The 121896-nt window shown below is 42.4% G+C and overlaps 3 protein-coding genes across 3 annotated transcripts; 2 read left to right on the top strand and 1 right to left on the bottom strand.

The window, feature by feature from the left end:
• Positions 1–20223: 20223 nt before the first annotated feature.
• On the top strand, positions 20224–41097 carry WFDC1 (WAP four-disulfide core domain 1). The gene is made up of 7 exons (XM_075039927.1): positions 20224–20669; positions 27675–27870; positions 28461–28544; positions 31193–31333; positions 32549–32590; positions 34908–34982; positions 35887–41097. The coding sequence occupies exons 1-6, from the start codon at positions 20523–20525 to the stop codon at positions 34964–34966; spliced, it is 669 nt and encodes a 222-aa protein (XP_074896028.1). The 5' UTR covers positions 20224–20522; the 3' UTR covers positions 34967–34982; positions 35887–41097.
• A 2592-nt stretch (positions 41098–43689) lies between these two features.
• On the top strand, positions 43690–72212 carry ATP2C2 (ATPase secretory pathway Ca2+ transporting 2). Its single transcript, XM_075039925.1, has 27 exons — positions 43690–43921; positions 50549–50659; positions 51456–51572; positions 53361–53450; positions 53533–53568; positions 53661–53722; positions 54849–54957; positions 55038–55187; positions 55283–55351; positions 56404–56479; positions 56727–56793; positions 58072–58196; positions 59883–59980; positions 60714–60815; positions 61642–61731; positions 63144–63245; positions 63839–63995; positions 65388–65558; positions 65971–66068; positions 66150–66200; positions 66685–66851; positions 67509–67577; positions 67660–67776; positions 68499–68646; positions 69241–69336; positions 69647–69788; positions 70484–72212. Exons 1-27 carry the CDS (start codon positions 43823–43825, stop codon positions 70594–70596), a joined length of 2832 nt encoding a protein of 943 aa, XP_074896026.1. The 5' UTR covers positions 43690–43822; the 3' UTR covers positions 70597–72212.
• A 514-nt stretch (positions 72213–72726) lies between these two features.
• Positions 72727–84786, bottom strand: MEAK7 (MTOR associated protein, eak-7 homolog). The gene is made up of 9 exons (XM_075039926.1): positions 84663–84786; positions 84163–84286; positions 82833–83009; positions 79916–80146; positions 79014–79158; positions 77949–78389; positions 76547–76665; positions 75183–75362; positions 72727–74142 (listed from the first exon to the last, which is right to left on the bottom strand). The coding sequence occupies exons 3-9, from the start codon at positions 82998–83000 to the stop codon at positions 74014–74016; spliced, it is 1413 nt and encodes a 470-aa protein (XP_074896027.1). The 5' UTR covers positions 83001–83009; positions 84163–84286; positions 84663–84786; the 3' UTR covers positions 72727–74013.
• Positions 84787–121896: the final 37110 nt, after the last annotated feature.

Here is a 121896-nt window from a genome sequence, read left to right as displayed (position 1 = left end):
ATCCAGTGGTCAACATCATAAGAATGTGTTTGTCAGCTAATTTGTCCAGACTTTTTCTTGATTGCAAAACAAAGCTGAAAGGCTGTCATGCCTGGTGAAATTGATGTCTTGGTACATTTTCATAAAAATACCTTTTTTTCTTTGGGTTGCTATATTTAGCCAAGCATATCCTGCAAGCTATATCCGAGTCTCATTCACAGTGGAAAATAGTCTTCTGAGGTCAGTAGCCAAACACAGAAAGGAACCACCCTCAAAGGTATTTTTCTGGACTGTGCACATCCTCTCTCATCAATGGGAATATTCCAATTTTGGTGCAAATCATTTATCTGGTAAATGATAAATGTCAAGGTAAAATATTATGAAAGGAGTGGGAACAAGAGGAAACTGTGCCTAGTTTTCCTCTCCTTTTGCATTGTTTTGTAGCCTTTTTGAAAGCTGAAAGTTTTTCCAAAATGTGTTTCCTCTGAATAAACTGCATGTGTATTTATGGTTTCTGATGAGAATCTAAGCCACTGATAGGTTTGATTTGCATATTTATTTGGTTTTTTGCAAGAAAAATAGAGAACGGTTGTTTTTGTGAATGTGAAATCTATTACAAGCCCCCCAATTCTTGACTAGGGGTTGTTCAGTGAAATACTTTATCTGAAAAATGAATTGCTCCGTTTAATCTTTTCAACCTGCCAGGAAAAAAAAAAAACAAGACGAAGAAAAAAAAGCAAAATTAAATGAAAAGCAACAAACCCCTTTTTGATTCAAATGGGACTGAGGGAAATCTAAACTGATGGGGGAAAAATCCTGGCTGGTGTTATTTGTGGGATCTGCAACCTGGGAAAGCTGAGGGAGATAATCTTAAGGGGATGTCTTTGATTTAGGTCCTAGGGCTGAGGGGATAAAGGGATCTCTCTGCTAACATAAAGTTAGGAGTGAGCAGGGATTTTATATCATTTTGATCATACTGATAAAGCCATTTTGACTTCTTGTGCCAGTGACTTTAATTGCTGGAGCGAGACAGCCCAAAGGGCTATGCTAACTCAGTGCCTTCAACTTCGATCCAACCCTGATGCTTCAAAACCCAGGTCTAAACTCATCATCTCCTCTGTCTGCGCTGCCATATTAATTCACTGCACAGAAGTAAATGACACTGTAGCTCTGAGGAATCAGGAGATTTGTGCTTGCTGCCATCAAGACTATATTTGGTATTTAATCTTCAGCCCATAAAAGTTGCAACCCATACTTCTAAAATACACTCACAGAAGCTGAACTGATTGAGCCATTGCTGCTGCACACAGCTAGAAAGGAAGAGAGGCAAGTTGCCATGATTCTTCAATCCTTCCTCATAAATAGCCTTTGCTTTGATGTTTCAGATGGTCTTAACATCGATCAACAGTTACAGCCCTCAATAGCTTATTCAGTAAGCTGATGTTTGTAAATAAAGCAGAGATTTTAATCCACCGTAGCAAAAGGTCAGTTTGAAAGGAGGAATGATTTACACATGGATCCCATCTCTGCTTTCACAGAAGAACTGGGCAGCCCCTCAGGCTCTAAAAGTCACAAACATTTTTCTTTTTGCACAAAATCAGAAAAAATTGAATTTAATTAAATTGTGACATATTGCTATGATATCAAGGAAGCAATGGTGGGGAGGAATTTCTGGAAATTTGAGTTCTCTTTTTAGTCAAGCATCTTTTGTAAACCACTCCCACAGTCTTTATTCACAAACCCTTAAAATTCTGGGAGCCCTCCTCATCCCTAAACATCTCTGCCGTTGCTCTCAATGACCTCCACGTGGGAGCTAGCTCGTGCACTGAAATACCATTCTTCCTCAATGATTCCCTGCCAGAGGTGGAGGTCATGGCAGGGGCCCCGCAGGGAGAGGTGCTCCCAGCAGCTGCCTTTTCTTTCCCTGAGCCACAAGCTCTTTGCTGACAGTTTTCTAGCTTTTGTGATCTCTGGAATTCATCACTTTCAGCAAAAAAACCCAGCATCTGTGCAGGAAACACGTCCTTGGTAGCTCAGCATCGAAGGGCTGCGTACACATAAACCACGGATAACTGCAGTAAGCAACCCAGAGCTTTCCTCCTCATCTAGCACTGATGACGGGAAAGGGAAATCTCTCATAAATTACAGTTGTGCTTTTAAAAGTTTGTAAGCAAACAGCCATGAAGCTCCTTTGTTCTTCACAAGGGTCTGCTTGTGCAGTGTGCCGGATAGCTGCTGTGTGGGGAGAGCAGCCCTTGAGCAAGGGAGGATGCCCCCATTCAAGGTCTTCCATGGGTGTCACAGCTATGGGTCAAACAGGCGTCTCCTCAAAAATAAATATTGTGAGGAAAAGGGAAACGGCAAACTTGCATAAACCAGATCGTTTAAGAAAGAAGCCTGGAGTTTGCAAGAAGCTGTTTTGCGAGGATGAGCGGTGAGGCTGGGGTTTTGCTGGCAAATGCAGAAAGATTTGCATTGGTTTGTAAAGCAGCATGGGCCAGCTGAAGGAGCACCAGGCTCCCTGCGTGCCAGTGGCATCTGCCGGTACGTCTGGCCTCACTACCAAATGTTTTATCCTGGTTATGTGTCCTCCAACGCTGAACGGCCATAAAGTCTTCAAAGCCCATGCAACTGCTGATGCAATGGGTACCCAGCACAGCCCTGTTGTTTCTTTCTTCTTGTACGTATGTCATCAACCGTTTCACTGCTAGTTGTGAACAGCGCGGAGCTGTCTTACCCCTACAGACTCCTGCAAACATGATTTAGCCACCTCTGAAACATAGGAACTGAAGGGACAGATCCATACCACACTGCCCGCATGGATGTTACAACACATGCCAGTAGCTCTCTTCACGGTCAAAGAGGAAAATGCTCTAGTGTTGGCTGCTAAGCCCATTTAAAAAAAAAAAAAATCATTATTTTAAGCAGTGGTTATTTCATTACTGTGGTAAAAGAGATTGTGGCCATTTAAAGGACCATGATGGAGTCTGTAATATAATTAGATGATCCTGAAAAAGCAATACTGGAATTCAATCACTCTGAGCAATCCACATGCGCTTCCTGAAGGTAATCAATCCCTGTGTCAAAGGAAGCCTATTGTTCTCTGTCCCCCAGGGTCTCCTTCTCCTACAACGTACAAAGGGCTTTTCTGTCAAGACTAACAAATCTACTTCCCCAGCTTAGCTAAAGATAAGAAAACAATGTCTGGACTATCCAAACAATTTGTCTTTCTTTAGGCACTTTGCTTTTCTCTTTCTAGGTTTCACTGTTTCCCTGTTTTGGAGATTGCTGATGAACAAGTGATAATATTTTCCCTGGGGTAAGGCTCTGCTGATCTTTACACCAGCGTAAGACTGAAAGTCAGTGAAAATCATTCTGCGTTCGGAACAGGGTACTGAAGGACAATATTCACATCCCTAACTCCATGGCTTATATAGAATTGGTAAAAAGTTATTAAAAATATAAGCCAGCTTCCAAGCTCCTTCTTTGGTGGTCCTAATTTGCAATTAGGCTTTTTATTGTCCTTTCCCACCTGTGTACTGTGAGATTTGATTTGTAAACACTGGCCCAGGACTCGGCATTCATTCATTAATTCTACCAAGAATGTTCTGGTTTGTAACCAGAAAATTGAATTACTCTTCTACTTAATTGTAGTACTTTCCACCTTTTGGCTAGGAAATGGAATTATCCTGGTTGGTTTTCTTTTTCCATTGTGTAATAATACACAACTCTTCTGTGTTAAAATATATACAATGTCCTTCCAACAGGTAAAATTCCATCTAATTCTTACCTGTCTGAGCTTGTTGAGGCTAATAGGAGTTACGCTAGTGAAACTGAAGCCAGAATTGAGTCAGTATCTACCTTCTGTGGAAGGCCTCCAGGGCTCAGACAACCTGGGAGAAGTAAAATGAAGTGTCTGACTCAATGAAGCTACCATTAGCTAATAGTTCTCGATTGCAATTGATGCAATTTTTCTAAAGGGAAAACTTTCCTTAAGAATCACATCTCCCCGGCAGCAGTGAGAACCCCAGTAGGCACCCTCCATAAACATGCACTGCCCCAGCAGTCAGAAGAGATTAACGGCATTTCCCCAAGGCTTCCCAGTGGAATCAATGCTTGCTAATCTTTAGAAAATTACACTAACAAGCTCCAGGCATGAACTGCAGGAGTTCGGCGCACCAGTCTCTGAAATCACGCACAGGCCATTAATGTATCAAAGCTTTAATGAACCAGAAAATCTCTACTAAGCAGAGGCCAGAAGGATGCTTTAAGGTTCCCACCTCTCCTAAGCTGGTCTTATGACAGACAGTCAACTCTGAAAGCAAAAATGCTACTTTTGGGACTCATCCAGTCTGGGGAGCAGCCCAGCTCCTTAGGGTACTCCTTAGGGTACAGCTACTTAGGGTTTGAAGTCCATGCAAGTGATGATCAGCAGCTCTTGAAAAATCCTGAAGTCCAAAATCCTTGAATGGAAAGTTCAGGAAAGACTGCTGGTTGTTGTGCTATAGATGTTGCGTGTGGTTTCAGGAAAAAACCTTTTTTATTCTCTTTCAAACCACCAGGCAGAAACAGAAGGTGTAGCTGGCCAAAATACAATTGCTAAAGAGGCTGGCAACTTGAAAATGAATGAAATATATAGCCTGCTATAGCCTGCATTAAAAAAATAAAGCTTTTTTTTCTATCAGTCATAAAATCTACTTATTTCCTGAGCAATGTTCTAATTTGCTTGATGCTTGTGAGATATATTGCCTGTTTTCTACTGTTTCCTATTGGGCAGCCTGCAAGGTTGCCTAATCTCTAAAAGAAATAAGCATCTGTTTCCTTCATGGTCTATGTCTGATTTAAGGTAATTATATTCTTATTATACTCCTACGCAACATATCCTAGAGAAAATAAGAACAACCTATGTTTTTTTTTTCTCAAAAGATATTTTAACTTGCAATCCAAGAGGAATACACATTGGATCATTTTTTACAAGAAACAGCCTGCAAACTTTTGTCCCCTATCTGGGTAAGAGTTTGGTGCACCAGCTCCATATCACTGCCATGAAAGAGATGCTGATGTCTTTGCAGAATCAGCAGCCAAGAGGCTCCTGCCTTTAAAGTTCTCACGACTGGCACATCCTCGTCCGTCCTGATGCACCAGCAATTCGAGCAGCCCAGGGCTGTGAAGGTAGAAATAAGAAAACTGGTTTTTCAAGGGAAGGGAAGAAAGAGTAACAAAAAAGCAGAAGGAAAAAGCAAAATGCTGGGAAGAGGACAGAGTGCAGGAGGCAAAGTCTTGGAGCTAATCCCATCACTCTCTGGAGGCACACAAGGTATTTTCTCTCAGTCCTCCGTATTGTGAAACACTTTGACTACAGTTCCCTGCATGTGTTGGCACTGACAATGAATGGCCCATCAGAGGTTTTTGCAGAGCATCAGTAGGCAGACGACCATGTCTCCTCATCAAGAAAGCCACGTGAATCTGCATCTTTATGAGTGGTCCTTATATTTGAAGTAATTAAAAAAAAAACAACATAGCATCTTTATGTTTGTTCTTTGGGGTCAAGTATTTGACTTTCGAATCCCTAGGGGTCGGTTCCTCCAAAACAAAAGGCAGTCGATATCTCTGCTGCCCTGAGGTGGAGTCTCAGTTCTATTTTTGTTCTCAGATGTGGGGCTTTTCTTCATCTCTATCAGCAGCCATTGTTTCCATTATGCAAACCCTGTCAGTTAAAAGGCTCAAACAAAGCAACTTTCCCATTCAGACAAAAACAATCAGACATGCATCTTAAGGATTTCTGATTTCCAGAGCTCCTTAACCCTGTGACCTCACTTCTCAGATTTTAATAAGAAATCTTTTGTCATTTTTTTTCCATATAGCTGATTCTGACATGGGGAAAGGCTAAGTATTAACTTAAATTTGGCTCCAAATTAAAAATGTTGCAGAACCAGCATTTTTTTTAATGCAGCCTTTGAACAATTGGAATGTTTTCTTGCATAAAATCCTCAATGAAAACTGCATCTGAAGCCAATATTTGCCCCCCTGCAGAGTGTGAAACCCACAGATTTCAGCACAGATGCTGCAATCCCTGTGCTATGAGAATCAATACCAATTTCACTTGCAATGGGAACAGGATTTTGTCCTAAAATACAATGGTCCCAGAGCAGTTTACCCCAGCTGAGTATCTGCTACTAAGTGGGAAATTTAAAGCAGGAGGGACATAACTTGAAACCTCGCCACTTGAAAAAATGAATTAGAAATAGTTTCAGGTTCTCTCCCTGTTGTTGGTTTTCTGACTTTACACTCCCCGCATTCCTACTTTATAGGGTCGGGGTTTTTTCTTTTCTCTATTGTTTTCTGCAACATACACCCAAACAGCAGGGGCAGTCATTCATAAGTGAGAATCAACCCCAAAATATTCCCCTTGTATGAAGAGGGAGGCCGAGCATAGACGGATGAATGTAGAGCCCTCTGATGAAGTTTGGTTTCTATAAACTAGAATTTCACTCATACTCCGCTGTAAACCCTTACCCCCATTCTGGATGGGATGGGGTGGGATTGTATTACATTTCAGAGTGCCCTGACCCAGAGAAGCCCTCAGAGCCTGTAAACACAACCGCTGCTCATCCCTGCCTCTTGGAAACACTCATCTGCTGTCAACACTGGTCTGCTGTCAACCATCACTGCTCTTCTAGCCTTTCACTGTTCCCTTTCTACTGGTCCATGACCCCAGCAAGAGTCAAAACTTGCAGACTGGGGAATGCAGGATAATTGTAATTCCAAGTGTTAATTGTGCTTTGGGGTGGGGACCATCACTGTGTTCATTTTGGACAGTAGCTGGAACAACAAACCCTTGCTCTGCAACGAGACCTCCCCAGTATTACACTCATACTTGCAAGGTCAGCAGATAAAACATTTTCACAGGAACATATTTTGGGGTGTACCTTGGCACTGCCATGCATTAATTTTCAAAGTCCAGGCTGACTGAAACATGAAGACCATCTGCTTTGATTTGAACTGTTCACATCAGTGTTTTTCCTTGCCTCATTCCAGACCTAGTCGTAAAACCCTCTCTCAGTTTTTCTCCTTTCCTTAAATAGGATTTTCGTCCCCTCTGAGGAATAGCTGCAGATTCCAGGATTTGCCCTTGCCTCCCGATCTTTGCCTCCCACTGCCTCCCAGTGCGGTGGGAAGGAGGCGGCGTGCACTGTACAAGGACAAACAGCGGCAGCAATGGGGCTGATCCACCCCCACTTTGTGTGATGGAAAGGCTCCAGCTGGCTCCAGTGGGAGCTGGATCAGTCCCATACCAGGAACGGTAACGATCTAGCCATCTAGCCTGGCATTTGTTAGAGCAGAGCAGCAGCAGAAGTGCAGACATTACTCATGTACCAAGATATGCAAGGCTAAGGCCAAGATTTCTTGTGGATCTGCAGGCTCAGTGGGGCTCCTTGGGGCCCTTTCCATGTCTCACTGGTTTTGCCAGTAACCCCTCGCCTTCTGGGCAGCGCATCAGGGCACTCGCTAATCTCTGATCAGCAAGCCCCTCTTTTCGTGATGGCCCCAAACCTCCGATTTGGGAGGAGCAAGTTTACAAAGCCCTCAACCAAAAATATGCTGCTCGTGTTTCAGGGAAACCAGAAATTATTCTCTACATCTGTTCTCCACTGAGAATGGAAATCTAAACCACTTTGAGCTAGTATATAATAAGGAGAAGGTGAAACAGGCTGAAATGTCTCTTGATGAAACTGGTCGTTACACACTCAGCCTTTCTGTTTGAAATTCCCATTCCAGGCAAACAGATTTGAAGTCCATACAATTTTTTTTCTGAAAATTTGGGGCCTGGTGAAATTTGGGGTTGTGGTATACCTGGCAAAAAGATTTTTATTGAGAGTGACTATTACTATCTAAAGTACACATTTAGGTGGTCACTTTATAAGTAGTGACAACTTACAATAATTACTCCCCTTTTGAGGGGAAAAGCCATTAGTTTTTCCTGTGTTGAACATGTTTTTTCCATGTTTCCAGAAGCTTTTTTGTTTAATGAATCACTGCTCCAGTGGATGTATTGTGTCTAATGCATTTGCTTATGCATTCCTGAGACTTTGCATTTGTCCCAGCAGCCGCTTGGGAATTGCTGATTGCGACTCTTACTAACGGGATGATCTTGCAAATATCCACTCGAAGGAAGTTGCTTATATTCTCAGTTATTATCTGTTCTAATCTCTTAGCAAACTATTACTTGCAAAGCAGTCAGGATGGTACTGTGTTACATGTAATTATAAATATAAATTGGTGTAGAGGAGGGAGACCAGCATGTTTTCTTCCTAAGAGAGAGAGGAAGACTGTAGGAGCTTGGCTGCTGTGCCAGGTCATGTGTGACCTCTGAGTAAGTTATGGAATTTCTGACCCTAATTCCAATGTTTTCTCATGGATATAATGGTGCCTTTCAATAGCACAGACTGCAGGAGTGGTTTATTAGTCTTCATTCTCCCTTAATTTGAGTAACTGCCTTCTATTGATTCAAACACTGTTTAAATCTGCTTTCCTTGATGGTTCTTTGAGGATGAGGAATTGCTTTGTAATAATTGACATTTATTGTATATAAGGTGATTAATGAGATGTTTAAATATGCCAGTTTAGGTTAATAACAGCAGTGTGAAAAACTGCCTGTATGGGAATTCAAGACCACAGCTCCAAACAAGACCTTTCCTTGAGGTGGCTCAGCAATGAATCCTAAGCTATTAGTTGGGAAGAACCTACTTCAGCCAAGTTTTGCAGCTTGCTTTGTCAACACTGACACAGTTTACTATGGAGAACTAATAGTCCTCTGCTCAAGCAATTGTTGGGAAGATGTTTGAAGGAGGTAGGGAGCTGCCTTGAAGTTTCTAGAAGCAGGACTATCCAGCTACCCAGCTGATAATCATCCAAAAAAATAGCTACGCAGAGGGTGCTAATTGTTACTCACCCTTTAGAGGCTTATGTTCAAATTAAATGATACCTTCATTTGCAAAGGCTGCCTCGGACTTAGTGCTGGCAACAAGCTCCCAAAAGAAGGAGCTAGAGGAATGGGAACCCAGATGGAGCTAGATAGGTTTTCTACAAAGCTAATGTGGGAGAAGTGTTATTTCACCCCTTGAGACAAAGACGGGGGGCCTCACATCTGAGGGACATGCATCCAGAGATGAAGAGACACAGCTAACACTTCCGCTATTACATTTCAGTTAAGAGTCTGGAAAAACTCAACTGTAAATGCCATAACTTTTCAGTCACAGTCTGAAACAGCTGTTTAAATCTGCACAGAAAAGTAAATCTGCCCTGCTGCAAACAGCATGTCCTGGGTTTCTTTGGCAGAAGTGTTGAGTTAATTGAGACAGAAAATTTGTAATAGCTGCAGGTTCTGCTGAAATGAAGCCCCAGATGAAAGGAGTTTTACAGCATTTGTCTTCATTACCTTGTCATGAGAAGGGTTTTCCCTCTATATATGCATACATGCTCAGCAAAATATGAATTTGCGGCTTGCAAACCTCAGTGCCCCCAAAACCTCAAGCAGATGCATTGCTCCAACACTGACTTTTGACATTGCAATGCATCCTTCTTACAAGGACCCTGCCCGTGCCTACAGCTGCTCCAAGGAGTCGTGGGAGGTGTCCTTGAGCCGTCAGCTGAATTAGCCTTGCTGGTTTGTGTCTGAAGGACTTGATGGAATAAAAAATGCTTTGAATCTTCTGCTCCAGCTACTGAGTCTCCACTTACTCCCAACTCATGGACTTTAGTCTGCATCACTCCTTTGACATAAAGTCTGAAGGGAAAAAATGTATAGTGGAAGAAGCTTTCATTCTGGGTCGAAGAGATGAAGTTCAGAGCACCCAAATGCATGTGGACAATAAAAGAGTTGGTATTTAACCACACAAGAAGCTATGATTAAATTAATCCACCATTCTCCTTTTTGCAGCTCTTTGGGGGAATTAGATCAAGAAAGTAACAAAGGAATGCCACAGTCTGCCAATAACGTAATTAAGGAGTCAAGCCTCATCTGAGCTTTCTCTTGCCAAAGAGCATGCTGGATTTAAGTTGGAAAAAAAATCAAATTCAAGACTTTAAAGAGAAGATGGAGAGATATTGTGAAAAAGTATTTGAATATTCAGCTATTCACTTCCTCCAGATCCCTTAACACTCTCAGAATGCAGAAAACATGAATGATGAAATAATGCAGCTACTTTGGGAAGACTAGGCAGAAAAAAGAGATTTGTTAGAGCTGGTTACACTCAAGAATACGTTAATGGCTTTGAAAAACAGGTAGACTTGGAAAGGGATCTGGAACTCATGCCAAATCAACTGCAAACTTTTATCCCATACTATGAAAACGTGCTAAAAGAATAGTCCAAACAAACCAGATGTTCTAGTTTGGCCTGGACACTTCTGGAGCATCCTAATAATAATTTGGAGGGTCTTGGGTTTTCCCTCTGTTTTGCCTAGGATACAGCATTTTCCCTTGCTCCCCATTTTGAGGCACAACAGTGGGAACTTCAGCAAACGAGGAGGAAGGAGAGACTTAGGCCTGTTTGATGCCTGAATGAACCGTGGGGTTTGAGTGTTACTCATCATAGGACTTCTGTGTAGACATGTCTCATAGCCTGATGCAGGGGGCCTGCCCCTCACCTTGATGCTTGTGTCAGACCTTTCCTTGTATACCTGAAAAACATTTATGATTCCACTGAAAAAAACCAGCACAATGTCCACCAAACCCTAATTGGCCCATGGGACTAGTGTGTTCAGTGGTCTCTACGATACTTTGAGAATGTTCTCTTGCTCCTACTAATTAGATATCTATTCACAGAGGACTTAGGTTGCCATGTTTCAGGCTGGACAAAATATATAACTGTTTGCTCTGTAGAAAAAATTTGCATTGGAACATGTCCAGAATTGCTGGGCACTGGAAATCTCAGATAAATGAACCCTGAAGTAGCAAAAAAGTTGTCAAGTGGGGCAAAACTTAAGTGTAAATCTGAACTCAAACTGGCAAGCCCCGTACCCACTCTGCAGGTATTAAGCAGCCTGTATTAGGAAGAGCTATAAAGTACCAAGCAGAGAGGTTTGATGATTTTGCTCCATTACTTTTGGGGGGGCATCAACAAACAAGAAACATGCTGGAGATTGAAGCTTAAGTATATGTAAACTTATATAATTATATAGAAATATATATGGAATTTATCTTTATATAATATATATAGTTATATAATATATAATATTTAACTAGAACATTGAATCAAAACTGAAATAAACATTTTCCAGCATATAAAATTCACATGGTGAATGGCAAAAGCAGCTGTGTCATGCAGAGCTGGGAGTGTACTCTCATAAGAATTAGAGATGTGACCATCTTCCATAGCCACATTCAGCACTAAGTAATGACAGAAGCCAGGTCTGTAATACAGTCTGGTTTTTAGCACTGCTTTTAATCTCTGCCTGGTGCTAATAGGGTGTTTAGAGAGTTTTTGCTTTGTGCTTAGCTAACAATGTCCAGATTGTTTTGCTGCAGAAGTAGGGACGCCCGTTGCTGAAGTCTCTGTGCAATATTCAAAACATTGACATTGTAATAGAGATGTCACCGTTTCTCATGCTGTTGTTCTCCCATAACTTAAACATCCTTCTCTGTTCTCCTTTCTCTGCCTTGCCCAAATGGTTTAGTGCAGCTGCACGAGAGCGGAGCGTGGAAGCAAACTGAACGTGGCAGTGAATGCAAAGCATCGATTGACTGCGGCTGAGGGACCGTGCGTCCAAAGTACCTTCATGTTTCCCCTTTATGTCAGGAATGGGAAACGTTGTAATAGGCAACATCTGTGGCAAAATGCAAGTTACTGTCATCCTAAAAATGAGTGGCTCACTGGAGGACAATAACTTTCCCATTAAAGAGATTCTATTCAGATGGAAAGTTTTGTGCTGAGATAAAAGGTAGAAACTCTCTGTGTGTCTCTCCCAGCCTGCTGAACGATTCAGAAGGAATTCAGCTGGAATACTAAACCTTGCTGTTCAGGACCTCACACGGAGACACAAGGGGAGGAAACCCTTTTTATTATACTTCTTTCAGCACCTTCAAAAAATTAAGCTATGTCTGGCTGCTAAAAGAAGTCCCTTGCTGAGCTGAGGAATGAAATTGGCCAAGCTATAAGCTATGAGATGCATCCTCTTAATTAGGAGTACATACATCAGAAAAGGATGCTACCTGAAGTCTCTTGTGTTTTCCTGCCACAGCGAAGCTTGTGAAAGCTGTCTGTCTGCCCAGAGGCCTTTTGGAGAGGGCTTATCCTCGGGTGTTCAGGGGCACGTGTGGATGTCAGCAAGCAGTTTTCGGAACTTCCTTGCAGGAATTTTTTGCTTTGCAATGCCGGTTTTGCATCGCATGATTTCTGATTTTGAAAGGACATCTAATTATATTTAATGACCAAGCCAAGAGAGTATTCGAAACAATGCCTAGGGAGAGTGCAAGGATAGAAACCAGAGTCTGAGCTCCATCTGGGCACCAGGAGTCAGTGGTGAATGAGATCCAGCCCACTTAGTAGAGCTTTTGCATAGGAGAGAGCCTGCATGTCCCTTTCAGACCAGGTAGATGATGGAAACATATGTACTGACTTCCAGACACTCTGCTGAAGGACATAAAAGGGAACACTCCTAGATAATCTCAGTCTGCAACAGCTCAAAATACTGCTGTCTATCTTCAACCAGCTTTAGATAAGACTTTTATCAAGAGGTCAAAGGCAAGTGGAATTTTCTATAGCTTGTTTAACCATGCTCCTCAGATAAGAGAAGACAAGAAAAACTATCATCTGCCTTCTCGTAGCAAACTCCTTAAGAGCAATGGGATGATACAGCAAATGTGGCTCTCAGGCTCCAAAATCCTTGGATCTCTTCTAAGGAATTCTGAAGCAATGTTACCAACTGCAAGTCTTAATATCCTTGCCTTGTGGTTGGACCTGGGAAATCACTTAGTGTCCTTGCCAGAGTATTCATTGCCTCAGAGGAGCCGCAGCTAAGAGTGAAGGAGTTCTCTTGTAATAGTATGTGGGACGCGGAGGTTAAAGGTTTCATAAAGGAAATCATATGCAAGCACAATGCTGATATATATCTGGCCTTTCATCTGCTTCTTGTTCAGTGTTTGCAGGTGCCACTGACAGGCACTTTATTAAATTGCTATTTCTGGATGTAGGCAAGACACTTTTGTTATGGGAAACCATCTGTCTCTGGGGCTACAGGCAGGCAGATTTCAAACTCAGAGAGATGCAGCACCAAAACCAAACTGCTTGGCCCTCGTCCAGTCTTTGTGGGTCAGTGCAGGGAATCAGCCCCCAGATAATCCGTTTCAATGTCATGTGTAAAATTGTGAATTTGCTAATGACACGTGCCTTTTAAATGGTTTTATTAGTGTCCATGCTGACATGACTGCCTGGTCCCTGACTCTGACCTGTGCCTTACTATGGTCCAAGCAAGTTATCACGTGCCCCATGCTTCTTCAGAGCCCCCAGAGCACAGCTCTGCTTTTTTAGGGCCAGCGGTCCCTGAGTGCAGTCTTGCTACCCCCAGGGAATTCAAACCGGTTGCTGTGCAGCGCATGGTAAAGGGCTGCAGATTTGCTGTAAAATCTATGCGAATGCACACAGACTAACTCCCCATGTCTTTCATTTTAGGGTGAAATCTGTCCTCCAGGAAGATTCCTCTGAGGTTTCCAGTCCATGACTCGGCTTCTCTCGGCAGTCGCAGTGTGAGAGCTTCACGGTATGTCCCCCCCAATCCAAAACATGCAGCAATCCCAAAACATGCAGCAATCCCACTGCCCTGAGAGGGAAAGGGTCCCCGCTCCCCTCCAGCCCCTCCAACCTCCTCTCCTGCCTCCCTGCAGGGACATTAACTGCTCACAGAGGCCTCTTTGGAGACAAAAGACTTTGGGACAACAATGCCCCAGAGAGAGCTGGTCCAAGGGAGCGTGTGGGCAAAAACCGCAGCTCTGGCGGTCCCACCCAGAGAAATTGTTCGGGATTCACCGTGGTCTCCCCAGGGCACACAGCATTGCAGCGGAGGCACAGCCCGCATGCTGCGCCATAAAGGCAAGCCTCTTCCTTGGACTAAGTACCTTTCTGCTTCATAATTAATATGATGTTTTGATCATATATTTGAAGACTTCCTGCTAATTTTGTTAGTGGGATGCAGCACTCATGAGAGTGCTTCTCTAATAACATTCATCTGCTTAATTTATATCTCATATGCAATAAAGCTAGTTAAACGTAGAGACACTTTATATTCTTCTTTATAGGCCTTTCCAAATGGTCAGGGGCCACTTAACATTGACCTCTGCCAGGCTTTGCGAGGGCTTGAGGCCAGATGCTTAAAGAGAATCACCTGTCTGTGTTTTGAATTGCTTTTGATCTTTTATTTCATCCTATAAATTCCCAGTGGATTTCGCTGGTAGCAAACATCTGGCACAGACACAATAGCCAGCTTTTCCTGCTCAGAGAAGGAATGAGTCCATACTGAAAACCCAGATTTGGTGTCTTCCAGTAGAGCTGGCTGTAAAATAAGCCCCTGGGTGATGGGGTGTATTATCTGCATTCGGTGTCACCCCTCAAGAGATGCTACAGTTTCTTTTATTTGTTGATTATCATGTAAGGGACTCCTTTTCCTGCTAGTCCATGCAGTAGGCAATCCCAGTCACTGTCTGGGTTCTTAGGTGAGATAAAAAAGTGACAATTATAATATTGCTGCTTTAGGGTATCTTACACAAAGCATAGGTTGGAGGGCTGACCATAGAGATAAAAGTGCTGCCATCTCTCATTGTTGGGGAGCCCAGCGCTTCCTATAGGTTTCCCTGAATTTCACACAGCAGGTTTAGCTGAGGCAAGCTGAATCAGGGCTATGTTTTTTCTGTGCTCATATTCAAAACAAAACCACTGTGGATTTACTTGGTTTTGCTGATTTCCTAAAACTGAGTGGAAGTCTGAGTGGTAAGCCCCCAGGGCTGAGCCTTCACAAGGCAGCTGGGAGTAGCAGGGGGGAGCGTTAGCTTGTTTTTTTGTCAGTGTGATCAGTGGAGTTGTTCTCCTGATGTACCTGACCCATAAGAAGCCCTGGGAAGTGCTCTATCACCCTTTGCTGATCCCAGCACGCACCTGCAGGTCTCCCTCAGGCCACATAAACCCTGTTCCCGAGTGGTACAGCAGGCAGGATGCCCCAGGGCTGGCCACCAGCAGCTGGGTGTGCAGGAGATGGGGGAGACAGAGCAGCTGTAACCTTGCTTTCCCACCAGATCAGGTAATATCAACAATCTCTAACCTGCTTAACCCCCAGAAAACCACTGCCCTTTGCTGTTGGCAACAGAACCTACGCAGAGCTGGTGAGGAAACAGCAGGCCTGGAAGCACCACAGATAAAGAATTGCAGCAACCCCTGGCATGAAGGTACTGTGATTATATCATGCTAAAATGAGTCACCTCATGCTGCTGGAGTTGTGTTCTCTGAGGAAACTCTCTCTTTGACATAATCTTTCCTTAAAAGTCAAATCTTTCCTCTGGGAAAGGGGAAGTCTTGGCTTAGGCTAACCTACCTCACTTGTTTTTGGCTGGAGAAAGAAATTTTTCCTTGGCTGCACAAACACCCTGTGACTTTCACTCAGAACCTCCCTGAGAACATTTTTAAAAACCATTATTTAATTCATTTTAATCAGGCAGCACGAATCCTGGTTCCAAAAGCGATTTTATTCTCCTAGCCTGATAAAATGCCCTCCTTTTATTCAGATACATCTTCCTCGCTGTTACAAATGATGCTGAAGGTTTCACGGGTCCTGGGGAGATGCTCAAGTCTCAGCCACGTTCTCCCACTATCATCTGATGGCAATTTATGTTACTGCAGAATTTGCCTTATTGAAACCATTTGTGGAATGGAAATTCGCACAGATTCATGCACAGAAGATGACTCTTTGCTTAGTGATGATGTATGAAGCGATCTCATTTAACATCCTTAAAGGCAGCAGGAATTTTGTGTGAGGAACTGCACCACAAATCTTGATGCAAAGAAACCTTGACTTAATGATGTACTACCTATTCCCTGGACAAGCCTATAGAAAAAAATCATTTTATTATGAATGACGCAACTGAGCGCACTGTAAACTTTCACTAGTAGAAAATCCGCTTGCTGGTTCATTCACACACATCTTGTGCATGGCCAGACGTACTGGTTAGGCATGTGGCTTTTCACTTTTAATGCGTTCCCTGGGCTAATTGCACAGCGTTGATACAGTTATATACATTACTATACTTGTTGCTTTTCTCCAGCTGTCAGTCTAACTGCCTGCCTGCTGAATGCTCAAGATTTCAGACAAGCAGGAGCCAAATCTAGCCAAGACATTATAATAACTCAAGGATGTCTTATACCAGCATCACTTATTCCACTTCGTATAGAATAGCCATACAGCAACTTTATATGGATGTAACCATCACCAGAGGGAGTTAATCCACTTAGAGTAAATGACTGTGGCCCAACTGTTGTGTGTAGATAAGATGTAGTTTAAGAGAAAATGGCAATTAATTTTCTCTCTTTCTTGAAATAATAGTTTTAAAAACATAATACGTCATCAAATACCTAGCATTTAAAGTAACACAACTCAGAAATATGCTTAGCAGTAAATTTTAAATTTCTAATTATTACCAGTGGCTGTGTTTGCTAAGGATTTGTGCCTGATTCCTATAATTACTTCACAAGCTGTTAAGAATGCTTTATACTAATAATTGGAGCCATAAACCTGCCGAGAACTGCTTTGTTAAACAAGAAATTCTTCAGAAAGTCAAAGCTGCTTCTCTTTTTTTTTTTTTTTTTTCCTTTTTTTTTCTGAATGGGCCATTCAAAAGTGAACTTGATAAGACATGAACTGCTCTGTAGCAGGAGCAAGGAGCCTCCGTAACTGAGTGGGCTAAAGTCTCTGTTGGTTTAGGTTTGCACTGGGCTCCAAATGGGAGGGCAGGGTGAATATGAAGTGGGCTAAAGCTGTCCTGTGGTTGTCCTGTGATGAGACAGCCCTGCCAGGGACTACCAAGGAGAAGAAGAATATCCAGAAAAGGTGAGAAATATATTCTTTCCAATGTTGCCAGCTAAAGAAGTTTTTCTTAATCCTATAAAAAATGTAAAATCCCTTGGCTAGTTTCCAAGACAGACTGGAGGTAGAAGCATGTGAGGAATGGAAATGGGTGTCATGAAGAATTCCCTATTGAATGTGAGGACAGAGCCTTGAAGCAACAGAGCCCTGGCCTAGGCTGAGCTGTTATAACTCTAGCAGTTTGGTCATGCAGATGGAAGAAGGTCTCATTTCAGCAAATCACTTACTCTGTGCCTCAGTTTCCCCAGCTGATTGATAGTAGGGATAATCTAGTCCAGGCATTGCATGTAGTACTTTGGGATGTTAAGGTGAAATGGTTGGGTGCAGGAGGCCTAAGTGTTATAACATCAACGTTCATTTTTATGTGAAGACCATGACCAGCTGTTGAAGTTTGGTCCTGCAGGAGAATTCTCACTTCTCTGGTCTACAATCCATGAACTGTAATGCACAGACCCTATTTTCTCCTTGGTAAATGTCAAAGCTGTATATCTGCCAAAAGAAAGGCCAGTAAATGGTGTCTGAAGTAGCTATTAATCTTTAGAATTAGTTGCTCTGAGTCCAGATTGCAAGTATATGAAACAAACAACAAAAATGAAATTAAATTAGGGAGATTTATCAGGAACAGTTGTTGTTTCATGCTGGTTTGGGTTTCAGCAAGAGCAGAGACACGTGAAATATCAGCACAAAGGCATAAATTAAGTAGGAATACTCTAAGAAAAAATCTTGTTTATTCTGTGCAACCAGCCATGTCATTTGACACCTTACAACACAGGAGTCAGGACACTGGTGGGAGCTCCTCGTTGTGCCTGAAAGGTGCTTTATCAAGGTGCAGATATTAATATTGCAACAAACAGGGGAGATTTGTTTTTGAAAGGAATTGGAGGCATCCTGTTGTGTCGGACAAAGTTCTCTGAGCAATAAAAATTAAAGCCACAAGTTGAAGTCTTGTGGTAGTGATGTATTCCTCTCTGGATGTGCTGACGATGTCTGAGTGTGCCTTTCACTAACTCCAGCACAACTGCTGATTTCAGATGACATTTGGATGAGATTTTGGTGGAGATGACAGTGACCTGTAGGTGCTGAGCTCTGCCTTCAACTGAAGTTAACACTTTAGTCATTACAGAGTCACTTTGTGTAGCTGTCAACTGACCCATGGACATGAGTTTTCCACAGTTGTCCTAATTAAATGCAGAAGAGAAGACAGCCTGAGGGAAATGACCTGTTTAAAGGAAAACAGCGAGAAATACTGTTTTAAATGGGTGACTACATTTAAAGAGAGAGGAGAACCAGCAGGATGGTGCAAAGCAGGTGTCAGGGACCTGGAGCCATGCTTTCTGCTGAGACAGTCTTCTCAGCAGCCTGCTGGAGAGTGATGAAGCCTCTGTGCCATGAAAAGCTCTCCAAGCCAAATGCACACTCCCTGAAACAACTGTGCCATGGGGTCCCCCCAAATCTTGTCAGCCCCACAAAACCCTGCTCATGCCTTAGGGAGCGACATGTCATGTTATTGCAGGAGCAACCTATGGATCAACCAGCGATGAAGATTATACAAACACAGAGCGATATACAGGCATTGCATCCCCAGAGAGATCCCTTCCAAAACACTTGCCACCGGAGCTCCTTTGGGAGTCCATAGACTCCACGCAGAGGCAAGGCAGCTTTCTCTGCCAGTCCCAGGAGGACTCCTTGTATTGCTGCATCTGTGAGGGAGGTGACCCTTCCCGGTTTAACTCTTCATTCTTTTTCCCCACCCTTCTTTCTCTACTTTCCTCCCATAACAATAGTCCCTGCTTGGCTTTTCTTACCAACTCAATTCCCTGGCATGAACTGAACAGGTTTTGGTGCTAAGAAGTTTTCTACAGTGGTAGAGATATGGACAAGCCTGCCCCAAAGCACAGTTACTGCTAGAAACCCTGTAAACCCTTTATCTCTAAATAAATCAAATATATTCAGTTAAATACAGAGCTTTTAAAACCCATATCTCACTCATTCTTCAGATTTCCATCATCATATTCTGGCAGACTTGGAGATTAAATCCTTTGGCTGCCACCTACATGCAGCTATTGACCCTTAGGCATGGATCAAAGTGACTTGCCACAGCTTTCTGATATAAGAAAGAATCGGAAGATTGTTTTTGTATTTGTCCACAAGGTCTAACACTCCTGCGCAGACCCATCTTACAGCAGATACACAATAAATCCAATGCATCCAGCAAGCCTCCGCTCTGTTCTGCCTTGGCTATAGAGCAGGGCTGCAGTGAGGGTAAATTGAAGGCAAGAGGGGCTTGGTGCTTGTATCTCAACTATGTGGTTCCGTTTCTTCCTTCATTCCAGGTGGAGGATGGACAAGCTGCTGGAGGAGAAATTCATGGAGGATTATAAAAGAAACAGCCCCCACATTTGGCTCAGGAAGCCCCGAACAACGTTACTGAAGGCTGTGAAAGTATATATATGGATACATATGCATCAGTTGCCCTGTTCTCATGCTTTTTCTTTGGCACCTGCCTCTGTCCCCATCCAGGCAGGATGCTGGGATGCTTTCAGCCTGACTTCATAAGTCCATTCTTGTCCTTCAGGCACTTGGGTGCCTGAATGTCCATGTAGGTGTCTAATACCCCAGATGCAGTCTCTCCCTCTCTCCCATTGTCAGGCACAGGCTGACTCACGTCCCCTTCCTCACTTTCCATTTGGTCATGTCATTTCTAAGCTGCCTGCCTTTCCTATTCCCCACCCATGCACATGGATTTATTTTTCCCCAATGGCCATGTCTTCCCCTTCTTTGAAATCATTCGCAGAAAGCTAACGTCAACTTGGTTTAATTAAAGCCCCTGCATGTTTATCACGTCTTTAAATCATTTTCTTCAAGCAAACTTCATATGAAGTTATCGCTTTGTCAAAACATGATCCAAAACCACAGCTCAGGGCACAGTGGGAAGCACACAAAGGGAGAGCTGAGTAGCTTGGGAAGTTTGGGTGAGCTGTTTGCTAGAAGCTGCCGAGCCCACCCCTCCAAGACCTTTATTTCCCCCTGCGGCAGCTGTCATCTGATCCCACGCTTTGGCTTTGAATAGGGCTGTCTGAGGATGCCAGATGTTGGGAACAAAGGTCTAAAAATAATCTTTCCAAATAATCGTCCCATCTATCATTCAAGGAGAGCGTGTGCTTTGTGTGAACATGTGAGCCGAGAACCTGATCTAACTTGGAGTAAAGAAGTTCAACAGCAGCTCCTGGCTTCTGCTTGTGGGATCCTTTTTTTTTTTTTCCCCCTTTCCCTTCCCAGAAGCTGCGCAGCGAAAAGCGGCTCTCACCAGCGATCAGCCCTCGCTCTCCTTCCCTCCCTGTCTCCCTCCCTCCTTGCCAAGACTCTGAATCGTCTCGATCCTGAAAGCCGGGCTCCTTATTTGATCTCTCCTGGGGAAAATGGATTCCAGGGTACTATCAGAGATGCATTTCTGTAAAAAGATCTTCACTGCAGCCTTGTGTGTCTTAGTTTTGCTGCCAGATTCGGGCTGTGCAAGGAATCTCTGGAAGCGTGCTCTACATCTGAAAATGACGGAGAAATACGATGTGAGTAAACTGTGGTGGGGTGATTTGGGGGGAGCTGGGTATGCTCACCGTGAAAGGGGAGTTTTCTTTACGTGAGTGTATCATTTTAGAATAAGAAGTATTTGAATCTGCAGGCTGTCTCTTTATAAAAGGGTTGCGTTAAGTTTCCCAGGCTGTACTAAACTTTTGCCACCTAGCTGCTGCAATGGGAAACTTGTAAAGCACACTTGGAAGAGTGAGAAGACATTGGTAAGGCAGCCGTCACTGCTTTTCCTAGAAACTTCATAGGGCAGCAAGGGAAGCATGAATGAGGAGAAGGGGAATGCAAAACCTACATATCTGGGGATAGATTTAGTGAAAAGAAGATAAATTGATTTGTTGCTTAGAGAAGGGAGGAGGGTTCCCTGCCCTGTTCCTCCACTGCCTTTTGGGGTAACTATGGGTAAATGTCTCCAGCTCCTAGTGATAATGTGCACTAGAGGGATGGTGGCATTGCCTAGCGTTTTGTAAATCACTGCAGCACAGAGACCTCCAGATCCACAGTGTCAGAGTAACGTGCCGATCACCTTAATGGGTGTAAAAAGCCAGTCAGAAAAATCCGTTCTCATGGCTGTACCATGCCTGGCATGTTCACTGGGAGCAGAGCTTCCCTCTGCTGCCCACACACTGGCAGTTTCTCAGTGGCACTGTCCATCCCTGCCCGCTTTTGGCAGACTTTCATGGGGTACTGAGTGCAACCACCATTTCCAGATCTGCAGTGGTACTTACAGCAGTAGTGCTGGAATTGAAACTGAAGCAGCAACAAATTACTGTGAGTGAAGAAAATGATGGTGCTGAGTCTTGTTCTGGTATGTCTGGGCCAAAAGACTGTTACAAATGGCCATGGAGGAAATGGGAGGGAAAAAAAGGAAAATAATTTGATAGTTTGACTTTCAGGACCTGCTGCTTAGAAAGGAAAAAAATTTGAAATTTTTACTTACTCCATTAAAGTACCCTTAGAAGCCAGCACTGACCCAGGGCTTCTGCCCCTTGAATCACTTAGATGGAAGCCCCAGCCAGTCTTTTTTCTCATGCTTGGGTTTGATTGCATCTTCCAGCCATTGCATGTACATAAACAGGTCCTTGGTGTCACATGGGCATTCCTCCACCTGTTTTCTGCAGCCACATATAAAAGCCTTTAATTTTAAAAGGATGCTTTTTTGCCCATGACATCTAGAGTGATGTTTGGAGACAGCTACATTTGGTTTGTGCAATTGCTGACTCAGAAGTGTGACACAGATCTTTTGCCTGTGCTCAATGAACTGAAATACGGTGCCCTTGTCTCCTTGAAATTTTGCAGAAAATGTTGTGCTGATATTTGAAAGGCACCCCAGTATTCTACAACATGAAATTTTCTTCATTGCAGCTTCCCTTAAGACAGGGTATCATCTGGGTTGCACTTTAACTGGAAAATGGTGACATGAAGAGCTGTGTTTCCTGCAAAATCACTCACTGGAAAGTGTATTTATTAGTATTTTCTTGTGTCATATTTCAATGCAAAGCTCAAATTCAATAGGAGCTATGAAGTAAATGACCCAGAGAGATAGGATAGGAGTAGAACAGGAATTTACATGTTGATCTTCAGATAATGCGCTCTGTAGAGGCACAGAGCCTGCTCCCCTGGGGATATATCCTCTTCTTTCAATCTGCAGTTCTTCAAAGGACTGTTTTTTCTGGCAGCCATGAATCCAGGTGCTACTGATCTGGCAAGCTCAGCTAGAAATGCTCATATTGACAGAAACATCTTATCTAGGGAAAACAGAAAATGCTTTTCTTTCTCCTTCTTCTCAAAGCCTTGTAAGGAGGAAGGCATCCACTCTCCATCCCCTTATCCATCAAGAGTCTGTTTTGGCAGGCCCTCCTGTTCCTCAGGGAGAGGCTTTCTTTTCTACCAAATGCTGTATGTTCCCTACAGTTTGAAAATCAGAGGCTGTGAATGGAACAGCTTATTTGTGAGTCACTTGGATAGAGGGATAAGAGATGGAGGCGCTTACGACAACACGCAGCCATACAGGAGATGGGCCATAGACATCCCTGTGGGACCTCCAGAAGGACACGGGCAAGGTCTGCAGAGGGAGGAGGCAGTGAGGGGTAGGGAGTTGACTGAGAGTTATGTCGTCTGAGTCCATAAAATCTGAGTCTATGGCAGGAAGAATGCATCCACCAAACTGCTGGCCGCAGAATGACGAGCAGGTGTTACAATGAGGAGCTGGCTTGAGGTGTAGCCAGGAGTTTTTTATTAAGGTGCCTGAGGAAGGGTGTTGGTTGGCAAGGAGGGGTCAAGTGGGAATTGAGAAGGGAGAAAGAGGAGAGGGAATACAGTGAGAAGAAAAAAATGGCAGTCACAGTGCAATGGAGGAGCTGGGCTTCCAGCTTTTAGAAAATCCAAGTATTTTACAGCCAGAGGGACACTTGTCAAGTTTAGTAATTTGCAGCTGGTATTCTGCAGCCCCCGCACAGTCTGTGGACTGTTCCCAAAGAGCAGAGGGAGGGAGCTACCTGGGAGTGGGCTTTAATTCATTATCAAGACACCCATATGTCTATTGGGAAAACCTGGGGCAGTCTTGATTTTATTCCAGTTTCAACTGCATCAAGCATTTTAGAAAAAAATCCAGCCGCCTTTTATAGATCTCCAGAAATGAAGAATCCCTTGCAGCTGCTGTAATGTTCTTCCAACAATGTATTTACTCTCCAGCTAGCTGTCATAAATCAACGCTGAGATACCCTCTTGTCGTGGTTTAACCCCAGCCAGCAACTAAGCACCACGCAGCTGCTCACTCCTTGCCCCCACCCCAGTGGGATGAGGAGGACAATTGAAAACAAGTAAAACTGGTGGGTTGAGATAAGAACAGTTTAATAATTGAAATTAAAAGAAATTATTATAATAATAGTAATAATTGTAGTGAAAAGGAAGATAACAAAAAGAGAGTGAAATATAACCCAAGTGATACACAATGCCATTGCTCACCAACCACTGACTGATGCTCAGTCAGTCCCCGAGCAGTGATCCGCCAACTCCCCCCAGTTCATATATTGGCCATGGTCTGGAATACCCCTTTGGCCAGTTTGGGTCAGCTGCCCTGGCTGTGTCTGCTCCCAACACCTTGTGCCCCTCCAGCCTTCTTGCTGGCTGGGCATGAGAAGCTGAAAAATCCTTGACTTGGTATAAACACTACTTAGCAACAGCTGAAAACATCAGTCTGTTGTCAACATTCTTCTCATGCTAAATCCAAGACACAACATTATACCAGCTACTAGGTAGAAAATTAACTTTATCCCAGCTGAAACCAGGACACCTCTTCATCTACCAGATTAGCACACATCCCATGAGATTTCTGTCCCACATATGCCTCAGAGTAACATATGAGCAGAACAGCCCTCAGCCTCTCCTTTGAAACCTGCCCACACACATACAAGCCTTGCACTGTATTCCCTGCTTTCCAGTCCTCTAATTGCTATTGTGCATCTTCTTTGAGCCCACCCTAATTTTGCAACAATCTTCCAGTACTGCAGACACCTGAACCAAAACTACTAATCCAGAGTCAATAGCAGGAGAATATTATTCCTATTGCTTTGGTCTTGTCCTTCAGTCTGATATTTGCAACTTTGATCACTGTGTTCTTCCAGGTCTTTGATAGAAATATTGGAGGGCTCTAAATTCCTCCTGACTGTGTATTGTTTCAGAGAAAAGGTGTTTTATGGGCAGTGTTTGGAAATACCTGCCAGGAGCAGAACTCGCTGACCAGAGGCTGGGAATAAACCTCATGTGTGATCTCAGGGGTGGCCATGCAGAATATAAATTAGCAGAGAATTGTGCTTTGACACAAGCCCAGGGTCCAGTTTCAGGCACAAATGATAGACCAGATCTGGGATTTTTTGGAAGCAGACTACATCACACAGTTAGTATTGAAAATATGGCTTGAGACTGAGTGATTACATTCAGGTTTGGTTTTTCCAAGTCATCTTTACTGACCTCCAGGATTCCTCAGCTGAACTCTGAACTTCCCCCTTATTTTGTTTCTGGATATCTCTAAGGCAGATATTGTTATTAAAATGACTTAATAAGTCTCCATGGGAAACAGCAATTTGCCTCCTGCATTGAAATATATTCTTAAAGGAAGAAATTTTGACTGTTGTCAAAATCTATATAAATAATAAATCTGAGCTATGCTCAGAGCTGAACTGTGAATCCTGGGAGAGCTTTTAAAAAGACCTTGTAGTCCATACCTGAAGACATCCTTAACCAGGCTATTTTGGGAATGAGGGAATCCCACATTCCCACTGGGATGGTTTATGTATACATAAACCAGTGGCAATGGTTTTGTTAGATCAAAGGCGCAAAAAATATTTTTTTTTCTACTATGAGGTTTTGAAAGAAAAGGGTTCAGAACAATAGGTGAAGAGAGAAAATGGGCAGGGAAATCATGAGGTACAAAGTTACTTGGCTAAAAATGTTGTATTGTTCCCAAACGGAAATCTCATTCATTGAGCCAACTGTTCATTGCAATTTTGGCTTCTTGGTTTCTGAATCATCTGTGAAGCAACTGCAGTAATTGTTTGGGGTTGGGTATTTTTTTTTTTTCATGTATCCATTATTTGCCAGTATTATTTTGGTCACATTTCAGTCTGCAGCTGACATTTCAAATAACAGAATAGTAAACTGTGACCTTCCAGGATGAATGCTCCCTCCAACAAGGAGACCTGTTAAATGTTTGGAACTGCACAAACTTACTGTTAAATGCTGTCTTATATCCCAAAATTATACTTGGTCCAAGCATTTTCTCTATTTAAAATCCAACAACAGCAAAATAAGTTGAACTTGCAATATCTTCAATTCAAAAGCATGTTATTTCAAAGCTGGAATGTTTTCAGATTTTGAGGAATGGGATGATGTGATAGCTTACACCTTGGTTTACACTTTAACATTGAAAACATCAAACCTACTTTGTGGCTCAAACAGCCTATCAGTTCATGGGAAAACAGCCTCATGGAAGGGGTTTTGAGCAGTTTCTTGTTCACTGAATGAAAACAACTAAGGAAAAAGCAGAAGAAAATTGTTTATTGATATTGGGAACAGGGCAGGCTGGTATGGGGAATGGGGCAGGAGGCTGTCATTTGTGGAAATATTAGGAACTCTCTGTCTCTCACACACTCACACACACACACACACACATTATTTAACCAGTTACAGATATAACCAGGATATGGATTTTCTTTAACGTAAACCTTGTAACAGAAATTGAAACTTTTAATCATCCTGACTTTTCTATATACTTCTACATTGGCTGACACTCAATCCCTGTGCAACCAGGCAGCGGAGAAACTTCGCTGCTCTCCGTTTCCCCCTAGCTATGGCTCAAAGAACAGAGGTCAGCTTTGGTGTAAAAAACACCACCTTATCGATACGATTCTACACTGTGTACAATGTGGAAGTAAAATTTCTCACATCAGTACCACAATGTACATCATTATTTCTTTTGGTGTCCCTTGGGATTGCCTTCGTTCTCTACATCAGGAATTATGCCTAGGGAGTGTAGATGATATAAAAGAATACACCGTTAGGGATAATTGATTGCAGCTTGGTCACATGTAGTGTGAGCCAGCGGTCAGTCCCCAGGGCAATGGACCTCCTGGAGCCTCTCCTAGGACATTTTTTTGGACAGGAACATCTGTGGACACGCTGTTTCGCAAAGGCACACATGCTCCACAGAAGACGTTGGGAATTTTCAACAATGAGGATGTAGCAGCATGTAGATAAAGAGGGATATTAGTCTCACCTCAAATTTCTCCATAGCTTGATGGTGAAATTTCCTAGAGACCCCCTCAGGGACAGTTGCACCATGTTGTTTCTTGGAATAACAACCCCAGTTGTTCGTCACTGATTTCGTAACACAACAGTGATCAGGCCAACTGTATATAGCTCTTAAACTCAACAGCCTGCTAGCAAGTGCACGGCAGCACTCAATTCATACGTCTGGCTAGATGCTGATCTCTTTTAAAAGTGCAAATCCAGAATACATCTTTTGATTTGATTAGAGCTTATTAATGTTTGTTAATAAATCTGAGAACTGATTGCCCTGCGTACTTTATGCTGCTCTGGGGAGCTGAGCTCAAGCCCGGAGATGAGTAGTTTAGCCATAGGTGAGAAAGGAGTGGGCTTGGGTGATTCACCTCTCCATCAGAGGGAGTTGGCTTCTTGCTAATATGCCACCAGCGTGAATAATATCTCAATGCTGCCTCTTATAAATGTTTCTGGTAAAATCCTGTGCCTGTTAGTCCACTTTAAATCTCCCTTGTCCTTTCGGTGTGCAGTGAGCAGCCGGGCTCCTTTCTGCTCTAGTCAAACACAGCCTCATTTTCTTTGGGATTAATCTGACATCACCCGGACAGATCTCACCCAGATCAACTCATGCTTTAGAAATGGTCTCTAATTTAACAACCCAGGACCCCACAGTGGATAAGCTTGAAAGACTCCCTTATAAGTTCTGGTCCAGAAGAAGGTGATGAAGGTAGAAGGAGCCTATTGAGGAGACAGGTGGTACCTGGGGCATTAGTTCCAGGTCCCGTTTGGGGATGTAACCTCAAAACAATACAGCATCATCATTTCCACTGCTTTACTATCAAAGTGTTTTGGTGTGCTCATCATGAGGATGCCTGGAGCCTTTCTCTCTGTTTCTTAGACAAGTATAAAAGACTTTAAAGGATTTTTTTTTTTTTACCTCTTCATTGTCATTAGAATAACCTTAATTACAAAATGAGTTCCACACAATAATTTGGTGGTTTGGTGTTTCCAAAGCAGTGTGCTCAGGTGATCATATAGCTCTCTCTTCAGTGTGCCGAAGACAGGGCTGGAGGAGCTGACCGGTTAATTCTCCTCTCTAATGAACACTTGAAAACCACTTTGAAAATCCCTCTTCTGTTTCAACTGATGAGATGTTTGGTATTCACCTTATGCCAAACCTTTGTTTCCTTTCTTTTCTTTGCAAGGATTATGAGTACCCTCTTCATTCTCACAGTTCCCACTACCAGAAGAACGACCGCTGCCCCCCACCACCCCAGACTTTGCCTGACCGAGCCTGCGAGGTGCCCAGCTGCCGCTCGGATTCAGAGTGTGAAAGGCACAAACGCTGCTGCTACAATGGGTGCATCTACGCCTGCCTGGAATCTGTACAGCCACCGCCAGGTAGAGTGGACCCAGCGATCAAACTGGTAGAGGAGCATGCAGAAACGATGGTAGTCATCCCCACGTGCGTTGGGTCGTGGGTAGGAGGCATGGTTTGAGTTCTGAGTTGAGGATAAAGCTTCAGTTTCACACTTCTGATTTCTGGGATGATTGCTGAATCGAAAAATTATCTAAGGCCAGCTGGTGTTGCAAAATTTCCACCAGCACAAATGGTAGAAGTCACTTGAGGCCAGTTCTTGTCCTGGGATTATATATTCAGGAAAAGAAAGAATCCCAATCTGAATTAGTGCACACAGAAGCGAGGCAGCCATCTCATCTGATCCGTGCCATGGGAATGGAAGATGGGAAACAACAGCCGCTTTGGCCTTTATGACACCAGGTTCCTGTGGCCCTGGATAACATGCATGGCTCTCTTGCCACTGGAACAACAAAAGCATAAATATAAGTATCTTGCTGAAAACTCAACTCTGTCCTTCAGGAGCCTGGCAGCCTCATCACTGGCTGTTAGAGGAAATCTATTACTTTTCCATAATTGTGTGCCCTATGGCTACTCCACCTTGACTCTGGTTTCTTGTTTCTGTCTTTTACAGTTTTAGACTGGTTGGTTCAGCCCAAACCCCGCTGGCTGGGAGGAAATGGGTGGCTTTTGGATGGCCCAGAGGAAGTCTTACAAGGTACAGTACGTTTCATTGTCTTCTCTGCGGTATTGGTAGTTATACAAAGGCACTAAATAATATATACAACATACACAGGGCCTGCCAGGGATATTGGGATGCTGGGGCTGCTGGTGTTTGTCTGGAGTTTCCATAGGAATAACACTGTGTCATGCTGGGGGCTAGTTTCTGGTGCACTAAATCAGTTGCTTTTTATGGATATGGCTTATCCAGCAGAGCACTAGGAATGCTCCAGGGAACCGGATTTGTATCCATTCTTGAAATAAGTAGAAATATATCTTTTTTTTAGAAAAAGGCTTTGTCAGCATACACGTATTTTCTGCCAGCTTCCTGATAGACTGTGGGAGGACTTGGATTAGGACATCTTTTAATCCAGAGTGGCCTCATCGCACAGATGCCTTGGGCTGGGGCTGAGGCTTTTGGATCTGAAGGCTGCTTTGAACAAGAGCCCTGGCAAACTGCTGCAGAGTTGTGTCAAGCTGACATGGAGCTGAGAGCATCTAAGCTTGAGGACTGCTAATGAGATTGGGCTTCTCAGGTTAATTCCATAGGGAAAGGTCTTTTAATTAATTTTTTCCAATACCTCAAAGTGAAACAAGGAGGGAGTAGGGAGGTGGGAAGAGAAGTTTTCTTCTACGAGACATTCCCAGATGTATGTATGCCTGAGGTTCTTAATTTCTTTGTGGAAAGGCTACTCCAGCTTTTGATCAGCTTTAGTCAGACACAGGTAATGCCAATAAATTACCCCCTCTGGTCTTACACAGATGGTGTGAGACCTGCCAAACCTTGACTCTAATCTATTATGGAAACTCCTAGTTCTTCAAGAGAAAATTCTGCCTCCAGCTCATTGGAGTTGCACTGCTAGAAATAAGATAAAATAGGTTCCTCCTCATCCATCCTTGTCATGCTTATATTATTTGTCCTTATCTTAACACCTTCATCTCAGCTTGGCGGAGTAATTAGTGAAATAAAAACCATCAGTCACGGCATGAGAATTACAGCAGAGGTCCTTGAAATTAAAATCCTGGCAAATGAAAGGGTGGAGTGTCCCTGCATAGTCTGTACCTTTAATGGACACAAACACTGCCTGTAAATCCTGCTTTACTTTCTTATTCTGCTCTGCACTTGCTGGATATCCAGGATCAAGGCGGCTAAAGCCTCCGTTTGTAACAGAGGATGGTACTGCCTTACTCCATAGTGAGTCACATCTGAGGTTTAAATACATCAGTAAGTTAATGGGTGTGGAGCAAAGAACAAAGCAGCAAACTGCCAACTTCCTGGTCACGTTTCCCTGATTCCTCACCCAGCCGAAAACACTGGCTAGAACAGACTTATGGCTGCTTGGAGGGAATAGCCGTGAGGAGGCACCAACCACCAGTGCGAGCATGGTAGGCAGCGGTGGTCTGTCTTCATCACACTCCAGCCCTTTCGCAGATCCAGCACAACAGGCTGTGGGAAGGGCGTCATTACAGGTAATCGGGATGACCTGCACTCCCCATATCGGGCTAGATACATCAGTTTTTGTTTAAGGTGTGAACTGGATCACCTGCTCTGCCAGGCTTCTTTGGAGATGTTAACTCCTTGGTGGCCTTGCATGGGAAGTAGTCTGAGATCCTGTCTGGAAGGAGATGCAGAAGAAGGTAGCTGTGTTGTCATATTTTAGTTACCTGTGGGCGTTAATCATAGAATCATACAATGGTTTTGGTTGGAAGGTACCTTAAAGATGACCTAGTTCCAACCCCCCCTGCCATGGGCGGGGACACCTTCTGCTAGACCAGGTTGCTCAAAGCCCCATCCAACCTGGCCTTGAACACCTCCAGAGATGGGGCATCCACAACCTCTCTGGGCAACCTGTGCCAGTGCCTCACCACCCTCACAGTGAAAAACTTCTTCCTTATATCTAATCTAAATCTACCCTCTTTCAGTTTAAAGCCATTACCCCATGTCCTATCACTACATGCCCTTGTAAAAAGTCCCTCTCCAGCTTTCTTGTAGGCCCCCTCTAGGTACTGAAAGGCTGCAATGAGGTGTCCCCGGAGCCTTCTCTGCTCCAGGCTGAACAACCGCAACTCTCTCTCAGCCTGTCTTCGTAGGACGGGTGCTCCAGCCCTCTGATCATCTTCATGGCCCTCCTCTGGATTCGCTCCAACAGGTCCATGTCCTTCTTATGTTGAGGGCCCCAGAGCTGGATGCAGTCCTGCAGGTGGGGTCTCACCAGTGCGGAGTAGAGGGGGAGAATCCCCTTCCTTGACCTTCTTTTGATGCAGCCCAGGATACGGTTGGCTTTCTGGGCTGCGAGCGCACATTGCCAGCTCACATCCAGCTTTTCATCCACCAGTACCCCCAAGTCCTTCTTCTCAGGGCTACTCTCAATCCACTCATCGCCCAGCCTGTATTTGTGCTTGGGATTACCCTGACCCATGCTCAGGACCTTGCACATGGCCTTGTTGAACTTCATGAGGTTTGCATGCGTCCACTCCTCAAGCCTGTCAAGGTCCCTCTGGATGGCATCCCTTCCCTCCAGCGTGTTGACCGCACCACACAGCTTGGTATCATCAGCAAACTTGCTGAGGGTGCACTCTATCCCACTGTCCATGTCGCTGTGGACATTAAAACCATGATATATGACCTGCAGGCTTCTTTTGCAGCTGAGGCCTGCAGTACCACTGAGGATGGAGATGAGCCTCTGCATTGCCCCACAGGCTATGAATGCCATATCATCAATCCAGGTAACACGGCGGAAGGAATCCCTAACAGGGGCCAGTGCATCAAGCTCCGTGGAAATCCAGGTCAGTTGATGGGAAATCTCTCTTCCTTTCTTGTTCTGTCATGCAAACATCAGTAAGGGACGGTGCCCTCTCATGGCTTTAAAGGAGATCTGGTGGTACATCTGCTCTCATGGGTTTTCTGGGCAGCCCAAGGCCCCAAGGCAGCATGTGACAGCTGGGCTGGGAGACAGTCCCCGCTCTGCAGCAATCTCAAGTCTCTAATGCCCTTGATGTTGGCTGAGCTACGTGAAATAATACCCAAAGCAGGGGACACGCTTATTGTTTGCTCTGTATGTCAGTGTCCTCTGGGATTCTGTAAGCAGAGCAGGTAGTAACCTGCATGTGCCATTATTACGCAGCACAAAAAATAGAAATATTTATATATTACTACACACTTAACTAAGCAATGTGAGTTTCAAATTCCAGTTTTGACTTCTGACTTTGCTTTCTGCATCCAAAACATTGTTCTCTTTATTCTGCTGACACAGTGTCCAATAAAGGAACTTATATAAGCCAAGCTATTTTCCAGGAAAACTCATAATATGTCTAGGTATGTGTAACTTAATTGAATAGTAGGATATATATGTCTGCACTGGGCCACAAATCATGTCAGCATAGGGACATGAGACATCAGTTTTGCCATTTGGTCACTGTAAAAGCCAGGGAAAGCATCAAACCAGATCTCTGAACAGCTTCCATAAAAGACTAAGATTTTTTCCAGGGCTTTTTGATCATCTCTTTTATTCTTTTATAACTTTTTCTTTAATAACATCCATAGTAAGTAATGTAATGTATAGCTGTATGGCTCTTAGACACGAGGTATTTCTAAGAGCTTAAATAATTGTGTAAATGGTAAACAGAAAAACCTAGCTGGAACTTGAATTATGTAAAACACTAATAGATGGTCTGAAATTTTACCCAAATTTTCTTTCATTTGAGAAAGTTGGTGATTCCTTGACTCGTAGCTACTGAAAAGAACATAACATGCTAGTGGCCAGCAGTTAACCACTCTCAGGGAAAGTGAGTTGTGTCCACATAGTTCAATAATATTAGCAGTTTTATGAGAGGTTTATAGCAGCCTACACTACTTCAGCTGCAGAGATCTTTTATTTTCCTGCTTGTGAGGTTATTATTTCCATATCTATAATTTCTCTGTGCTGTACACAGAAGGCCGGAGCTTAATACAAAGAATGAAGGCTGACTGGACATGTTCTCATTCCATACCTTCTTTTTCAGATGGACGCAATCTGAGGCATAAGTATTACAAGGAATATTTTGGTAAGCCGCTGGCATGAAGTGTTTGCTATTATTAAGCTTTATAGTTATTGCATTGCTTACAAGGAATTTGCTGCTTATGAAATGAAGGTTTGTACATAGCAAAAAGAGATTCTTTAGCCTCAGCTCTCTATGCCTTGGTCAAAAGATCTTATTTTAAGATCTGCAGTGCCCTGACTGTGGACTCTTGAGAATCACTATCTCCAGCTGTGACACAATGTGTTAAATGGCTCAGCCTTCTGCCAGGGGTTCCCACCCAAGGAGTAAGAAACACCCAATCCAATAACCTTTTGTTGTTTTTATTTTTGGAGCTTTGCTCATGGCCCAGGACTACTTGCAGATGAACACAGAACTCTGTCAAAATCAGGGTCTTTTGCGAAGAGCTTGTATTGTATGTGATAAGAGATGATTGGAGCCCTCTGAATCAGTCCCTTATTGTTATCTGCAACCACAAGAGGTGTCAGGTCCCTTGCACAAATTGACAGATACGTGTCTTAAAGAAGGCAGAAGGATCTTCCAGCAGATCTCTTTTCTCATGGCTTCAAAGCTCCTGGTTTCTGCTACCTCTTGGATCTAAAGAGGGACAGCCAGATCAGATTGCAATTGATATTCAGATATAATTAGACAACATCTTTGATATGATAAGATTTATGAACAGCCAAGTTTGGCCAGTTCAACTGGTAAAACTGTGAAAGGATTTCCTTTCCTCTTTCCAGCGGGCTATCACAGCTTTCCCAGAGAACTGCTAAATAATGAGACCAGTAACTCTGTAGTGCTTAGAGAATCTTGAGAAAACATTTCATAGAATCATAGAATAATAGAATGGTTTGGGTTGGAAGGGACCTTAAAGATGACCTAGTTCCAACCCCCCTGCCATGGGCAGGGACACCTTCTGCTAGACCAGGTTGCTCAAAGGCCCATCCAACCTGGCCTTGAACACCTCCAGGGATGGGGCATCCACAACCTCTCTGGGCAACCTGTGCCAGTGCCTCACCACCCTCACAGTGAAAAACTTCTTCCTTATATCTAATCTAAATCTACCCGCTTTCAGTTTAAAACCGTTACCCATCATCCTATCACTACACTCCCTGTGAAAGAGTCCTTCCCCAGCTTTCCTGTAGGCCCCCTTTAGGTACTGGAAGGTTGCTCTAAGATATCCCCAGAACCTTCTCTTCTCCAGGCTGAACAACCGCAACTCTCTTTCAGCCTGTTGCCATAGGAGAGGTGCTCCAGCCCTCTGATCATCTTCATGGCCCTCCTCTGGACTTGCTCCAACAGGTCCATGTCCTTCTTATGTTGAAGGCCCCAGAGCTGGATGCAGTCCTGCAGGTGGGGTCTCACCAGTGCAGAGTAGAGGGGAAGAATCACCTCCCTCGACCTGCTGGTCACAATTCTTTTAATGCAGCCCAGGATACGGTTGGCTTTCTGGGCTGCAAACACACATGGCCTTGTTGAACTTCATGAGGTTCGCATGGGCCCACCTCTCAAGCCTGTCAAGGTCCCTCTGGATGGCATCCCTTCCCTCCAGCGTGTGACCGCACCACACAGCTTGGTATCATCAGCAAACTTGCTGAGGGTGCACTCAATCCCACTGTCCATGTTGCTGACAAAGATTTTAAATGGTGCCAATCCCAATACCAACCCCTGAGGAATGCCACTTGTCACTGCTGTCCACTTGGACATTGAGCCGTTGACCGCAACTCTTTGAGTGCGACCATCCAGCCAATTCCTTATCCACCAAGTGGTCCATCTGTCAAATCCATGTCTCTCCAATTTAGAGATGAAGATGTCATGCAGGACAGCATCAAATGCTTTGCACAAGTCCAGGTGATGTCGTCAGTTGCTCTTCTATCCGCCAATGCTGTAACCCCATTGCAGAAGGCTGCCAAATTTGTCAGGCATGATTTTCCCTTAGTGGAGCCATGTTGGGTGTCACCAATCACCTTGTTATTTTCCATGTGCCTTAGCATAGTTTCCAGGAGGATCCGCTCCATGATCTTGCCAGGCACAGAGGTGAGGCTGACTGGCCCGTAGTTCCCTGGGTCTTCTCTTTTTTCCTTTTCAAAAGTGGGGGTTATGTTTCCCCTTTTCCAGTCAGTGGGAATTTCTCCAGACTGCCACAACTTCTTAAATATGCTGGGTAGTGGCTTAGCCACTTCATCTGCCAGTTCCCTCAGGACCCACAGATGCATCTCATCAGGTTTCACAGACTTGTACACCTTCAGGTTCCTTAGATAGTTGGTCTCGAACTGATCTTCTCCTACACTAAGTTAGCCACAGACTAACTTAAAATCTAACTTTGCTGATATTTGTTTTACAGGGAGCAATTCCAACAATGTGGTCGGCTATGTGAAAAACCAGCAGAAGCATTTAGGCTAATCAAAGGTGTGCCTGGGTAAGTGTCCTGTGAATAAAGGGAAAGCTGGGTGACAATAGTTGGTGCTTAGTATGCAATTATTTAAAGAAAGGGTCATTTGAGGGTGAAATTACCTCTCATCAAAAAGCCAGTGTAAGGACAGCACCTTAAAACTATGCGCAGGCTCCATGAAACACCTATGTGGACAAACAGATGGTGCTGTAAAAGTGTCTCAAGAACCTGTGGCGTTGGAGATTGAGCTCTGCAAACTGTCCATGGAGAAGTTAATGTCTTTCCCACTTTTTATTCTAATTTCACAAGATGCACCTGATTCCTTTGAAGAACCTTTGCCTTGTGGGTGTTTAGAGGATGGAGTGACCTTCAGGATGAACAATAAATGCTGCAAAACTTTGTGTGCCTTAAGACTTTAAACTTTCAGTTTAGGGACTTCTTCTAATGCAGGTATAACTGCTCCTCCAAGACAAATTAAAAAGTTCTTTATTCTGGACTGACTGCAATAAGAGTCAGCCTTGCAAATACTTAGGCACATGAGTGATTTTTGTGGGATAACTTTATGTGTGTGGACAATTGCATTGAATAATGTGACCCAGTCATGTGAGCAAATGTACATATATCTGGCCAGAGCAAAGCCAACTGAAAAAGCTCCAATCATTTAATCAGGCTTTGGATTAGGCAAGAATGAAAATATTTATTATACCAAAGGTTCTGTGCCAAGATGGTTTTGTCAACACTTTCAGCTTCACTTTAAAACTAACTTGAGCTTAACTGGCAGTTATGAAAACAAAGCAGTTCAGTATGTCTTTTATGTACCTACGTCAGGCTGACTGTTAAGATTACACAGCTACATAAGGACAAGATCTGTGCAAACATCCCAGGAAGGATAAATATTTTAATTCCTCTTTCTTGTTTGATTTTCACCCAGCTGGACCACTCTGTTAAGCAGCTGTCAAGGAACACTTTACCCAACAGTTTTCTGTTTTGGAAGAACTCTGGTCCCAAATCTCCATGAGCACGTCTCCAGCATTACCCTGATCCCTGCCCATCAGTGATAAAAAGACATTGCTATTCAAGGAACAGGATGAGTCTAGATTTTAAGTCTATCGGAAAGGTGAGAAATGCGATCCCCTGAAAGAAACCACACCATTTATGAGCCGCCCTTTTACCATGAAATGCAAATACCTCCAAGCGGATCCCTATAAGCCACAGCACCATTATCAGGCTGCTGGAACAGAGCCTGCCCTTTATGTGTGTGTTATGTGACTGATTCAGATTTCATGACCACAAAAATAACTCAGTATTCTAAAAATGAAGTGACGTCAGAATTGTACCTAAATATCATATCTAAGTTGCATTAAGATAGGCAAGGCTGTAAGACTAAAGGGGCTCTCTGGATCAAATCCAATGCCCGCCTGTCTTGAACAGCTACTTTAAATAAGCCTTTTCATAAGCTTAAAGTTCAAAGAAACCTGCAGGTTTCTTCTTTTCCTATTTATACCTAGGGTTCACCAGGTTTGACACCCAATCTACAAGCCTAAACCTGAAGTCTTAAGAATTTGAGGAACTCTGACCTAGGAGCAGAACAGGTTTTATAAATTTTATTTTTTTTTTTAAGTTACTTTCCTTTAGCTTCTCAGTCTGGTGAGCTGCAGATTGAAAGCTAATGATAGAACAGATTTCTTTCTACAGTATCTAAGCAGACACACGTGTGCCCATTTTTTTAAGTTGTTGTTTTTAGCAGCACAGTTAACACTCACGAAATGTACATCTGCATTTTTGTACCTGCAAAACCTCAGCAAGAGGGCTGAAGTCTGGATTATTTGTTGCACATATTAGAAAAGCAAAAGCAGGATAAATTTGTGTGATTAAAAGGATTGTCTGGCAGATGGGCAACTGCTCTTTAGAAGTCCTGTACCTTTATGTTGACTTCCATAAATCCTTAAGGTCAAGTTATTTGTATTTGGGTCTTACAGCTTCTTTTAGCTGTTTAGCATTATAAAATGGAAAACACATTTTCTGTAAATGTTTTCCTTTTCTGTGGCAGTCTTAAAGGGACAGTTGCTTTTCATTTTGACAAATCTGCCAGAATTGCTAGGCAAAAGAAGCCACGTTTGCTGCCTTGTTTAGTACATGTCCCCGTCTGCATGCATAAAATTAGCATTTTAATATGCAGAGTAGTAGCAATGTATATAAATACCCAATTCACAAATACAAGTGCCTGCTTCCACCCACAAACTATGGGATATTTTTTTTCCACTCACCAAATGGTTTAAGCCAAAGCTAAGACACCTATAAAAGACTTGATACTTTGCATATGACATTTGCAGCTGGAGAGATGAAAGATGACAAACTGTTCTTCTGTTTCCTATCATAAACAGGCACACACTTCGATGCTTTACGGGGCAAAGGAACAGATGAAGGGCTCCACATTTTCCTAAATATCTTCATTTGTTGAGCTCCATTCACTTCTTTGTGCCTTTGTGCCAAGTTGTAGGTATTAAATGCAACACGATATTCCGACAGATCTATTTCTAGAATTTTATGATATACAACTTCATAAAATGATACCTTAACTCCTCCTGAGAGACAGGAGTCCATCCATATTTTATAGTTCCAATCTCAGTTTAGGCTGGCAACTTACCGCTTTGCCACTGACATTACATGACAACTTAAAGCAGTGCAGCTCGTAATGGAAGTCTTAATGCAGCCTTGCTCCTAGGTGCTCCTTAGTGAAGTGAGTTGGCTTTTTTCAGCATTACTTTTTGCAGAAAAATCAAATTCTGGTTAAATGAGCAAAGCCCTTCAGTGGTTACTGCTAAGTCCCAAAGAGTAAATGCCAAATCGTTCTATTTTAAAATAAAAAATTCAGCACCTAAAAACCTGTGAGGATCTAGTTGAAAAATTTGTGTTGAACATTAACAAATTTGCAAGATTAAAACTTCAGATCTCAACCTAATCTTGCAAAGCATCCAAAAATATGCTTGATTTGAGTGGACACATTCACTTCAGTGGCTGCTTTTTGGTAGCTACAAAAGCACATAACTGACCACCTTGCTGGATGGGATGGTAAAGATATTTTCTACTTGCAAAAGGAATTTTTAAAAAAGAGAATTGACAAATTAATGATTTGTTGATGAATTTCTGTTTACTGGATGTTATCAAAGACATCACCCTTCCTCATGGTGCTATAATGCTTGGAGTTTTTTTCAAGTTAATTCTTTTCAAGTTATTAAATGTCAAACTCAGAAACAAAAGCCCAGGAAGAGACTTGTCCAAATGCTGTTTTCAACACTGACATCCGTCACGTTGAAACAAAAGCACAGACCGAATGAGTTGTCCTCAGCTTGTCTTCTCTCCAAAGACAAATGGCTTAACAACAGTCTTGTGAAGCACAGTAGGAAATCACTAATGTAGGTTGGTTTTAATGTTTCTATGTACACTTTAAAGCATGTTTGGTGCTATAATAAACTTTACGTGTATCACTGTGTGCTAGCAATGCTCATGGCCTTCCAGATCCTCGAGCGCTGCCGGTGGAGCTGCTCTGCCTTGCAGCAGCCGAGGATCTGCGGCAACCCCAGGCAGACCCTTCCCGGTTCCTGCCCCTGGTGCTTAGGCGTGTACAGGTTCTGCCACTTCGGTGCTCAATAAAAAGTGACCAGTATATTTTTCAACTCTGCCTAGTTTCAGTTGTGTGTTCTTGATGTACGCTTGGCTTCGAATTACAACAAAAAGGACAAATCTTTTAAATTTTAATTGTTGGCAGAGCTCAGAAAACGTAGGCATAGGGAGGCAAAAGTCATTTTGTCCACTGGAAGGGAGGTGACAGACCCCCAAAACACATCTGCCACCGGTGTCCCCGTTCAGAGGGGCCGCCTTCGTGGGTCAGACACTCATTCCATTCTTGGCACCTTCATTTCTGTTGCCCGAAGAGGAGCTGATGGGCAGTACTGTGAAGAGGATAGTGATGGTGACCCAAGCAGAAGGTGACCCTTTTATTTGAGAAGGCATTTTCCTTGTTGATTCAGAGCTGTCGTTCGCTGCCGGACGGGTTTCAGCTGCCAGCTCAGGTGGCTTGTGCTGCACAAGCAGCTGCTCAGACAGCTTTGCAGAAGGCCAAGGCTTGCTCGAAGGGTGGAAAAGTAAACCAAGTGACAGGCCAGTGTTGGGCTGGTGCCTACTGCAGGATACTGGAGCTGAAAGAGGAGCCTTGTGCCGAGAGGTTGGACTGCTGAGCGCTGTGTCTCCAGGAGCAGGCAAGACTTCACCGTCCCACCAGTTCCACCCACACTGGTCCTGCTCTACCTGCAGGAGTCCTTCTGCATTACTTCCTATCTGCCCTGAAACCATAACAGAGGAGTCCCAGAGGGAGAAACTGCCTCTAATTTAGCCAAGGAGGGAATAGCAGTGGGTTTCATTGCTTTGGAAATGTTTTCTGTGGGTTTTGAGAAGACGCCAGGTAGCATGAGGTGTCAAGGTAGCTCTTCAGCCTGGCAGTGAAGTTATCCTTGGGATCACTTGAACTTCTCAACGGCAATGGCCATATGGCCTGTTTGGATGGGGAGATTACGGGATGTGTGTACGTAACTCGTGCCTCCTGCTGTGAAGTGCAAGGTGGACTAAGTACCTTGGCTTCCAAGAGAAGGATCTATTTGGTGAACGCCAGAAAATTTTGGTTTGATTTCAGCTTGTCTCCATGTTAATGTAAGCAAATACAGTTTCTGTTGATGTAACTGGCTGATGGTCTTTGTGGAAAAAACATTGTGTGACCTAAAGTATCATCTGCAGATGGCACTGAAGTGCTATCAGTGCATCCGTGAACCTGAGAGCTGGAATCAACAGAAGGACAAACATTGTAATAGATCTTCAAGAAGTCAGGGGTCTGCATTAAAACCACGGCCTGCATCTCTAGGTCAGCAGTCTGCAGAAGTTGTAAATATGAGAATAATAAAAAAAACCTGCTGTAATTTTGACATGCCTAGTTCAGAGCTCCATTAAGCTTTGTGGTGCAGAAGCGTTTTGGTTACCTTCAGGAAGCTGTTCCATAGTTTCATGAGCACTGAAGAAGCCTATGAGGTTGAGACAATCCATAGAAGAGTCTTTGGAGACTGACAGTTCCTCTTTGCCCGCTACATAGCAGGGATTTTTTCATACAGGGGGTCGTTTACTTCTCCCACCTCACACTGTCTACGCAGGCTAGATTCTTCTCTGGAGGTTGTGTCAGGTGAGCATCGATTGTCTGTGGCAAGAGGATTTACAGCATCATTTTGTGTCCTTTAAAGATAAATAAAAAAGACACCTTTTGCTGGTGATTCTGCAGAGGTAAGCCGTATTTCTTCCCATTATTTTCTCCTTCTTGTTACCTCTCTATGTAAACAAAGCAGCAAAGACCATGGGAGAAGCTGTGCAAAGCAAAAAAGACCTTTTGACAGTTTCCAAGACAGAGATGCGGGTGGTGGGGCTCATTCCATCCCACCTGAGCCGCCCCACCAGACGGGTCTCCCAGTTTAAGCAGTGGAGGTTGTGCAAACCAACCGAGAGATTTAATTAAATTCCCCATTCCTTTCTGGTGACGCACCTAGGGACAGACCTAAGGATTTTACGTAGCCTTTATCAGCAGCATTGACAAGATGGAAAGGGACCGTGGCCAAAGCTTTGTTCTTTGCTTTTATAACCAGGAGCAGCAGATGTTCTGCCCAGGGACCTGGGAAAAACCCGACCTGAAAGCAGAGTATTTGGATTTTTGTATAGCAGCAAACTCAGTAAATTCTACCCATGCACCAGAGTCTTTTTCCCTCAAGGTGGCACAAGAGGAACAAAAGTGTGACAAGCCCTGGTTATGGCAAGGGAAGCAGGTGAAGGAGCTGTGAGTTTTGAACTGAAAGCAGCACCCTGCCCTCACAGCAGCAACGTTTTGGGTTTGCATCATCTCACTTTACAGCTGCTTTGCTGTATACGTCTCCATAACAGATATTTTCTATTTTTAAAAAAACCAACAACGGTTTCCCAAATAACCTACTTAGAATTGGAGTCTGACCCTGAGCTTTATTATCCAATTAAACAGGAAATACTATAAAGGTACTGTAATTGGGCTGTGTGTTGTTTTTATGGTGTGAAGATTATGTCCTATACAAGAATGAAGAAATGTAACTTGTATTAGTGTTGTTTTCTTTATTTGATAGTCTCAATTCAGTTTATTCCCAGCATTTTCTGAGCCTTGAAATAGCAAAATACATGAGTTTTCCATTAAATTTCCTAACAGGCAGAAATCAAAAGCAGCAAGAAAATGAAACTTCAGTCCATTCAGCAATTTTGCAGGATGCATGGCAAATAGTCAGCAACAACTGCATTTTCTTTCTGCATTTATTCAATTTCCTTGGTGCTAAAATGTAATTTCATGTTACAGGACTGAATGAACATAAAAATGACAGACAGGGCTGTGGTCCTGAGCCCAAACAAAACTGTTTCTTCTGAGCTGCAGGTCTGCTGGATAATAAGCCACAACACACCAATTAATATGGTGCATTATTATGCTCATCAACTCATATTTCTCCTTTTCTGTCTCCTGTTTGTCTCGGTATTTTTGCCATACCCCTCAGCGGATCCTTCTCCCTCCCTCACCAAGGCTCCCTCCCTCCACGCCAACCCGGGATGGGGCATCTTGGCCCGTGTCCACATGGCATAGATTCTGGATTTTATTCTTCCCCGGATTGTGTACACAGCGCTGAGCTACATGTGTTTCCACAAGCAGCAGCTTTTTGCCAAGAGAAGGAAGTGAAATAAGGAAACCGTCAGCGAGAGCCTGTTGCTCAATTAGCCGTATTGTCAGCAGCGCTTGGCTAATGAGAGCCGCGCCTGGCTAATGAAAGCCGCGCTTGGCTAACGAGAACCGTGCTCGGGACCGCACATTCCACACCGCAGAGCCCCGAAGGATGCCCGGGCTGCCCACGGGCGGCAGGTCCCTTTGCCGTATGCCGGCTTCGGGGATGATGGGTGAGATTTGGGGATGAGAAAAGCAAGAACAAAACCAAGGAAATTTTTTTCCTACCTGCCTAGAGAGGGGGAAGATGGGTTTTGCCACTTTTCTACCAGAGACACGAGGAACAATTCGGTGTGATCCCAAGGCTATGACTACTACAAACACACTCAGGTGAACAGAAGAATGTATTTCCTTGCCAGGCAGTGCCTGCTTTGCCTTATCAGGACCACGGCAGAGCCAGCTGGCTGTGCTCCAGATCCTTACAAAAGCTACAGAAGGAGGGGGACCAGTTCAAAAGCATACGTGAGCTCAGAGATGTTCTGCCACCTAATTCCCATACATTTCGGTAAGGTCTAAATCTCTGTATACCTCTGGGAGCCTGGGTTGCCTTTGAGCCCTGGCTAAGCACCTTACCTAAACCCTGGGCAGGGCCTGGATGTGAGCTGCCTGAAAATCAGTGCCCAGCATTATCCCTGGATACTTTCCCATGGGAAGGAGGACTGTTGCAGCAACGCAGGAACTTCCTTCATCTGCCTGACGCATCCAGTTCAGGTCATTAAGAAAGCATTTCTCAATCGGGAGCCGAGAGAATTAGGAAGGCCCGGCTGCATTTTATGAGAGCCCGGCTATTTGCAGGGTGTTTCCCAATGGCTTTGTTTTCTCCTCAGTCTGAAAAGAAGCCCTCCCTCCACACCTCTTCGGTGGGACACGGTGTGTTTTCTGCTGGTGGGGTGTCCCACAGGGCTCATCAGCTTTTGCTAGAGCTGGTGGGACCTGGGAGATGCAAAGAGGCATCACTGAAATGCTTCATGGGAAAACACCGGTTTGATGGAAGTCGGCCAAGGTTTGGGTACCGTGGGCTGTCACGCAGGTGAGAGTCTGGGGTCTTGGCCCCATCGTGGTTGAGGTGTCACCACGTCCACTGCTCCAGCACTGTGAAGCTGGCACCTGGATGTCCTAGGAGAAAACTATTCTCCTGCAGAAAATTGCACATATGTTTTTCTCTGACAGGGAATGACTTTTATTCCCTCAATGCAGTTTTTACTGTCAAAGGAGGATCTTAATCTCATGGTTTACACCTTAGAGACAATTTAAGCCTAAGTGAATCCTGTGGTCATGATGCCTGGGGGAGGATGTAGGTGTCCTGGTGCAAACCAGAGCACGATGCTCCCTGACAGGCAGCTATAAATCTTCAGCAAGGATGTAGCTGGTTAACTTTAGCCACATGTTGAGATCCACCAGGAAAGCGCTCCCCTCTAGCAAATGAAAGACCGTGTTATTTTAATAAATGAGCATCACAAATTCACACATCATGCATTTATGCCCTCTCCCTGATGTAAATACTTATAAATACCGGCATTATGCTGACTGAAGTGTTTCTCAAGGAGGATTTCCCCAGCCTGGAAGTTTACAAACAGGCTCGGCAGTGTGTGTAACCTGTCTTGCCTCCGCACACAGCGGCCTCAGCAAAACAACTTCCCTATCTGCCTGCCCGAGATGCGGCGCCCGCCGACGCTCCTCCCGCAGCGATTTTTCAGAGGGCGGAGGAAAACGTCGAGCCACAAGACTTCAACCTGCTCTTCGAGTGCCGGCCGCGCACGCACGTAGGGCCACCTCACTCCTTTCTCAGCCGCCGTCCTAAACGCAGCCAGGCTTCCCCTGGCAGAGTTTTATGGGCGAAACACCCTGCGTGGCTGCTGGAAGGGTGCGCAGCCTCCCTCCGGCACCTGCGGCCGAAGGCGTGACTTGGCAGGGAAAGGTTGCCTCTCCCTGCCCGTAACCATAGCCCCGCGCTCGCAGGGGAATTGGAGCCGGCGGTGCAGGCGGCAGCGGGTGACACCGTCCCGGTGGCCCCCGGGGAGCTCCCCACCGCTGCGCAGCGAAGATGGGAGAAGGAGGTTTCGCCAAACTCTTCCAGAAAAAGTCGTTTTTCCGCTTCGCCCAGAAATATCAGCCCCTTGGAAGCGGCGAGCCAGAAGAGGAGGTGAGGTTTGCCTGTGCCTCTTGCCTGGACCTGCTGAAATAGTTTGTGTAATTGGGGTTAATTTTGTCTACTTTGCCTGCTTTGTCCCACCGGTAACTTGATATCACGGCCTCTGTACTCTCCTTTCTCTGTGCCGGAGTTGTTCTGTGTACAACAGGGGATGAGATTAATGATGTTTACCAGGCAGCCAGCTGAGATGGGGATACTTGTTTCTATGCGATGCTCCCAGGACGTATAGCTCAGGCCAAAGTCCTGGCCAGGAACATTATTCTCTGCACTTGAGGAGGTTCAAGATTAACAAAATGCGTAGGAGAGCGACTGCCGTGGGGCCGTGGGCACTGTGGGAGGCTTTCTGGAGCGCTCGCACGAAATCCAAACGCTGTCTCGGCAGAAGGGTAGATGAAGAGCGAGGCTAGCGCTGTCCCCAGCGGTACCACTGCCACCGGTGCCGGTCGCTGGTGGATGGGCTGTGACCCCTCGGGCTGTCCTCTGTGCTGTTGCTGCAGTCATTACTGGTAACGAATGGTTGAGAAGAGCTTTAGCTCAGACCTGCAGAGTCCACTTCAAAATAATGCTTTCTTTTCTTGAAAAATGCTGGTGCATGAGCATTGGTTTCCCCCTTCCAGCTTTCACTATCTCTTCTTGGTGCAGGTGGACCAAAGAGTGGGGGTTTAGGTGACGCATTTGCTGTTCTTGTTTTTTTGCCACAAAACCTTCAGGTCTGGGATTATTTTATTATCACGTTTGCTCAGCACAGGGATTTCCATTGCTCAAGCCCCATTTTTTTCTCCCACATGACAGATAGGTTGGGCACCCTCCCACGTAAACCCGATTTGTCTAATTCCTTCAGTATGTGGGGTGAGCCCTTAGTCCCATCCCAACAAGCACCATCCACACACTTTGAGATATTCATGTTCTTTTCTGTGACTAAGTTCTTTTCTCAGGTGTCATTTCAGCTAATCCTCTGCTCTCTTCTGAGTCTCGTCTTTCCAGTATGGGGGTTGGTTAGTGCTACAGGGAGAAGAAAATAAGACATTGAACTCTTACCATATGCACCCCGCAGTGTGTTGTGTGATGCTGCTCTACACTATTCGAGCATAGCTCAAAATCCCAGGAAAGGAAGATCTCGATGAGGTTACAGAAAGTATCTGTAATCTTGCCTTGATGGCAAGCTGAGATTTCTGATCGAACATAGGCAGAAGGCCACCAGCAATTAGTCTGACTAGTTCTTTGGCAGCACCATTTCTGCTGTGCCAAAATAAATAATGATACATATTTACTTCCAAATACAAACCCTTCTTGAATTTTAGCTCTAGTCCATGCGGTGTGATACATTTATAACAGGACAGGAGATGACCAGCATTTTGGCCCAGGCGTAGGAAATAGGCAGCAATGCGAAATGACAACAGGAATTTGAAAAATCAAGAACGTATTCTCGGGTTATGATTTAGGTTGGTAAATGACTCACATTTCCTCTAAGGCTGGTATTTTGCTTCTTTACTTGAAAATAGTTGCAGAGCACTTTCAATCTTATAGAACCTTAAGTATTTTGGTCAAAGGGTTGTCCTGGGCCTCAAAGATATGAGTCCAGGCGATCTGATGGGACTCAAGCCAGGATAAATACACAAATTGTGCGTTGTGAAGGAAAAGCCCCAGCACTGGTAACTGCGACGTGATGGCCAGCTCACAGGCTCTGGTGATGGTGTTATCCGGAGATGGCAGAACAGTTAACTTCTACATCAGAGCACAAACACAGCCTGTGTCTAGACTCTTCTGCATATGGTTAAAACCCCTTTTTTCTCCAGTGGCCCATTCAGAATCACAGGGAATTTTTGTGGTGCCGACTTACAGTTTATGAGAGCCCTGTGTTTCCCGCAGAAATCTGAAGACCATCCAAAGATTTTACTTCTGAGCATCCAAGTGTGTGTTCGTGTGTGTGTGCACACATGTGTGTGCGCGCATGCACAAGCACACGTCCCTGTGTGTGTCTGTGTATTTGAAAGGGAGAGAAAAACCCGTGCACTGCATGGGTCGCATCGCCTTTTCCCTTTGTAATACCATCCAGGGCAATCCGTCCATCTTTACGCCGTGGGGTGGCCTCCATTTCCACACACAGTGCCGCTGGGAGAAGAGTTCATCGTGGAGATCTACTGCCAACCCACTGGGGTCCTGCCGTGATTTAGGGGCTTTTTCTCTTGTTAGCTTTAGAAAGAGCTGGCTCCTACCCCAGGCGCATCCAGGTAGTAGATTTTGGAGCATTAAGATCTTCTTCAGAGTTTCTTCAGAGCTGCTAGAACTTTTCCTCTGCAATTGTTCCATTTCTCCTCACCAAAACCCCTTTTGATCCTTTCTCCCACGATACCTGATCCATTCGAGATTCAGTAGCCATGAGATGGAGTACGGCTATTTCCCAGCCCTGCCCGATATTCAGGGCTAAATCACTATTCCAGTTTGGTTCGAGGCTTTTTTCCATTTCAGGTTTCACACCAATGAACATTTATGTCATGGAGGGTTTCACAGGCTCCATATCCTCCTGGATATGCAGAGCATTCTTATCAGAACAGTTTTATTACCATGCAGGTACCTATTTTTTTATATGCCCTCAAAATAAAACTAAATAGTGTAGCCTTCCTTCTAGGGGAAAAAAAGGAGACCATGGGATTGCCTCTGCACAGCAGTGACACAGACTTCACTTGCACACACGTGTGTTTTCAGTCCCTTAGAGGCGTCAAGCCCAATTTCTCGCATCTGAAAAGCTTCCAGCAGGCAAGGAGTTAACTCCCTCCCTCCAGCTCCCACAGGTTTTTGGGCTGAGGGCTGCAGCACCTCCATCTCAGGAGACCTTACATACCAAGTTGCCTTAAATTTGGGGGTTTGAGGGTTTTTTGGGGCATGGGTGGGACTGGTTTGGGTGGGTGAGGAGAATTCTCAACTGGGGTCACTGTTGGCTGTGGAGCTGCAGTGACTGGGCTTTCCTGCAGGGATGGCAATGCCAGCTTTCCCCTCAAGGAGCTTTGTTTCAGATTAAAGGGAGCTGGAAGATTTTTTTTAATTAAAAATAAAAAAGAAGCCAGGTTTGAGCAGGAGCAAAAGAGCAGTGGGGGTGAGGGGAGTGGGGTGTGCAGCTGGGGGCAATGAGGCAGCGCTCATATACCCCTGGGGGCAACTTAAAATCCAGGGAATACTTTTAAAGCAGCTTTTCTGGAAAACCCTTGGCTTTTTAAACAATCAAAGAGTTTATTTTGAGGCTTATATCTGCAAGCAGGGAGACCAGAGGCTTTATTTCACCTAGAAAGTCTGCAATTCCGCGATAGACGTGCGATGGGGGAGCGAGAAATTGTGTACGAGAGGAGCTGAAACCACGGCGGGGGGGTGGGAAACGGCTGGGGGCTCCGATAAGGAAACCCGGCGAGGCAGCTCCTGGCTTTGCAGGGCTGTGGTTTGCTCTGGGTTGGTTTCTGCACGCTGCCTGCACCCCTGAAACACGGGTCCTTCGCCTGCCGCCTGCACCAAAAAAAGCAATGCAAAGGGCTTTTGTGGGAATGTTTGATTTAGTTACTGTATGGTTTTTTAAGTAAGGATGAAGAATATATGAGAAGAGGGTTTCTGTTTGATGTTTTAAAGGGCTTCTTGTTAGACTAAATAACCCAGCCCACTTTTGACCGGATTACGATATACTAGCTGGTCCAAAGTAATCTAAGATGGGGGAAAAGAATATGCAAAACCTCAGTAAAGGCAGATGCGGCGGTGGGGGAAATCCTGAGAACTGATCTTTTGGGCTGTTTGCCAGAGTATACAGAAAGGGCTACGTACTCTCCAGAAAGCCCCACGCTTTTTTCCTTCCCGCACGGGCTGCTCGGCGCAACAATTGATGGATTGTTTTAGGGCGAGGGATGCGGAGGCAGCGGCGCAGGTACCGGCAGCGCCGAGCACGCTCCGAGCTGCGTTGGGGCAGGCTGCTGCGAGGCTCCCAGCCACCAGCAGCTGCTCTTTACAGCCTCCAATATCTCCTGATCTTGCAAAGCAATAGATAAAGTAAAAATTTAATTATTTTTTTTTTACTTCTTCCTGCCCCGCCATATGGAGTCGTGCACTCTCATGCTTGAGTTACACCTAAAAGATAAAGGTTAAAAATGTAAATGGATAATGTTGATAGCCCACATCTGTTTTACAATGTAAATGGAAAAGAAAGTAATGCACAACAAGAGGTTAGTTTATAAAGGGGTTTGCTCAGGGCACTGCCTGGTGCCTAGCAGACATGGGGTGGGTGCGTTTAGGGGGTCTGCACCAGCAGCACTTTGGTGAAGAGGAGAGAGACAAGACTCCACTGATAGATTTCCAACTTGTGCATTGCTGGAGCTGTTTATCTGGTAGGAAAAGTTGTGTCAATTGGTCCAGGGGAAATCACTCACAGGTGTAAGCTAATCAATGCAAATTAACTCATCCCAATAAAGCTGTTCATTTCACAACAGCCCCTGGTTGTAAGGAGCATAGGGTTATAGAACAGAGCTAGCATTTCTATTGCTCTGTAGCCAGTTCTGGCTACGTATGACTTGGGCACGTCTATATGCTGCATGTTTTTGTCATTCGTTTCCTCCACACCTTTTTAAAGGTAAATATTAATGACAGAGCTGGGCCCAGGCTTCCCCTGCTGCCTCTGGAGACTGTAGGTATGTTACCCTCATGCCTGGGTCTCTTCCCATCCTCTAGCTCCTTTAATTAAAATTTAAACTCCTTTGAGGCAAGGTTGTACCTTGATACCTGCATGTGCCCTCGGCAGCACGGAGGAGCCTGTAGAAACTGCGTTAATCAAGTCAGCACAGTAATGAATGTAAGGTATGTTTCTATATGTGACAGCCTTGCATTTTCTTCCCAGTAAGTCCTTCCATCTCCTTAGATGCATGGGTGGCTTTCGGTCTTACAGGGTCTTGGAGTCAGCAAAGTTACCGTGAATGGATGAATTTGCATAGCGAGGATGCACAAGTAGGAATAAATCATCAGTTTTAAACATGGAAGGACTTTTTTGTCCTTTCTAGGGATGGCTGGTAAGGAAATCTTAAAATAAGGGTGTTGTCTGGTGCTAGTATGCCTCAAAACAGTGGAGAAATACTGCAGCTTCTTTGCGCAAAACATAGTCACCTGCGTGAGGGAAACATGGAAGCAGGAAAATCCTTGGAAATCTTGGGCAAATTGCAAGGGTTTCGGAAAGGCAGGTTGTTCCTGGGGCAAAATGGCTTTTAAACGAGCATTGCACAAACCAAGGGATCACAGCAAAATCTTCTGTGTTTCTGCGGGGAGCAGGTCAGTGCCAGGATCTCTCACGTCAGCAGCTGTACTGAGTCAGTAACCAGCGACAAAAAGGGGGCTGCAATGTATGGAAGTGGCAAAAGCCTTTTTAAGGAGCAGGGCTTAGAGCTGCTCCTATCTCACCTGCTATGAGCTCTCCAGAAGCCACAAGACAAAAACAGATTCCGTGTACCAGCACGAGCGAACAGCCAAAGAGATTTTTCTGCATTTATCTCGGGCTTTAGATTGCAAAACACTGGATGTTTCTAGAAACCTCCTGAATATTCATAGATGGGCTGATTCTCCAAATACCACTTTGGGCACCTCTGAAGGCCTCCAAACCTTTACTCGGGTGCTTCTATGAGCTGGACCTGAATGTTTCCCCCAGCAAACACCGCAGGGCAGTGGTAGCGGGGAGCTGGTGCCAAATTCTTCCCACCCTGCTGAGTGTGAGCTGGCCGTAGGGCTCAGCAATGCCAGGGGCTGAGCACCACGCTCTCTCGGGATCCCTCTCCTAGTGAACACGGGCTCTTGTGCTTTATGAATGAAGGTAAATAGAAATGGATTTTCCTGTCCCTCGGGAAGGATGAGATTTCTACCTCTCCGTACTTGCCCTGCAATAGCAGTTGCATCGCCCCCGTCAAGTGCCTGGCTGAGATTTCAGGGGACACTGCTGCTCTGGAAAGAACATTTTGGAAAAAGAGATGAGGGATCTTGAAAGGGAACAGAGGTCAGGGTGCTGAGCCCCCAGGCGCTGGGAGTTCTGTGCAGCCCTCGGGCTGCCTGGATGGGGCAGGCAGGGTTTGTCCTGCTTGGAGGCGTTTGCAGAGCTGTGGTGGAGGAAAACAGCTGTGGAGACGGGAAAGGAGACTTTTGCTTTCTCCTGTTGGCTCAGAGATTTTTCTCTCATGTGATTGCTGTTTGTTTGTTAGTCTTCAATGAGGGAAAATAGGTTTTTTTTCCTTGCTGTGAGCATTGAGTGTGCAGTGGGCTTTGAGACACTGGGACAGAAAAATGCTCAGCTCAGGCAGGATACCTGCAAACAGCAGAGCCCGGCGCGCTTTTCTAAGGCAGTGGTGTGGCTTTGTCTTTTTGGTAATCCAGTTCCTAATAGCCTTTCTTCCACTACAAGGATGTGCACCTGGCTTTGAGGCTGTAATGAGGATTAATTAGTGAATGGTATAAAGTGCTGTGATTTAGGAAGTGTTTTAGCTAACTATGAGGTCACGCAGCTGGCAAGGTGAGTGAAGGGAATGGGATTAAGGGAAGAAGCAGAGAGAAGCTGAAATGCTTTTATTAACTGTCCTCTCCCCTAACGATTGCTTTATCTCATTTACTCAGACCCATGAGGAGTGTGAGCTGAAAATAATTGAGCAGGAGAAGGAGGTGACAGTCCTGCCCCCGAAAGATGCGTGTAAATGCCATAAAGAAGACTTGGCAAAAGCTTTAAACGTAAGGGTTTTTACACGTTTGCCTGCTTGGGGTGGGGAGACCAGCCCTGGCAGGGATGTTTGCGGTGGCAGAACCAGCCGCTCTGTCCCGGCCCCGCTCGAGCTTCCCTGCGGCCACAGCACGGATGGAGCTGGAGGGATGGAGGGACACTGGGGGTCGGGAAGGAAACTCCAGTTACTTGGTCTGCATTGGGGTTTGGTCTTGGGAAAAGAAACAATCTGATGTTATAACTCACGTTTAACCCCATGTGTGAAAAATAGATGGAAGTTTAGAAAGGCTGAGTCCCCAATACCAGGGAAAGCTATAATGCTTAGCAGTGTTTTGGTGTCTAACCTTGCTTTTTTTTTTTTTAAATCCAGGCAAAATAGATCTTATTCCTGCTCCATTTGTTCTCTTTGAATCTTGTTAGGGTATTTTTATTTTGATTTTTTTTCTTTAAATGTAGAGTGAAACAAGAAATAAATTCTTCCCTTTACTATTTTAGATTTCTAATTCATCATCTATTATATGGTTTCTCACTTGTGGAAATATTTTTAATTAACTTGTGCTTACTTTATGGATTTCTGTGATGGTTCATGGTAAAGTTTTATAGATAACAAAAATAAATGCCTAAACAGAAAAACAGAGGATAGATATTTTTTTTGGGGGGGGGGGGGGACATGGACTGAAGCATGAACATCTTGCCCAGCCTACTTACAGGTTTTTAACATAACTTTGCCTTAAGAAATTTCCTATAACTATTCTACAATATGTAATGTTTGGTTTGTTGTTGTTTTTTTTTTAAATTTCCCTCTAGGTTGACTTACAAACTGGACTGCCTGAGTTTTCTGTGCTACAGCGCAGGTTAAAACATGGCTGGAATGAATTTTCAGTAGAGAATACAGAGCCGATATGGAAGAAATATCTAGACCAGGTAAGGATTTTCTGCACAAAAACCCCTGGCTGGGTTGGCCTGAGCATGTATCTACATTGAAATATTCAGGGTTTCTACTTCCACAGATTCAGCCATGGAACAGGCTGTGCCCCAGATACAGAAAGTGTCTGTTCCCCTGGGAAAGCCATTGTGAGATTCAGATGCGGGGTCATTTAATGTGAAGATAACATCTTAAAATAAAAATAAACCTTTTTATCTCCACGCAGCCCACAAATCAAAAACCATAGATCAGTGACCTGATTTCTGGAGTGTATTTATTCCCTTTAAAGCAAGTGATAAAATCATAAAGGTTTGAGGAAAACCAGTAGTAGCTGAAAGCTACTCTGATTTCAGTTACCCCAGTGAAGAAAAGCCCTAAACCTCCAGCAAAAGCAGAGGCAATCGTAGAGCTCAGGTGAGTGTTAGTGTCTATTAGGAATACATCAGTAACGTGCCATGCCCTGTGAAGATCCATGATTTCAAACCAGCTGCCCCAAAAAGCCAGGCAGAAGGTGGTATTTGCCATCTTTTTTTTTCCCCAGCAGAGTTATCCTTGAGTTTTGCTTTTATTAACTGGTTCTCATCTGTATTTAATGTACCTTTCACCTCTTCTTTAGAGCTTTTAACCAAACAAGAAAGGTCTTTTTTTGTGTGTGTTTATTTTCAGCCAGCAATTTGACTGGTTTTGTTCTTGCTTAGCTGGATCATGAAGATTTTAGTTGCTTTGAAAGACTGCATTTTTATTTCATGGGTTACCCCTTTTTTCCTGTGGGATCAGTATTCTTTAAGCACTTTGTAATCATCACTAAAGCTCTTCAAGGATTCTTTTATTCTTAATAAAAAGTGAGCTGGGGTTTTTTTCTGCTCATCCTTAACGAGTTGCTTCTCCTATGGGGACACCAAATGAACTCTTTAGTGCATCTCTGATCCTTCCACAAGCTGTCGGTCTCTCTGGAAGAGCTGCTTGCAGTCCCACACCATTCGCACCTCTGCACTTGAGCATCATCCCTCAGCAGACACTTGACGTGGCTTTTTGCAGCTGCAATTTTTGTAAAGCAGCCCCTTTGGCCCAGTCTTTCTAAAGAGGAGTGAAGGGGACTTTCACCTTTGGCTTCAGCAGGGAATAAATTTAAACCTTGGCTTTCCTGCCATGCATCACCACGTTCCTGTTACCCAAAACAGGCAGTCTTGTCTTAGCCCAACTTAACTCCCTTACCTCAATTCCCACATTAGCTAAACAGAGCTGTAACTTTCTCATGTAGGAGAAAAGTCCTTAAAATCTGTGCTTAAAAGCAAAAAAAAAAAGTAGGATCTGATTCCTGCAGTGCTGGGTACAGTGCAGAGTTTAGCAGATTAATTAAAGGAAAAAAAAAGAAGGAAAAAAAAAAAGAGGATTTTTGGTTTCAAATTCTAAAAAGACAATAAAGTTTTTGTTCATACCTATCGTGCCTCCAAGGAGCTCTTAGGGTCAACCCTGTGCTGTATGTCTGCAAAGGTGAGCCTTGCTTGTGCAAGCAGGGGAAAAGAGAGGAAACTCGTGGTTTTTTGGTGCGAGCCTTGTCCTGCTGGTCCCTGATGTCGTCCGTCTCCTGTACAGGTGCAGGATCTGGCATCAGGCTGACCACAGGCTGAGCACCCATTCTGTCTGGGCAGGGCGATGCTGCCATCATGAGCAAGGAGGGTCCCTGCAGCAAAACCGCGTGTTTAATCCTTTCTGATGAGATGCGAGACCAGCTCACCTTCAGCATCTCCACGTTTAATTTTATATTGCAATTTTATTTTTTTCAGTTTAAAAACCCCCTCATTCTTCTGTTGCTGGCTTCCGCTTTAGTAAGCGTCATCACGAAAGAATACGAGGACGCCGTGAGCATCGCCATGGTAGGTGGTACCTCTCCTGCAACCCAACCCTTCGCCCTCTGAAGCTGCTGTGCCCACGCCTGTAATGCCTCTTTGTTCGCAGGCCGTGCTCATCGTCGTCACCGTGGCCTTCATCCAGGTACGTCAGCCAGAGCTTGGCTCTGCAGCCGGGGCCGTCACGAGCGAGCCCTCTTGTGTAACTTGGCTTTCTTCTCCTTTCTCATTTAAAAGGAATATCGCTCAGAAAAATCGCTGGAAGAACTTAACAAGCTGGTACCCCCCGAGTGCAACTGGTGAGGCATGCCTGCTTCAGTGGGTTTTAGCAGGGTTTGGGTTATGAGGGAAGAACTGATCGGTGAAGAAAATTGCTTCAGGGTGTCATGCACGTAATGAGAACCCTGTCTCTGGAGGGATAGCACCGTGTGTGGGTGCAGCTAAAAGGGGATCAAATAATTCTGATTTTTAAAGTAGGCACCTGCTGGAATTTAATAAATGCTGAGAGCCAGCAGGGTCCCAGAAATGTCCCACCCTGCACGACGATCCCTGCAGCCTCTTGCGTGTCGCTGACTCCCTGTGCAGGAAAAACCTCCCCTCTATAATTTTTTGGCTTTAGCGTAGTTTTTGCCCAAGAGATTGGCACAAAACGGCTTATAGGTGGAGGTTTCCTTGTCCACGCCTGCCCTTTGCTGTATGCACGGGCACACCGGGCGTTTCGGTGCAGGTTGGGCACAGGTGAGCGCGGCCACGGCATTGCCCATGGAGCAGTGGTAGGGTGTACCAGAGACTGCTTTGATGTTCGGTATCAGTGCTTTAGAATATAGAAAACACTTCTATTTATGTCTTTCCAAATCGGTTTTGTCACGGCCAACGTAAATAAGCTGTGAGGCTCAGAGAAACCTTGCACTGCAAAAGCAGCGTGGGGTTTTCTTCTAGTCCAAAGTTCACCCAGGTCTGGATCTTATAAATGCTGCTGTTTGTTCTTTATTTATGATATGATACCATAAGCATCTAACCACTTGAAAGGCTGTACTTTTAATACAACATTGAAATGCCAGTGGTAATTCTAGCTTTAAAAAGCTTCTTTTTAGGTTAAAGAATCTGCATTTCATTATTTAAAGCATGAGCCACAGGAAAGCATATCATCTTGACACTATCTCCCTTATAAGTACTGTTTAAGTCACTTATTGCTGAAATGCAAGTCTTCCATAACCTGCCCACCAGTTTGTGAATTAAATCTGGGCCCAAACAGAACATAATCATCTCTCCTCATCGTCATGAAGATTTTATGTTCTTATATACATTGGAAGCTCTTTGGGGCAGGGCTCTTGCTTTCTTGCCAGTCACGTTCCCAAGCCTGCAGAAGGAATAAAAACCTCACAGCTTGGTTTCCTTTCTTCTTTTTCCATTTGTCTCGTGTAGCCTAAGGGAAGGAAAACTGCAGCATCTTCTAGCGCGAGAGCTCGTGCCTGGAGATATCGTCTATCTGTCTGTTGGCGACAGGGTTCCTGCAGACCTCAGGCTGATAGAGGTAAATACAGCTACACGTACGAGAGCCTGTTTTGGAAATTTCTTGTCTTAACAGCACCAGAAATGTGCCTTTTTAATTAGGTTACAGATCTGCTGGTGGATGAATCCAGTTTTACTGGAGAAGCTGAGCCTTGCAACAAGACTGATGGTGTCTTACTGGAAGCCGGGGACATAACCACACTGAGCAATATTGTTTTCATGGGGACCCTTGTGCGATACGGGAAGGGAAAAGTGAGTCCTGTCATCTTCAATCTTTTCCTTGGCATTAGTTACAGAATGTCTAGATTTTGTTTTCATCTCTTCTCCCTTTTTTCCTTTTTTTTCAGGGCGTAGTTATTGGGACGGGTGAAAATTCACAGTTTGGAGAGGTGTTCAAAATGATGCAAGCTGAAGAGGTAAAGAAATCTATGTCTGTGGAAATGGTGGATGACCTGGATGAAAGTCTGTGAGCAGGAGTGGTCCGAAGAGTTAATGCACTGGGTCCATTTTGGTTTCTGCTACAAAATGCCTGGGTGACTGAGGGACACCAAAGTGTTGTATCCAAAAAAGGTTATAAGCAGGATTTAGGCTTCTAAATCCAGACTTGATATGTAGCTTGTATCTAACCTTGTAGTCACCTAAACCTCACAGTTTCTTCTTTTTTTATTTCACACACACACTTTCCACTAGGTATATAGATTTTTTTTTACTTCTACACATGCCAAAATTTCATGGGTCAGATCTCTGAACTAACACAGATGAGGGTCTAGAAACGAGTTAAGTCTTGATCAATTGACGCAAGAAATCACAGGACAGCAGAAGCAGCCACTATGCGAGATGCTGTGATGCATCTGCAGTGCTGCTGCAGATCTGTGATGCTCTGCAGTGCTTAAAAGTGCTGTTGCAGGAGCTCGGATCTGGTACCTTCCTTGGCCTGAAACTCGGACCTCCCAAACCCTACCACCTCCCAGGGTCCCTCCTACGTGTCAGCTTGAGCTGGCTCGGTGGAGGAGAAGGGTCTGCTCAGCTCTGCCAGGTCACAGACAGACTGACCCTGGTCTAGAGAGGAGAGCCCAGACCATCAGGATGGGGGGTCCCAGGCTTTTATCCTTTTCCCAGAGGCTTTGCACACATGTTATCCAGACGTGGACTCAATCACTAAGGTCCTTTCCAGATTTAGCCCTTAGTCTGCCTCCCCAGCTGTAAACAAATATAATTCATCTCTTCTCTCACTTTTTTTGCCTGTCTCGAGTGCATTGAGGCAGAAAGTCTCTCCCTGTGGGTTGCTCTGTGCCCAGCAGACCCCGTTGGGGGTTTGGGGTGGGAAAGCTCTAGGGTGTATCAGGCAGCTGTGGGGACCACGGTAATGATACCCAGGACTGTGGGGGTCAGTCGTTCTGGGCTGACCATCATCTTCTCGTTTCACCATACCAAGCAAAGAAAACCAGCTATTCTCTAATGTTTCCAGACTCCCAAAACACCTCTCCAGAAAAACATGGACAGACTGGGGAAGCAACTCACTCTTTTCTCCTTTGGCATAATCGGTGAGTCGGATGCGATGCTCGTACTTGCATGGTCAGGTGTGAAAGCCCTCTGTGCTCCGGGGCTGCTTTCTCCAAAAGTACTTGTTGATGTGGGTTACCTGGACTTTGGGGGTTCAAGCAGAGACACCTCTGAAGGGAGAGATTTGGGGGCCTCATTGCATATTCAGTTCTCCAACAACAGCTAAAGCAGGTTAGAGATTTATGAATTTCTTGATGTCTTTTAATCGGATGGTTTTCCCCCCACCAGGTTTAATAATGCTCATTGGCTGGTTACAAGGGAAGCATCTCCTCAGCATGTTCACAATTGGAGTTAGGTGAGGACTGGAGACCACCTTTCTCTTTGATTTCTAATGAAACATGTCCCAGGGAATTCCCTGTTCAAAACAATGGACGTTTCACAAAAGGGAACTTGAGTAAGACCCTTCATAAATACGTATTGATCTTGCACTGGTGAAATTAATGTGAGCTTTACAACCATTTAAGAGGAAAAAAAAAAAAAAACCCAAACACCAAGTTTGAGGGTTTATTTAATTTTGGAATTTGGTATTTTGAAAATCTTTGCTGGCATTTCCACTTCATCCAGCTGTGAATGTCCTTTCCTATCTGTTCTATGAATTTAATGGGAGTGTAGCAACAGCAAATATTATTCTTTGCTGTTCTTACTGGATTTACGTCTAAAGATAGGAATGCACATTTTATGTGGCATAAAAAGCAGTCACAACCTCTTAATCAAACATAATAAACCATGTGGTTTTAGTAGTACCCATAAAACCTGTTGTTTGGTGTTGTCATGGCTCTAAAATCAATCCTTCTTAAAAAAAAAAAAAAGGAACTTTTTTATATGGAAATAAGAACAAAACCACAGCTGAGGAGATAACAGAGAAGCCAAGCTGGCTTGGTGCCCACCTTCCTGTCTCCTCGGTGAATGTAGTGGCAAAGAAAAGTGGTTAAGCCTGAGTTTTGGAGACCAGCCTATGGTTTCAAAAGTCCTCTTTGATTACTTCTTGCACATACCTAGAAGTGTTCAGAGTTACTCAAGGAATAAATAAGGGACAGAAGCAGACTGTGTCTGGATTTTTCTAGCATGTCAGGTGTTGCAGGTTTTGACATTGCACCGATTCAGTGTGTGCGGCATGGGGACGTCTGGGGAACTCGTCCTGTCCCACCACAGCTCGTACCCACGTGTAAGAGAGGTGATGAGGGGCTGCGTGTGGCCAGGAGCCAGTAGCTAATGTGTGAGCCGGGGTGCCAAGGAATATTCAACTTCCACCCTCAGAAAGTTAAACAAATGAAATGAAATCCAACCCCTAAATCCCTACTTAGCCAGAAACTAATGCTCTATGGCAATGTAAAGAAGAAAAGTAATTGTTCTGTCAAAATCTTCCAGAAAAAGGTTGAGGAGTTGGATAAATGTCCCACTTTTGTATTTACAGTGTGCCAGGAGTCCCAGTAGTTAGCCCTGAGTGTTCCTGTTCAGATATGCACATATAAGTAGGAAAACTCACCCCATGGCAATGTCCCTTCGGCACGTTTTGGTCGGTACTCGTAGTTTGACCCCTGTGTTGAAGCTGTTGTGTCTCTGCTGTCCCCAGCCTGGCGGTGGCTGCCATTCCAGAGGGTCTTCCCATCGTGGTCACCGTTACCCTGGTGCTGGGTGTTCTCCGGATGGCCAAGAAAAGGGTGATTGTGAAGAAGCTGCCCATAGTAGAAACCTTAGGTAAGGCCAAAAAGGGGCCACACAGCTTGGTAGTCTGCTAGGCTTCAAAATCTGAACTGAATAGCAATGGGCTGGCCAAGTAAGCCTTGGTTTGATTTTAAAAAAAAAAAAAAAAATTGGAATATGTGTACTGTGTGGCCATCTCCCTGATATGTAAAGAGTCATGGAAAATGGGGACAGAGAGAAAGAGAGAACCTTGAGAAGGAGTCCAGCCCATCCTCACAACTGTGGGGCAGAATGAACCATAATGAAATTATTCTTCCACCTCCCCTTGTCTTCAAATTGGCCCTTACTCCCAGGTCACTGTATTCCAGGCTTTGCTACTCTAACCTTGGTCAGTATGGCAGTTATATGAAGGAGAAGATACATTGTGTATTTAGTAGCACTCATTAAAAAGTACACTAAATGCCAAGCCTGGCCCGTGCAGTCACAGATACCTGCTGCACAGCCAGATCCTTCAGCTAAAATCTGTCTTCCTTGGAAATGCTGCTGTTGTTTGAACTGCCCTTGTTTGTTCTGCAGTTAAGGAATCTTATCACCCTTATTTTATTGTATTTGCCCTGACCCAGGACATCTGAAATAGCCTTATCTCATGAAAAATTTCGTTCTGGTAGGGCTGCGCCCAAATAGGTGTAACTGCCAGATAGCCAGGTACTCTGCAACACAGTCTAAGCACAGCAAAAACTGTACTCTGCGCATGTTAATTGTGCTGTGTCTGTTAAACTTCTGAAAAGGAGAAAAATAATCCTTCTTTATCCGATTCTTTAATTGTCAATAACTAAAAATAACATATTGATGGTGGTCACTTTGCTCTGTGCTAATCCTTCTAAATTGCAATTAATTTACTGCAGCCCAATCTGCTTTATTCTCTCCAGGTTTTTACCTGGTGGTCATCATGCTCATGGGCTCTGTGCCTAAGCAGCGTGATCACCTCCAGAGCCAGGGAAAATATTCAGACTTAGAAGGGTGCTGGAGCCTGATTCTTTTTTGCATTAAAGTAATTTTTCCCCTTCTTGGGAGTGGAAACTAGCCTGAATGTGGTGACTCTGCTAATCCACTCCTTTGCTGTATTGTGGTATAAACGGGCCCTGGAAGAAATGTGCTTTACTGAGGCAGGATTGTCACAGAGCAGAGCACGAGTGGGGCAGCTCCTGCTCTTGGCTGTGGATTTTTAAGTATTTTTTGTAACATTCTTTAACACACACATACCCTTGCAATCCTGTGGTTGGGCAGGGAAGGGCTGTTATTCCTGATTTAGAGAAGCAAGGGTTAAATGGCCCATCTGAGGAAGCATGTGGCAGAGAGGGAATTTGATATGCCTTTTCAGAATATAACAGCTGTTCTGTTGTGTGATATTGCAGCTCAGAAACATTGATCAATTCCCTGGAGATCAGGCCCTTCTCCAACTGCCCACCATACGATGCTCAAGACAATGTGGCCCTCTTCAGATGTCTCCTACCATATCTCACATCCAAATTATGTGTGTGATACCCTGACATGCACTCAGATCCTTTCCTTACAACACCCTGTTAGGAAACTCACCCATTTCTTGCTATTTTTTTCCCTTTTCTCACCGGTGCAGTTTGAGTAACGTTAGGGAAACCTGTTCTCCCTCTTCTGGGGCCCTGAATCTCGTGGTTCAGTTGCATTATTTATTAGGTCTGATTAAAAACTTTCCTGCATCAGGTTGCTGCAACGTCATCTGCTCAGATAAGACAGGGACTCTGACGGCCAACGAGATGACGGTGACTCGGCTCGTGACCTCGGATGGGTTCCAGGCAGAGGTATGGCCAAGGCAGTAATACAGACCACCCTGCTCAAGCTCAGCAGGGCCAATTTGCTTTTAGTTCAATTAGGCCCAAATGAGGGATGTTGAGTCAGTCCCAAGCCAAGCAGTTCCTTGCACATCACTGGTTCTGTTGAAGAGAAGAGACTTTTGTGGTGCTGGAGACAGGTAGAGGTGGGGCTGAGCGTACAAAATCTGCTCAGATGCCGTAAAAAAAGATATTCATTGACAACATTTGCTGTTCTTCGCAATTATTGTAAATACCGAAACCTGCCACTGACCCTTGCAGACCCATCTTCTGTGGGAATATTTATTACACGAGTGACCTGATCCTTCCACTTGGTTCATTTACCTGTGTGCAAAGTGGGTAAAAAATCCAGGCATGCAATATGTAAGGCAGTGGACACACAGACCAGTCATCAGTAGGGTAAAACCAGTGAACCCACCGCTACCAAAGGGCTGGATCTCTCAACTGAGCTGCAAGAGACTTCTGAACTCGTGGTGAGCAAGTTCCATATAAGACAAGCTGATTCTTTTTGTTCCTGTACAGCTATTGTAATATTATACCTTCACTATTTGCAGCCTTTCCTATAAGCATTGATTTGAGCTAGAAAGAATAATCCCAGCACGCCTTCAAAATGAAAAATTTGCTCGAGTGCCCCCCATTGTATAAAGATGTAGTATAGTCCTGCCTGGCACTGGGAAATTTGCTTTTTCTGTCTCTTCCTCAGGTCAGTGGGGTGGGCTACAGTGGAGAAGGAGACGTTTATCTTCTGCCATCAAAGGAGGTTCTTAAACAATTTTCCAATGTCTCAGTTGGAAAACTAGTAGAGGTAAGTATAAATTATCAACCAGCTTGTCCTATTTATATTCAATTTTCATTTGTGCAGATCCCTTTGGGTAATTAGTGTGAAAAAAAGCTACTTTTATCACTCTAAAATGAATTGTCTTGCTAGAGCATTCTCAAGGAAAGGCTCTGAGTAATTGTGATATAATACCTGAAGCTTATAGGTGAAAGGTAGTAAAGGTAGAATAAGATACATAGGGAGACACTAGAGTCATCAGCTTAAAGTGTCAATGACATTTTGGATAAAAATACAATTCTTGCAGAGGAGACACTGATTAATTTTACCACATTCAGGTTTTTAATGTGGACAGATTCTAGACTTTAGCTAGCTACATACTCAATTTATAAATGTATTGTGATTGTCTCTGGCTTTCCTGTTAGCATTAAGTAAAATCTTGCACATTCAGTTGTAGGCTAAAGCGGAGTATTTGGGTAGTGAGATGATCTGAGCTGGAATCTCAAATGGAGATTAGGTCTTATTTTATCTATACTGCAAGTTAGAATCAATAGTTGGAGAGGCTAAGTTCTAATTTTCATGATTTATCAAGCTCGTTAGATATATATCATGTTTTGCTTGATGTTAATTTATCCAAAACGTAATATTTTACCAAATATTGATGTATCCTATGGATTAAGCAGGTTTAGACAGCATAAGAGCTGATTTCAAGAGATGCTGCTATGGGGAATAGCACATCTTTTGGGATGTGGCTGCCTTCATTCTCCAATCTTTCACTATTTCATTTTAAAAGATGAAAAAGCTATGAATTTAGTTATGAAAAAAATAAACCATCTAAATATGTCCCTTCCTCTAGGCTGGCTGTGTAGTCAATAATGCTATTATCAGGAAAAATAGTGTGATCGGACAGCCCACAGAAGGAGCTCTCATTGCCCTTGCAATGAAGGTAAGATTGTTAAGATTTAAAATTTTCCAGAAATTTAAAAAAAAAAAAGCTGGAATTGTTAGGTCTGACAGGAGTGATCAGACTTCTTTACAGTCCCCAGACTGGTTTTAGTCTTTCCTTGTCTCTTCTCCCCAAGGTCATAGATGTACACCTCTCCCATGTAAGCCTCTTGTCACGGACAAACACTTTCCTTGAGCTTCTGTGCTAACAGCAAGAATTGTTTTGCTTGGTTAATCTCTGCAATTACGCTCTATAATGGATTTCTTTCAGGCTCAGGATGGACTATGTTTTTTATAGTTTCTGCACATGTCGATTAAGAGTTCGGGAGGAAGACAAGAGAGTGAAAAATGAGCAAGAACAGGCCATACTAGAAAGCATGGCAGAGGCTCATCCTCGATTTGGGTCATCTGCTAGCTTTTACTTTTTTTCTAGTTGTGATTATGTAAAACAAGATTTTTTTAATGCATATTGCATTCATGATCACAGGCAGAGGGCTGTAAAATGCCTCAAGGTATCATCTAACCAGCATTACGCAGCCTGTGGTCCACAGACCTCAGGTGGGCTGTAAAGCACAGAAGGTGCCTGATGAAACGATGCACCTGCAAACATCTGTTCCTACCTCCTATTTTGCAAACTTGTAACTCTAACAGGGAAACCATGATTTGTCATTTGCAAAACAGACATTTTATTTCCTTAAACGCTAAATTAAAATATTCCTTCTGCTCTGCCATTCAGTAGCCAAGCAATAGCAGAACATGAGAGAGGTTGTCTCTTCTGTTTTTTTTTTTTAATTTTTTGGTTTAGTGGGAGCTGGAGGAGAGAGAGATTGGAAGCTACTTCTGACAGCTACCACTTCACCTAGAGCACCCACGTGTGCTGCTAAAGCAAGCGTGTATTGATTTGGACCGTCTTACTTCATAGCTGAAGGGTCTTTTGAGTTTAATTCATTAGGAAATAATTTGAAGCCACATCCACGCTTGACCACTCAGTTATTTGAAATTTTCCTTTTTCTTCCAAGTAGGGTGGCTGGGAAATAACCGAAGTGGGGGAGCCTGAGCTTGGGCTGGAAGAAATCTGCTCTGCCCATTTTTTTGCCATAGATGTAGGGAAAGGACTTGAGCCTCCTCTGACCCAAAGCCCCACCGAGACAGCAGTGCAGCTCCCTAGTTCTTGCAAAAGTCAACAGGGATCGAGCTTCAACCTCCAGTTTAATTTATCCTATGTCAGGCACCAAAAGGAGAAGATGGGTTTGAAATATGAGTTTTACTCGCCCCACGCATTCTCTTGAGCTCTGTGGTATATGAGTGCCTGGAAGTACACAGTCAACGGTCAATGCCTGTAATATGGAAAATATACACAAGCTTTGGCATTATTCAGCATTACAGTGCTCTTTTTGTTTTACCTTACTTTAGATGGAATTAGCTGACATAAAAGATATTTATGTAAGAAAGAAGGAAATTCCATTTAGCTCTGAACAAAAGTGGATGGCTGTGAAATGCACACTGAAAAATCAGGTAAAGCAAACAGTGGTGTTGGCTGGTTTCGTGTTTCTAATTGTGCACCTCAACAATGGGCGTGAAATGGTATCTCTTTAGCAAATGTTTTCAGAAGTTAACTATGTCAGGAGAAAACCGAACAAACCTCAAAATTCCCAACTTGGGTGTAATTTTAGCTTGTAAAGCTGTGTTTGAATGGGAGAAGACAATACTTTTCATATAGTGGTTTGAGTAGGAAAACAAAAGCTTTTCAGAGACAACTGACAGGGGAATAAAGATACGATGTCTGGCAGAAAATGTTGGCCATTTTTCCCTTACCGGGTTAAGGAGCTCCTTTTGGCTGATACTGTACTTTGGTTTAAAAACTTACCAACCTTTTCATTACCATTCTGTCTGTGATGGCTGAATGTGAAAAATGTCTAGCGCAAAAATATCACGTGCAAAATACATGCACCTGGGCATTTTACAAAACAGGTAAAAGAGCAAACAAAAGATCTTTTTTACCTAGGATGTAAAGCCTTATGCATTACCAGTATTTTTAAAATGTGTTCTTTTCTTTTTTCTTTTTTTTTTTTTTTTTTGATAAAGTATATTATCTCCTTACTTTAAAGGATCAGGAAGATATTTACTTTATGAAAGGAGCATTTGAAGAAGTTATTCAATATTGCACTCTGTATAACAGCAGCGGCATCTCATTATCACTCACACCCCAGCAGAAAGCTTTCTACCAGCAGGAAGAAAAACGAATGGGCTCCTCCGGTCTACGGGGTCAGTCATTACTGTCTATGTCCCTTACGCTTACAGGTTATCATGCCCTAATGCTTTCCTGCTCTGTTTTGGTTAGGATGAACAGACGCCCAGTCCTTAGCATCACTTGCATGATCTCTTCATAATACTTGTCAGAGTTTGCCGAGGGCCGTGTCTTAGGTCTGCTAGCTGCTTGCTTTCCACTAATCTTTTCTTGTTGGGTTTAAATTAGCGAGAGTGAAAGGAGCTGAAAATAAGCACTGGAAATGGTGAATGTTTTTCTTCCATGAGTGTTGTGATTGCCTGGGATACGGCCTGAACGCTGCATTGAAAAGCTTTGTGCTGAACCTGATCTAAGCGCTTCTCTGCCAAGTTTTGCTTTTGGAGAAGCTGTTTCAAGAGCAACAAAAAGCAACTTTGAAAGGGGTTCCAAACACGGATTTGGGCACTGAGATTTTTATTTGAAGTTTGGTTCAATTCTTTATTAGGACCAAATCTAACGATCTCCTTTTGATCCTGACTGCGTGTCAGTGCGCAGCCCACAGAAGTTTTTATACACGCGTCGTTCCCTTCATCACTAGAAACATCCTTTCAGAAATGTCTTAGGCTTTCACACAATAACAAAGACACCATCTCCTGTGCACGTTCCCAGGTTGTAAGGAGATGAGAACAAGTCTTGGCAGCCGGGTTTGGAAGGTGGTGTAGTTAATGTACATATTCTCCAGCCCTGTGTCTTGTGGTTAGTAACTCATGTAAGGAGCTTGCTTTACAATATCTGAGTCATCTGCCGTTGTGAATGGCAAATTACTGCTCTGAAGAAAAGCGATTAGCTCAGGCAGGTGCTGCCAGCTTGTGATTCAATCATCAAAGCAACACTGACAAAATATCCTTGGGTGATTTAAGAACGATTGAATGATATGGTTAGGCACCAAGAACAGAAACAAAAATGTTCAGAGCCTTGATGTTTGTACGGTGGAAGTTTCACTGGTTTAACTGAATTTACAGTTCACATTTTTTAGATTAAAAAAAAAAAGTTTTAAGTTTTTACAGGAGTGCTGTTGTTTAACATAAAGTACTTCAATAGTGTCAGGTCTAACATTGCACTGTCCCAATTTAATCCGTCTGCATTTACGGAAGACTTGGTAGACAGCTTTAAATTAGAAAGAAATAAATCCTAAAAGAGAAACACATGAAACAGAAATGCTCTGATTCAGATAAACTGGTATTATTTGAGTGGACCAAATTTTTGTGTCTATACAAGATCTGACTATAATGAATAAAGACCTGGTTTAAATGAATTTTTCTGCTGGAAAACTGGCAGTTTAGTATCTCCTCTAAATGTTCATTTTAATGTCTGGAAACACTTTATTAATAAACGTCGTCTTGTCTTCTTTTTTTCCCCTCTGTTTCTAGTACTCGCCTTGGCTTCAGGTCCAGAACTTGGCAAACTGACGTTTTTAGGTCTGGTTGGAATAATTGATCCCCCAAGGGCTGGAGTGAGAGAAGCTGTTCAAGTCCTTTCTGAGTCTGGTGTGTCAGTAAAAATGATAACTGGAGATGCCCTGGAAACTGCTGTGGCTATAGGTAGCAAACTTAGCTTCTTTCCTGTGGGTCTATATTATGTCTGTCAGATCAGTCAAATGTTCTGTCACTTAATAATCAACTTTATCATTCTTTTTGAGTGTGCAATAGAGGTTTTAAATGCCACTGAGTTCTTGCTTTTCCATTGAAACAAGTCATATTAAATGCAGTAATAGAGCAGCTATGAACTATGGGCCACTTTTGGGTATTGTATTGCTTCCATAACTCCAGCTGAGTAAGGACAGGGTGACCGGCCCAGCTGGGAGCCAGAGAGCTGTGTGCCCTGTCAGATGCCCCAGGTTCAGATGTATTTCCCAGTAAATTCCTTAATTGCTGCCTCTATTTGTTGAGTCTGGAAATAGTTGGCTTCTTCCAGAGCTGATGGGCAGATCTCATTTTCGGCTTTTTTTTGCAGGACAGAATATTGGTCTCTGCAATGGGAAGCTGAAGGCCATGTCTGGGGAAGAGCTGGACCAGTTGGCAGAGGCAGAGCTATCATCCACTGTCAAAAACGTAATGGTTTTGATTACAAAAACAAGGCCTACTTTCAATAGCATCCATGTAATACAAGACTGCATTTTTTTTGTTTTTCAGGTTTCCATTTTCTTCAGAACAAGTCCAAAGCACAAACTAAAAATCATAAAGGTACGAAGAGCCTCTCAAATCTGTTGTATGCCTCACAAAACCAAGTTGTTTGAGGGAGGGGCCCTCAGTTCTTTAGACCATCTGGTCTTCCAAGGCAGGATCAGCTCAAACTAAAGGACCATAAAACCCAACCTAGAGCATTGGCACTACTTACACTGAAGGTCTCAGCATTTCTCTTGCAGATCTGGCCTGGCTCATCTGAAAGACACTAGTGAGATATTAGCAAGCATATCAGGAGAATTATTTCTGAAGACTTTACTCCCTTCTTTTAACTCCTGCTGGAGTTGTGGGATTCTCTGTACTCCTGAAAATCCAGTCTCTTAATTCTTGGTCTGATTTTTGTCCTCAGTGGGCTGCTGAGTCTGTTTTACCCACAAAGTCACATAGCACTCTGCTCTTTCAATATTATGTGCAGATCCTGTGATTGCCAACAGGACTTACTTATCTTCTGGCTTCAGAGCCTCTCATCTCTCCACTCTCGCAGGCTTTGCAGAGGGCTGGTGCTGTTGTGTCAATGACAGGAGATGGTGTTAATGATGCCGTGGCCCTTAAATCTGCCGATATCGGGATCGCAATGGGACAAGCTGGTACAGACGTCAGCAAAGAGGCTGCCAACATGATTCTCGTGGATGACGACTTCTCAACAGTAATGTAGGTTTTAGTGACTTTCTTATTATCAGACACTTTCTTACTTCAGATACTTTCCGGCTATCCATTGCAACAAGTCTCCTGTGTGACTAGCCCTGGAGATGACACAAGACGCAGGACATGTAAGTCAACAGGCAGTAAGTGGAGATACCTGGCGTGGCTCTGGCTCGTTTTCAGTTGCATACAGGGCAATGACTTTTTTGTTTCAAGTGGTGGTGACAAAGCTACCTTTCATCTGAAAGTGCTGGTTTCTCATCGCTGTAGCTAACCGGGGATTTGAAAGCGCCTAGGAGTCTGGGTAGATCATAACTTGTGCTCTCTGCCTCATCCAGAAAGCTCAGAGTAAAGACATAATTTGCAATGCTCTGTTGGTTCGTAACAACAGAGAGAGTAGGCAGAGTAGAGTAAGGATATAAATAGGTCACATGCCTGCTTTATGAACCAATACTTGGCTGTATGAACCAGGGTTTTCAGATCTACTGGTCCTGATAAAGTCATTTTAACTGAGACGCTGCATTGATGTCCTTCTCCCAAGCTGGGGTCTGAATTTCATCCGAAAGAAGTGCTAGAGAAGACAACTTGAACTTTGAGTGTCACAGGGAACTCAGTGTAAAATAGTGTGAGTACTAGTTATTTAATAAACTCTTCTCTCCCTTCCAGGAATGCAATAGAAGAGGGAAAAGGAATATTTTACAACATAAAAAATTTTGTCCGGTTCCAGCTGAGCACGTAAGTTCCTGTTTGCTTTGATTCCAGTGAAGCCACCTTTTAGGTGAAACCATGCAGAATAATGTTCTTCTGTGCTTTGCAGGAGCATTTCAGCTTTGAGCCTAATTACTCTGTCAACAGTGCTCAACCTACCAAATCCACTCAATGCCATGCAGATCTTATGGATCAACATCATCATGGATGGGCCGCCAGCCCAGAGGTATGGAAGAGTCAAATGAACAAAATATTCTTGGTTTCAATATGTCTGGATTTGGCTTAGGAACACAAGCTGTTATGATTTCTTATCAATGCACCAATCATTTGGTGGTTAGATAAGACAAGTTGTAGTTTTGTTCCCTCCTGATCCCTCCAAAAGCACTTACTTCAGATTTACTTGAGGTTTTATACGATTCTGTTTTGTGGTGGAATCACTTCACTATTCCACTTCTTTACTGCGAATGGTCTGTTGTGAGTGTGACGAGCGCATCACCTGCTAGTAGCCCTGCAGATTTGACTGGTGAGGAAATACTGCATACATATGGGAGTATATGCCCCAAAATCACAAGACTTGGGAACCTCATCCACCTGCTAATTACAACTACTAATAATTACAATTACTACTTCCACAATGTGGAAGAGGTGTTGGCCACAATCTCACAGCTAGCTTTCCCTCTGGGTTCGATACTGATATAATGCACAATGGTAGCCTAAGATATCATTTTAGCAGCGTATTATGCAAAAAAGACCTTTGTCATAGGTGTCTCAGACAACCCTGGGGCCTTATGGTAACCCTGTCAGAATACTGATGACTCTCATGCTGTGCTTCAAAGAAGTTCATCCTCCGGATCCATGCTGTTTTATCAGTTTTGGGATCAGGTTATGGTTTCGGGATGATCCACATGAACTAAACTCTTTTCTTCTCTTTGCTTCTTTTTGAGGCAGCTTGGGAGTTGAACCTGTTGACAGGGATACTATCAAACAGCCACCCCGATGTATCACAGATACTATCCTCAGCAAATCATTGATCCTGAAAATCTTCATGTCAGCTATAATTATCATCAGTGGAACCCTCTTTGTCTTCTGGAAGGAGGTAAGGAAAACCTGTAACCGTATCTTGTTTTCATCAGGAGAACAAAGTGAAGGGCAATTTCTGAAGTACGTGTGAAGGACTTTCTGAAATACATCCAGTGGGGAAGGATCAGTACGGGCAGAGGATTAAGCAACCAGGGTCAGCTCCTAGCTCTGCTCCTGCCTTTCTGTGCTGCCTCTGATTTGAGCTTCCTATCTAGAATGGGACAACTATTATTTTATATGATATTGATGCTTTAAGGTACTTTTCACCTCTAGTTTTCCATGTAAGTAGAAAATGCCAAGTACGTAAGTACTCTGGATTGCTATTTGTAAATAGTGACTGTTAACTATAACAGTTTAAGTAATTTAGAATATTCTTTACTCAAATTCCACATCAGTTTAAGAATTTAAAATGTGATTGATAAGATCATAAACTCAACAATTAGCAGAGAGAAATTAATGCTACCTAAAGTAGCTAGAACTAGATTTATTCCTTTGTTTTACTACCCTTTGATTTGACTGGAATCATTAAAGGGTATACTTAATTCATCTATTGATTTGATGTATTTTTGTAAGGCTTAACTAACCGCTGAATTTTCGCATGTGCTTTCAGAATCCAAAAAGTGGTATAACACCTCGAACCACAACAATGACTTTTACCTGTTTTGTGTTTTTTGACCTCTTCAATGCCCTAACATGCCGCTCTCAGGTGAGATTGCTCTGTCAGCAATAATTTGTCTCAAAACACTAACACAAACATTAGAATACTGGTATCTTGCATAGGAAGGGTTTTTTTAATGTCACTTAAAGCAGCATGATTTTTATCATCTTTATTTATAAAGTTATCCATCGTAGTTCAACTGCAACTATACTTTCAACTACATAGCTCTCCCTAAATTAACATTCATATAACTTCAAAAAGTAATGGAGTTTACATGCAAAGAAACAGTGTGACATTCAAGTCCTAACAGGGAATTGGGAAATGTTACATTTCTTTTTTTTTTTTTCCCCTTCTCTAGACAAAGCTGATACTTGAAATAGGCTTTTTTCGAAACCGCATGTTCTTGTATTCTGTGCTTGGGTCATTTTTGGGACAGCTGGCTGTTATATACATCCCTCCATTACAAAAGGTCTTCCAGACAGAGAATTTAGGAGTGCTAGGTAAGTTCCAAAATAATGTGGTTTTTTCATTAAAGCTACTTTAAAAAGCAGATGTGATTGCCAAATTGTTACATGATAGCTCCCAACAGATTGCTGGAAGGAGAAATCAATCAACAGCTCCTATACCTATATACCTACACATAGCTATACACCAATAGTAGTAGTATTTAATGCCATTATCCCAGCCTAGGTTTTGAATCTTGATTTACTGCACATAAATGCATGTAAACAGAGACATGCCAAGATTTTCCACGAGCTCCGTATGATGATACTTCTCTACATAAATCTACCCAGGATCATTATGCAGTTACTCCATTTTGAAAAGGCAGGGTGACTCTTTCCTAGCTGAAATGCAATGCATGTTTTTACCATTTGAATCAGTCTAAGCAAACTCTACCATAATACGTTGTATCGCACCTACATTAGGCATGGTGTTAGAAGCAGGGCTCAGTGATCCCAAATGATTATCATAGAGGCTTCTAACCATCAAGTGGACTATGCCAACTATGGCTATTCCTTGCCTACTGCAGTCATTTCTCTAATGCCCAGCTATGCTGTTGCTAGTTGTGGACATAATCTATGGAGTTACACCAGCACAAATAGCTACCGCAGGAAGGCCCTTAACTGGGGATTCCAGCCCAGCACAACATCCAGCTGTCGGCTCTGCTCATCTCTGCTCTGTTTCCTCTTGGCAGACCTGCTGTTTCTCACCGGACTGGCTTCCTCAGTTTTCGTTGTGTCTGAGTTCATCAAACTCTGTGAAAAACGCTGCTGCCCACCAAAGCATACAAAGGGATGTCATAACTGATGCAAACTTCCTCTAAAGATATACTTGGAATGGAGCTGTGATGCTGGATAATTCAAACGCACCGTTTTCTGATACCACACGTCCTTTCTGAAGATACTCAAGTGAATCTGTACCGACAGTCCTTCTTACGCCAGAGTCTATTCCTTCTACACGCTCTACCTACGCTGTTTGAACTGTCTACAGAAACCTCTGGAGCAGCTCCAGTTTTAAACCACGATCAGGTATATTTTTATAACGTTTATCTATATGTCAAGAATGCTGTGACAGTCCCAGACAAAACAACAGAGTTTCACACCTGTACAGAAAAATCTAATGTGCATAAACTGAAACTTTATTTATTTAAATCAAAATGATTTTCATATAATAAAATCTACATTTTAAAATGTTACTGACAAGTATCTGAATGAGACTCTTGATTTAGACCTGTCCTTTTACATTAAATTAGAAGAATGGAAAAGACCTGCCTTCAGAAGCACTTCTTTTCCTGTAGTCAAGCTATAGCGTTTCTGGATTCCCAGATACCTAGCCTTGATTCAGCAAGACTCTCAAGGAACCTGGGGGGAAATGGCAAACAAAGAGTAGAGAGCTGAAGTGCCAACCCTCGGCTGTCAGCTGTTGCTGAACACTGCTGCAATTTTTTTTTTTTTGTACCTATGTGACTAATAGGAGCAAAGCAGAAGGCTGATTTGATCTGATGCACAGTAGTGGTTGGATTTAACGGGGAAGGGACTCACTTTCACAAGCACATGAGAATAAAGATGACTCACGTACATAGCAGGGGTGTTAAGCTTTGCAGTTGGATCAACAGCTGCAAAAAAGTGATTGAGAGATGTTTAGATCATAGCTAAGCCCACTGCTGACAAACGCTTTCTAGACATTTTTAGATGCATGAACTCAAAGCACAGATTGCTTAATCATTAGGTTCAGGAAAAAAAAAATTTCAGTCTCTTCCAAGCCAATCTTTTACATTTAAAGAACAATTTTGAATAATCCCATCTGCTGGTTGAATCAGCAGTGTCCTAGTAAATAACGCTTCACTGATACATTTGCCAGAAGTGCCATAGTGTCAGTTTTCTTCTTGCCCCAGGTTAACACCTTCACTTCAAAGTGAAGATGAAGAGTCTCAGATATAAACTTGTCAAAAATCACAATTTCAGAGGTCAAAACGCTATGCTGATCTTCACAAGATGATGTTTAAACAGGATTACATTTTGGATTCACAGCCTAGAAAGAATCAGCTATACTGATACTTAAACTCAAAGAAAACCTGGCCACTGAAATATTTTTGGTGAAAAGTAGCTTTGTGCAATTCACCCTCCCCAGATAGTGTCTGCTCACTATTTTTTTTAAACCCTCACAAATCATTTCAGTTCTCAAAGAAAAGTATCTGCCTTGTAACAGAAGGAAAAGTAAGTCTAGTTGTTTCTTTTATGTGTAACTGCAGAAATTCAACTATCTCATTCCTGTATGCCATCCACTTCAAGTATTTAGTATGCTTAGGCACTAAGTGAAGAATACCTTGGAGACATATGGTGGGTGTTTGAGAATGTTAAAACAAAAGCCAGCATCACCACACTTACAGAAAGCACCATGTACTTACTTGCCACCTATACAGCACTCCCTACTTTGTACTATTTAAAATTCTCATTAAAATATACAGAGAAGAAAACTATACAACAGTATCAGTGTAATTGTTTTAATGCTTACATTTTCTTCTGTGTGTTACAAACTTGGGAGACTATCTGGTTTATTTAAGCAAATACAAGATAAAAGGACATCAGCTCAGGCCTTTCACAGCATACTCTGTACTGGAACAGGTAGCATATATGCCCAATCATTAGTTCAGGTAGCATACAAAATGCACAGCTGAGTTCTAGATGTCTGGCTGCAGTGATTTCTTCATGCTCTCCTTTCAAGGCTAAATTTATATTGTTTAATGAAATATTTAAAAATGGGATCTACATTAAGGCACAAGTACAGATTATTCAGAATATTCAAATCTGGCTCCCTGTGAAAAACAACAGGTAAAGAAAAAAAACACATACAAGCAGATACAAAGGGAAATAATTTGAGGGAAGGTCACATGATCAGGAATTGCAGTAATTTTATAGACTTTTAGAGCAAAAAATGTGCTGTAAGTTGCACAGAAGATGAACTCGTGCTAGGACAAAGGGGATTTGATACAGTCCTTTTCCTTAGGAAATAACTAAATGTAATCTGCTGAGTTAAAAATAACAGTCCCTGGTAGAAATTAGAGTTACTTTTGACAAGTTAATTACACATAGAATTAGCAAGGTCAAACTAATAGTTACTGATAGATGTGATTGGATTCAAGTAGAAAAAGCCCTGAGTGTGAGAGACCTGACAAAACTGGCATTGACTGATGAACAGCCAACAAAACAGAGCAAAAACCCCACCCCGCTTGTTCCATTTCACATTGCATTTTTTTCCATAATACAGTAATGATTAATTATGTGGAAATAAAGTATACAGCAGTCTTTAAACATGTTATAGACATAACCCTGATTTTAAAATATTTATTTTTTTTTAACAATGTATCTGCAGATACTATTCCCAACTAACTGTGGGAGCTTCTTGATCCTTTTTACAGCCTGATCTTTTATTCCAGCCTCAAGTGAGGCTACTAAAGAAGGTATTTTCCCTAGAGCATTTCTGCTGGAGGTATGGCCCATTCTTAGGATAAATGTGGCTGAATGAATCCCAATGACTGTTCCACTAAGTTTAAAAAGCAATAGGCAAATTAACACAGAAAGATCTTAAGTGAAATGCACTAAGGTGCAGTATTATAAAACTGGATACCGTATACTTTGCATTCTGTACATCTCACAGCCCATATAGAGTTACTTGCTGAAAATCTGACTTACAAAACATGGAATTTAATGCTTTAACTGGAGCAATGCAAATTAATAGCATCCTTCATATGAAATCATGTAGACTATGTTTACCAATGTAAGACATCATTACAATTTGCAAGCTTCGCTGACTAATTTCATTGCATGCAAATAAAGAGGTACAGTTGAGGTATAAGAACCTTAATGTCTTGAACAGTCTTAATATAAATACATATCAACTCTCCAAGACACTAAGCAGTACTGTCAGTAACTACTGCTTTTGTTTTTAATTCTGTATGCAGACAGGATCTATCAGCAGTACTAGCAAATTCATATTGAGCTAGAACTTGGAGATGTCTAATGATTAAGTACCTAGTTAATTTTTCTGTTCTCCCTTCAGGCAGTATATTGTATTGGATCTAAATATTGCATAAGTATGAGGCTTAAGCTTCATCACAGAAGATAATTAGGTAAATGTAAGGAAAAAAAAATGAGGAAAAAATATCCTGTCCAAGGAACATTAACATTCAGGAGCAAAAAAGGTTTTTCATGTTACTGTGTTGTTTTAATCATCATCCTCCTCCTCCTCTTCAACGGGTTCTCGTAGACCTTCACTCTGACGAGTTTTTCCAGCCATTTCCAAAAAGGCTTGAGCCTCAGGATCTACATCCAGGATACTCTTCTTACCTTTTGTCTTCAAAACACAATAAAATATAATCAATTTAAAATGTCATTATGAATGAATCACTATCAGGCTACAAGAAAACGACATACTCAAAAGTCCAGAAGTAATCTGGTTTGCAAGCTTGTCACAATGAAGCATACATATTTTCCAAGCAAGGCATTTAAGATTCAGTGGGATACATCAAGTTATTTTTATTGCTGCAGTTACACAAAATAGTCATAAACTTTTCCTAAGATGACAGTACACTATTTCTGAACACTTGTTCAGGTCACAAGCCAGCCAGAACATCCCAGTTAACCCGACCTCAGTCTGAAGTGCAGATGTGAACTCTTTTTTTAAAGAGATTCAAGTATGATTCAATGTTTTTTGTAAATAATTTGTTCTGTTTCTATTTATGTGTCCAGTGAACAGACAGGGCACATGAATTTAGTATGAAAGAAATGAAATTTAAGGAAAACAACACCAAATTGTTCAGACAGTTTAATAAGAGACTAAATTACAGGGACAGAGGAGACTGGAAAGAGGTCTCCTACTCATTCCCAGAAATAAATCAGGTGGAGAAAGACTAGGATAAATCTGTTCACATAGATTTATTGTAAAACAATAGTAAATTTAAAGTTATGGATAAAGAAATCTTTTGCATTCTCTTCCTGAACTATAGCTTAGGCTTTACTTGTGAGCTTCTAGTGCTTGCTTTCTGTTTTACAAACACTGGGTTTTAATGAACCCCTCCAAGGAGGTTCCTCCTGGAAACCATTCCTCAGTATCAGAAAGGCCTTTTGAAATTCAGAATAAAGTACAGCTCTTTCAACTCTACCATTTCATGGCTCCTGATGTTATTTCTTGTTGGCACCTTCAATAATTCCACTACTGTTTTGCCATTTACGTGCTACAAAATATACGGCATCACAGGGCCAGTTAAAGAAAACGTTATTCGTTACAACGGAGAGACAGTGTTTAATCAGAAAACTGCTACTGCCAAATTTTGCATTTGCATCTCCTGTTCCAATCAGGACACAATTTCACAGGTTTCAATTCTGTTCACCTACCCCTGCACTTTCAGGGAGGTCTCCCACTGCCCAGACTTCCACGGCATCCAGTGTAAAATCCTCTTTTGCTGACAGCTGGGGACTGTTGTAGGTGGTACATCGAGGTTTTGCTTTACTGTGTCCCTTCCCATAGTCACTGTCTATCCAGAGTCCAAAGTACCCATGTTGTCCACCCATACCCTGTGAACCAAAGCAGCACACTAAGCACTTGCTATACATGTAAAACAGACTGGGCAAGTTATGAAACCTAAAGTATAAATTGCAATTTTCAGTATTTATGCCACACTTGTATGGATAGGTGAAAAAGAGTATTCCAAGTGAACCTGGGCTTCTGTACCAAAATCCAGTATTCCTGAAGACAAACAAGAATTTACCTGAGTGATACTGCCCTCCCTCTACAGAATACCAGTATCTGCAGACACGTCAGCTACGTCTTGTGCCAGAAATTTAGCTCATTGGCTTTTGTTTATTGACTAACAGTTCCATTTCAAACACAGTGAAAGTGCTTGGTTTTGCTCTTTTCCATTTAGAAAAGTATCTACAGAAACAAACAATGTAATTTGATGTTGTTTGCTTTCTTTAGAGCAAATTTACTCCAGACTGCTGCAATTCCTAAAGTTATGGGCACATAATGCCACAAAACTGTGAAGTGCTTTTCAAAATAGGCGATGTTTGTAGCTCTGTAGAAACTCCTCTGCATCCGAAGAGCTCATTCGTGGACTTGAGTAAAAGGAGCTTCTGCCACTGTAATTACACAACAGCAGCAGCCTACATGCAAATCTTGTACTCTAATTCTGTTGGGCTTTCTCAGTATCCCATTATTTAAAAAGCAGTTAGTGTGGCAGTGAGAACAGCCTGTGGAAAGATCCTCAATTACATAGATCAGCTAGCTTGTGCTGCTTCAGTGATGTGGATACATGCAGTCAATTCTTCCAGACAACAGGGAGGACTGCCAGAAGGACTTCTGCGATAACCAAACTCGGCAAAAAGATTTCTTCCCAGAACCTCCATAAATCTAGCCTGCATCAAGACCACCTACTTGGGTCAGACACAAATAAATTCCATCTTAGTTGATTAAGTATTTCAATGTACATATGAACTGAAAAGTATAGACTCTATCAGGACTGTAAGCGGTTCTCCATAGTTCACACTTTACACTGATGCTTGAACACAAAAAAAAGAAAAAAAATCCTCCTACTAAAAGTATGGCACAAATAGCACAGAGAATGGATGAAAACTTCCTCAGAGAACAACAAGTGAAATAAATCTGTTCACAGTAACAGAAACAAAAAACACAAAACACTTCCCAACACCAGCCACGAATCACGAATCCAGTTTCTAAATTGTCATTTCTTAATACTTACAAGTCCATTTGGCATTGTTTGTTGGCCATGGTTCAAATACATGTAGTGGTCATTATACCCTGTGTATGTGTATACAGCAAGAGAAGGGAAAACAGAAAACAGAAAGCATCTGTTGTCACCTGTAAACAGAAAAGCATCTGAGGTCAGACAACTGGCCAAGTAGCAACTTGCCTACAAATAGGATAGGAAAAAAATATTGAAGAAGTGCAGCTGAATAAATCAAAGACAGCAGCTGCAATCTCAGAAAGCCAATACCTATCTCTCATCAAGATCTAGACCTATTGTTTATTCTCAGTTAACTCTGTGCAGGGTCACAGAAATCAATGTGATTATATGGCTGTGACCAAGGGCAGAGTCAGAGGCATGACTAGTGCATTACATTACTATGTAAGGGCACACCTATCACAGTCTTGTATCGTAACATCTAAAACTGGCAAACTGCTAGACCCTTATCCTTAAGGGTGCAGACACCCTTAGTTCTGACTATATTAATATATAGATTATTTAGGGTCAATGAGTTAGAGTACAGTTTTCATTATGCCCAGTTTGGTATTCAGAGGGACCTGTGGTGTGATTGTCTAGTATGCTACATGTGTTATTCCATCAGGAAAAAACACAAGGAGAGTGTTGTGTAATCAGTGTAACATAACATTATATTAACTGACTGAAGTGGTAATTATCAAATACTAATTAAGTATAGGAATTCAGTTTTTAATGTAGCAAAAGTGTGGATTCCCAGCAAGACAGATTATTCGGAGCCCCTAATTTTTTTTCAGAAAGCCATCACAAGAGTTCTTTCCAAAGAGTTAACAAATGCCCCTCTATTCTCCCCAGAGGTTTCAAGGAAACCTCTTTAGCTTGCCCAAAGGACCCTTTTGCTGCTGGATTTTAAAAGGGAAACAAAGACAGACAGTGCACAAATGGCAACAAGAGGCTTAACCTGGTGTTGGGCTCAGCTGTTCTGAGATGGAAGATTGCCATCTGCTGGACATCTTATTTAAACTCTAATTCATCGTCTATGCTGCATTTCCTTCATTTTCATTTCATTTTCAACCCATGCAGTTACAGGGGTTGATAGACTTCGCTGAAAAGAAAACTTGTTCCGTGATCAGCAAGTTCCGCAATCTTAAAAGTCTGATCAAATAACAGACAAGCTGGAAACATTAATCAGTAATATGCCTGACAGGGTACAAAGCAGCAATAACTTAGCATGTATTCTATATTTTTCAAAAATTAGTGTTATTTTTGCCACAGGAAAATACACTTGGAAGTATAAGAAATACTGCATGTCATGAAAGTAAAATGACAGTATCCATTAAGTGGACAGCATTCTTGTACCTGTACAGAATAGGCAATGTTTACCAGAGCCATGAGATACTAGAAAAAGAAAAGTGAGTTTTACCTTGAAACTGTGGCTTCACCTCCCAGGAGTGAGATGCAAACCCACCAAAGATATAGCCGTCTAAGTCCTTTAAGATCACTACACAAGGACCTTTGTTCACTATATGCCCACATAACTGTGAAAAGCTTTCTCCATGAAGCCTAGAAGAAAATAAAAGCTGCCACTTGTGCTGTAGCTCTGCAGGCAGAAGGGAGTTGATGTATATGATAGATGGGATGTCAAAGAGACTGACAAGTCCTCTTCCTTTGATGCCTTTGCAGCCTGGAACCAGGTTGAGTATGTCTTTGGTTTGGTCTGGGAGAGAATGCAGAACATGGAGGCCTTGCCTGATAACAACACTGAGGAAAATTGAGATCTGTGGAACTCTGTACACCCAATCCTCAATGACACTTTGATCAAAATTTGTCTCCATCAGCTGAGGACCCACAGGTTTTGTCCCATCTAAATAAGACAACACACAGAAACAGTAGTAAGTCTCCCGGTCTGGAAAATAATCAGTTGATTTTTAAGCATAAACACAATATTCCATTATTTTAATGGACATGAGACCACATATGAAAGGAGACGGTGACAGTAAAGTGTCAACTACTTTAAGCAGATGCATCCACAGAACTGAGAAACATTTGCCTGTGACATCCATTGGTTGGGCTGTCATGATTAAGGAACATGGACCCCTAATTACAACCTACGAGATGTTCTTTGCAAGACAGCAAAATCTATTATTACAACAGTGCAAAAGGACATACAGTCATAAATATACGCACATGCATCTAAATGCCCATCACCTGCAAGTCAGGTATTTGTAAAATAGGCATGTTCCATGACAAATAGTTTTGTATGTCCACTTAAACTGGGACTTCAAACCAAAGCTCTCCTGAATTGAAGTGAGAAAGATGGTAGGGTAAAACAAATGAAATTCCCAAGTCATTCGCAAAGCACTAGGTTTGAAATATTGGTCTCACCATTTGAACTCAAATATGTGACCTGAAGAGAAAAATTCTTGAGAGATCAGCGACTACATGAGCTCTGTGCCATTCTGGGATATACCACATCAGTGCTGCTTACCTGCAAGCTTCAATTCTGATAGAAGCTGAGAAGCCAGAGCCTTTACTCCACTTGCAGAATCCCTAGTATTCTCCGAATTCCAACCTTTCAGTTCCTTCCTGTAACTCAGTACATGGACTACAGACATGATCAGATCCTCTGTGAACTTAAAAGGTTAAAACATCACCATTTTGGCATTTCTTAAATGAAATTGCCAAGAGCTTCAAAGGACTTTCTGAAAATAAAGTCAAGTAGTGCTGATGCTGTAATCCCAATGCCAGAAACATCTGATGACGAGTCAGAAATAACAGAAATGCTGTTTCAGAGTCATAGGTCTTGAAAAGTATCCTTTTTCAAGACTTTTTGTAAATGTTACTTCACAAAGCATCTCCATAACATAGGGCATGAAAGAGGGAGGGGAGGTCCAAATTTTGCAGTGGTAGGAGCTGCTAGTGAATTACTGTTTTGGGAGATCCCACACTTCCACCTTCCAAGCTATGTATTTGATTCACATATCTATCCTGCAACTAAAGCTCTAGAAAGCATTTTGCTCAGATCCCAGAAGCACCAGCCACACCACAACCCTTGCTGGCTCTTAAATACAGCCAGCCTCTGCACCCTTCATAGTGATCTTGTGAACCATGAAACAGTCGGTGCTCTTCGCAAAATCCAGATCCTGGTTCTCAAAGTAGGCAAGTCAGCATGGAAAAGCCCACAGCTGAAATGGTCAGCCCATATAACCCGGTTTGCCTACACTGTTTGTCCCAGATCAGCAAGTCAGTGGTAAAGAGATAAAAAAAAATACAAAAAGTCAGGAATCCCTGTTCTGAATTTTGTGCTCTAAAGATTATGTTCAAATTACCTTTCTGTCTCTATCTGTTCTCTTACTGTCCCCCCAACACACATTTAAACTGCCTGTTTACCTCTTGGATTTGTTTGCCCTTCACAGGCCCTTCTGTCTTGGAGATCATTCTCATTATTATGGTAATCTTCTCATCTGCATTCCCTTTTAAGAGGTTTGACATAAAAATTACAAACTGCTCCTTAGCAATCTGTTCACTCAGCCCAGATGATTTCCCAGTCAGGTCAATACTTTTCATTCCGTTGTATAACCGAACGGTCATTTGCTCTGGTAATGGCTCCCGCATATACGCCTACAACGAGAAAAACAGCAAAGAACATATTTTAAAAATGAAGAATAACTAATATATTCCAGCTAATCTGTGCTGATATATATTGCTATGAATGAAGGATTTCAATACCAAGTATCTACTGTCAGCAACAAACTTTTGTCAAAGGACTGGTTTTCCAACAGAAAAAAACCCTCTATTTTTCCAGTATCTCCTTTCCAATACAATTTAGTGATTTAAGTTGATATTGTTTTTCCACAAATGCCATGGATTTAAAAAAACCCAACACTGAAAAGTGTTTACAGGATATTAGCAAAGGATTTCTGTATATTAACTCTGTTGTAAAGGTTTACAACTCTGCCGGTCCTTAACCCTGTTTTTGATAGTGGAGCTCACAGATACCTAAAAACAAAGAGAAAGTAAAGTTTCTCCCCTATCTCAGTTTTGGCCTCAAGACAATGCAGGCAATGTGTTTAACCCTACATGCACATGTAGAAAAAATACTGAGAAGTTTCCCTCTGCATAGCAACATCTAATCCAAGCATGGAACAAAACTGAGATCACCTGATTTTTATAAGGCATCCCTGATGTTAGGACAGTCAAAATCAAAACTTACTTATCTAAATTACATGACTGGGCCTTTGCATTGAAATCTAACTGGTATACGTCATCACACATCACAACACTGCAGGAAAGATCTGACTCTGAATTCAAGAAACTTTCAGTATTCAGATAATTACACTGTTTAAAAATAATCTATAATACATCCATACACTAGGACATGATTACACATGTCTTCACTGCACAAAGCACTGTGCGTAACACACTGAACACCTGACTTGACTCATATAGAGGGGTGTAGCCCAGTGGGGACTATGCTGAAATCAATGGAGCTCCACCTGCATAAAAGCACTCCAGCTGTATTCAGTGGAGCTGCTATTACCAATCTATTGCTGGCTCAATACCACTCCTATTGAAGCCACCAGGGCTGCTCCTATTTTATGGTAATGGCTGTTGCTGTGCATATAGGGCAAGATCCAGTATGCCAAGCTCTACCCTGCTTTTGTTGACGTCAGTGGTAAAACTCTCATTGATTTCAGTAGAAGCAGAATTAGCAGCCAGTCCTGCACATCAGAGTGCTTCATATCGAGGGAGGGACTGTCACAGGGGGGACAGCTGTCTTTAAGATGCTTTCTAAAAGTGCTGCATGAGCCTGAAGCGAGACAAGCAGCAGGGAACATAATTAAAAACACTATACTGAAGGGCTTTTTACTTCACACTGCGGTATCACCTACCTACTCCCTACCCTCTCCCACCCACCACTAACTTTGTTGCACTGTTTTGTTATGCTTATAGCTTTTCCAATGAGTAGAACTGGGGTGCAAAAAAGGACTGTAAAAAGGGAAACTTTAACAAACATCTAAAACTCACACCTCTGACAGTTTAGAATCCTTGTCTTAAATGGCTTCAAGAAAGTATTTAGAGATACCCGCTCTACCTGCTTTCCAAGCTATGCAACACAGCCTGCTCTGGTCCAGAAGCCATGTAGTTTCCTTCTAGTAAAGCACTGAGCCTAAGCAGAGTACATGAGGTTATGTTTGGGGCCTCATCAATGTTACCAGACTGTTGCTAGATCAAATCTGCCACATATCAGTATCTAGCTCAGGCAAGAGCATAGACACCTACAAGGCAAGCATGCCATTGCAACAGTCCCTGCACTAAGGAATTAGGCACCTACAGGCAGTCTTTCAAAAGATTTTAATTTAAGTTGGCAAACAAAAAGGCAGGAAGGGAAAAGAAAAAACGTTCGTCAGAAGTCACATTGATCTAGGGGCAAAGCTAGAAAGAGAACTTCTTCCAGGTCCCAATCAAATAACAGACACCAAGGACCAGGTTCTTGGACCTATTAGGGCTGAAAAGCTGGGCAGCAGCAACACGGTTTCCAAACTGGTGGTAGCTCATAAACAGCCAGGCTGGAGGAAGGCTAAAGCTGGTCTGTATGCAGATGCATTGCTAAATACCTTAAAATAACCTGCGGCTTTCCCTGAGTTTTAATTTGATTCCATTAACTGTGTAACATATATAAAAATACACTTTTAATACTACATTCATCTGGCCACTTGGTTCCTGCCTAACTGAAGTTACCAAGTACTGCAACAGATCATTTTCCTCTTCTTTCTTGATTAGAAAATGAATGCAAAGTTAATCAGAAAGCATAATGTATGTTAATTAGCTAAAACAGGGAGCCACAGCTTAATCAAGTAAAATTGAATTCTCTCCTTCTAATGCAAGTGAAAAGATTAGAGACAGGGATGCAATTGAGGGAGAAAGATCGAACCAAATACAAACTGAATTTGTGACAGCTTCTCAAGAAAATCTCTAAATAATCACACACTCCAGGGGGAAGAATATTCTTCTCATTTTTCAAGTTTCTTTAAAAATATTTTCTTATGTCCCAACTTACTTCAGAATCAGGAAAGCTGCAAATTGACCCCACAGTGCAATTTAAGAGAAAAATACAAACCTGAAAGTCACTACTCATGTTAAACTGTAAGAAAAAGTTAAATATCTATCCTGCCCCAAAACATTAAGTATTACATTGAGACGAGCAATCCTTAAAAAGTAACTATTGCCACATCTTTTGTTTCTTTCTGGAATTATGTTCAATGTACTACATCACAGATATATCAGGAATAATAGATTGTCTTACCTGTAGTGCTGCCAGAGTCACAGTTTTCTTTGTACCTTTGCCATTTTTTGCTCCAGCTGAGCCGCTCAATCCTGATAAGGTATCAAATACTCCATCAATGACAGATTGCTCCTCAGGAAGAAATCTGGAAAGGTGATTCTGATAGGCATTGCTTTCTGCATTTCCCATCTTTTCAACCTGAAGCAAAGGAAAAGGAATAAAAAAGAACCAAACAGTAAACACAGAAAGGTATCACAATGACCATCAAAGAGATATCAAACAGATTAACATACCAGTGCAAGTTTTACAAGAGCAAATTAACAGCCTTCCAGGAAACTATTAAAATTACTGTTTAGTCTCTATTCACTGGGACTTAAACTTGATCCATGAACAGTAACTGTACTTTAAAAAACAACAATCTGCCAGCTCTTTGCTGAAAACCATCCTGTCTACCAATTCAACCCTCATTCAAGTCTTATCAAATGGAAAAACCAATATGATCTAATGATTAAAATAGCTTGCACAAAGTGACCACGGGTCTGTCAGCTGGAATACATCAGTAACATGAAGGAAATAGCCTGATTATGGATTATTTATGACAGATTATGCTGCATCTTTCTGATGCATTAATGGACTGCAGCTAAGTCTGCCAATAACACATGGCACTAAAACACCATCACTGTAAGGTCTCTGAAGATGACATGAGAATGTTTTTTCTAAGGATGCAACACAAAAATAATTCAAAAAGCTGACAAGAAACACAGTAACGAAAACATTTAGGAAGACAACTCAAGATCCATCAAAAACACGGCTTCATATGAAGTCAATAAGTTGTTGAGAGCTGGTAACCACAGAATTAAGGTTGGCGGGGGGTTGGTTTGGGTTTTCCACATTTAATGGTACAACTGTGATTTCTCTCTGTCCCAGGATTCACCTGCATTACAGAGACTAATGTTATAGTGTTGTCTGGGCCACATGCTCTGGCTTTCTCCCTGGAGCAGCACAGCACAGACCTAACAGTGCCATAGTAGGGCCTGAAATCCCACCACGACCGCAATGACAGTCACCACTGTAAACAGCCTTCCCATCTATCTGGGGTAGACACACTGCTGGGATGACAATATAAAAGAGATGAGAAGAGGAATAAAACACCCCTTCATAGTTTTCTTTCCCCAAATTCCACATCCTTTCTGGCACCTCACTTTTGGTGCAGGATTCCCAGTTCCACAGAGATCTCTTTTTCCAGACAAGCCCTTCACGAAGCCCTTCAGCAGCCTCAGAAGGACTCTATGTTTAGCCTAACCCAATCCTTCTGTCGTTAACTGATGCTGACTTTGATAAACAACTGTACCTAAGCAGCTGGGTTGGGCTTCTTCACCTTCACTAACCAGTACAGGCCCCAAAGCCTCGCTTGCCTTTGAGGAAGATGTCGATCGCGGGGTAAACCCTAAAGGGTCAGTGGAAACGACTGTAACCTGGAAGAAAAACGGCGAAGACGCTATTAATTTAAGCAGCAAACCGCTGGAGAACGGGGGTCCTTGACCCCTCTCCCTCAGCCCGGGGACACACAAGCCGCGAACGGGCCGAGGCGGCCCTGGGCTGCAGCCCGGCAGCGGGGCCGAGGCCCGGCGCTGACACACCGCCCTCCCCGCACCGGCACGAAGGCAGGACCGGTACAGGGCCGGGCAAAAGCCTTCGCGGTTTGCCATTTTACCGGTTTATTTCCCGGTATGCTTAGTCCACCCCTCCCCAATCCCCATCCCAGCGATGGGTGTGAGGCGAGAGGACAGCCCCCCCCCCCCCGCTCCGCTCCGAGGCGGGACGGCACGGCGAGCCCACCTCTCTGCTTACCGGCAGGGCACCCTCGGCCCCTTTCAGCCCCCCCCTGGATCGGCCCCTGGACTTTTAAAAACGCCCTGGCAGACGGAGCCGGCACCGGCCGGCGCCTGTAGGCCGCCCGGCCGGGGCGGAGCGCGGTGAGGGCGGGAGCTGGGCCGCGGCGGGGGATGGCGCCGCCTCTGAGGCGGTGGCCGCGGCGGGGAGGGACGGGCGCTGTTGGCCCCGGAGTCCGCCGGGGAAAGCAGGGAGGTGACGGCCGGCGAGCTCCGGAGCCGAGCGAGGCCGTGGCGGCCTTTTCTCCCTGAGGGGGTCCCTTTCTCCCTGAGGCGGACCCTTTCTCGCTGAGGGGGATCCTTTCTCCCTGAAGGGTCCCTTTCTCCCTGAGGCGGACCCTTTCTCCCTGAGGGGGATCCTTTCTCCCTGAAGGGGATCCTTTCTCCCTGAAGGGTCCCTTTCTCCCTGAGGCGGTCCCTTTCTCCCTGAGGCGGACCCTTTCTCCCTGAGGGGGATCCTTTCTCCCTGAAGGGTCCCTTTCTCCCTGAGGGGGATCCTTTCTCCCTGAAGGGTCCCTTTCTCCCTGAGGCGGACCCTTTCTCCCTGAGGCGGACCCTTTCTCCCTGAAGGGGATCCTTTCTCCCTGAGGCGGTCCCTTTCTCCCTGAGGCGGTCCCTTTCTCCCTGAGGCGGACCCTTTCTCCCTGAGGGGGATCCTTTCTCCCTGAAGGGTCCCTTTCTCCCTGAGGGGGATCCTTTCTCCCTGAAGGGTCCCTTTCTCCCTGAAGGGTCCCTTTCTCCCTGAGGCAGACCCTTTCTCCCTGAGGTGGCCCTGCTCCCCGGCCCTAAAATGTGGTTCAAAAAGGTGAAAATTCAGAGTTGCAGCTGGGGCAGAGCGACCAGCCCTGGTGGCTGCTGTCAGAGCTAAAGTGCCTGGGTGCCCGGTGCTGAAGAGGTTTTAAGAAGTACCGGGGCAGATCCCAGAAGGGTCTGTGGGAGGAGGCGTTGCCAGCCCTGATCTGTGCTGGGAATAGCTCTTGGCTTTTGGGAAGAAAAAAAGATGTGTATGCCTGTGTGTAATACACGTACAGACACATATATGTCATTTTCAAGGTATACAGTCAGGCTCTGGTGAATTTCCATGGCGATAGGGAGTGGAGAGAAAACAATAAACTTCTCAATGAATAGGTTAAACTTCTATCTCATGGCTGGCAAAATCATGCTGTACAAGGCTGTACAAAGGCTGAGGGACAAATGCAATGTTGCAGGGACAGTGCTTAGGGATCTGCCAGGCCTTCAGTCAGCGACATGAATACGTATGAGAAAAATTATAGCCTCAGTGGTTGCAAAACTGGCCCCAGAACTCACTTTTTTCAGATCAACAACTTTCCATCTCAGCTACGTTACTTCAGCAGCACTCCCCTTGTACTTTCAGGCACAGGGTTTGGTTCCTGAAGTCTGTCTAAGCCTTTGCCTTCATAGCAGTGACGCCTCATCTGTCCGTGCTTCGTCTAACTCTGGTTGGTTTGTTTGCAGCCAGAGCTCAGTGTGAAGCCTCCTTCCAGCCAGGGGCAAGATGTGCAGATTCCCACAAAGCTGGCGTTGTTTGCGTTTCTGCAACCAGATACCATGGAACAGGTTAGCAGCTTTGGCATTTAACTTTCAATAATAGTCTGATCAGTGTGTTTTCAACAGAAAGCATCTATGTTCCTTTATACATACAAAAGAAAGAAAATAATCTGTACTAGCCATGGCAGAGCTCCCTTTTTTTTTTGTTCTTTTGCATCAAGTAAAAATCCTGATAAAATTAAGTTCCAAAAATACATCTGGGGTTTTTTTAAATCTTCATGGTCTGCAAAACTTCACAAAAACCTGTAGAATATTCTTCTTGTTGCCAGCTCAGAATTAGGAACATATTGACCAGAATTCCAAGATGGTCATGTTTGAATAAATAGGTACTGCTTCAGGTTTGTTATGGTCATCACAGAGCCACGGAAGTTAACCCAGCTTGTATCAGCAGGATCAGGACATAGCAAGAAAAACCTAAGGAAATGAATGGGATGTTCATGTAATGTGAGCACAAATTCAGCAAGGCTCAAGTGGAAACTGCTTGAGACTTTTTTGTCCACACGGTGGCATCGTATGTTTAGAAAGTTAGCTGTGTAGCCTACACTGAGTGCTTCAACCCTGTTGAAAGTGTGTTTGGATTCCCGCGTTTGTAGACTGCATGTGTGTGGAAGTAAAAGCTCTTACAAGAAATTAGTTTCATCCCTTTCCCATTAACTCTGCAAACATAATATGGACCATGAGGACAAAACTCCATTCCTGGTAAAAGTCCCTCCCTGGCCTACATAAGCAGGTCCTGGGAAAATGTCTGCTGTGATGGTTTGGTTTGTGTAAGTATTAATGAATTTCCAGTTGACGCCTAAGGAGAAAAAATGAAACATACAAAAGAAGAAAAACAATACTTTTTAATTCAAGTTAGGTTTTTCTTCTTTTCTTTAATTTATTTTTAAAGGCTAATGTTTCTGTGGACGTACTATTTCGCATGCAATTGGATGTTTTGGGGATTTTTTTTTTTGCTTTTTTTTAAGGGTTGCGTTTCATACTGTAGCTCTGTCTCTAGGATATGTTTACAGTCTGGAAATACAGGACTAGAGATCCTGGTCTAACTGACCCGGCACTAAGACTGGCTGGCAGACTGACTGACCAGTATCATCTTCACAAACATATGGTGACTTCATGACCTCTCTTCTCTAACTATTTTGCTCAGAACAAGTCAAAAGCTACTGAAGGGTACCTGGCCTCACTTAGCTCCAAGCAGCCACTTTTGCAAAGAAAACATGTGCTGCTTTGCCCTTTTCTGTTCAAGTCTTGCCCATTTGTAACGGAGGTGACTCTACGAACTGTGAGTTTATTTGCCCTGACTGTCAATCTAAACTGAACTCCCTGCTGCTGCTGGATGGCATTTTGTCACTTGCCTGTAACACTAGGCTGTAATCTGCAGGGTAGATACTCTCTTAAAGCCCAAGATACTAACACTAAATCGCATAGATTATGCTCCTACTGGCGGGGGGGGGGGAATTTCCAGGTCACAGGCTAACACCCTTTCATAGCCTTTTTGCACCGAGTGTATAACATCAAGCTAGAAACCTGGTCCATAAAAGTAACAGTTTGCAATACTCTATAAATGACTAGTCATTTCCTCACATGTATTTGCAGATGCTCTAGCTGAGCTAGTTAGGTGTCTCAAGTCACTTTGTTTCTGCTAGTAAGAAAGAGAGAATACACTAAGAAGCCTTTTAAGGACATTCAAGAATATACTGGTATATAAAAAAGAGGAAGAAGACACAAGAGGGTTCTGGAAACAATTGTGGGTAATTTTGTGAACTAGTTATAGATGTGTATTTGTTTGCAGAGTGAAAAAACAAACCCACAAAACCCCAAACCACTTTATTTAAAACACTGTATAGTTTTGACTTGCATAAATGGAGTAGGTTTGGCTTTATTAGTTTGCCAAGACTATAGAAAATCTAAATGGCCTTAGTTCCATGTAATTCTAATAATCCTCTCTTTCAGTTAAAGGAAATTATTGCAAGGTAACAACCTAGAATGTAAACGATGAACCGAGCAGCTGTGTGTTTATATCAAGCACATCTGTTTTTCCTAGATTATGCCTTTTTTTAATTATTTTTTTCCTATCTTGAGTTAGAACAGAGAGAAATTTTGCTGTTCATCAGTCTTGTATGCACATGTGTTAAGGTTGTTACCCTCTGGTTGCAGTGATGCAGAGAATCGTTCTGATTCACCTTTGATATGATACATACCTTCCACTGTGTTCTTATTAAAGGCCAGCTGAGAGCGGGACCCCGCTGTGCCAAAGCCTATGCAGACAGAGAGATACAGATGATTTCTGTTCCAGAGCTTATAGTTAGCTGCATTCACACATGCATTGAGCATAAAACCAGCCCTCTCAGGCCACAGGCATCAGAGAATTCTGTGAACTCCAAAGAATGGTGATACCACATCAGTGGCACTTTTCAGCATGTTATTTTTAGGGTATATTCCCCTTTTGGGGTATATTCCCCTTATGAGAAGGGGAGATTGGGACTATACTTCCAAAGAAGCCATTGGGCTTCAAAACTCTCTTCCAGCCACTACCCTAATAAGCAGTATTTTAAGTTACATGGAGGAAACACATTTGATACTTTTAACTTCACAGTTATTACTCAGCATTTTAGTTATATTGCAGAACTCTGGCCTTTGCAAAAGAGGTCAAACTTGACCTCTTGAAAACAGTGGAGCTGAATTATAAAAGACCCTTGTTCCTGTTTTAGGGTCTAGTGAACACAAAAGTCATTGTACCTCTTTTTAATGCCATTAGGCTCTGTGTTTCCTGTTTTGCTGTAGACTTGATTTTTTACAAGCCATCTACAGTCACAGTGAAATCCTGCAAAAATGTTCATATTTGATGAAACTAGTTGTAGGCTCAGCCCACTGATCATCTTGTAGTGTGGCCTCAGCACAGAATTCCTTTGACTTTAAAAGGTATAGTCCAAACCTACACATGGATGCCCTTTTATATACATATTATTCAGCTCTGCATTTAATTGGCTGCTGCGATAGCTATAACCTTGCAGTTACTTACCTGATTTGTCTTCTGGTTTTTATGGGATTGCCATATATGGCTAAAAGAAAGAGTCTGACTGTAATCAGAACTACGTCCTTAGGTAGTCACAAAGGAAGTTCTGGGTTTTGCAAGTCTTTGCAGTTCCCTTTACAAAAACCTCTGCCTGCTAGTAACCAACTCCCTTCTATAAAAGGAGGAAGAAAGGGTGCAGTGAAGGGGTGACTCTGACTATGAGTAAAGATGGTAATATGCAGTATCTCAGAAAATGTACTTACAGGTGTGATAAAAGCCTCCTGTCATAGCCTATTAACTGAGAGGAAACATGTCACCAAGATGCAGCCTCTATTTCTACAGCAAAACTGCAATGCCTGACTAACTTTACTAAATTGAATTGTAGTATGTCTTGCATGTATACAGATCATAAAGATTACTCTGGGCTGTGAACTAGATCCTAGTGATTAGAAGGAATGCATGACCCATAGTGAGGGGAGAATATGAATATGAAGTTCTAGGCTGCCCTGGCCTTGTCTACACTCTTGAAATACTGTAGCATGTCTTTTGAGTGGGGATTGGATCCAGAGATCCTTTCCATCCTGTATTATTCTATGATTCAGAGCTGTTTCATGGGAAGAGCTAGGTGGAATTATTACATGCCTAGATCAAATAGTCGAAAGGTGGGATAATTTATGTATGAAAACATTCTAGGGCTTAGGTAGGGAGCACTAATGAAGATATGAGATGTTGAGCATGCTGACTTCTGGACTCCACAGAACTAAAAGAAATTAAAAACAAGCTCCCTGGAATGAGGAGAAGAGATACTTTTGTTGCTTCCACTTTGGGAGAATTTGGAGGAAGACATTACTCTTGTTATCCACATTTTCTTTATAAAAAACACTGCAAATTATCAGTTAGCCTAAATACATATATAGTTAAACAATCAAAAATGTCGAACTAGGACTCACTGTTGTTCTTAGGAGAGATTTACATAAAGAAAAAGCTGATTCCAATGTCTTTTCCGAGCCAGCTTGCTTTCAGTTTATTGAATGTAGGAATTGCAAGGCAGCTGAAATATGAGAGAATATAGTTTGGGTCAGATGTTCACAAGATATACGCGTAAGCAGTATAGCTGTTTATATAGCTGCTCCTGCTGTGCATACAATTGTGATTGTTCATGCAACTGAAAAATACAATTGTGCATTAAACTGGAAGAATATCCATCTACTTCGGACTGAAGGGAAATTCACTTGGCAGAGAGAATTTAGTCAGGATGCATGTCTGAAGTCCTCTCCACTTCTGCAGGCTGTATGGTGGAAACTATAAGGCCTTCACGTGCCCCAGGTGTCAGGCTTGTGCTGCTCTGAAGCTGTACCTGTTGAAACTGAGAAAGAGAGTTCCTGGTTAATCCAGTGATTAGACTAGCTGACAAGCTGTCCTGAGCGTTTCCCAGTTTTGGGATGCTTATGTTGGCCATTTAACATGCTTTTAGTGTAGTTTGATATACAGCACTTATAACTTATTTCATAACAAGACCTATGGCCCAGGTTGGCGTATGACATCTTTTACTTTAAGAAACCATCTGCTATAACCTTCATATAAACTAGAGTAAATTTAACAAGGCAAATAATCCTTAACAAGGGAACCTTCTCCATGAAATATGCAATCTGTGATGCTTAGAAACTGTACACAACCACTTCTGTTTATCTTCTGCTTAGCCCAGGCCTACTTTGAATTAAATACACCAGATTACTTAACTGCATTACCTAACACTTTTGTATTGTTTGCGAACGTTTGCAATCTGTGTTTAGTAAAAACTGTAGAGGAGTAGAGCAAGTCTGTAACTGAATAAAGGAGTCAAATGGGACAATTCTGTCTCTCACCGAATAGCAACAGTCCTTGTTTCTGTTTCTTTTTTGTTTGTTTTTGGTTTGCTTTGTTTTTTAAAAAGGCTGCTTTCCATGAAGGAATTTTACAATTTGTTCAAGGTATTTGTTCTAAGAAGGAAGTTTTCCATACAGTCTGACAATTCATAACTTTAGCTGTTTCCATATATAGTACTTCAGGATGAAAAGCAGCGGATCCTTTTGCTCCAGATGAAAACAGAAGGTCTCATTTCCTCAGAGCATGGCCTGCATTTCATCTATTATTTCAATCATAATATGGGCAACACTGCACATACTAGCACTATGGCCCAGATTTTTTGAACTGGATATGAACATAGATAGTCTCACAGTGTGCTATCACAATTGTGTTCTTGTGGTCAGACTGTTTGGTCTACTGATCCAAAACCCTGGAAGCGTTAACACCAGCAAAGACAATAAGGTGGAAAGAGTGAAAAAAATCAAACAATTTTACAGCATTGTATCTGGCAAACAAAAAAGTGTTTGAGTAGGACATGGGAAAGTCTCCATAATGTTACTGAACTCATTTTCACCCTTGTTCACCTCTTTAATGCATACAGACTCTCTCTCTTTCTCCAAACAGTGGGAGAAAAACCCTTACAAACATCTTAGATTTGTAGTTACTAGTGAAGGAAGTCTTTTTCAGCAGGACAGCTGTGTTTCTTGGCAATGTAGAGTATTTACACCCACCATGTAACAAGAAACCAGTGTTTTGTCATCTGCTGTATGGTGAACTCTTAGGTTTTGAAAAGAAGTGATGGAAATATGATCAGGGGTTGTGTGATTTTAAGAGCCATTAAGTAAACTAATAAATTTCTTGCAATTTTAGGGTGTTGGTGCAACTAGCATTGCACAGCTTTAATTGTTACTTGCAGCTTCTTTCCCCATATCACTAGCTTCTTCTCTACCACCTGGCCTGGATTTTATCTATTCATTTTCTTTTTGTGCAGCGCAGTTTATTTTTCACTGTAGCTCATCTTTTTGACTGCTTCCCATAGTTCTGTCCAGGTTAAGCGGAGTGTGTCTATTGGAGTCCAAAGTCCTTGGCTCACCTTTCACTGAGTAAACAAGTGCCCATGATGGGATGGTTATTGCCCAAAGCAATACTTGCCAAACCAGTGCAGTCTATGGGAGCACCCAGTTGTTGCTGACTGCTCAGTGCTGCGATCTCTGCTCCAAGAGTATCTGGTAAAAGGTGAGAGACCAGAGGCAAGTGTGAAAGATTAAACTGTTCCTGCCACATGCCTTTCCCAGAAGTTGCTGCCTTCATGGCTGCAGCAATAGTATGCAGCCACGTCCCTGTACATTTCAGCATTGTCAGATTACTCCAATCAGTTACAGGTTTTTTTCAAAACTTTGGGCTATAAAAGCCCGGTTATGGAGCAGCTTCCTGTGTGGTCCAGCTGTCCTGCCTACTTGAGCCATAAGCTCTGGGAGAAAGGTAGGGCAGTAAATGGCTTCCATCTCTGTGTTTATCCCATGTGTGGGTAGTCCAGTACTTTCACAAAACAAGTGTGGCAGATCTGTCTCTCATGCATCCTCTCCAGAGCACAACATACCAGCTTTGTCTTTATTTTCTGTTTTCAAGTTTTGTACTTTATTACATTAGAGTGAAACCATCATTAACAACAAATGGTCTTAAACTGTAAATCCAACTATTACCCACAGTATAATGAGCTGTCTTGAAGGTCAGAGTGGCTTTTTACAGCTTGGGCCCTATTATGCATTACACAAGCAAGAGGATAACATGCTTTTATACTGAGTAAGGAACCAGTGAGATCAAGATCGTAACAGAGACCTGTGATAGCTTTGAAGGGTTGCCGTGTAAGTTATCTGCTGCTAGAGGTGACTCAGAGCGTGTGTGTCCCCAGACAGGGCTCAAGTTGCAGTTTAAAGCAGTGATTTCCAACATTAAACAGGAGATATGTCACAGATCAGAGTGCAAACCAACAAGCTCTGCCAGGCCTTTAGGTTGGGCTCTCTGCTGGCAGCTGACGTGGCGAAGAGGAGATTCGAGGCAGCGGCGGGGGGGAAGAAGGTGGAGCGGTGAAACACTCTGTGCGAATGATCAGGAGCCACTGGGGAAGAAAAATAAGCTCCTGGACTAAGAGGTGGGAAAACCCTGAGTGAAAAATGAAAAAAACATTTTTTTTCAACTTCTGTCCTTGTCTTGCTCTGTGGCCTCAGGCAGGTTAGTTCTCTTGTCATGTCTCTAGCTAGTTGGAGTCATGCTGCAAGCACGCTGTGGCAGACATTGTCCGTACAAGTACTGAAAGAGTGCAGGGCATAATGGCCCTGATTTTACTCAAGTGGTGTAGCAATACACTTTCTAACATCACAGGGAAAAAATAGCATTGTTGTTACAAGTACCCCTGGAACCACCTTTTATTCTCATCCTGCAGAAGGAACCCCCCCTCCCTTAGGTACCTCATTTCAGACCCAGCGTACCTGCCAAGTGGTGGAGTTGCACCGAATAAAACGTGCTGGTTCCAGTGACTTCAGGTGCACCAAAAACCCCCTCGCACTCAAAAGCAGCCACACAACTGGCAGGAGCGTGAGGCCACCACCAAAACTGTGTGTTAGATGATATCTTATGCCACTCAGAAAGAGCAGGCTGTTTCTATGGCTACTACTGCCTTTCTCTCAAACACATGTACCACTGGTTCTGACAAGATCATATTTTATTATAGAAAATAATTACTCACGTACTGCTTTACACTGCAGCATTTGTTGAGCTAGTAAATAGCTGACTTCCTCTAATAAAGACATTTTCCACTTAATGTATTATTATAAATGGATAGGATTTCCCTCATCTCTGATTTATAAATGCATCCAGTTTGGCCTCGAAAATCCTTGTTCTGGTTTCCATGACAACAGGTCTGATTTTTGAGGCTATTTCTTCCCTTTACTTCATCTTGGGTGAGGAAGAGTTGCTGTGCCCTTCCAGTGACAATGCAATGGGCAAGCAAAATGCTTTGAAGGAAAATCTGCACATCTGAAACCAGAAACTTCAGCCAGTTTTTTGACACACGAGTGAGAAATGCATGAGAAGAATGGCACTGCAAACCTAGCACAGGCTTAAGTCAGGTTTTTTGTACACAGAAAGTCAAGTGCATATGTAACCCCAGGAAATGTAGTCATATACCACACTGTTATGTACTTAAACTGATCCAGTAGCCCTGAATAACACTGTGTTGGCACGTAGGACAATAACCAAAGAGGATCTAGCCAGTCTGTTCATACTGTAACTTTATAGATTAATTAGTACTGAATGCACTTTATTGTTTGAAACAGACTCTCACTATCTAAATTTTTTTCCCTCAATAGATCCCATTTTCAGTAATGCACTGCTAGGACTGTCTCTTTCATAGATCATTCACGGGTCAACCATATTCTTTCAATGTGAAACAGTGCATCTGAGACTGTGGGTAGTAAAGGCATCATAAATAATCCACAGCTGCTTTGCAAGGATCTTTCTAGAGGGTTTTTTCACTTTTAACATTTCTAGGAAAAATGAAGATAGACAGCTGCTGGTACTCTATGGTCAAAGTGGTTTTGTAACTGCTGTTCTAAAATGATAAAGTGAGTTTTGCAGACTCCTCAGAAAATCCCTGGAGGTGGTCTTGGTTCCCATTCCTGCAGAGAAGAATCAATGTACCTACCTCTTTGGGGGTAATAAGTACCTTCAAATGTGCAGTCCACTAAGGTTGCAGATAAAATGTTTGTCTTTTGCTTACCATAGAGTTCCTCTTAATTTATGTGAGTAAAAGACTCTATGGAACCATAATGTCTAAGGTATCATTGTATTATGGCATTATAGTCTCATTTGCATTTGAGCTGGGAGCAGCATGATAAATCACCTAGCTGTTCCTTAAACTAGTACAGGTTGCTCCAAGTGTTTAATCAGAATATTCGACTTTCCAGCCCATCTTTTGGAGAAGAAGATCAAAGTGTAGGTTAGGTATTCTCCATTAAGACAAAATGCAGAAGTATCTCATTTAGGCATGTTTTATCCATGCTATTGTAACCTGTGCAGAGAGAGACCATATCTGTAATTTACATTAAAGGCTAATCTTTGAATCCTAAACAAAGAACATGCAGTCCCTAACTACGCAATACCTAATGCATCTCATGGCAGGATGAGATTGCCAACCATACATAAGCGTTACTGAAAGCCAAGCACAGTTAAGAGCGAATCAATATTAGACGCAACACAAAAGTGATTTAGTGATTGCCTTAAATAACCATGCACAGGTTTTCCCTTTTGTCATGACTAAAACATGATGATCAGCCTGCTGTAACAGCAAGTCCCTTGGCGAGAATGAAGTCATAGCAGTACAATTTCTGGCTGCACAGCCAACTAGAAACAATATAAATGCACTTTTTTTCCATGCCCTACTGTTACATGTAGGGGATTAAAAAGTGAGTCATTTGCTGGAAAACATACTGATCCTGTGGCAGTAGGATGACTCTTAAGAAAGCTCTTGTAATCTGTAAAGGCTAATTATAAGAGTGGTGAGTGATAAATATTTGCTTTGACTAAAGCAAGGACATAGAAAGTAGACACAACTGAAAACAGTGTAACCTACACAATTGCATATTGCACTTCTAGCTCGTCAGATATCAACTTTTCCTTCCCTGAATTGCTATCACACTTAGAACACTATTGTGGTTTTATAACCTAGGGCATTGGAAAAGACGTGATTTTTACATGTTTGGGTTTGTCTTCATTTCTTGTGGTATAACTTCATGCGATATGGCATCCCACAGAAGTATGCTGTTGAATTTCTAAATTTTATTTGTGGTGCTGTCTGAAAGTTTCTCCAAATAGTTAACTGGTTCCTGCTTTTCATGTAGCCCAGGGCAAGTTTAGAGGAAATAAATGTAACATGAGTTAGTCATCCTTAAATAATCTTAAAGCAGGGAGCCCTACATTAACAGCAGGCTGATATTAAGCTCTGCAGTGCTATCTCCAGTAAAGCTTTTCTCATGACTTGGAATAAATTTACGAGCTGTCATTTATTTGTTTGTTTGCTTTTTCTCAGCAGGAGAATTACTGTCTGGTTGCTGAAGTATCAATTATTCTTGTAAAATTGAATAGTACTGTCTTAGGATCACGCATATGAAGGCTAACATAATTTGAGACATGATAAAAATTAATAAGATAACAACTCTGTTAAAACATCTGTGATAGGTACTTTTTTTTGTGCTAGAGGATAACTTTTAAATTAGAAGAACAGCAAAGAATAGGGTTGAAAAGGACTAGCAGACTTGATCTAACCCTGTATTTTTTTTTATTTTTGCAGGCTTCTGCTGTCAGGCCATCTGCAGCTGTTGTCGGTCAACCATTGATCTGACCTCTGAAAGGTAGAAACCCATTCTGTTCCCTAGCTGGTCGTTCAAGTCCTTTTATTCTAGCATTTAAATTGGATTTTATTCAATTTTATTTAAATCCATTATATCAAGACTAAATGAACAGAAGCCCTCCCACTCTGCTCTGTGGCATCCCATTGTATACCAGCATTTTATTCTTTTTTGTGTCCTATACATATTAATTTCCCTTAATCTTTCATGCTAATGTATGTTTCCTTTTCCCATTCTTTTTCTCTTCTTGATTATTATTAAATGCCTGGATGATATGTCATGTCAAAAAAGCCCTGAGAAATGTCACATACTGGAGAGGAACACAATAGTTTATGTTTAAAAAGCCCTAAGCATGGTAATATCTGCTTTTCAGGCGGTGGGGCCGTTCTGGCTACCTCTCAGAAAAACTAGATCTCTGGAGAGAAATAGATTTATGCTGCTGATGGTGTTTTGATTTTGAACTTTGATACCGAAATTGGAGGTTCAGAAATGAATCCTATCTTCTCTCTGGTTCATCTCTGCCCTGACATGATAATGGGTCACTTGGAACAATCAGCTGGTTTCATTAATTATTAATGCTAACACATGGCAAAAGCAATCTGGAGATTCACTGGATGTGTGGGGGTCTGTTGATGGAAATGTAAAGAGGGCAATTATCAAACTGAAAATAAATGAATGCAGCAAGTGCCAAAGAGGAGGGGGAATCAGCAGAAGGTTTAGGTATGGCTGCAAGAATAAAAAGATATTTTATTTTACAGTCAGATGCATATCTTAAGTTACATTAAAGTGAAAATTCCTAAAGCAGGGCATGTAGTTCACATGAGTATTAAGTTACTTGGCTGAACTGTGGTCTATGCAAATATGCATTTATAAACCTTCACAAGAATTTTGATACTTGCTGAGTGTATTGAAAAAGCAGTAAGCTATTCACTACTAGGGAACTGTATACCTAGACAAACAAGAACATAACTCTTGTCCATGCATTTCAGTAGCTTTCTTGTGTATTTATGCTGAGGAGAGAAAACAGAAGTCTTGAGACCGTGGAATAAGAGCTGCTATATGACATGAGTGCTGTTTGAAGGTGACTTTTTATCTACGTCAGCCTAGGTAGTCTAACGAAGAATGATACTTACTGCCACTGCAGAAAAGGACCTGTATGAATTTGCCCCTAAGAGTGATATAACAGGAGGGGTTATTCCTATGGTGCCTCCCTCTGTTTGCTGCATAGACGCTGTGCATTGTAACAGGAGCTCATGTTCTGGTAGTTTCAAAATGGCTGAAAAAATCAAAAGCAGAAGGAGCTCTCCATACAATTTGTTCCTATCTCCCTAAAGAAAAAGACTGCATTGTTAAGCTTTGTGCACAACAATAACATCTTTGAATGTCTTAAAGAACGGTCCCTGAGAGATTGGTGTGTTCAAAACCCCCTACCCTAGTCTGTGATGTGTTGCCAAGGTCTGCTGGCCTCCTCTGGGTGTTGCCTGGATTCAGCTTCCAGGAGAGCTTCCCCTCCTCATGGCCACAGGCCCCAGCGATAGCAGAGCCATCTGTGACACAGCTCCAGATATGTCAGCCCTGTTTTGTTCTGCATTACCTAACCACAGCGGCACTGGAGGGCAAGGCTAGAAAGGTTAACAACTCCCCCCTGCCCGCAAATTGCTAAGGAGAGTTGGCACAGGGGAGAATAAAACACGAAGCAGCTCTCTCTTGCTTAGGCTGCTGCAGCTCATGCAATGCCACGCATTAATGAAACTCCAGACTGTCTGATGGAGTTTTTCCCATAGAGCAAAACATTAACTAAGTCAATTGATTGCATTTTCATTTCTTGAGGGAGCGTTCAGCCCACACATCCTATTGTGTGTCTGATCACAAAGACGTGTCTGCTGTAGCAATATTGTGTTATCTCACAGATGCTTTGTGCTACATCTTGAGCTGTTGCCTCTGATGTAAAAGGAAATGGAAATTCTCGCTCAGAAGACCAGCCTGACAAAGAAATAAATTCTTGTAAATTCAGTGTCCCAAACTTAGGAAATTACAGTAGCTGCTGCTGAAAAGTACTGTGATAAATCCCCATCCATCTGGAATGTTTTCATAATCCACTACAGATTGCCAATTAATTGCATACTTAGTTCTATGTAATAAGGACAGATAGTAGACTGTATTAGTGTAAGTCCCCCAGAGGCAGTGGAAATACATCAAAATATTCTTAAATAGCATATTTTTATTAAAGCAATGCCTGCAAGCTTCTGTCTGGTACTAGAAATCTATTGTGCTAGGAACTGTACATGTGATGAAAGGCCAGATTTACAGCACATAGTCCTATTAAGTGAAGCACTTAATTGCTTACTTCAAGTACCAGTTTAAATAAACTGATCTCATCTATTTTCTAATTAAATGTGGGAAATTATAATGTCGCTGGTTGGGACACAAGGTTTTAAAATCCTCTTCTAGAGCAGGAGGAACTGTAAATAGTCTGTCTTATGCTGTTAAGATTAAAATGAGATTTGTATCACAGAAAGATACCTTTGAACAATGGTGTGTGAAATATTTAGGATTTTGAGCACATAAATAAATCACAGATTTTTTGCTAATTTATGGAGAACCTTTTGTGGCCAGGTTGGATTTAGACTAAAATTCTTATTCATTAAACCAGTTACATAATGGGAAGATGTCATTTTTTAAAACCACATATATTTAATTTTACTTGGATTAATCAGGTTTTTCTGTGCTCTACTGAACATAATTTAATCGATGACCTTTTCCTGCTTACAGTAGTTTTAATATTTTACTGCAGTGTTTCTGGGAAGCAACTCAGTAAACAGTAATTGTTGTCCAGAGGATAAAAAAGGGAAAAATCTGTGTTTCCAAATCAAGTCAGATTGTCACAGGATTGTTAGGGTCTAAGGAAATTACACATCTTCACATTTTATTTCATTTACTGCTACAGTTAGTTGTTCCTGCATACTTGTGATAACCATAAGGGAGTTGTGTAATTTTTTCAGTTTAAAATTCTTCTGAACATTTTGTATATGTCTTGTATAACTGGCAACATTTTAGTATATGAAGTCATAATACTAAAGTATAACATCCATGTGAAAATCAGTAGTGTATTACCAGAGATGGCTGCACTGGTGCAGAGTTCATTTTAACTTGAATTGCTCTCAGAGAGTTCTGGATTAATCTAGAATGCCTTGGAGGGCTCCCACTGAAACGCTTCCACCTGCAATTATAACCTGTCCCAACAACTAACTGACTTTTTACTTTCTGAACATGTTGCTCGTGTGTGTGAGTTTTTCAGAAAGGAGAAAGCTGACCACTTAGAACAGTTTGCTGCTATCAAGAAGAACCACTTTTCTTTGCTGTTTCCTTCCTTCTCTTGAAGTTGCCATATGACTGATGAGGCAAAAATTCTGCCACGAACCACCACGTGTAAGAAAAGCCAGATTGAGCCTGGACCTCCCTGCCTCCTCATGTATTATACATCTGAAACTCATGATAATTTCATAGGATTTCACTCTCTAAAAATAGTGTCTTCATGACCTAGGGCCTCTGGGTCTTCCCAGTAGCAGGCACCACATAAATTAAGCATTCGGCTCCACCTTCACTTTTGTGCTATAGACTCAGTTTAGCTTAATTCCCAGGAGTGCCAAGCATACATTTGCCAGTTACAAGGGATACTTTATTTATTACACCTGGAAGCATGAAGCACTTGTGTCCATTGGGAGAGTCTTCTTGCATTTAGCCTCCCACAAGCCCACATGCAAGAGACATTATTATTATTTTAGAACAATAGTCATGTTATTTCTATGTTTATAGGGAGAAGTCACTTCAATGGATTACAACTAGATGCGTGGGTTTTCCTGTCTCTTAAATGCAAGGTGGGTTTTTTTGCTGTTCTCAAATGTTTTTTATACTATCAACTAGAGAATCTGATTAATGTAATCCAATCAAAGATGTTAGTAATGGGAGCAGTAGTTACTAACTACATAGAAAAATGCCACTGTCTCTTTTCAGTCCTGATGAGACTCTTCCTTTTTAGCCATCTCTGAACTCCACAACTCTGGGAAGTGTCTGCATCACTTGTAGGCACATGCCTACATTGACAGTAGGTTGTAGAAATGCTGATTAGAGCCATTTGATCAGGATTGGTATTAAAGTGCCTAGAGGAAGTCACTCCCACAGTGCAGGATAAAACTATTGGTTCCTCATATGTGACAGATTTCAGGAAGTTTCTTACACCTTCAAATACAAGGGGAAGGTTTCCTGAATCTAAAATCTTTTGAATCTTACAACAGAATTCCATCAAAGTTTCTCTGTGATAGAGATAACTTGCTCCTAGCTAGTCTTTTTTTTTCTAATTAACAAAAAAAGCCACTTCTGAATATAAGACTGGATTTTCCTTTAACTTTAAGACATCTGCTCTCTAAGTATGGTGAATTACCAGCACCTTTCTCATGTCCAGCTGCAAAGTATTTTAACATCTGATCATCATGTTATAAGAACACCTAATAAATAACAAATGAATGCCTGCTGGCAGAAAAGAAAAAAAAGCATGCTACCCAGCACATGTATGTGAATGTGTCTGTAAAATAAATACACATTATAAGAGCATATCTACACACTCGTGCATGCCATTATAGTTGTGTATATTTATACATTGGATAGATATAATCATCTTTTTTCTTTGCGGTGTTGATGGATTAATTTCAGAACAGATACACCAAGTCCTCAACCATATGAATGATTTGAGTCATGTTGAAGTCCTGTTCATTTATACCACCCATATAGTTATGGGCCTGTGCTCTCCCAAATATATAACCAGCTTTTTGTGTTTCTCACGTACATTTGCCAAAATGTGTTGTTCTGAAGTAACTTTTCTGTTTTGATGCCACGACTGAGCGATAACAAGAACTGACAAATCTTTGTGTGTGTGTGTGTTGATCTGCTATATATTTAACAAACAGCATTCTTTCTCCCTCAACCTCCACAAACACACTCTTGTAAATCTAAATCAAAGCCCATTCAGGACATTTCATTTTAAGTGGTTTCATCTTACTGTAATTACCAAGTCATGTGAGGAGTAGCTAAACAATTGTCTGCACAACAATGGAGATGAAATAAAGATAGCCTCTAATTAATTCCATCTAGGTTATAATTAATTTTGACTGAGTTGCTCAGGACAATATCCTTAAGTCTCAGAGCTTTCTATAAAGAGGACTGATCACCAGCTGCTGCTCTTTGATTTTTAAAGCAGATGGGGCTATTTCCAGCTATTGCTTAAAAGGAAATGATGAGGATAGAGAGTGATTGATTAGCTTTGAATAGGCCCTGGGGTAAGACTGCTAGAAGGAATGCTCTGTTACCAAACTAGTCTGTGACAATGTCTTCTGAAGATTTTAGAGATATTTGGTTGTAATTTGTCTTTAAATTTGTAAGAACTGTTTTTTGCTTTATCAGAAAAAAGTAAAAATTTGTGATGTAATGCCATGTCAGTAAACGTTTCATCACATGCTGTATGTTGAATCTGCTTTGGGTCATAGTGGCGCTAAAGGCAGTGATAAAGGATATGAATATGAATGTTTCTAGTCTTTGTCATTTTGTAGAAATAAAAGATGAAAAATATCTGTTAGATTGTTATCCTAGTTCCGCCTGTCAATGTAGAATTGTTCTCTACTTCATTATATGGGAAGTTTTGGTGAATAATTCATTAAAACTAACTTATCTGAGAAATTCTGCCACCTTGCTGACAAATTGCAAAATTCTCAAATGGTTTTGTTGTTAGAAAATACTTATAAATTTCTAGAATAAATAAATCCTAGCTTGCTGGTAGGCTCTGCTCATTGGGATTAATGGATGTATAAATTGACAGTGTGGCAGTTTTTCAACTGCCACAGTATTTAGATTCCTTGATTGGATAGCTTCTAGAACTAGCCAATACCTGGTATGTTCTTAGTTATGCATTTAAATGCAAAAGGTGAAAATCAAGGTTAGAAGTTAGCTTTCTCTGACTATCTATCTCTAGTAAAACACTTGTGTAAAAAGAGAGAAGATATGTGACAGCTTTAAAGATAAAATTTTCAAAGCTTGCAAGAACCACCTGCAATTGTTAGTGAGGAGGGAAAAGTTAAAATGTTTTCCGCACTATGATATGTGTTAGGAATAAATAGAGAAGCTGGTGATTTAAATGTTAACTGATGGTGTATCAAATACTTTTTCTAGGAACTTCTTGTTCAATGTACATTTTCCTGTGTTAAATTTTCTGCATCCTATCATTTTATTTGACTGCCTTTTCATTGCTGTAGTGTATGTACCATCCTACTAATTCTTAAAGACATGGTGCCATGTGCTTTTGAAGGTGAACTTCCCACTGAAAGCAATGTTTAAAAGCTTATATGAAAGGTCTATTAATACGTGATAAAAGAAATAGCCAAAGAAACTAGATGAGCAATCTATGTATTATACTGGGGTTTTGAAATTATACTGGTGAATGCATTTTGTACCAATCTTTCTACTGTGCGTGATATGCAGCTCGAGTCCAAATCAGTTCTTGCATCCTGTTTAGTCTGAGAGAGAAAACTTACAGTTCTGCTTTTAGGAAAGCATCAGTGTGGAAACACTGCCTGCGTCATCTCTTTGCTTTACCTTGAATATGACAGCTGTTGAATCTGTTTAGTGCTCTTTTTTGTGTGTGTTTTCATTCAGAAGTCTATTTCCTCATTTTCCCTACAGTGCATTAACTTTTTGAAGCCACTGAGATCATTTTAATGCTTTAACGTGCCTTTTACATAACGGAGGCCACAAAGTTTCACCTAGTAATTCTTGCATTGAGCCCAAGAATCATGTCCCTATTGTAAATTCCCTCTTTTTTCCTCTTAACACAGGTATCCTTAAACTCTTTGGTTTTCCCAAGTAGATAAAGTATTTTAGTAATTGTAGGCATGTCTGTGTTGTACAGAGCTGGTACATTACTCAATCAGTTCTAGGCAGGCTGGCATCCCTAAAGCAACATGCAGCACCCTGAGAAGCTACTGACTCAAGTAAAGCGTCAGCTTGTCACTGGCTATGTGATGACGTGCTGAATGCTTTAGCAATCTTCAGCTGGCTTCACTTGCTCAATATCATTGTTGATTTTTGTAGGGAAGAGCCATGTCCCATTTATTTTAGAAAGCTGTCATAATCCTGGGTCATAATCCTGCTGAATATATGTCTGTGTTTTAAAATAAATGAAGTCAGTTCTCCCTCTTTAGCAATATCATACTTCCCTTGCTTCCAGTTTTAGGTCCTGTAAAGCATTGCATGGGCAGCTTCCCTGTTCTCTAGCCATTTCCAGCCTGCCTGGACAACAGGAATAAATTGTTTTCTCAGACACTAACATACTGAAGCAGTAGAGTTATGGTTTTTAGCCTTATACCTGTCCCCAGAGTAATTCAGTTCTTTGTTTAAAAGGAGAGATTTTTAAGTGAATCACACATTTTTTTTCTTTTCTTCAGAGGATTCCTCCATGCTGGTAAAATCTCCCATGGGAAGTTCTAGAGAAAATTCAAGGAAGATCTATAGTTTTGACAGTTTTGCATTGCTTGCTTCTGGCTTATTCAGGTATGTTGTTAAATTAGCAATAATTCCTTATCTACTCTCAGACTGCATGACAGGAGCAGAAATCCCTCTCCATGTACTAACAAACTGGCAGACTTGGCCCATGACTCATTACTGAATAGGTACAGGAGGCCTGTCCTTTTCCAGGATTTCGAAGATATTTTCCTCATTAGACTCTTTAGGAGAAAGAGGAGGAGTTAAAAAAACATGGAAGTCTGAAATCCTTAGCTGAGAGTTTTCAGAGCTAACACACATCTTGAGCATCAGGCTGGGATATAAAAATCTTAGTTAAGGGGCTTTATGTATATATGTTAAGATGTTCTAAACATTGCCATGCTGAGAAAGAATGGCTGCATGTTCTGGTTCAAGGCATTCAGTAGCGCTCTCAGGTGAGGGTTTCTCAAGCTGAAGTCTTCTGAGGCTGAGGGCACAAGCAGCTTTCCACAACTACCTATCATCAGTATTAATACCTAATTCTGCCTAAGGCACAGTAATGAGATTTCTGTAGTCATTTTATGACTTGAATGACTTTATTCAGTGGTAATGCTGAATTACAGTATTCCTGCCCTTCTTGTTTCTTCTTCCATTTTCACTTGTTCCTGCTTTTGTCCTGCCCTCACTTTTGTCAAAGCAATTTGTTATACAGCAAAGTGGATCAGGGAACTGATCCAGCTTAAAAATCACCTGATTTTAAAGCCAGATCAGTCTCCTGACAGGTTCACATTGTGGCCTCTTGGGCACCTATAAGGAAGAAAAGGGTGGTATTACCATGAGCTGGTGACATGATGTGAAGTCTTTAGCAACATAAATCCAGCCTGAGGGACATGTTCATGATGTTTGCTGGGCTCTCTGTACTAACAGGGAAAAAATACTGCAGCTCTTCTGAAAGCTGTGTTAATGTCTGACCAAGAGGCCAGTCACTCACAAAAAGGAAGCACAACCCTGAGATCAATCTAAGAAGGGTTGTTTGGTAGGATGATGCAGCTCTGTCTAGAGAAGCAATTTCTGTTTTGTGAAGAGAGTACATGTAAACTCTGTCCACCCACCTTATTTTCATCTAGCTTCCTGTTCTTTTGGGCTGTGACCGTATTTGTAGCAATGCCAAGTGCATGAGAGGCTGGGAGTGGGGTCTGGGAGCATCTCTTCTCAGAAATAGATTGTGTGAATTTACTGTGGGTTGACTTTTGCTTTAAGTTTGTTAAGGGACTGTCAGTTTGGACTGTTGCAGCAGGATACTCATTGAGTCCTGGACTCAGTGGCTTATGGATCCGACGGGATTTCTTTGGTACCACGAACACAGACTTGTTCCCTCAAAGGAAGCAGTATCTTGAAAGGTTATAAACCCCTGTCTCATAAACCCCTGGTTTTGGGGCAGTGATTCCCTTCTGTGGTCCTTTGAGACAAGTTTCTGCACTAAGTTCATTCGTTGCTCAGTAATAATTCCTCTCTCTCATTCTCAAGTCTCTATACAGTATCTGCTCTTTGTTTCCTGCACATCTATGTTTTCAAGATCTTACCTGCTAATATGAAATACGTTTCCTTGTTCCATACATTAGAAACTGGAAAATGTACGTGTAATTCTGGCTACTATTTCCAACTTTTCTTCTCCTTTCTAGACTTTGATCTATTCATGGCCAGTGGTGGAGCATGGCCTCCACAAGCTGTAGTACCTAAAATTATGTGGGTGTCGTGGGGGATCCAACAGACTTCTCCACTTTGAAGCTGGACCCCATCACGAAAAGCACTGATTCAGATGTGGGAATGGCTTGCTCTAGGACGGTTATGAGTCCCCTCCATCAGCTAGCTACCTGTCCTGCTTCTACCTCGGAAACCCCCACAGAAACTCTGGTTTTGGTCAAAAGGGTTCTTAGGGGAATAGTAATAATTAAGTAAGAAAGCTTTAGATTACAGTCCTGCAAAGATCAATTTTCAGGACTCGGGCCATAATCCTCCAAGGTGATCTTAGAGTGGATAATTGCAAGAGATGATAAGCGTTCTGACTTTTTCTTTTGGTGGCTCTTTTGGCGGGGTGGTATTTGAGGGGAAACTGAGGCATACTGAAAGAACAAGCTTGCCTGAAATGTTGTAGCCAGCTAGGAGGAGACTAGTAGAACTGGGCAATAGAATCAGGTGTCTGAATATCTTGCTTAGCTTTTTTTTTTCCCCAACCCTTTTTTGTTTGTGGACCCTTTATTAATAAATTTAGCAAGACAAGGAGCTTGCTTTTCTTAGTTCCCTTCTCAGTCCTTTTGGAGTAAACTACAGACCTCTAGTGCTTCGTGCACTACAATTGAAAAATGCACCAAGCAAACTTGTATCCTGTTCTCTGACTTTCTTCAGCTTTCCTTTGAACTGTAAGTCAGAAATAATTACAACAGAATAAGCAAAGTGCATGTCTCTAGAAATACTTTATTTGTGAGAGAGTTTCAAAATTATAAGCTATGGAAATGGTCTGATCGCAGATGATTCTTCTGTAGCCAAGATCTTGACCAATTTGTAAGTTTACTATCTTTTCCTGATGTATTGCTGAGATATCCAGACTAGATTTTTGTCTTTTCCCTGTGAATCATTTTTTGCATGGCTTCCAGTTAGTCTTGAAAAGGAACTTCGTCTGATCTTGGGAGAGAAAATTAGAAAGGAGAACTAGACAGCCACACCCTGTTTCCACACATCTCTGTATTTGTGCTTACTCTGCTCTTTGCAATCAGTGTCTCAATGTTAGTTAGTTCCCTCTTGGGCACATGAAATGATACCAGGATGGCATTTCAGGTTGCAGACACTGAAACCAAAGGCCTTTTAATGGTGTCTCAGTTGTACCTCCTTTGTCCACTTGAAAAAGGTTTTTTGAATATAAGAAGCTTACTTAACCCAGGGTTTAAAGCTATTTTTATCCAGCATGAAATGTGCATGGAGAGAAGGCATTCAGAGATAGAGGACAGCACTGTTTGTTTTTCCTCAAGGTCTCCTTTATGCTTGAAAGAGGTGAAACTAGTTTCTGGAAAACCTAGGTAATAGTCAGATATCCTGTACACCCACACTGTTTGGGTCAACTCCTTGAGGGACAAAGAGGCAGATTAATTTACAAAAACCCACTAGTGTAGTCAGTTCAACCATAACTCCACTTCTTTGGATGGTGCTAATTTCTACTGAGATTCTGGATCCTTATCTCTGAGATCTTATTGAGTCCTCTCAAATACATGTGGAAGTTTCTCCCTCCCAGGCCACTGCTCCTGCACTCTTTGTAATAATAAATCAGAGCCTTCCTGCATTCACCTCACTGATTAGGTACCAAAATTGCCATTATTGTAATAATCTATCAAAGTGTAGGCTCTTTTTAAAACATAGGTCCATAGTACAGCTTGGAGGTTAGCAGATGCCTTTACTCTTCAGTTCCCCAATATTTATTGGAAATGTTCATGTAGGTGCCAACTTGTGGGGTTGAGCTTTGCAGAATTAAAAATGCTGGCACAAAGATGACTGATAGAATTTTGCAGGCTTTACAAGAGCAGCCATGTCACTACTATAAGACAGTTTCACTCCACCTTAAATGGAGAAGCATGTCTGTTGCCATTGTGAGCTTTTAATCACTCCAATTACAGTGCTTTTCCCATCCTGACAGCTGGCATGCACAGGAGTCCCTTGTTAAGGCTTGCATGAGAGGTGGATTTTTTTTATTTTTTTTTTTTTAGTCAAGTAAATGACCACACTACCAACCACAGTCCCAACAACACCCAGCAATTTGCTCAGCTGGAGAGTTTGCTGATTTCACACAGCAGATGTTTAATGCAGTACCCACTATAATGTGCACAATAACTGCCCTTCCAGAGTATGCAGCAACACAAAGCATGCTGAATCCAGGGGGTTATTAAAAAGCCACTATACCAGAGTTAACATTAAACAAGAGCTCAGTTAAAAAAGCTGTGCTTGTTGTAGCTGGAGGTTTAGCAATGCAGGCTATGTGGCTTTTGAGTCAAAAGTGGGTAAACTCTATGGTAACAGAATAAAAATGCATGTGAGTCTATAGAAGAAAACATATTCTGCAATCTACATAAAGGATCAACTTTATCTCAAGTGTTAGAAGTTCTAGTACTCAGCCTTGCTCTCTTGCAGCTCCCCCTTGCAGCCACATTGTGCTGACTTCTCAAGCAAGATTACTGTGGAGTTTTTGGCTAATAATGGTGAACACCTTCCTCTTCCTAGCAACGTGAAAAGTCCTGGCATTTTCACTGAGAATGTTACTTTCCAAGTACTTGATGAACAAAGACACAAAATCTAGTCCCAGTTGCACTGAGAGTTTTCACAGTAATCATAATTTGCCTCTTTAACACTCATATCCCAGCAGTAGATCCTGTTGCTCTTGTACAAATTGAGTACCAAAGCCTGAAGAAGGGCTGTGGATTTCACCCTCCACGAGGCCTGTCATGATTTGTGATGGGTCAAAGATTTATTAACTAGCCAAAGGCCAGAGAGGAAGTACAGCATGTGTTTTTGTCTTAGTGGCAATACCAGCTCATGTAACTCTCTGGTTGCCCACCCAGCATCCTGAACTGCGGAACTGGTTAGGCTGAAAATTTACTGGGGGGGGGGGAAAAAAAGTGGTTGTGGGGTTTTTTTGTTGTTGGTTTTGGTTTGGTTTTTTTTGTCTCCAATATAGCCTGCTCTTTTCCTTCACTTGGCTTACCCAAACAGTCAGATGGATACTTCTGGCACAATGAAAGAGATGGTTCTAGATCATGCTTTGTTGGTTCTTGCAGCTGTGTTACCCAATATCTTACTATTACTGCACTGTCACTAAACTCACAGGAGTTCCTCAGAATGTCTTCAGAAATGTGTTCTCTGGAAAATCTCTCCAAATAGTACTGAGTTGAGAACCCCCACTTAAAACACACTGTCTAAATCAGATGCAAAACCCTATTTGAGAAGAAACAAGTCAATGCATTTGCCACCCTGGCCCATTAACACTAACTTATGCACCAAAACCAGCTGCATTGCAAAGTTCTCCAAAGGCACTAGGATAACCTGGCTACTTCCTGCATCCCCATATCAGCTCTTTTTTTTAGAGAATGGATAACCCCTGGGACATACAAGGCTGTGTTAACTAATGCCAGGTCTCAGACTAGCAAAGAACCTGCCTGAGAAGAATGGGTCTATACCAGCCCCCTTGCAAATCCTTCCTCTTAATCCTGGTGGCTTTCACAGTTCTGCGGAGCTGGCTGCTTTGACCTTTTTTTATTTTTGGTTTAATATACAGCTTTTTCTTGTTGGTGCTGAGCTGGAACTGTAACTGCTAGTGCCTTCTCTAGTGATCAGGAAGACTTGCAGAAGTGTTGGCTTCAATTCTGATACAAATAACAATGAAAATAGGAGCCAAGAAATGTGAGCAAAACACAAATACCCTGGAGAGACATGTGTCATGGATGTGGTTTTACACCCGCCTCCCATGCTCTCCTTCTCCCTGCTGTAAAAGTTTGTTTGAAAGTTGCAGAATAAGAGTTGTTACGGGATCTCTTTCTCATTTATAACAGTGCAGAGCTACAGGCTTTCTTTTGTATATGGCAGTTTAGTTCCCTTGCGCCCTGCCAAGATTCAGTCCTGCTGTCTGAAGGTAACTTCAAACTTTCATTGATTTCACTGCGCGAGGGTCTAGATCCCAAGTTTGCTGTGCCCTGAATCTCCCCAGCCAGATGGCTCCGTAAGACCCTGAAAACCTGCTCTAAAGGCCCAGCTTTGCTAACTGCCTGTGCCCAGCAACCTCTATTCCCTGTTCCTCTCCAAAGTAAGAAGGTGGCCTTGGGGACAGGCTTTGACATAAGAATTTGTGTTTAAAAGGCACTTTTTAGTTGTGCTAATTAATTGTACTAATCCTTATCCAAAGTTTGTGATGCAAGCATCTGCTTGGTGGTATTGCAGGCAGTTGCAGGTGCCCAGGCAGCTACAGGAGGGCTGCTCTGAATGTGTGCAGATGCCAGAAAGGGCACAAATACTGCTCACTTGCATGTTGCTTCAGATCTACCTTTATTCAGGAAGGCTCAGGATTGCTATGGCAACCCCAATCACAAACTGTAAAGGATTCATGCTAAAACCCCAAAAGGCTCACACTTTAAGGGCTTTTCTCTCTTCCTCTTTCTTATTTTCTCCATCACAGAAATCACTTCTGAGCAGATGGGCCTATAGCAGCTTTATCATGGACCCTTTGTGTACTGGGAGCCCTTTGTTCCCCGGCTTTGCAAGGCTGAGCAAATGCAGCTGCTCTTGGAGTCAGTGGGAATATCGGGCGTTTGTTTTCCAGTTATTCAGATCAGCAGGATCCTTGCGATGGAATCACCCAGTCCAGTGGCTCTTTTCAGTTCTAGAATATCTTGGTGGGGTGAGGTCTATAACTGCTGGTCTTGCATTGCTCCCTTACTACAGGCAGAAAAGCTTTGGTGTGTTTTCTGTGTGCCAAAATTTTAGGGCCCTGGGACATGAGGTCTGTTAAATCTTGTAGGAGTGGTATAAGAGATTATTGCCTCATCTACTCTTTACACCCTGCTCTGAAAGGTTACTAACTCAATCACAGAAGCAACTACTCATTAACTACACGTACGCCTCTAGCCTCAGCTTAGAGTACTGTGAGCTTCCATGGATGGGAATTTATTTGGCTACTTCTTAGACTGTGATTGTTTTGTCTCTCTAGCTGCTTGCTTGGTCCCATCTTGGATATCTGTTTACAGTGGCATCATCCCACCTTTAATTTTTCTGTCCTTATCCTGCTTACGCAAATAACCTGTTTACATAAAGCTCTGTCCATCAGATGAGCTTTGTGATGAACAGGAGATTTGGGGAATTCCTTTGCTCGCCCACAATGTACCAGAATAGCTCAGGGGGATCACTTATCATATTTTATTCTCTATATGCTGAATGCACTTCAGAACCATCTTCCTCTCCCAAACTGAAATGTAAAAAGCAATTCTGTTCAGCCCACTGACCTTCATGTCCTCGCCCCTGGTGGACAGAAGGAATTCCTACACAGCTAATATTTTCTCTGCTTCTGAGCAAAACTTCTCCTTTATTTGCTCTGAGTCATATTGGATGTTATCAGTGGCTCCATGGTTACACAATTCACCCTTCTGCTACCTGCCTAGAATTTACCACAAGATTATCAATTGACAGAAACTGGAGGACTTTTATAGGTATGAACCTGAATTTCTCTGATTTATCTCACCCAATTCTGACTGCTGACGCAATTCCATCTAAGTCCATCCAAGATTTTACACAAACAGATGTGGTGTGCACGACTCACAGAACAACACATTTGCACTTGCATCCTTTGGCTGAAAGGCAAACCAGCTGTATGGGTGGGGGGATTTCCTGGATCGTAGCAGTTGAAACAGGAAATAGGGAAAATTCAGCCAAAAAGACTTTTTCAATTCTCTAAAGAACATGCCTTGGTGAGCTTCCAGACAAATCTGGCTTTGATTGTCTCTTACTTACTTGATGTAATGAAAAGAGAGATCTCGATTTTTTTATTTGATTTTTAAACAGAAGTAACAGATCAGCATGGCCAAAAGTGAATAGGAACAATCTGAGGAATTGCTAAATACTAAAAGAAAGTAAAGGTGGTGTGAGGGGTTATATTGTTATTGTCTGATTGAGCTTCAAAGAACAGAATGTACAGTATTTAATCATACAATCTTATATGATTGTGTTTTATGAATATATTTGTTAAATAATTAGGTTGGTTCAGTAGCGTCCTTGGTGCCTACGGTGGGAAGATCTCCTCCTTTTTGTTTTGATACCAAGTCTGAGTAGCTGTAGTCTCTCAAATGATATTTCTGACAATAAACAAATTTCAGTGCATATGAAATGACTGGTGCAGCATGAAGATTCTCCGACAGAAATAGTTCACGAGTGATTACCCCCTCTCTATCTCAAGCATATAACACAGCAAATGTTTGCAGGGCATAGCAATCTAGCAATAATTATAGTATCAGTCCTATTACTTCTGAATGAAAATGCACAAGAGAACTATATGTACAAAACCCCAAAATATTTCCTGGGCATAAAGCCAAAGCAGAATAATTTAACCACTTCAAACTATTTCATGATTTGGGGACTTTTTTACATGCTAACAGGTGAAGATCAACGTGTTCTCAAGGAAAGCAGAGGTTTTGCAGAAACAGTCCTTTGTAGCACCAGAATAGTTTTAAATTGAATTTTGACCCATTTTCCCAAGGGGATCTCTAGAGGCGTAATGTTCAAAACTCAGGTGCATGTGCAAATTAGGGGCAAAAGTCTAATTTGCACATGCATTTGCCATGACTGTAAGAACGGATTAAACTGAATTGGTGTTAGGGGATTAATAATACTCCAGGTCTGAACAGAAGAGAAGTGTGAGGGGGTGGAAGGTGGTTCTAATTTCATAATTCCTGCCAATGTCAACCCTGGCATATATATAATTAGCCTACTTCATTAGCATCACAGAATAAAAATATGAATGGGGGAGCTATTCTACTCTGCCAGCCTCTAAGCTGAGGAGCTGGAAGGAGCAGAGAAAGGCCGAGGGGTGGGCAGTGAAGCCTTGCGGATATAACAGTTGGTAATGAACTTTTGCTAGCTAGGGGCTTAGCATGACTTCCTTTTCCCTTGTTCATGGCAAAGCTCCAGCCACAGCCTCCTTCCTGAAGTCACGGTCTCTCTCCAGGACACAAGGCAGCTTGTACAGTCCTGTTCTCATTGCTCATGTTAAAAGGCATGGAGAAATGACTGCTCTGCTTCTTGACAAGCTGTGGAGTCACAGATATGTGTTCCCTGGGCCCTTGTGTTAAGTACAACAGCCCTCCAAAGTAAATAACTGCAACAGTTCTTGCTGAATAACACAATTCACACAAAGGAGGGAGCATTAGCTGCTTTTTTTCTGTCCACAAGCAAAATAACCAAGGCAATCCATCCCTTCCCCAGAAAGGGGAAATAGGAATAAGTAGCTGTAGAATCCTACAGGGCAGATGTCTGATAACAAATCCATTCAGTTTAGCTCTCCCTCATGGAAAATAAAGGAATATAAGAACTCATTATTACCAGTGCCCCAAGCAGGAGCTTAGCAGCTAGCAGTAGTGACAGCTCAGATTATTAGTGTATTTATAATAAAGTCTTTTAAGTCTGCCACATGGAAGGATTTGTGAGTCAGCAAATATAGTAAACAAGTCTGTAAGGGACAGGCCAGCACAGAAGGAAAATTGTCAGGAATTATTCAACCCTGAACATGCCCAAGTCTGCCTCTGTTTCCTTTAAAAATAACTATTGTTCTGGGAATTAGAGGTTCATTATTTTTAATTTCTTTAAAAGCTAAGTGCACAGAAGGCAGAGAAGTGTCAGTTTGTGACAGATTATAATAAAGCAGGTCAGCCTGCCTGAGTTGGCATGAGCACAGAGAACTGTGCACAAGGATGTTCTACCAAATCACCCGTCGTGCAACGACTGCTACCCAGTTTAACCTCTTAACCTACATTTGGAAATATATCATGCTTTACAGATGCATATTGCAGTAGGTTTGGGGGAACTGATTGGCTTTCTAATAGGTTTAGAGCTGGAGATACCAATTTAGGGCTCATGGGAAGGAGAGCCCTTAATCCTGTTCAATCTGGAGGTTCCTTGCAGGACTGAGACCATACAGAGCCCAAAAACAAAATGCAAAAAGAGATGTCTAGCTGTCAGTTGTTTAGCATTTAGTACCTTTTTTAAAAATGTGTATAATATGGAAGACCTCAGTGATATGTAATTTTTTGCATTTAAACTTTAGGGAAAAATAAATTACATTTACTGCTGTGACTAGCCAGAAAGCAGCAGCTGAATGCCACAGTATCAATGGGAGATTTTAACGAAATGGATACACAACTCATATCAAAAGTTGGTTGGAATGGGATGCTTAATTCACATTAGTATCTTTAAAAGATTTTGCTAAACACAGTTCCTAATCACTTGTGCTCACTGATGGTCCCATTCTGCTTTTTTTAGCACTAGTAATCCAGGTAACCTGGACAAACTCCAACTTGGGTAATTATGTTCTCCTGACCTAAATTCTTCTTGGTGTTTCAAATGGATACTATTCTTGGTCTGATATCCTAAATGAGCAATTGCTGTTATGTGCACTCTTAAAGGCTTTCTGTGTTTCATCTGAGTTAGCTATGTATCACTGGATATACAGCATGTCTTGGGTACATTATGGTATGTTTAGAAACTTAAAAATCCCTTTGTAGGGATAAAGTGGGAGAGGAATTAGTAAATTTCATTTACATTTTACAGCATCTAATTAAAAATATTTTTGTTGGTATGTATCAGATATATATTAAATTAAATCAGATATTTTAGCATACATACATGCTCTGTGAGTGATCATTTTAGGCACTTTAATGGGCAGTTCTAGAACTTCAGATTTTCTTGGCATGAATGCTCATAATTCTGCCAAACACTTGGTAATGAGAATTTCAGCTGAACATTTCCAGCTTCTTCCTGGTTCTGGCTGGTCAGCCAGTACCTGTTACACACCAGTGGTTCCTGGAACTACATGTCCTCCAGGAAGGCTCAGCACAGACCAATACACAGAGCACAGACTAAAACATACATACAGATGAGCCCTGTTTGGTTTTTTGGGGGACGGGGGGTTGGTTGGTTGGGGTTTTTTTATGAAGACTCCAAGATGGGGCAATGGCCTGAGGAAACTCCAAAAGGATAAAGCAGATCTAGTGGATCACCCTGGGGACATCAGCTGAACCAACATTAGCTAAATTTACTAGACTTTCTTCCGCATCTTGATTTCAGTCTGCTCTGAGTGTGAGTCTGAAAGTGAGTAGGCATTTTGTGTTTTTATCACAAACATTTTACTAAACCTCATCCTTCAGCCAGCGCTTGGACCTTACCTGCCCTTTTTCACGTGCTGTGATTTGTTAGACCTTTATATGACCTGACCTCCTGGCACATACCCGGACAGGCTCCCTTCACCACTCAGGCAAGTACAGGAAAACAGCAAGGTGGGACCAACATTTCAGGGATAAGTACAGGAAACAACGAAAGACGTGTAGGAAGGGATTAGAAGGGAAATTAGTGTCAAAACCCCAGATTTGAAGAAGGATGGGACAGGAAGTAGGAGGGTGGCTGCAGAGGAAGAGAAAAGCTGCTGCTGCTAAAGGACATAGCAGTAGAGTATGAAAAAGCTCTGCAGCGGAAAGTGGAAAGGTGGAGTGTCAGTGGGTAAAAGAAAAGAGAGTAGAGGATGGAGCCATGAGTAGAAAGGACGAGGCCTGTGACTGGAAACAGGAAATAGCACAAAGCCACCGCCAAGGGGAAGCCAGCAAAAATCCGGTCTCATCAGCACCGCAACTATGCTGACATTCCCACTCTCACTCCTTTCAGCATAATACCTAAAGTGAGCTGCAGCCATTCACAGCAAAAACTTACTGTTTTATGTCAGGTCACAGCCACGAAGCCATCGCATTTTCATTAGTGCAGTAATATCCATGAATTATATATGTTTGACTATATAAGTCTTGTTCTTTGCTCAGATACAGGCACAGTTGCTGTTTTAAACAGTAAAACAAATTGAGATGTACAAAATGGGCCAGATCATTCCCTGATGCATTAAACATGGATGAACTTGACCCAAAATCTTTTAAAATCACATTTACTTCTCTCTGTCACTAGCAAGGTGTGAGGTACGAATGCTGAAGCCAGCTGAGGCCACTGATTCCTTGAAATAAGGACATTGTATACTTAAAACCACTTGCAATAATCGCAAGAATGATTGTAGTCTACAGCTTACTATCTTGAATAATGCACTCCTGGGATTTTGGAGAGGACTTGGTAGTTACTGTGCTGTGTTGCTGCAGCCACTCTGTGCGTGTCTGAACCCAGAGCAGAGCCCGCTGTGATATTTTCCAGAACCGTTACGAGAATTAAGAAGAGATTATACAAGCACTTTCAATTGGCTTCCAAAATGGTTTTGTTACTGATTTCAGGATGTGAGTAAATTAAGCAGGTTAATTATTTTTATTTCCTTGTACTTCAATGGAAAAAAAGGTAGGAAACCCCCTTGCACTTGAACTCAGTCTGTTTCTTAGCATTATCATTTTTTGCTCCTTTTCACTTTTGTTTTTGGGCTACATTCATGCTTCCCTAAGTCTTGGGAAGCTTTAGAGATAGAAGACCTTTGGTCTCCCGGGATACCTGTTGCATAAAGCCCTTTTCCCTACATAAGCACAGACTTGAAATGACACAAGTGGCCTGAGATGGGCAACAGTTTCTGAGAAGAACTAAGAAAGAAGAAAGACTTTCTTTAATGGCAAGTCCATACTGAAGCATGTAACAAAACCATGGTCAAAAGCCCACAGTGTTACTGCCACTGTTGAGTGTGGTACAGAAGAAAACTTTCACAGTACCATTTTCAGAACTACATTATCACTAAATGGTTAATGATAATAATCATTGCCACAATGACACTGTCTTTCTCTAGCCTTTTATCTTTGATGAGCTGAAAGCATGTCACACACATATTCACTATCAAATTTCATAGCACTACCCTGGAGTAGATAACTGTATAGGGAGAGCAGTTAATGGAATTGGAGTCACTCAGTGCTTACCTCAATTTACCTCACAGTAAAAATAATATTTTTATATAGTGAGGCTTTGTCTATGCTGGAATGTGCTTTAGCCACAGCAAATTGTCTGACATTTACAGAACAGGAAAATGTCAATATTTTAGACTGAAGAGTTCTTCCTGGTCATTCTGGAGATATCCCAGTTCATATACTTTGTCAAAAATTAGACACAGCCAAAGAGGTTCTCATCATTCTGAGCCATTTCCTTCCTTTCATCCCTACAGGTGTGTCTGTCTGTATCACTACTTTTATCTATTATTTCATTCTCACCCTTTCCTTCCATCTCTGTCACTCTAAAATGATGTGAAATACCACACTCAGGCCAGGAAAAAGAGCTGAAGTGCTGAGGAGCTGATATATCTGCAGATTAAAGTTTTCCCTTAGGGCCAGATCTAGAGACTATGGAAGTCCAGGAGTTCCATGAATTTCAAAAAGATCCAGTGAAAAATCAATATGAATGCCTGCTTAATGTTTTGTGTCTCCAGTGAAAGGAGATGGCTTTAAAGGAAGGCTGTCCCATCCACTCCCTCAAAGCTTGTCATGTAGTCCCATGCCCTCAACCCTACTGATAAACGGCACACAGATGTAGCAAAAGGCACTCTGCCTTTCTATATTGACAGGAAGAAATCATTGTTCAGAGAAACAAAATCTACACCACCTTCTTTGTTGTTGTTTAACCCCAGCTGGCAATTAAGCACCATGCAGCCGCTCACTCACACCCCCCAGCCCCAGTGGGATGAGGGAGAGAATCGGGCAGAAAAAAAAAGGTAAAACTCATGGGTTGAGACAAAGACAGTTTAATAGGACAGAAAAGGAATGGAAATAATAACAACAATAAGAAGGGAATATATAAAACAAGCGATGCACAATGCAATTGCTCCCACCCACTGACAGGTGCCCAGCTAATCCCCTGAGCCATGGTGCCCCCTGACCAACTCCTCCCAGGTTATATACTGGGCATGACATAATATGATATGGAATGCTCCTTTGGGTCAGCTGTCCTGGCTGTGTCCCCTCCCAGCTTCTTGTGCATTCCCAGCCACCGCTGGCAGGGCAGTATGAAAAGCTGAAAAGTCCTTGACTTAGTATAAACGCTGCTTAGCAACAACTAAAACATCAGTGTGTTATCAACATTATTCTCATCCTAAATCCAAAACTCAGCACTATACCGGCTACTAAGAAGAAAATTAACTTTATTGCAGCTGAAACCAGGACATTCTTACATCCATGCTTGAGACACAGTGAGCATAGGAAAGAGAAAGTAGACACAGCTCTGGCACAGACAAAAAAAAATATCTTTTCTCCTGCCCACAAAGGTCAAGACTTCACTGAAGGGAATATTTCCCTCTTAGTCATTGCTTTCCCACTGATAAAAAACTGGTTAGTTAAAATAGGGGGTTTGGGGCTGTCTAGCTCTGAAACTGACATCTGAAATTAGATAATATAATTCCAATTGTTGCACATCTTCTGGTCTTTTATGTGGTTAGTCAATAAAATCAACAGATGTTGGAGTCATATAGAAGATACATATATGTTTCCTGTGCAATGCAAAAAGCAGTGAGCAAATACATGTAGTAAGTGCCCTGTTACAGTTACCATAGAGACAGCACATTAAAAGAACTGTTTTCCTTATTCCTTATCACTAATCTAGACTTAAAACCAACACCTTTTCTATTCTTGTTGAATTCTTTTTGCTTCTCTTATGCATAGACAAGGTGCTGAATTGCTGTGTTTAAGATCAATGAACAACCTGTTTTCATGCATACTCCTCTGAACTGCTGAAAACCAAGAATGCAGATTCAGTCCCACCATCTCTGGGGTTGAGCAGAGTTTAGATCTCAGAGCTCTCCACTTTGTTCCTTAAAACATGCTTACACAATTTCCTGTTTAGATGCAAAAAAGGGGCTAAACGGGTCTTGGTGCTTCCTGTTCTAGGCTCAGTACAGTCGTTTCTTCCACAGCAGCAGCTGACTGTAAGGGTATTTCTCTGAAAGGTGCTTGAGTTAATTTTTCACATTCTTCTCAGTTCATATGGCTCATTTGTAAGAGCAGTTTCAAAACCTAATATCAAATGGACAAAAAATAATCAGATAAAATAGTTTCTTTGGTTTGTAAAAGCATTAGCTGAGCAGACTTGGTTTGGTACCAAAGAAGCACGAAGCACTCTGGAGACAGTTAATACTCTAGGAAATCTCTGTAAGCTTTGTAAAGAAGGTACAAGATATCTGAATCGAAGTTCTGCAGACACTGCTGTTCCTTTGCTATATTCTCTGCACTTCTCTGAGGTTTAGAAAAGAGTCCTGATACTTGTTAGCTCCTACAACTTAAACGTATGTTGTTTTACTGAGTTCGGAGGTGAAGTGATGCATTCTGGATGCTCTTGCGATGTGGATTGGGGGATAAAACTTACACTCCAGCAGCTCAGAGGTACACAGTCTAGCTGCAACCTCATTGCACAGCACTGGAAAGCTTTGCAGCTGAGGCCTTTCGATTGTTAATTTCTCCTTTCTGCTTGGGGAAATTAAAGTTTCACAGTGTCCAGGGTTAACAGATTCACTGAAAGGTCAGCAAGACACGTCACATATGAGCAATGAGAAACAATTCTAATTGAGGCTTCTTTCTTTTTCTGGTTGGTTTGTCTGAAGTCTTTCCAAGATGAAAGTCTAAAGAGAAGCTCTGGAAAAGCCAACAGGGAGACCTCTAAGAAGAAAACAAGCTTTTCAAATGTACAGGGAGGTCAATACAGTTCAGGTGACTGAGGATTCATATTACAGCAACCCTCAAAAGCCTGGCTGCAAAAACTGCTGAGTGAAGGCAAGACCCCTGTTCCAGAGTATATTCCTTCCCCTAAGATTGATTATGTCCCGGAGATAAAAGGACATAAACCAAGTGATATCATGGTACATCTTTTCACCACCTTCAATATCCCCTCCCCAATTTTAACATCTACCCTGAATCTATTTTCTACTTTATATTATTTTGTCACTAATTGCACAATAATTCTTCAATTACTGTAGACTGGAGAACAGGGAAATCCATCTGTCAGATGCTCTGTGTCCTTATGACTCTTCCTGACCTAAATTTGGAATGGCTCCACCTTGCACCTCCTTTCCATTCCCTCAGGGTGTTGACTCCCAGGCACTAACAGATTAAATTGAAGTGCCATGTGCCAGCAGTCTGCCCTGTCTAGCTCCCAGCAATTAATAGTCTCTCAGAAGGGACAGATGAACCCCATGTGAAGCAGCATCTTACATCATGCTATGATTTGTATGCCATGATATTCAAGTTGTGGAACCAGAGCTGTTTACTTACATATGGAAGGCCAGAAAATGGTGATGTAAAATTGCCTTTCTGCTTCAGGGAAATGAAAGCTTTGGATCCCAGAGGATGTCTTTAAGAATAAACTGAGATCTCGGATTAGATGCTGCCTCTTTTTGTCCTCATCTGGACAACTGGTGTGATTTGTGCAGTGTGTTAAACAGCAGCACATAATTCAGGGTCAGGAGGACCGAGCATCTAGCAGTGTTGGTGAGGCAGGAGGTGGTGTCTGGTGGGGTTTTTTTGGTATTTGTACACTGTAACTTTATGATTCTGATGACTTTCCAAATATAGTAATAAGCACTTTCACATCTTCAAAGTGCTTACAGATACTGTCTCACTTAATCACCTAGGGAAGGAAAATAAGAAAATGATCAGTAACAGATAAGTAAATGATTTAATTTTGTAAAAGAGCTCAAAGCTTCAGGGCAATTAAAGACCTGATGTCGGTCTAAATCAAAGCATTGGAAATGAGATGGAACTTGCATCTATCCAAAGTTTCTAGTAAGCAAAAGTGAATTTCACCACTCTGCGAATATGGTCTAGGTGTGGAGGCCCTTGTCCAGTGAAAGGACAGAAGAGAGAAAGAACAGAACTTATATGAAGAGCTGAGCTGTGATCCTTGGGGAACAGGGCTCATGCTTTCATTGCCAGCAGGATGGTGGGACTGGCAACAGCTGGTGCAGAGAAAACCACTCTGTCATGGTGTAACCCTGCGCACTGCTTGCTCACTCCCCGCTCCCCGCAATGGGATGGGGGAGAGAATCAGGGGAGGGAAAAAAAGTAAAACTCGTGAGTTGAGATAAAGACAGTTTAATACAACAGAAAAGGAAGGGAAATAATAATAATAATGGCTCCTCTGGGTCAGCTGTCCTGGCTGTGTCCCCTCCCAGCTTCTCGTGTATTCCCAGCCTCCACTGGGAATAAATGTCACATGAACGAATAAATTAGAGCTAGGAGCACACGAATCCCAGAGAAGTGCCCAGTTTACAAATTAACACAGTACGTCTTACAAAGATCCTGGCTTATTTTGTTACTGGGAGGCCAGCTGGATGAAAATATTTCTTTTTGGATGGTAGTTACAGAAGAATAGGAGGACTGGGGTCATAGAAAGCTAAAATCTTTGCAAGAGCCAAGTGCTGGTTTGAATGTGCTCCTTTCTTTCAAGATCTTCAGCTATTCCCTGCATGCTTAGAAACACTTTCTGAAGAACCATTTTTGAAGTGGTACAGCACAAGAAAAGCATTCCTCCTTCAGAGAGCACTGAATACTAATTTACTGTTGGCAGGTTGTGGAAAGAAAAAGACTCATCATGGTCCCCTTTCATGAGGATGTTTTTTTCCTGTCCTTTTTTAATTTAATAGTGTGTCAAATTAGGGTTAAAGTGCTCTGTTTTCTCAGCTCTACTCTGACTTTGATGCTATACAAGACCTACCCAACACCGCTTTTCTATGGCACTGCTCAGATATAAGAATGTCCCAAAGGCATTCTGTAAAGCTGCTAATTAGGCAATGTTAAGCAGTGACAAGTGAAGGGAGTATGTAAACATAGCAGGCATTATATCCACCCCAATATCCTACATACTGATGTGAACACTGGCACCAGTTAAGGCATGGTTGGCTTTATTTCTGACTGGCCAGAACATCCCAGCTAGGCACCAGACTGGCTTTGAAAGCCCTATTCTGTCACCAGCTCTTGGTTAAATTTTTAGCAGGTCAACTCTCAGATGTTAAACACCTGAGCACGGTTTGGGTGAGCAATCTCACTGCTTTAGGTTAGGGTCCATATATGCTGGGTATTTCACTCTTGTTCAAAATTCCT

Source organism: Buteo buteo, chromosome 11 (assembly GCF_964188355.1).
Source record: "Buteo buteo chromosome 11, bButBut1.hap1.1, whole genome shotgun sequence".
Taxonomy (NCBI): domain Eukaryota; kingdom Metazoa; phylum Chordata; class Aves; order Accipitriformes; family Accipitridae; genus Buteo; species Buteo buteo.
The sequence above is the reverse complement of the archived record's forward strand: the minus strand, read 5'-3'. Positions and strand labels throughout refer to the sequence as shown.

Coding starts and splice junctions, on each gene's coding strand:
- WFDC1 (XM_075039927.1), top strand. CDS start 20,523: ATGGATTCCAGGGTACTATCAGAGATGCATTTCTGTAAAAAGATCTTC. Junction 27,871..28,460: donor ATCTGTACAGCCACCGCCAG/GTAGAGTGGACC, acceptor TGTCTTTTACAG/TTTTAGACTGGTTGGTTCAG. Junction 28,545..31,192: donor CCCAGAGGAAGTCTTACAAG/GTACAGTACGTT, acceptor CTTCTTTTGCAG/CTGAGGCCTGCAGTACCACT.
- ATP2C2 (XM_075039925.1), top strand. CDS start 43,823: ATGGGAGAAGGAGGTTTCGCCAAACTCTTCCAGAAAAAGTCGTTTTTC. Junction 50,660..51,455: donor ACTTGGCAAAAGCTTTAAAC/GTAAGGGTTTTT, acceptor ATTTCCCTCTAG/GTTGACTTACAAACTGGACT. Junction 58,197..59,882: donor GCCCATAGTAGAAACCTTAG/GTAAGGCCAAAA, acceptor TTCCTGCATCAG/GTTGCTGCAACGTCATCTGC.
- MEAK7 (XM_075039926.1), bottom strand. CDS start 83,000: ATGGGAAATGCAGAAAGCAATGCCTATCAGAATCACCTTTCCAGATTT. Junction 78,390..79,013: donor ATCAGAATTGAAGCTTGCAG/GTAAGCAGCACT, acceptor TGTCTTATTTAG/ATGGGACAAAACCTGTGGGT. Junction 76,666..77,948: donor GGTGAAGCCACAGTTTCAAG/GTAAAACTCACT, acceptor TTCTGTTTACAG/GTGACAACAGATGCTTTCTG.